This window comes from Castanea sativa, chromosome 2, assembly GCF_040712315.1.
Source record: "Castanea sativa cultivar Marrone di Chiusa Pesio chromosome 2, ASM4071231v1".
NCBI lineage: Eukaryota > Viridiplantae > Streptophyta > Magnoliopsida > Fagales > Fagaceae > Castanea > Castanea sativa.
The window spans coordinates 52,120,107-52,251,877 of record NC_134014.1 but is presented as its reverse complement, the minus strand read 5'-3'; the positions used below and the strand labels follow the sequence as shown (position 1 = coordinate 52,251,877).

The window sequence follows — 131,771 nt, the reverse complement described above, 5'->3', positions numbered from 1 at the left end:
GAAGTTTACGTGATGAAGAAACGCCAAAAGGAAAAGTTGAAGAGAATGGAGGAAGAGAGAGCGAACAGAGGAGAAAGCAGCGAGGAAGAGAGGAAAGTCAGCGGTTCTACACTTGGAAGGAGTAAAAAGGTTCATCCGGGAAATTTTCCATCCCAGAATTCTGCTGGAAAACCTGGAAATCAGGCAGGCCATAATGTGTCTTAGCGAATGGTTTCCAAGGCTTAATTGCATAATATAGCTTAGGGGGCATCCAAACTTGTAAAAATGCTTGGCTTGGTTGTGAGAAGATGTATATATTAAATTTATGCTTGTTTCACCTTTTAAATATTAATAAAAATAGTTGTATCTTATCATCAAATTTCTAGTTTCCATTGTTTTTTTTTACCTTACACGCTATGAGCTTCAGACCTTCTAGTTTCTCACAACTTTTGATATAGTTTGTTGTAATTGAAGCAGAATAACTTTTACACTGATAATTGTGAAAAAAATTTGTGATCTTAAAATTTATTATTAACTGAGCAGGGATAGTATTATGGGATATTTGCATGGGTAGGTTATCTCAACCAGAGGTATTGGACTCTGGCAAATTTTGTTGTTCTAAAGGTGTAAGGCCAAGACTGAGATTCTCTTGCAGCCTGTACTTTAGCCGTCTCTTTTTATAAGACTTGGCTTAGGTTCAGTGCATCTGTACACCGAATTATTACTTTCTTATAACGAAGTGGCTCGCTGGTTCATGACATGAGACCCAATGGACATTGGCAGCTTCTAATTGGCTCGTGGATGGCCGCTTGGTATTTCAAAGATGCAAGCGTTTTTTGTACAAAACTAGGAAACAAGCGTTTCAAAGATGCAAGCGTTGAAAACTAGGAAGCAAGGATATTCCATTTTGTTCAAGTAACGGATTCAATACAAATTTGGTACATGTTTGTTTGTCTATGTGTTCCAGCTGGTTTATTTTTATTATTTATTTTTTGTGGGAAAGATGTGTCCGTACATCAGAGATATGTTCGTGATTCGATCGGCTTGGCCCAAAGCTTAAAAAAATTTGAAACAATGCTCTTTTGCTCAAAAATCAGAGTAAATCCTTAAATCTTTCACTCCTCTTTGAACTCTCTCTTTCTCTCTCTCCTCTTTAATTAATACACGTATCCTTGCTATATTGTAGTCATCTTGGTTTAGCTTAACTAGCAAGAAAGTAACTCCTATAAGTACATGGACTTCTACGATATTTTTGTTACAAATTAGTAAAAAGTAGTTGGTAACAGATTACCTAAAATAGGGAAGGGGTGAATATAGGTAACCAAAACCAAAAACCATCAAAAAACCGAACAGCTTTAACTTACCCATTTTCCTATTTTTAGGGAGCACTATTCATTCCTCAAATATAGCTACGGTTGTTTCCTATTTTTAGGGAGCATTATTCATTCCTCAAATATTTGTTTATTATTTTTTTGTCTTGGTAACTATGATAAAGTGGAGCGAGTATTTTGAAGAGTGAGAAGAATAATTAAAAAAAAAAAATTAAATAAAATAGGGTTTCAATTCTTTAAAATAAGGAATTTGACGTGGGTGAAAAGAAAATATGGTTAGCTAAAATAGGAAAAGTAGGTTCTTTTCCTAAAATAGAGATAAAATTTAAGTAATCTACTACCAATGCTCTAAGCCACTACAAAGTATGATAAAAAGTTCTTGTGATTGATACACTATTTTTGTCATGATTTTTTTAACAAATATTAATGAATCTTATGAAAGTCTAATACAAATTAATGTGATAATATTTTTGTCAAGATATAATACAATACACATATTTGATAAATAGAGTATGTTGTCACATCATTTTATAAGATTTGTTTATATTTAGAAGAATAAGGTTTTTCTTTAAACAAGGACAGAGAATCTCACCCAACCTTGATGGTTCAAAATGTATCTAAAGTTATTGATCTCGATAAGTTATGTATTAAGTCATTTAAACAATTTCGTGATTTACATGACTTTTAAAAATGTAATGCCACTAAAAATAAGTTAATCAGAACATATAAATAATTTTATATAATTTCTTATATCATAGTAAAAAAAATGAGAGAACTATCTTCTGTGTCTTGTATTTAGAGATATATTACATGATCAAATGCACAACAAACAAACAATTCAAAAAAATAGACTTGAAAAGTTGAAATAAAAATTCAAATATTATCTAAATTCTCATGTAATGATGAGATGGTGGAATTACTAATAATCTACATTTTTTAAGAAGCATGATCTATTTTCGAGTTGTCTAACCTGTGAAAAGTGATATAATCTGAAAAGTGATATAATCTACTAATAATCTACATTTTTTAAGAAGCATGAATATTAAATATTACAAAAATTTCAACATCAATCAACGGGTTAAACTCCAAATCTCTTCTCTTGAAGGATTATTTTATTTGGTGAGAGAAAGTATATCACTTTCTATGTTCCTCAAAGATTAAAAAAACAAAAAACAAATGCAAATTCAATACCGAATCTCTTCTAATAATGGATTATTTAATTTGATGAGAGAATAGATATCACTTTTTGCTCCTCCTATAAAGTTTAATATGAATGAAGAACCAATGCATGTGAAGTGTACTTCATCATTATTGAGGTCACAAAAAATAGAGGCCATAAAGGGTGAGTCGCAAGCCGCTCATTTGAGTCCCACTATCTCTTCCATTTAGAGGTGCACACTGCAGGGATTGCAATTTGTAATGACCATCTTAATCAATTACACACATAATTTTCAGTCCGCACCAATGGTTTGTATATATTACAAAGAAAAACTTGCAACCTTTCTTGGCCAAGAGTAAGTATATAATGAATTGGACCTAACAAGCTTTGTCGGTTTGTCGTACACGTGATTGACTGCAATGGGAAAAAAGTATTTTATATCAAGTGATACCACGTTATTGATATCAAAATCTAATAAATAAGAAACGTGTGTATAAAAATAACTATCCACTAACATATGTCTTTTATTTGTTAGTAAAGTAATTATTTTTTGCTAACATGTCTTACATTTATTGAATTTTAATATCATTAACATGATATTATTTGATACCAAATACTTTCTTATTTAATGCTAATGTTATTAAATTGAGCGGCAACTAGGATTGTAAAATTCCAGGGTATATACTTATGAGTGTTCGGGTAGCTAGGCTTTTTATGTTATTCTTTGGCCTTTATTCTGGCAGCATTTTTTGACTTAGAGTTATTTTACTTTAATTGAGAGAGGCCCAAATGTTCAAATACGTTTGTTTGTTTGTTTTTTAAAGAGAAACTAGTAGGAATCACCTCCCCAAAAGAAATAGCTGTGATTGGTGTCACAGCTTAAGACTTAAGGAAGTCGTGAATAATTAAGCTTGTGGAAAAAAAAGGTATTTGTAGCATAATTAGAAAATAACATAACAAACACAGAGACTAAAAGGAAAAATACAAAATGTTTTACCGAACTTATCCATAAATCAAATATTTCTTGTAGAGTAACTGAACTAGCACTTTTTTAATTTTTAATAGAAATATGTAGGATTTAAATCTCTCATCATAATAATAATTATTATTGTTGTTGTAAAAAACTTATACCATATCATGTATAAAGTATAAACATTCAAAATCAAATTATTCAGTCTTATTGATTATTACAATTATAAAACCTCAAATTATAATCAATCTAATATAATAATTACTATTTATATATGTTTATAATTATTATTGACCACAAGTTCATTACTTTTGTTAATTAATTAATTATGAATTATTTAAGTGTCTGCTAATGATCTTAAAGGGAAAAGTAACGTACCAAGAGAAGTACACAAAAGGACAAGCCAGCAGCCAGGTCACCCACCACTAACGAAGATTACACAATTAAGTACAGATCTGTTCGCACTTTGCCTAGCTTGGTTTACCTTGAATCCGTACCTTCAGATATACTGACCCTGGACCCTGGACCCTGGTTTAGGATATATACTATCTCCCTAACCCTCTGACCATCATCTGGGTGGCTGGCTTTTGTAACAGGAAAATTCTTGTATGAGGCGTCTTGTGAGATGCAACACTTACTTCAATCACATTAGATCTTTTCTTTTTCTTTTTTTTCTAAGTTAACACGCATACACACAAATAAATATATAAAGCTAAATATATATTATTTACACCTAATTTTTAAGTGCTTTCAGAGCACGGAGAAATAATACTGTTTTCTCTCATATTTGAATAACGATAAGATTATAAATATGTATATAACTTTTGTCATAATTTGTCATATGGTAAGTCGTGCTAAAAGTTGTGAACTTTATTATGATCCTAGCATTTTTTTTAATATCTTATAATGAAAGAGAGAGAGAGAGACAGAGCACTATCTTTTTTTTTTTTTTTTACTTCGATTACTTCTACAATAATTCAAGTATATCTATCAATTAAGATGACAGCACTCTCGCTAAAAAAAATTAAGATGACAGCAGAGTAAGTGAACTTTTTTTGGTCCCATGGATGATCAATCAATGTTTCATCTAGCATTGATCTTTATTTACTTAATACTTCTATATATAATATATTGTATGCTAATAATGCAGTTCGGTAGGTATAGTGGCACTTGGTTATAAGTTGTATATTCAACGTTCCACTTTACTAGGTTTATAAAATAATAGCCGTATTAGAATCTAAAACCTACAAAAAGTAGAAATAATAATTGAGGTTGACACAAACTAACCCACTAAGTAATTTATATTAGTTATATGACATCTAAAATCTAATTAGGTAAACCAATTTGCCACGCATATGTCAAACTGTCAAAGCCAATATACCATCGTTTCTTCCAGCCTCGATTTTGACAAATTGTACTTCAATAATTTCTTCAAGATACCTATTTCACATGTGTTTGATTGTTCTTGTTGTTTTTACATGAATCGTGTTTTAATTTACTTGTCTTTTTAGATTTGGATTTGGGGTACAAGTTGAGAAAGTCATGGCCAGCAACTACATGAAAGCTACAAGTACCCAAAGCTGTAATCAATCATCATGTCATCAAAAAGAGAAATATAATGAAGATACTATCTAACAATAGAGATAATGTGTCATCAAAATTTCCCTTTCATTATGATGCGTCTCCCGCATCATAATGAAAGGGAAATTTTGAGGTTAGATGAGAAGGGAGAAAAAAGATTTTTTGCTTCCAAAAGCAAAGAAAAACTAGTTGTCATTTGTTGAATGTGGTCTACATAAGCTTTTTGTGTAGAAATTAATGAAAATTGAAGATTGAACTTTGGTGAGACGCAGGGATCAAAGCATGAAAAAAAAAATTTTGACCATATATTACACAAAACTACTAAAATTCAAAATTAAATGAATATATTGAAAATGAAACTAGAATTTAATAAAAATTGACAAAAGGCAAACCAAATAAAAATATATAAAATATTTTTTTATTCAATTTTACTCAATCATTTGTGATCTATCAAAATGTAAGTAAACATTTTTTTTAATCACAACAGCCATCTATGATTGATTCGCAATGATTTTATTTTTAATGTACACATTTAAAGAATCCATTATTAAATCATGATTTATTTTGTTGCCACTAGTTGTGACTTTTGATATTATTTGTGACTAAAAATGTTTGTTTCAAAATTGCAATAAATATGAAAAAAAGTAAATAAAAGTACGCCCATTCTATAAAGGAAATAGTACCGACCATGAAAGTTGAAAATTATATTTTAATACCATTTTATGTCCAAATGTTGTTCTTACTTGGAAAAAAAAAAACACTTATTATTGTTGTTAAGTATATTTATAATACAACAACAACAACAACAACAACAACAATAATAATAATAGGTAAAAACATAAAAAGCAACAAACATTTTTTAGGTGGAATTTATATGGCAGTGACAGTATTGAACTGAAAGTATTGAACTTATTATTTTAGATCTCAAACTTCACAATAATTATTTTATTTTTTAGACTATGGGCTCACCCTTCATGTGAGAGGAGGGAGCATTGCTCCTAGAGCAGGTAAGAATTACCCTTCAGGTTAGCTTTCAATTTTGATGGGTTAGTTTTCAATTGAATAAAGTCCCAAACTTTAATTCAAAATTAGTTTTCAATTGAATCAAAAGTCCCAGACATTACCTCTCAAAAAAAAAAAAAAACGCCCCAGACATTAATTCAAAGAACATGTAGCGCAAACAAGTCAAGTGGCCTGTTTATTTTTTAGACTTTCTGGGTCAACTTTCTATTTGAAATGACTAGTTTTCAATTTTGGGGGGCAAATATAGATATTTTGTACCTTACTTTCAAATATATATATATATAATATTTCAAGGGAGGCATGGCCCCCCTTCGTCTACAAATAGCTCCACTCCTGGTCAAATGAGTTGATATTAAAGTTTTTTGTTTTTTTCGGTTTTTATAGTATTTCAAAGGCATAATAAAAATATTCTGGTTGAAGATTGAAACTAATTTGGCTAATGAATATTGACAAAACTCTATCTTTGAACACTGAACAGTAGGACTTGAGGGAAAAAGGGTTGCTTTGGGATTTTATTGATTAGGGCAATTTGATTAAGCTTAGTTCCATTCAATTTATTGCCATTAAGGTATTGATGTCGTCTGAAGTTGCTAAATTTGTAGGATTATGTTAATCAGTAGAGGATTAGGGTAGCATCTATATTGTAGAATTGGTGGTTGTTGATGGCGTGATTTTGTCTAGTAGAAGTAGAGCTCTTCCCCAAGTGTTTGGTTAATTAGTGCATAGTTAACCAGTATTCATGGGCTCATGGGTCTTGTAAATGTGCTCCTATGCCCATTTTCCAAATTGTCCATTGAGCTTAAAAATAGGTCTAAAGAAAATCTCTATTTCCCTCCAAACCACAACTTTCCATAACTGTACAATGTGGGCTTGGAACCCATAGGAAAAATATTTTTTAAAAAAAATTCTAGGTCCGGACCATTTCAGCTAGCAACCCCAATCAGGCTTCTTATGTTCCATGGAGCCCATCCTGTACTTAGTGTTGAAGATTAGACCTTTAATTGCATTTGGACTCAAGGTATGTGGTGTTCTTTCTTGTTGGGCCCAATTGCTTTGGGTTGTTAAAATTGGCCCTTAAAAAAACTTGTTATGGAAACTAGATAAAACCATTTGAAGATTTTGTTAGAATATGTGTATTTGTTATTTTAAAAATAAATAGGCTAGATTCATTAATTCGTATATCACATAAAAATGAAATTATTTTAGGATCAGGATTGAATGAATAGACCTAAAAATGAATTAGAATTAGAGGAGAACATAATAAATAGATAAATATTGAAGAGAGTAATTAATTATTTTTTTCTAAACATTAAAGAGAGTAATTAATGAATAGATATAAAGCACATACAAATATATCATTAATTTGGTGAAATCATTTACCGTGCACCCTTAGTACGATGGTGTTATGATCACTATACAAATATAAGTGTTTATGGAGTGTGGAAGGCAAGGGTCAGAGTTCAAGTAGAATTTCTATCTTGTATTAAAAAAAAAATGGTGAAATCATTCAATACCCTATAAGTAGGTTCTACACATTGTTGGAAGAAATTTTAGAGTCTTGATCTAATAAAATTTTGATCTGGTTTTTAAATATATATATATATATATATATATATATATATATATATGGGAAAGATGTAAAACATTAATTGATTGTATATAATAATTCCTTATTCATTCTAGGTAAGCTCTACATGTGTGCGTGAGCTCATGTGTGTGTTAAGTTCAAGTTACACTTTTTTTTTTCAAGTTACATTTAATATAGCTCTAAGTAATGATACACTACATAATAATTTAGTTTAAATTCTAATATATTCCACTATTGAATAATCAACCTTTTTTTTGCTTGATTCTCAATATATATATATATATATATATATATATATATATATATATATATATATATATATATATATTCTTCATATATGTAGTTTAGTCCCCCAAAGGTGAAATCCCAATATCTCCTTGATTATGAGTTTATTGTTTCTACGTCCAAACCAATACCAAGTTATTGATATTTATTATTGAAAATAAAAAATGTCGTAATAAAATAATTCTTCTTGTTCATAAGTTTAGTGAGTTCCAGTTAGCTCAACTAGTAAAGTCTCTGATGATTGAATAAGATATCTAAAGTTCAATTTCTGCCTACACCAAAAGCTGATTAGTATCTTGGTCTGATGATAATAAGTATTATCTAAAGTGGACGCTATAAGTTAAAACTCTAAAAAAAAAAAAAAAAAAATTGGTCATTATGTATCGAAAGTTTGTGAAAATTATGCATATGGAAAGTTTTAATTTTTGTAAATATATTAAAAATTGTCACATATATTAAGTACTAGTTATTATAAGTATTTTAGAAATGAATAGTTATTACAATTTTTTAAATAGTTTTTTATTATTATTATAGAAATGAATAATTATCTATAAGTAATAACTATTCGCAATCAAATAGCCAGATAGTTTTATTTTTATAATATAAGATAGAAATTTTACTCTAGTCTATATTAAGTGTATATGTGTGTCAAGCTCATTCTCGACCAAATAGTTTTTTTTTATTTATAATATAAGAGCTTAATTTAAATGTATATGTATGTGAAACTTATTATTGGAGACTTGAACCGTAATCTTTACCTTCCACACCAAACAAAAATTTTGTACTCATGAAGTAACCATCACACTAAGAGGAGTCTAAATCTTCTGTACCATTTTTTATGTACCACTCTATTTTCCAACAATCACTACTTGCCATCTTTTCATTTTACTTTCCTTATAAAATAACTGGAGTTTAAAACAGAAAGTAATCATACACATGATAAATAGTGATTAGTGGAACAAAAAGTGATATGCAAAAAGTGGTACAAAAGATTTGCATTCCACTCAAAGTGGATAGCGGTAATAACCAAATAGTTATTATACATTAGTCTATTATAGGATCTCTCTCTCTCTCTCTCTCTCTCTCTCTCTCTCTCTCTCTCTCTCTCTCTCTCTCTCTCTCTCTCTCTCTCTCTCCTATTAACTACATTTTACTTTTTACATCACTATGAGCTAGCTAGGAATTGCGGGTTTTTTTGCCCTTGTAATTCATGAGAATGGAAAGAGATCGAAGAACTCACTACATTATTAAAGATGATATATAACATTAAGATTTAAGACAGACATGCATACAACCTCGTCACATAGGCTCCACCATAGAACCTTAGCATCAAAGGTGCTAACATACCTAGGAAGAAACTGGAAATTTTAGCTACCAAAATAGACCTATACAAGAAAGAAAAACAACAATAGTTAGAGTATTCCGTGTACAGAAAACCCCAACAGACACAAAACCCTGAAAGATAAACAAACCATGATCACCACCAATGTACCTTCATTATTCCTAAAGGCACTCATAGCCTGCTAGGTGATCATTTACTATGATCAACCCCTTCACCACCTTTCTGTCATATTTATCAGATATTCAATCTCTTGCGAGCGCATTGAGCCTCCACTATGTGTATTATTACTATCATCTACTTCCTCTGGCCCATCACTTTCACTCCCATCCTCATTTTTGCCTTGAGCTTTTTCCATTTCCCAAGATAACTTTAAGAGAAAGGCAACCCCTTCTTTGTTAAAGCTCCACAGCTTGAACCTGTAGGGCTCTGCCAAAACAGGATACTGAGTCTTTAGCAAGAGAACATCACCTGCGGCTATGACCAAAATGGTCTCAACAGCATCGACGATTTTGGTAAATAAAGTTATCGAGGGGAATGCCCGATGGCCATGGATTTCGTTGTAGTTATGCAGGCTTGGCCTCAGCTTGCTATTGTAGATTTGAGTGTGCGCGGGATTCAACTCTCCTGAAAGCATTAAGTTGGAAACTAAGCCTATTACAGACGACAATCGGATTGCCCTCAGTAAGCATGAGCTCTCGTCTCCCACAGCAGAAAGTGATCTACCAGGAATGTGACCAAATGCTGCTAGTTTTGATTGAATAATGGCTTCAATCCGAGGCAGTGATTTTGGCCAGAAAGCTTGATCACTCTCCGGGTCTGGCCATGGTATACCTATTAGCAAAATAATTGATATCAATTACCAATTAAAAAAAATACATACATATATATGTATATATACACGCGCGTGTGCCTGTGTCACAGATTGTGAAACCACATAAAATCAATAATTTTCTCATGTATCACATATCAAATATAAAGGATGAAATTAGCACGTCTGTAAACGACAAGACCCGGAGAAATGTTACTGTAACCGTCCTCTGCTTAAGGACAAAATTGCAAGTAATTTTTATGTATGGTGGTACCTGAGTTTTTTGCCATGTAAACTATAAAGGACCAAAAATGCTTACATTTATATTTGCCGTTGCATGCATTTATAAAGACCAGAAAACCCTTGTTGTTCTGTTCGAGGTGGCGATTTATGTGGGGTTTTCTGACTGCATGTTTGTACCCAAACCTCTTTTTCTTTTCAGTTCATTGACAAGACGTACTCCCAGTTAGATATCATATGATTTATATCACAATCTTTTTAGATATCATATGACAAGACGTAATCATGCGACTTCCTATTAACTTTTTTAAGTGCTAGAGTGAGTCATAGTACTTCAATCACAGTAATTATAGTTTAATTTAATATATTTGAAAGAAATGTTTTTATAATCACGTCTAATAGGTGAATCACACGCAGTGACGAAGTTAAAATTTTAATTTAAGGGAGGCAAGATGAAAATAAAGAATTGAAGAGAAAATTAATTTCAATTTTTTTAATTAGTATAAGAAAATAATACTTAACTAATTAAACAAAAAATTTGATTAACATATAAATATAAGGTAAGTGTTCAGTTTTTTTTTTTTCGTTGTGCGTAATGCTAGATTTAGTATAAATGTTGTTGTATTTAAGATACTTCATAGGTGACTATAAGTATATTTTTCAAATAAGTAAAAGTTTAAAAAAAACAATCAATATATAGTCATTATTATACGAAGTTAAGAGAGCTTCTTCTTAATTACCGGCCGAGAAGAGTATATTACAACTGGAGCCAAGAGTGACAGTCCCGTAGTACAATTACATGTAATTACAAAGTTGAAAACCATAAGTTTAAAGCAAACAAAAATTTATACAAAACAAATACTAAATCTAAAAGATATATATAAAAAAGGGGGGTGGGGTTTGGGTGAGGTGGGCGGGGGGGGGGGGGGGGGGGGGAATTGCCCCCTCTCGACCCCCCCTACCTCCACCCCACACGTGGTCATTCCACCCTTTTTTACTCATAAAAAAAAATCACAATCTTTTATATATTTTAGATTTTTCAACTTTAGTTAATTTGGTCAAGAATTAAGATTAAGTAAATAAATTATAACATAAAAGTGGCAGATATATAGTTTTACCAGAGATATTCTGACTGAAATCTTCGTAGTCAGCGTAGTCCATAAAAAACCTTACAAGCATGTTCACCTTATCTTCTTCACAGTCTGAGGCAAGTCTTAGGCCGTACAGGACCCCTGGAATTCCGAACACAAAGGTCCTTGGGCTGAACCGAATTACAGGAGAGTCCTTTGCAATGGGCCATCGATGATTCCCAACTATGCAGGTAGCAACGAAGATGGGGTTTACGGTATGCAAGATCAGCTTAACAACGAACATTCCTTCACGAACAAATTCGAGACTGCGCTGATCATCATATTCCATCAAAATCAGCGCAGCCCAATCGAATTTGAGCAAGTCTATTATGGTGCCACAAGGGAAGTGGTGGGTGACTGGGTTTTGTGGTGGTGGTGGTGGTGGTGGGCTGTTGCTTGATGATGCTTCGTCTGAACTCATTTGGGAAAGGTTGAAGGATGAAGCTGAAAGCCAAGCAAAGATGTAAAGAGAGAATGATATCAGTAGGAAAAGGAAGCAAGTGAACATTAAGTAAGACAGAAGAAGATGGTTAATTGATTTGGTGATTAGAAGAGAAGAAGAGGAGGGGTTTATATAGAGAAGGGGGGTGTTGGAAAGGTGGACTGCGTGTCAGTGAAAGCGTTAAAGTGCATGCATGAGCAAGCTTTTTTCAGTGGTTGAGTTTCTGAACCACTGCCACATTGCTTTGAATCAAGGAACGTGGACGAGGGAAAGAGGTTGTACTTGATTTTACCTTTTTTCATGAAGTTTCTGTCTATATGGTTGGGTTTCACTTTAGTCATGTAGAGAAGTTTTTTAGATTTTTTTTTTTTTTTTTTTTTGGGATAATTAGAAAAGTTTTTTTTTGTTAAAGAAGGAACTCGGATTCTAAAAGCAGGCTTAACAAAAGAATAAAGATTTAATTATAATAATAATGGACATAAAATGTGCAAATTCTATCACATTGTTTTTTTTTTTTTTTTTTTTTTTGGTTCTTCACATTGTTAGTTTAAAATATATGATAAGTTATTAAGTTGTTTTTTATACAATATAAAATTCTACTCTAACTTAATCTTAATGTATATGTATGTGAAATTCTCTCCTGAAGATTTGAACTCCAGTCCTTATCTCCCACACCCCCACAAGCACTTATACTTGTGGAGTGACTATCACACCAAGAGTATACAATGGTAGTTATTAAGTTTTCAAATATTATAAAGTTTGTCACTCATTTATAATTAGGATTAAATTTATTAGCCTTTTTATGTTAACAAATGAGGTATTTAGAGTTCTTTAAGCATAAGTTTCTTAGCCACAAAAAAAAAAAAAAAAGAAAAGAAAGAAAGAGTTCTAGCACACATTAAGTAATTATAAGGATATAGAAATTTCAAATTTGGTAAACTTTTAGGTAATAATTTTTAAAATTTTAATTGTATAAAATTATTGCCTTATTGAAAAAAGAATACCATGACGAAAAAATCGAGAGCAGATCTATGGACACTCATACTAGATCCTATTAATTTCAAAACAATGTTCAAGTTTAAAAGTAAATGCATGTCATGGTACATTAATTTTGGAGTATTTGTAAACTTTGAAACTATTTATAATTTTTTATGGTATCAACTTAATAAGAGATCCCAAGTTCAAACCTATCTCTATTCTACATATTATCTAAAAATCTCACTTGTTGAGATCTATTTATTAAGGAAGAGTTTAGACCCACACATGAGGAAAAATATTAGAACTACAGTTAAAAGATTATATTCATCTTTTTTTTTTTTAAGCTAACATTTTGGAACACTTGGTAATATATATAATAATGATATCTAATATTTAATCTATGGTACGTAATTTATTAATTTACTAAACGAAAATATGTTACTTCATATTTTATCTTTTTCAAGAATGTTCATCATTTACTTTTAAAGATTTGAATATCTGATGTTTGTGTCACTTTTTTAGATATATTGTAGGATAACTTGCAGGCGATTCGATTCTAAACTTTTGGTGTAGTCAAATGATTGGGATTGTCGATTTTAATATAAGACACACGATAACGAAAATAAGAATTTTGGAACATTCCGAGGTCAACTAACCTAGTAACCTTCTTACAATTGCTGAAAAACCGATAACTATATTTAGATATGGGTAAAACTTGAGTACAATACTTTAGGTACAATTCCTTAGGTACCCCATTTAAAATTCAGCCATCTGTCAAATAAAAAATATTCACTAATGGCGTCAATAGCCACAAACGGCTTAAACACTATCAATAACTCTATTTGTGATTAAAAAAAAATAAAAAAATAAAAACCCAGCCACCATCGTGAACTCTATTTGTGAAAAAAAAAAAAAAAAAAAACTCAGCCACCAGAACTCCTGTGCAACATCTCCAACATCAACCCACTCCTCCTCGTCACTCACAATCTACTCTGCCAAATCGTCGATGACTAGCTACTCCCTCTCACCCAAAATGTCAAATTTTGGTCTTAAATTGTAGGCAAAACCCAAAAACACATATCATCCCTTAAAACCAACATTTCCAAACAATCCAAACACAAAACCAAAACCCCAAACAAATTCAATTCATAAAAGGTAAAACCTAAAAAAAAAAGATCCACCCAAAAAACCAAGATTCGCTGCTAGATTCATCGGCTTCGTCACCGTACTCCGCCGTGTATCTTCTTTGCCGCCGCAAACTTCTTCAAATTTGGGAGTATTTGATGTGTAGGGAAGGACGCATGAAGAGCTTGCATGTGTTTAGACAGAGGCGGTGGAGGCAGTGGGCCTGTGACAGAGAGGACTAGAGTGGTTAGGGTGTTGAAGTTAGGCGGGGTTGGGAAAAAAATTTGAACAGAATCATTTGGCTTTTGACGCCATTAGTGAATGTTTTTTTATTTGACAGATGGTTAAAATTTAAACAGGGAACCTAAAGAACTGTATCTAAATTTTGTCCTTTAGGTATATGTCATTCACATTCCGTGATCCAATTTAATCGTTATTTATTACTTATTTTATAGTTTTTCCAAAAACATATTTTTTATGACTAACCTAGTAACTTTCTTACAATTGCTAAAAAACCGATAACGATATTTAGGTATATGTTGTTCACATTCCATGATCCAATTTAATCATTATTTATTACTTATTTTATAGTTTTTCCAAAAACACATTTTTTATGATATTATTATTATTTTTTTTAATCGGGAGTTACTTTTCCAATATCCATGGGGACAACATACGACACCCTATCTTCATTCTGAATATTAAAATGATGTCTAATATTTAATCTTTCGGAATTTAATAATTCGTTAACGATTTATACCTGTTTACTTTATGAAATATGAATATGTGACGCGTGTTTCAATGTTGGAAAAAGTTGTAAATGACGACAATACGAGAAATTCAATATTTGATTCAAGATTAAGGGTTCAAAAAAAAAAAAACTAACTTTTAGCCTTTTGGCACACATTTGAAATAAAAGCTATACCAATAACTATATTTTTTTTTATAGAAAGGGAAAGTTTGACTTATAGTTTAAGGACCTCTAGTCACCTCTTCCTAACTACAACTATATATATAACCCTTCAGAAAGGACACTTTACTACGAAATCATTCATGTTTCCTAATATTGTTTTTAGAAATAGTTTTCAACCAGCACCAATGATGCAAATCAATCTCAAGGTACTTTTTGGAAGATGAGCAAGGATTTGTTATCCGAGTCCAATAAAAACAATAAATAAATGTTAAACTACAAATTACATCCCTTAATTGATATACTTTCAATTCAATCCTTCAAGGGTTTTTTTTTTTTTTTCAATCATTTAGCTTTAATATGTTTTGAATTTGGTCCCTTTTCTCTAGCTCCATCCAATCTCACTATTATTCTAATAATTTTCAATTTTGTTTTGATGTACTTAGCCTGCATCCCCCCCCCCCCCCTCCCCCTTTGAGAATCATAGTTGTGTAGATTTTGTGGAAGTATACATTGAAAACAAATAGAAGTTAAACAACTAAAATAGAAGAAAAAAAAATACCGAATTGAAAACATGTCAAGTTAGAGGGATAATTTGTAATTTAACCTTAAATTAATATAATAAACTAACAATACACTCCAATGGATGCATCTTTCAATGTAATTCCCCCATTTTCTTATTTATGCTGCCTTAAAAACAATTTCCATATAATGTAAATCTTTTCCCCTCTCATATGTGGATTCCCTTATAAAATGGAGAAAACCTTTTTTTCATGAATAAAATTTTATTTTTCTAGATTTAATAGTGTTCAGACTATAAAAAAAAATTACAATTTTAAATGATGTGATAATTAATGCACTTTCTGATTCATTTAGACTAGATGTAATATGAACGTTACATGCTCACGTAATCCACAAAAAGATACCATGAATCAATGAGTTCAGTTAGCCATGCATGGATCAACTTACTTTCCAGTTCAGTCTGACGAAATTACTAACTCCTGCATTTTGTTTGAACTTGAGAGTTGAAAGTTGAAACTGGCGGTTTCACCTTTATGTCGTAACTTTAGTCGCTTTCTTCTTCTGCAGCTCCATCTGTCCCTCACAACTCAGTCGCGTCATTGAAAAATTTTCAAGTCTTTGACAATTGTATGAACCAAAACCATTCTGGCATCATCAACCCCTTAAGAGCCCAAGATCCCGCGACACCACACATGTAACTCCCTAGTGTTATTAATACACAATTAAAATATTTGAAAACTTTTTCTTTTTCTTTCTGAGTTGGTTGAGGCAGCAAAATTTGAGTAATGAATGAATGATTGAAAATTGTGTTATTGATGGATTCATATTAAAGTGGTTACTATTTATAAAAAATAAAAATGTGATTATTCATTATTCACAATTTATCATCTTTAACAATTTCAAAAGTGTTGTTCAAATAGTTTTCAACTTCATGTGATTGTTCAAATTTCTTAACCAATATTTTACAGTTATTCTAAGAGTTTGTGTGGAATTGAAAAAAGTTCCACAAATTCAAGGATTTGTCAGGTGTGCCAAGAGTTTCGCAACTCAATTAGTTGACATTTCTTGGTATATCTATGACACAAGTGATTCAAATTCTCCCCTCCTCACTATAACCAGTGAATTATCAAAAAAAAAAAAATGTTCATTGATTAAAACTCATAAAAGTTGTTAACAATATTAAAAATTATATGATCAAGTTAAACAGTATTTTTATGAAAATTGTTAATAAACCCTTTTAGGAAAATTTTAAAACCAATATTTTTAGAAATATAAAAAGCTGTCAAAAAATTAATTCATTTTCTTTTCCCATAAAAAGTTTTTAAAAATACTTCCCAGGTAATTTTTCTCAAAATTATAAGCTCATATTTCTAAACTCTAGTTAAAATGTCTGTTGGTTAACGATAATATAATCGACATTGATGTGTTTTTTTTTTTTTAAGAGAATCAACTTGATATGTTTTATAAAAAAGAATGATGTTGATATACTTAAACGATGATGATGATATAAGGAACCAATCCCGATGTAACATTGTTAGGTTCTAAGAACTTAAGCACTAATGGATTAAAACTTCAATGTGTAATGTGTTGACAAGTCATGATCAAAACTTAGAGTCTAGATTTAGGCTACTCAAAGTGTGTTTATGTGTAAAGTTGGAATCGAGTGATTGCAGAATTTATTGAATAAATCTGCAAGGCTTGATCAATCAAAAATTAGACTCGATCAATCGAACCTTGTGCAAATTATTTTTTCTACTATTGACACCTCATTTTACAACCCGCATTTAATCTCACATGGAGGATAAAAGGGTAATTTCACCTTGGAAATATGCATCTTGATTTTGATCCTTAATCTCACTTCACCAAAATTATCTTGATGTTGTAACGATCAAATCGACTGGTCATAAGCCCTAATTAGACCATCAGATTGAAAGTTATCACCAAATCAAGTGTTAATGGCCGAGATACACTATCGCAAATTGAGTCCGACTATAAGTGATTATGAACAATTGACTCCAATTGATTATAATTATAATCAATTTGAGATTAATGTTGTGCCATGATTTGATTGGTTAGGACTACATTTTATGATAAGGTTGCACACACCTAATTAACTAGATAGTAAAAGTTTAATTATTCAATGAGTAATTTGAGTAACTATCTTTTAATTAGGGTAAATTTGGAACTAATTAAGTCTAAAATTGGAGCCTATTAAATATTAATGTTAATTGGAAACTAATTTGGGACTTATTAATGTTAATTGTGCTGAAATTGTTTTCTAACAAATAACCTCTGCTCACCATTTTATTAATATCTCTTAGAATATTTTGAATATGTGAATGAAGTTAATTTTCCCAGAAACTAGACATCTGAGGCTTCAATTTGAGTACAAGAACAAGACAATTCCGATCAGAATTGAGTAAGATATAATTTTTCAAATTTGGCTCTACAAGCTGTTACAGTAGCTATGGGCAAACCGAATTTTGCTTGCTCCTCACTCCCACTAATCTCTACATTTAATACACCAGATTTCTCCCAATACTAAAATGAGGTCTAGGTTTATGATTCTTTGTCAACCCTCATCAATTGGTCTTCCATTTATATTTCCTCCACCACTACTATATAAACCCCCCCTCTCTCCTTCATTCCAAGACAAAAAAAAAAAAAAAAAAATTCTCTTCCCCTCTCTTGAGTTCTAGTGAAATTGAATAGTTTTATCATATCTTGGTTTTCTTGAAACTCAAAGTATTAAGTGAGACTCACTCTTCCTCTCTTAACTCTTATTTTCCTCCACCCTTAAGACCTCTACCAAGAGTCTCCTCCTCCACCATGTGGATCTTGCATGAAGGTATAATCTCTTTCCCTAACTTGTTTTTTGTGTTGTCATGATGAGAATTTAAGATTAAAGCATGATAGTAACTATTTAAATTCCCTTGAATATGTTTGAATGTTCTTAATTGTTTTTATGTGTTCTTCATATGTTCTTGGTTGTTCATTACATGTTCATGCATAACACTAGCTTTAATTTTAAATCCACATCAAAAATACGAAAAACATGTTTGTTTCATATTTTTTTATAAATTCTTGAATCTAGGATATCACCATCCACACACATTCACTAAAATTTATTTTTCAATCCAAATGCAATGCTTAATAAATTGAATTAGGGTTTATCACATGCACACACATTAAATTTGACATGCAAATTGATTGATAATATATTGGATGATGTGCTATGAATATTGGTCACCATAATCTAGAAAACCGGTTTCACCGGGCAAGGTGGGTGCCTAACACCTTCCCACCTTATAACATAGCCTCCGAGCTTAGATCAAGGGTTAATAGATCAAATACTTATCCATATAGTTTTCAATTTCTAGATTGTAACTAGGAAACAAAGTCATGTACTTTATCTTAGATTGTATTTAGGACCAAAGTCATGTAATTTCTTATGATCAGTGTAAATTCATTTACAAATCAATAAAATGAAGAATTTTTCATTTTTGGTTTTCTTCTTTATTCTAATAATTAAATAAGTGGCGACTCCATTGTAAAACCCTTAATCTAAAGGGGAAAAGATAACTAGTCGAACCTCCATTTTGAGAGGCAATAACACGACTCCACCCATTTACGTGGGTTTAGCCTGACACTTAAAAAAAAAAGGGGTCGGGGGCGCGGTCTCTCACATCTGCAGAATTTTCAACTCAGCCCAAGCCCGGTTTGATGTGTAGGGTTTTATGTCTCATATAAATAGAAAAACTCTAGCCACGTTTTAGATGTTGTTGATATGCTGTGTGTATGAATCTTTTGTGAGATCTAGAGGTGTTTACCTTCATACACACTTAGGGTTATCAAGATCAAGATTGATATTCAGAACTTTGTGATCTCTTCGATTGTTGTTTCAAGAGCTTAAAGAAAAACACAAGTAGGAGAACTTGTGGCTGCTATGGATCTAAGAAATAAATAGTCGTGGACTTGGAGCTGTCACGTGGTCGTGATAGTAAGTTTTGTACACGAGATAATAATAGAATGTTAGTGGTTTAAGTTCTATTGTAAAAATTTCAATTCTTTCATAGTGGATCTATTTTACCTTGAGGATAGTTAGGTTAAATCCTCCTCAGGTTTTTTACCGGTTTGGTTTTCTTGGGTTATTATATCATGTGTTCTTTATATTTCCACACTGTTTTACATGATATGATTTGTTTGTGTTAACCTAAATTTGAATAATTTATCTAAGTAACCACTTAGCTAAATAACCAAGTTAAACAACTTATGTTTTAAGGGGTCTAAAAACTTTACAAACATAACTGAAGAGCAAAATTATAGGTATACAAGAGAGTTTTTGGACAACAAAAAATTTCACAACATTTTCAAAATGATAAAACTTAGGTAATGTACTTTAGGTGTTATTTCTTAAGTTTCCTTTTTAAGATTCAGTCATATGCTACTTAACTAAAAAATTACACTTCTTTCCCGTGAGAAAAGATCCACATAGTAGAATTTTAAAAGGGGAACTTAAGAAACAGCATCTAAGGGTATGTTTGGTAATTGTTTTTTCTCTTTATTTTCTGTTTTCAAAAACAATTTTCTATTTTTTGAGACTAAAAAACTTGTTTGGCAACCCAAAATAAATAGAAAACAAAAATTGTTTTCAAAACTCATATTGTGAAAGAAATTGAAAACATACAAAAGGCTGTTTTCAGTTTCTAATTTTCAAAAGTCAATAAAAACATATATTTGATTTAATAAATCTGTTTCCTTTAATGAGTTAGCATTAGAGTTCAAATCCTAGTAATAACATATTTTAGTATTTTCTATTTTTTTCTTCAATTTTTTTTTTTAATTTCAACTAACCAAACGTGTTTTTGATTTCAAAAATATAAGAAAATTGTTTTTCTTTAGATTCCCAAAAACAAGTTTTGAAAATAGAAAACAAAAATTGCTACCAAGCATAACCTAAGTCTTGCTCTTTTCACAATAACCTTATTTTAAGTTGTGGTGATGATTATGTGCTGAAAATTCAATTTGCTGTAAAAATATTGATATCGTGAGATTTTGTTATAGATGTAGTAGAACTTGGCATTAAATAACAACAATGAATGCAAAAGTTTTCCTCATAACTATTGAGTAGACATTTTCTTTTTTGAAAGTGTTGAGTTTTTTTTTTTTTTTTTAAGTGTTAAGTTGACATATTATAATTAATGTTAATAAAAGTCATGCCAATGTTAAGTCGATATAAAAGTAATATTAATTAAATCATAACTTAATTGTAAAAAAAAAACTAGGTTTATTTAATAATTTAGTCCTCCTACTATTTTGGTAATTTGTAAATTGGTCTCTCACACGTCTCATTTATATATTAATTTTTTTAACATCCTTCATCTTTCAAAATTAAGCCAATTTTATATTTGGGTCTCTCTTCTATTAAATTTAATGGAATGATAGTTGTTATTTATTTTAGTTTGAAACCCTTACAAATTTACAGTTTTATATTAAAAACTTTTTGACTTGCATATTATATGTATGGTCACATTAATTGATTTCATTAAAATTTAAATGAGAAGTAGGTTCAATGATAAGATTGAATTAATTTTAAAAGTTTTTTTTTTTTTTTTTGATGAGAGAATTAATTTTAATTTTAAAAGTTGAGGGACTAAATTGGAACAATTAATATAGTTGAGGGATCAAATAAAACTTTACACTATAATAATGTCCCTCAAAATATTCAAGGCCATCAAGTAATAATCCGATTTTCTTCTTAACAAAAAAAAAAAAAAGCAATAATCGATGGGCATATTTTTTTTTTATACAAAATAAAATTTCTACTCTAACCTAATTTAAATGTATATGTATATAAAACCCCCTCCTGCAAACTTGAATTCTGGCCCTTATCCCCTACACCCCACACCCATCAAAATTACAATCTGAAGAAATTCAACACCCCGCTAATTCATCCACTCAAAAGGTATCATATCTAATCTATTTAGGAAAAATCAAACCCCGGAATGAATTGTTACAATAGCCATTTAAAAGTATATTTGAGATCAAAGCTCATAAATCGCATTCCGTGTATGTTTGGATGTATTTGCTGAATTGCTTATTTACCAAATAAACTCAAAAAATCTAAAAAGTCAACAGTTTTTGGGGGGGCTTGCCAAAGGAAAATTTTCCTTAAGGACCATTAGAAGAACACATTTGAATGATAAACTGTCAAAAGTCTATGGACCATTGGAGCAATTAAATTCAGGATATTATATAGAATATATATCCATAAAAATAAAAACCGTAATTTCCTTTTCCTTTTCCTTTTTTGATTAATAAGTTAATTAAAAGCTGATTTTCTATATAGAGTAATAGACTTTTGGTTAATAAACCTAATGAGTTGTGATAAGAAGAGTAACTAATATTTGCCTCTTTGGACAGTGAATTAATGGATCCGTATGCAAAGAAGTGGTACTAATCAAAGGGTGTTTGGTGGGAGGTATAGGCCACACATTGGCTTGCGTGTTCACAACCAAGTGCCAACAACTACCTAGTAGTGGAAAAAATCTATTATGTATCCAATATATTTATCTATCCTCTCACATGCCCCATAGGGATGGGTCATGTTATACTACCACCTCCTAAAGTCCTAGTGGTGGCAACGAGCAAGTAGATGAGTTCAATGACAGACTTCGGAGCATGATTCTAGGTTCTTCCTCCAAGACAAGTAGGGTCGTATAGCTGTGTGGTAAACAATGTTGGCTCTCTTGCTGAGATCCCTCTATCTTCCTTCCAACTCACTTGTGATCGATACCAATGTCTATGGTAACCGGTAAGTAATATACTATCAAGTATCAATATTATTCTTCGTGCTTTAACTTCTTCTTTTTTTTCCTATTTTACAGCCTGAGGGGGTGGACTAATGGTAGGAAGTCCTCACAAGCCATTATCTTACTAGTTCAAGGTTGGGGTTTAAGTAACCCTAGGCTATGCATGACGGGGTAGAAATTGACTAGGATAGTAAACACACATGCAAGTGCCCTTTTTACGATTATATTTATTTTTAAAAAAAATTCTGTATTTTTATTGTTTTTGTTCCTGCTATGTTGTAATTGATGTTATTTCACAGTTGCTATATGTTATTGATAAAAGGTTCGTTTGTAATTTTGTAACACTTTCTATCGAAAATATTAGCACTGAAGTATCAAATGGTACTAAACAACAATGTAAGACTCTAAAATTGATGCCCGTCTAGTCACTAATTGTTATATGCTCTAGGAGGCAGCACACACAATATTGTTAGTCTATTATATCGAAAATCTCTTAAATGGTGAGTATTGTCTCAAATTGTTTTTACTAAGAACAATAATTGATTAACAAAAAAATTTCAAATAAACATTTCACAAGTATTGGATTTACCATAAAATTATAGAATAGTGGAGAGATATTACCTCAATGATGTTTTAAAATTAATCTCATAATATGAAAAATAATTTATCGTCAATTCATGAGTTTTTAGGTAGGGGAGTTGAGGTGTGAACCATGCCACTATCTTGATATGATACATATCATCTACAGGATTTTCGGTGTAATAGACTAACAATATTGTGCGTGCCACCCCCAAAATACAACAACCCAACCACATTGCTGATTATTTTAAACCTACACCACTTGTTGGATATAAAGCTCTTAAATTAGTACTTTCTCTTAAAGAGAAAGTACTAATTTAAGAGCTTTATATCCTACAAACAGTGTAAGTTTGTAAGGATAATCAGTAAGGTGGTTGTGTTGTTGTGTCCTAGAGGTGGCACACACAATATTAATTGTTAATCTACTACACCGGAAATCCCATAGATGGCGTGTATCGTCTCAAGATAGTGACATGGTTTACACCTCACTCCACCATCTAAAAACTTGTGAATTAACAGTAAATTATTTCTCATGTTATGAGATTAACTTTAAAGCATCATTGAGGTAATATCTCTTTACAATTTTCTAATTTTATGGTAAATCCAATACTCGTGAAATGTTATTATTTGAAAATTATTTATTTATCAATTATTGTTCTTAAGTACAGCAATTTGAGACGATACATGCCATCTACGTGATTTTCGGTGTAATAGACTAATAACATTGTTCATGCCATCTTCGAGATACAAAACCCAGAAATATAATACATGAAGATTATTTAATTATCTATTATTCTTTTTAGAAACAATAATTTAAGGCAATATCTATGTTTACGGTAAAGATGATGTGATAATATATCTTCTTATTCTATCTCAATTTGATAATAATTGAGAATTGAATATATTTATTTATTTATGGATGAAAAAAATATAAAAATTATTTTTCTGGCTAACTGACTAGCACATGACTATTGAAATTGCTATAAATTGTTTAGAATGGCAAATGTGACAACATATCCAAGATTGCAACACAAGTTATAATTTATATTGTTGATTCTATTGAAAAAGATTTGGTGAACACCCTTATCAATATATTCTATAATCTTAGTTGATTAATAACCTTGGTATTTTGTTATTGTGTTCCTAGTCAGTGATAGAAAAATACATTTTATCTCTGTTTATAAACTATGTTATCATTGGTTGCGGAGATAAAGTTTTTTCGATGGCCTAGTAATGAAATAATTGGTGAATGAAAAGTGAAGCAGAGGCTCAAGTCTATGGCCTAGTAGTCTTGTTGTTTTGATATTTGAGATTAAACGTTTATCACCTAAAGCTGACACTAATAAAAAGGGGTTCTATAGCCACATTTTTTTTAACCACGTTTTAAAAAACGTGGCTATAGTTAACTTATAGTTGCGTTTTAAAAAAGTAGCTTAAACTATTAACTTATAGCTATGTTTCTAAAACGCAGCTATAGATTAACTCTATGGCTACGTTTTTTTTTTTTTTTTTAAAGAAAACCCATACCCGTGTTTAAAAAACACGACCATAGCCAAACTAAAGCCACTCTTTTAACAAATGCGGCTTAAATATCTAAATTAGTTGGTTAGTATTATGATTATTATTATTTTAAAAGCATGATCCGTTGCTTTGGGCTCATATATATTTATCTTAATCCGTGTTTGTGGGCTCAAATAATGGGTATGCTCATAATGCATGCCATGAATATAATTCTGGGTATTCTTGCTAGTTTATATGAAATCTAGTGCAAATAAAGTTTAGAGATAATATTTTCTTTTCTTATTTCTGTATTTTGAACATTGAAAATATAATAGTGAAATTCTATTATAGTTATAACAGTTAATGTGGCTGATATGCTGATTTTTTTTTTTTTTTTTGAGAAAAATGAAATGACGATGAAATGGACATTCTTTTAAGTGACATGACAATATCTTTATCATTAAGAAATTAAAACTCATTTTTACACCTAAGCCAGTCCAGCAAGCCCATGATCCGTTTTTAATACCCAATTGACCCGTTATGAAGCGGGTATTCCCCAAATCACATGCCAAAAATCCCTAATTAATCTGAAACATGAATCTCTCTCATTGTAGATAGGGATTTATTATTCGGTTATCTCCATTTTCTCATAGAAGATTGACATTAGGAACCACACAAGTGTCAAGTTTAACTGTGAGAATAGCCAAAATATTTCTTAATAGTATTAATAGCGTTCAAACAAAAGAATGGGCTGCAAAAATTCTAATTTTGGAAAAAGGGTGTTCTAAGGATCTTTTTTTTTTATGGTGAAATCACAGCAGTTTTCATTACTTAGGACAAACTGTCCTCACAAATTACATCCAACTGAACTTGGTTTTCTATTACAAGGGGGTGTCTTCCACCCAAATTTGGCATTCATGAATACTTCTAGCTTCCCTAGCCATAACATGTGTAGCATTGTTAATCTGTTTGCAAACGTGGCTTACGGACTAGTACTTGAAGGAGCACAGCCCCATTCTTATACCTTCCACAACCTTCGGAATTGAGCTTGGCCCCAGTTCTGTGCCTATGACTGCTTTGACTACAACCTGAGCATCACTCTCTAATTCCACTTCCCACAATCCTAGGTCCCGAGCCAAAGCAATCCCCTCTTCCATTGCCTTCGCTTCCACTTCCAAAGCTCCTAATGGGAGGGGCAAATTTTTACTCATCGTGCCCATTATCTGTCCATTCTCATTCCTGATTACCACCCCAATTCCACTACTTTTCTAGCTTGTGAACACTGCCCCATCAACGTTAACTTTGTACCTCCCATGTCTAGGTGGACACCATTTATTTCTGACAGGGGCTTGACCGCGGCTAGGGGGCAGTGACGCGTCGGCCACTTCCTTCACATACTCCCTGGCTTCAAATGCAATTCTCTTAGGATCTTTGCACCTACCCTCGTGCTTAAACACGCCTATTATTCCACACCATCCATGCTGTGATAGCAAACAACTCCCAATCCGAGACACCTTACCTCTCTTTTAGCGACCACACCACATCAATAAAGTCCTTCATGGGTTGATCCAGTTTAGGGAGTTGAGGCCTACTTCCTTCCAAACTTCTGCAGCTACACCGCAGTCCCATAAAGCATGGCCAGACGATTCATAGTCCCCACAGAAACCACAGCTACTGTCCGGAGTCACTTTCCTTGATGCTAGGCAGAAGTTTGTCGATATGATGTTCTTACATACCCTCCATAGAAAATGTTTTATTTTGTTTGGACATTTAAGCTTCCAAACCGACTTCCATAGCCCTGCAGTCTTCTCCTTATCTGAACGCTCTCCACCTTTAGCCAAGTTTGATTTTTTAAGAACCTAAAGGGCCACCCCATACGCACTCCTCACTGTGAACTTGCCATTCTTTGACCAAGCCCAGAGCAGGGAATCCTCCGGCAGCCTAGGACTTAATGGCATTCCGAGAATAACTTCAGCTTCCTAGGGAAGGAATGTCTTCTTAATTAGGTGCACCTTTCACATTCTCGTATCCCCATCGATGAGCTGCGCAACTGTAGAGAGTTTTCTTATGATGTTTGATATTTGGGATTGCGAGAAACAAAGTTCTTGAAAAACCTAATGATCGACTCTGCTTTGTCAGGGGTTTCAAATGGGAAAATATGTAACACAATTTTTATGTCACAATTTTTGCTACAACTTTGATGTGACATATTTTAAATGTTACAGAAAAAATTATGGGTTCATGAGAAATTGATAGGCAAAGTTGTGGCAAAATTAATGCACACAAGTTGTGATCCTAAAAGAACTCATTTCAAAATTAACTTTTTTTGAAGGTTGTTAGAGCAACTTCTTGAGAGCTTGCATATGACATCCACTCCATGATGATTACTCTTTATCATCAAGACACAAATGATTTTTGACATGGGCAGAGTTCAGGCCCTATATCTCTTATTTGAAAATAAAAGATTTTACCAATTAAGTTAATTAGAACTCATTGAGTCGGTGCATGAGTGTTGATCATTCTCTCTCTCTTATTACATTAGGGATTTTGGCATTTAATTTGGGGAGATTCGTTTCATCATGAGTCAACTATTGAGTGTTAAAATGGGTCATGAGTTTGCTTATATGTAAAAGTAAGTTTTAATTTTTTAAAAATATTAAAAATATTGACATGTCACTTATAAAAATGTCATATCATTGTTTTGTTAGCCATTAATTGCAATTAACAAAGGACTAATAATACTCATTTTTTGAACTTAAAGAACCAATAGCGTTCACTTGAAATTTAAGAAACCAAAAACACTCACTTGGCATACGTTATGGACAAATAGTGTATTTAGGCTAAAATTTTACTCTAATGTTATATTAGTAAAATACAAAAAATCAAAGTTGTTTGACTTTTGATTGATCTCATAATATTGTGCTTCATTATCCTTATATATATATATATATATATATATATATATATATATATATATATTTTGTAATTGAATTGAAATTATATTCTATATTTGAACCCTTCATTAATCTTAGTACAACATATTTTATTTAAATTTAAATAGTATAATTCTCTATACAACACAATCATTATAAATTTCTAATGCTAGAATATATAATTATATATACAATCATTATATATATATATATATATATATATATATATTGTGGGGGCCCGAGGACCGAAGATGGGAAGCACCGTTGTAACCTTCAATTGTTCCTCTAGAAGGAGTATCTACAGCCCGAGGAGTGGGGTGGTCCGAGGATAGAAAGGGAAGTGACAGAGCGTCCTTATGGGATATAATGGGTGCAAGTGGGTGCCTCAAGGGTTGAATGGGATCTTTGTGGGAAGTTTCTTGTAAAAGTCTCACATGTTCCTCCGCATTAAATAGTTGGCAACAACTTTATCAACTACATTAATGAAAAAGTGACCTGAACAGTGGATCCACAACTTAGCAGCTCATTCCACCACCTTCACTAGAAGTTTAATGGGACAAGTGTCCTAAGGAGATTTGGGAAAATTAAAGATTGAAGGCGAGGATGCAAGATGTCATGGAGTATATAAAGGAAAGAGACTCTCAGATAAAGGGAATCTAGCAAGAATTAAGAAAGAAGAATCATAGCTAGAACAATAGCTGAGAGAGAGAGAGAGAGAGAGAGAGAGAGAGAGAGAGAGAGAGAGAGAGAGAGAGAGAGAGAGAGAGAGAGAGTGAGTGAGTGAATAGTATTTGTAACAACCAAAAACATTGTCCTCAGGCAAGCTTGTAAAGATCCATTCATTTTTATCTAAGGCCTCTGGTCCTTCTTTCTCTATTTGTGTCCTCAACCGAAGCCCAAACTTGTTCATCCCACTCTCTATACAAGTATTTATTGATTTGGGCGGAGTTGAGAACTATTTGCAGTGGGCTTGGGCTGCGAGTTCTCATGCCCTTACACACACACACACACACACACACATAAACTTAAGCGTAGCATTTATTATTGTTACGATCATATTGTGTCACAACAACAACCACATTATTTACTCATTTTTTACATTATCTCTATTTTTTAATTACTTTTTTCTTATTTATTTCTCAACTTATTGTTATACTTTCTCAAACTTTTTTCCTCCCTTTTACATTTTCATGTCCCAACTACTATTCACCTTAATATCATATTTCCTTTATCCCTTTATCTTCCTTTATTTTTAGCTTTTCGTATTCCCCTCCTCTTACTATAATTTACAATTCTCTCTCTCATTCTATACATAATTTTCTCTATCTTTCCCTTTCTCAAATTTTTTTTTTCATTTTTAGGTGGATTTTTATTATTTTTATTTTTCTTGAATCTCTACTTTAGGTTGATGAATATTTGTATTATTTGGAACTCTATTTTAAGTTGATGTAATTAAGTTGTATTTTGAAGTTGTTATCTTTGTCCTTCTATTTGATTACATAGATGTTATTTTATTACATTATAAAGGTAGTATGTAGGAATATAATGTTATTTTATTACATAACATAACATGACTAAGATAATTTGGTGTTTATTACTATATTTTTTATTTTTACTTCTTTCTTCTCATATTATTTTTTATAAATTTCTTATTGTTCTCTCTCACATCCTCTCTTGAAAAAGTGGTTATTCTCTCTCTCTTGATTTTTTATTATTTCTTGCAACTCTACTTTATATTGATAAACCATTGTATTTTTAAAAATCTATTTTGGATTCATATGTTTGGGTGTGGTATTTTTTTATTTCCTCATTACAAGTAGTGTGTGTGTGTGTGTGTGTGTGTGTGTGTGTGTGTGTGTGTGTGTGTGTATTATAGTTTCGGTTTGATTTTTGTTTGAGTTAATACTTGAATATTTTGTAAGTTAGAATTTGAGTTTATATCAAAACACAATATTGCCTATGCTAATTATAGATCAACATTTGGTCCATTTTGGTCCACTTCATCCATCAGTCTGGTTTGGTCAACTTCAGTCCACTTTGGTCTATTATGGTCCAATTCAGTTCATTTCAATTTAATTAGGTCATTTGGCCTACTTCAGTCAATTCAATCCAATTAGGTCTATTCTGTCCAACTCAGTCCATTTGGTTCACTTTAGTCTATTTCAATTCACTTAGGTCAATTCGGTCCCATTTAGTCTACTCCATTCAGTCCATTTTAATCCAATTTGGTCCATTTGATCTAATTCGGTCCAAATAGTCCACTTTGGTCTATTTGGTCCATTGAGTCTACTTAAGTCTATTCAATCCACTTTGGTCCAATCAATCCATTTGATCTATTTCAGATCACTTCAATCCAATTTGATGTACCTATTTAAGAATGGGAAAATAAAATGTAACAAAGTGGGCTAAAATGGACCGAAGTGGACATAAACAGACCAAATTGGAGCAAATAGAAAGAAGTGGACCGAATAGGACCGAATGGGAACAAGGTAGACCGAATCCGATACAGTGGACCAATGTGGAATGGACCGAATAGGACCAATTTCGACTGAATAGAACCGAAATGGACAAAATGGACCAAACAGGACTAACGTGGACCGAATGAGGCTGGAGTGGCTAGAATAGGACCAATGAAGACTAAATGAACCATATAGGACCAAAGTAGACCGAATAGAACCAAAGCGGATCAAAGAGGATGTAGAATATGCTATAAATGTATCTAATTATCAACCAAAAAAATGCAAAATTGGTTTGAAAACCATTGTGATGTAGGTCATACTAGGGTTACCACTTATCTTTAAGTTTAAAGGTGCTCCCAAAATGAGATAAAAAGTAATTAAAAAATGAGACAAATTATTTATTTTTTATGACCAAAGTGCATAGAATAGGATTTTTTTTAAAAAAATATTTATCATTTTTACTGCATTTTTAGGACTCATTTTTGTAGTTTTAACTCAAAACTAAAGAATTTATCCCAAATATAATAAAATTTCATACTTTTCATCCCAAAAATTAAGAAAATAATAATAATTTTTTAGCTAAACTTGAAAAGGGCAACCTACAAAAAGAATCAATTTAAGGACCAAATAGTGTTTAATTTTTAGGAAAAACAAATTATATTCAACAAATTATAGATTATATTACAATTACAAAATAATTATTTATTCTCACATATCCCGTGGGTCTACGATTAATCATAATAAAAGAAGAAGAAATTATATTACATTAAACTTGTCCATGTATTGCATGGGTTACAAGCTAGTCCACATGCAAATTCCATATACATGCGAGACAATACGAGGAATACCAAGTACACTTGTTGAAACCCACACTGCATATGTATTCCCTATTCCGATTAATATTTCTCAGTTAGTGTAGTGTCAAATTTTTTACTAAATTTTAGGGTTAATTCAACCCACTAATTGATTTTTCGTGAGTTGAGTTGAGCATTGAGTTGAGCCATGTTTGGATTATAGCATTTACAACCCATCAAACCCAACTCAACACAATCCAGCAAACATGTGTATTTGATTACCAGATGTTATTTTTTTTAGTTCGATTTATTTTTGGTATTTTAAGAATTAGTTTTAATGAATTTGCAAATTAAGAATACAATTCAAGCATATTATGGAAATCTAATAATTTATTGAAAAGATATATGAATTTAATAGTTAAAAAACAACCAATTTGTTACAAAGCACAAAACATCTAAATCCAATCAGTCAACCCAATCTAACACCTTCTACCAAAAAAGGGGGAAAAAACAAAAAACCAATCTGACACAGCGTTGAGTTGGGTTAATTTCTACACGTCATTGATTGGAAATTTCTCCAATTAAAGAAACCCTCCAACCCAACCTAATAATTTTCCAAGAGAATCCCAAATCATTGTTGATTTATCACAATTTCATTCTCGGGGCTTGACCAAATTTGTTACTTTGTTACAGATAATTTTGCCTTTTACAAGCAAGAAAGAATGGTCCTCAAATTAAAGATGACATGTACAATAATTCTGCAATCTAGAGTGACCCCAACAATCTCTCTCTCTCTCTCTATCTCTCTCTCTCTCTCATGTTCCTTACATTTTAATGATATATTTAAATAACCTAGTCATTTTTGGTACATCTGGCTAGTTGATCTAGCCACAATAGATGTGGTGAATTGCACGAATGGGCCATCGATTTGAGGTTCTCAATAAATCCATCCATGAAAGGGTTGTTAATAGCGAAATCACCTGTGTATCTCAAAAAAGGCCAATTTGAGCAGACAAAATTTCCAAGTTCCCAAGAAAATGCATGTATGAAAACATGATTAACTATTTACCTTGCTCAGTCTACTTTTTCACTGAGAAAGGTGAGGATTAGCATAATATACCATCCCAGGAGGCTGAAGTGGCCGGAAACTAGGGGGCGCAGGGGGTTGCTGAGTTACTTGCAAAGTCAAAGGCACCATTGGACTGACCATATGGGGTGGTGGAGGTGGTGGTCCTGGTGGTAAGGGCGGAATACTATTATAACCATATGGGGTCATGATCCCTCCTGATGGCTGCAAATACTGTTGGGAGGATGGGTTTGGAAGTATATGATATTGAGCTTGAGAGGTTGGGACTTGGTTCTGCACTGTTGATTGTGGAACCAAAACTGATTGATATGAATGGTTTGGTGGTGAAGTAAATGGCTGTGTGGACAAGAAAGCAATAGGCTCTGAAACTGGCAACGACTTCTCAGGTTTTACCGTTGAATCGGAATTTGAAGGCGTAGATACCTTTGCTAAACCAGCATTCTTTGCCTCTTCCGCTGCAAATGTAGAGAGAACCGAAGTCATTATCAGTTGAGAGGAGCTAGAAGCTGCAAGCTTGTCTGCAACCTCAGCTGCAATGGCTGCAGCTGACTTCTTAGTTGTTTGCCCTGCTTTTGAGTTTGCATCAATTGGAGTAGTTGCGGTGGATGGTTTTGATACATAATCTTCATCATCAAGCCGCTTCCGCATGTTGCTGGCTTCCTCTGCCTGTGCCTGAGCTACCTATGATTTGTTCAGAAACATAGTGTTTAGATAATTCAATCCACTGAAACCGAAAGGTCCTAAACAGTATAGTATTTTTATGCAAATGCATACAACTGCAGAGCCCAATTAGAGATAAAAAGCAAGATTGAAATAAATGAGAACGTAATTTATAGTTACTTGTGCTGCACAAACAAAGAATTTAAAGTTACAAATTTTTAATTCCCTATATGGAAAGGACAAGTAAAGAGAAGAGAATTCAAGGCTCAAAGAAAGTTTAAAGTCTCATTCGGCAGAAGGGGAAAAAAATCAGAGTACACACAGCCAAAATAAATTGTCATCCCATTTAGGCCCTACTCTAGACCTTTCATGCCCTACTTTCCTGACCTCATCCTCTACCCCTTGTTTATGAGAGAGAGAGAAGCCATTGGGTCCAAAGACCATTGACCTAGCTTCAATATATAAACAGCATAACTAAATTACAAAAATTAAATAAAATCTCATAACTTCAAGTGTAGAGTTAAGTCAGTGACTTAACGATTTAATTAACCCTTAACAATTGTTTGGACACTTCCAGATTGCATCCAAGAAATATCTGAATAGCCTCAGAGGAATCTCTTTACCCTTGATTTTCCTGGAGAATCTAAACTCAAAACAAGTTCACCATAAGTTTGAAATACTATAGTGGAGCCATATGGCTGCTGACTTAGTTTATTAGAAAGGTAACTATTAGAGGACTACATGATTTAAAGACTTTCTGTACTGACGAAATATGTCCATTTTGACACTACAAAACAAACCCCTTCAAGGAGGACTGGAAAACAAACCCCTTCAAGCATCTCAGGATGCTCAATAGGCTCAAGCGCATTTCCTATTGAGCATCTTGAGATGCTTGACTAAGAGAAACAATTTTTTAAAACTAATTATTCCACTTTTCACAAATAAGGCTTTCACAGTCTACTTATCAGCTTTCACAGTCTTCTTATCAACACACGTCAAAGGTTTATGTGTGCTGAGTTAATTTAATGTGCATGAGGAGCCACAATCAGCTTCAAGAAACTTGCAGAAGGAACCTTGGAGAGTCAGCTTGAGATAAGTATAAACCCAAGAAATAAAACATGCAATCCAAGAGCAGATTTTTCATCAGCTAGACACTTAAACTGAAAGAAGTCAAGACTTCAGCATATGCTTGAACTGATTGCATCTATTAGCCCATAATTTTTTTTTTTGGATAAGTAATAAGTTTATTGATGTCAAAAAAGGGCATCTATTAGCCCATAATATTCTCCTAGTAAGGAAAGAGGATGAATCGGACCTATGAAGCATTGGTATTGGCCCATTGACAAAAGATTACGTGTAGAATAGACTCGAGTAATAAGAACACCACAATAAATTTTTTCCTTATAGTAATAACCAGAGTTACAAGTTGTGTAGAGAGCAAATCACACAAGTCACTGCTAAATTATAGAATTCACAAAATTTTGAACATCAGAGGCTAGCTAGATTTTTCATCTGTTCGTATCTATTTGACTTTTAAGAAGCAGGTTTGACATTGGCCTTGCAGTGATTTGTGATATTCCAGGAAATCTTGTTTCCTAAGTGGTACAGTTTCTCTAAGGACCAATTTTGTGGCAACAAAAACATAGTGTTGATCTTTTTGCCAACCACAAACACCACACTGGTTCTTAGTCATTATCTAAACAATGAATTTTTTTTATATTTTGATGAACTCTCATCATTTCGTTTTCTTTTTTAACTTTCTAGATTCTTTCCTAACATAGTATGTTAGAGAAACTTGAACTTAACTCCAGAACAGCGCCCCACCATCAGGCTAAAAAAAAAACACACAATCTTCAAGCTTGACAGGAAGCTAACCCAAAAATAAAAGTTCTCAATTACTCCAACATTATCAAATGTTTTCAGTAGCCAAGTGGATCTTTTACTGAAGAGATCAGCCTAAAACAGAATATGTAGTGCCACAAAGAAACAATATTTACAAGCTTTTTACAAGTTGTTAGAGCATGTAAAAGCAGGCTAAAAGATATAATTGTGAAATAGTACACATGCTAAATAAGTAAATATACAACCATCTTACACTGGTTGATGAATGAATATTGGACTAATTTTTATGGATATAATCAATGGAGAACATACCTGCATCTGAGTTCGGACATTTTCCAGTTCAGATTCCTGAAAAGAATTCAGACAGTGAGCACATAATTGCATAGATTGTCATTTGTAGCAGACAAACAGATCGTCACTCATTGCATATAGATAATTAAAAACTCATTAGACATTAAAAAAGTGGCGGTATGATCAGGTACCTGTTCATGTAGAGCTTCTTTTAACTGAGATACAAGCGCTACTCTACTTGCTTCAACTGATTTAAGTTTTTCAATACACTGTTTCAAAATATTTTCCTCCTCCTCCAGCTCTTTGGACAGAGTTTTTCGCTTTGGATCCTTTGCTGAGGAACAAAGAAAGCAAGCTATAAATAAAATCCGGATATCTTTATGGAGAAACATGTTATAACAAACCAGTCAAAAGAAATTAAGTCCAATCACCACTTCAATACACATTGTAGGCGGCTTACCGTTAGAACAAGTAAAATCAAAATCTTTCTCCATCCTCCTCACACGGTGAACTGCAGACTTGCATTTACTCATTTCCGTGTCTTCATTAGGATGTTCACTGAGCACCAAGTGAAATGCTGAAACTATTTTTTCAGCTGTACCTCCAATAGACAATTTCTGGTTTCCGAATAAATAATACATTAGTGAGCCACATCTCAGACATGCAGAGCAAAATGGAAGAAGAAAATGTAACTTCTAAACAGAATGAAGCAGAAAGAGAACAAGGCCCTCATTCTAACCGTTCTAATAGAGCGTGAATCCCTTTTTACAATTCTGACTGAACGCGAACGTTTTTTGCTGAACTCCAAGGGTGGAGGCAATTCCTCTCCAAGCATTATATCTTTGAGGCTCCGTGCACGGGACCCAAAGACTCTCCTTTCTTCCCATATAGCAACCTAAAAATAATACAAGCACTAGTTTAATTGGTGAAACAATGTATGGCTTATGTCATCAGTTCTTCAAACCAAATAAAGCAAAGAAGGCATTACCAATCTAGAGACCACATTTTTTCCTTGATCATCTCCTGTCCCAGTAACACTTTTGAGTGCAGCAGGAAGAACCTTCCAAAACTCAGTAACAAACTCATTTCCTTTGCGCTTACTATTTTGTAGGATGTCATTTGCTAGATACAACAGGGGAACTTTCTGAACCATCTGCGAACTGTGAAACTGTTTATCCCATGTCGAAACAACCAGTTCTGCTTTGCTCCGGTGAAATATACACCAATGTGACAAAGCTATACAAAAGCAAAAGTCAAGACAAAACATTACATTACATTACATGAAATAAAAACTAGATATGACGCTTCATAATGCTTAAGATATGTTGATACATACACTTTAGCAAATCATTGATATAACAGATCTATATAAAATTCAACAAATACACACTATGAAAGTTACACAACCCAAGAAAGCACAAGCCATATCTGCTCTATACTCTAAAAGAACTAATAAAAAGTTATAATTGGAGCGTCTCGTAATCACTTATATAGTCCAGTTTGACCAAGTAAACACCCAAAGTATCACAAAGCAAATTGATGTGTCTTCAAGTACTGAACTTTCAATTATCTAACCAAGTAGCTAATACCCATCACAACACCAACACTATACCCTCCAATGACTAATGATACCAATATAAATTGTTCAGTTGACCAAAAATTGTATTAGTCAATTATATTTCCAAATTTAGCATGACCCCAATAAAAATCCCAACCACATCAAAAACAAACACACTCACACACACACACAAATCAATAAAGCAATCATTTTTTTATTACAAACAAAGAATTTAACATGTTCATTAAAATAAAATAAAAAATTTTGAAAATTGAAATGAGCAATTAAGAAAGAAGGATTGAATTTACTTTCAATGCACTGCTGGGTGCTGTTGACCTTGGAGAGTTTATCTGCAAGAATCTGCTCATTGAAAACACTATTCATCACACCTCCCACCAATCCAGTACTTAAGAGAAAAACCACTTCAATCTGAAAATTAATTAAATAAGTCTTCAAAGACCAAAATTGAATAGAAACTCCAAGTTCAAGGCACGCTGGTCGAAGTTCTGAGCTGTTCGAAAACCCAAGAAATAACTTTTTTTTTCCCCAAAAGAGAGTAGCTAAGAGCAAGCTTCAATTGGCAAAAGAAGAAGGAAAGAAAGAAACGGTGGCGTTTCTTGAAATTGGAGCAAATGCAGGAAGAACCGGAGGAGCAGAGATTAATGGCGGAGAACGATTTGATTGGAACGACGTCGTTTGAGGGAATCACAGTGAGACAGAGAGAGAGAGAGAGAGAAGGTTTGGTGGTGTGGATTATAGGAGAGGTGTTTGTGAAGGAAAAACCCTAGAAACAGGTTTGTGAGTTTTTTCTGTGTGTAGAGAAGAAACGTTTCGAAAGGAACTGAGAGGAGTTCAGAGAAGCGGATTGGGATAGAAGAGAGTTGCAGAGAGAATGCGAGAGAGAGAGAGTAGAGGGGTTTTAGCATGGGGTGCAATTTCGGGCTATTTGGCGCAAACCATTAGAGAGGGATATTTTGTCTAAACGACGATGCTCAAATTTTATTTTATCCAAAAATAAAGAGAAGAGTGAAATTTTATTTCATTTTATTTTATTTTAAATTCCCTAATTCTATTTCCTCTTTCAATTTCGTAATTTTCTTTTTCTCAAGTAAAATTGTGATTTGTGAATCCCATGCAATGTCATATTTAACAACACATCAAAAACAAAGGGTTGAGACCCTTTTCTTTTTTTTTTTGAAAATAAAAAATGCCTTATTTGCTTAATAAATAAAATACAATTTAACTATAAAGGTTGGTTTTAAAGATAAAAACTCACCCACTCCTCATCTCTCAATCAATTACTTAACAAAATAAACAAAAAAAAAATGATCCCTATAATATAATTCTAATTTTGAATTAAAAGTTTGAAGCATGACATAACACTTATATATTCAAGTTGAGTTTATAAAAAAATTTAAAACAAAATTTTTAAAAAAATTGCTCATTAGGAAATATATAAATTCTTCAAAATAATTGGAAATATTATTTTTCATTCTCATTTTAGTTCATATTTCATATAAACAAAGTTTGACTCCCAATACATTTAGAGCTATATTTTACAATTCATTACTTGATGATTTATAAAATTATCCACATACACTATTTTAACAAGTCACATAATTCATTAACAAAGTCATGTGACTCTAAAATGACATATGAATTATCTCTTCAATCGCTACACAGTAAATTGGAAAAGGTAGCTCCAAATATGTTTAGAGCCAAATGTTTTCCATTTTTTAATAGGTGTGTGAATATTCTAATGGATATTTAATGGATGTTCACACAAAAAGAAGGTCGGTTTGTCTTGCACCTACACACAATAAACACGGCAACTTTGGTAAGGGTGGTAATAGCACTCCAAAGTTTAAGTTAGCATTTCAAAAGATCTAATGAATCGAAATTTGTTTGGATTGAGAACATCATACCTTTAGGAAAATAACAAGGGGTATTTATACTTTTGATTGATATGTGCTTAGCCTAAGGAATTCATCATTACCCTCTTACGTTACTTCCAATTGATGTGACAAGCCCTTGCCCATCTTGTCAACTTTCGCGTGCTTCTAAAGTGGTTAAAATTCCTTTTTAGGAGACATGTCACATTGCATTAAATGCTGAGTGAGTTTTTGGAGGTAATAAATATGATATCGAATTATCTGAGCTCCTAATCCGCTTTTGAAAGATTTACTCAGATTAGCCATTACAAACGATACAATCCATGTGGAAGTGACCATTTTGCCATTGCGCCACCCCATATTTCCTTTGAGCAAAGAAAAAAAGAGGGAAAAATTGAGCAAGCCCATTACAAAAGTCTCTAGTGATTATAATTGTTAACTTTTTTTTTCTTCGCTTAACAGCAATAGAAGAAGTGGAGTCTTACTGCAACAAAATAGAAGTTTAAAGGGTCTTGTCTTAATACATTTCACCTATTTTTGTTTGATGCCCTGAGAAGATGATTTTCTTTTTTTAAGTAAAATAGTAAAATACTTGCACTATATCTAATTTGCTCAAAGCCAAAACGACAAACCCACATCATAGGAATCCCTTTGTTATTACACTTACGTCAACACTAAATCTGGATAAGATCGGTAGGGGTCATAGCAATTTATAAGTTCGGTAAGCCAGAGACAAGCGCATGTGAACTAACCACTTTATAATACAAAAATAAAAGCTTTGTTGGTTATTTCCGGAAGCAAACATGTAAACCTGCATCCCATCCATCAAAGCAAAATTTGCCATTAAATTACAACCATTTGCCGCTTACATCACAAATATGTGGGATCAATTATCTTGAAGAAATTTTCAAGAAAATAAAAGAGAAAATTTAGAAAACTGATAGAATTCTACTCTCCAATGACAAGAACCTTAGAGGAAGGCGTCTAACTCAATCTGATTAATGGTCACCTGGCAGGGTCTTAATTATATCAGAATCACCTGAAAGATAAGAACAGGTCAATAAATTTCTCAGGCCATTGGCTAAAAGGACAGTTCGAAGACACTTGTATATGAAGTTACCTGGATCAATAATGCTAAGGCAAGACGCCCGATAATACTTGCCACAAGCCGTTCCCAAGTCATTATTGTCTAAAAATTATTTTCTTGATCTCTTCTAGTGTTTTAGGAAATGAATGATAATAGAAAGGAATTGGACCCCCAAACCCCCTAAGGGCCTAAATTCCATTTTTGCATCAGTGGAGTGTCAATTTCATGGTAAAATTTTCAACTTAGAAATGATTAGGGCTGTAGTGCAGATGATTCTAACATCCATCTGGTAGTTTCTTGAGGCCCAGCTACCTCGAATTAGCCAGAAATACTGTTTTAGTTTTTATGTATTAGGATCAGTATGGGGGGATTCCGAAGTTTCTTTATTGAATCTAAGTTGTTTCAGTTAGTGGTTGAGGAAGGAGGGAATTTTTTCTCCCTTAAGATCTTTGAACGGGGAAAATACTACATGCAATCGGTGTTTATGGGTAAGCGTGTTGCGCTTTGAATAATGCGGAATCTGGAACACATTGTGATTGGGGTTAGCTCTAAGCAATTTTTCACACTCAGGGAAGGTGCTACTGCGTACACATTGCAACGGGGGTCCAATTCATTTGGGCAGTTTGTATCAGTGACAGAGCTTAAGGTTGGTGGGCGGCGGCGAACTATCATTATTCCAGCCGGTAATTTACAACAACGATGGAGAACTTTTGGGATTGAATTACGAAGGATGTTGGAACCTGCTCAATATGCGTTGGGTGGTTTGAAGTTTGTACCGTATAGATCTAAGCAGATCCCATTACACCATCCTACCAGGTCATTTGTGGAAGTTGTTAAAGCTCCAGTGCAGGCAATGTTGAACTATGTTCAGTAGCCCCTTAACAAAGATAAGATTAAGGCTGGTATCGTGAAGAATAATGTGGGGATTCCAGGTGACAAGTCTCACACTCAGGTTGTAGCTTCTGAAACTCAGTCTGGTAGTTTGCATCAGGCAGCCGTGGGTGGTGGTGAGGGTGGAGTAGGTGATATTAATGGCAAGAATAAACTTGAGGAGAAAATCCCGGAAGGAATTAATTGCAAAATTCCTTTGAAGACCAGTTTGAATTCAAAAATGGTTGAGTTTGGAAAGTTGCGTGATTTTAGGAAGGGACGTTGGCTGGGGAGAGGGCTGACTGTGAGTGTAAATGAATATGGGAAGAGGCGGGTATCTTGGGATGCTGTTAAGGGAGGTCAACAAACTGGCAAATGGGTACCAAGGAAGGTTGATTCTAATAATGCAGTGGGTCTGAGCCCATCCAAGATGAATGCTTCAGCCTCGTTGGGTAATAAAGAACCTATTTTGGGCCTGTGTCTGCTAAGCCCAACTACCTTTGAGATTGGAGAAAGTTCTTTTAGTGGCCCATGGGCTCTGGAGTCCTCTGTCCAAAATGGGTTTAAGCCAAGCTCAGGTAGTACTGAGCTTATTGTCACGAAGGAGGTTCGGTGCCCAAGGGTCAAACCCATCGCATCGGAGCTACCCGCAACATCGTCGATGGTTTCGGTGCTCACCCCCAAGACATCGGAGCAATCAGTGATGTCGCCGAGGGTACCGATGGTCATACCCACCACCTCGGAGCAACCTAAGACATCGCCGACGGTACCGATCGACGTAGCGGTGATGGAGATTGAACCTAACGGTGCTCAGCTCAGCTCGTTTCGACTAGCGCAGCCACCCACTGAGCCAACAAGTCCGGCAGCGGTGGCCCAAGTCTCCCACGAACAGTTGTCAATGTCCAGTACGCAGTATGGGTCGAGGTTGGTGCCGGAGGTGTCATCGGTCACGATATCAGAACAGGTATTGAATCTGGATGATCTGATAATGTCGGAGTTGGTGCCTTTGTCTTCTTCAATGGCATCAGAGGAAGGGGATGATGATTTCATGGGTTTCGAAGGTTCGGTTATTTCTGACTTTGAGGGAGTTCCAATACCTGGCCCAACTATTACGGACTTGGTCGGAGACTTGGATAAATCTTGGGGTAACTCCAAAGATTGGATATTACAAATGCGTGATGGTCGGCAATTAGTGCTCCCATTGTCACTATACCGTTCTCCTGACTGTATGTCAGTTTGCTCAAGTCTAGAGGGAGAGGGTGTACCAGGTAATGTTTCTTGTACAAATGAAGGGAAGAGGGTTACTTGGGCAGATGAGAGTGAGGGGCTAGTGGATTCCTTGACTGTGGTTCCCGGGTCAGTAAGTGAGCTGTGGGAGTCTGATGAAAGGTTGAGGTCTTGTGAGGGAGGTGATGAGCCTTTAGTAGTGGTACCTTTGGCTACTGAAGGTCCGTTGGAGTTGGAGTCTAGTCCTATGAAGGAGATTGGGTGTAAGGAGTGTGTGGATAAGTGTCATCTATCACAATGGGTAACAAATAGGATAAAGGCTTTCAAGAAATCTGTGGGAACTTCACTGGAAGGTTTTGAGGAGCAGATTACAGGTCTGTTATTAGCCATAGAGGCCAAAAAAAAAAAAAAAAAAAAAAAAAGAAAGAAAGGCAGAAACTTGTGGTGGGTGGTCAGAAGATGTTGTTTAAGTCCGGACAGAAAGGTCAGAGGGAGCTGAAGAATTTGCTGTCATCTTTAAATGTCGAGTCTGATATAAATAAAGTTAGGAGTGCAAGTTCTGAGCGGGCGGTTGTGTCTTATTAATGAAGGTGAAGATTATTTCTTGGAATGTTAGAGGGTTGAATGAGCAGGATAAAAGGCTCAGGGTTAGAAACTTGATTAGGAAATGGGGGCCAGATGTGGTTTGTCTTCAAGAAACCAAAATGGGGCTGATTAATAGAGCCGTGATTCGTAGCTTGTGGGGTGGACATCATGTTGATTGGTCTTATTTAGGTTCATGTGGTGCTTCTGGTGGGGTGTTAGTGATGTGGGACACTCGGGTAGTGAATAAAATGGAGGAAGCAGTGGGGAGATTTTTGGTTTCTTGTAAGTTTACAAGTGTGTCAGATCAGTTTGTATGGGCGTTTATGGGTGTTTATGGTCCTAATTTATACCGAGATAGGAGGTTATTATGGGAGGAACTTTGTGGCTTGAATAGCTGGTGGAGCGTCCCATGGTGTGTGGGTGGTGACTTTAATGTGGTTAGGTTCCCTTCTGAACGATTGGGGTCTACTTCTTTCACTACTGCTATGAGGGATTTTTCTAACTTTATCTCAGATCAGGGTCTTATTGATCTGCCACTGCAAGGAGGTACCTTCACTTGGTCTAATTCTAGAGAAGCTGCTTCGATAGCTAGGCTGGACAGGTTTTTGTTTTCTGCAGATTGGGAGGATAAATTCCCAACAGTTTCTCAAAGACGACTGTCTAAATTGTGCTCAAATCATTTTCCAATTGTCCTTGAGGGTGGATCTTTTCAGAGAGGGAGTATGCCATTTAGATTTGAGAATATGTGGCTAAAGGATGAAGGTTTTGTGAATAGGGTACGGTCATGGTGGGATTCCTACCAGGTTCACGGTGCGCCGAGTTTTATTCTGACTAATAAATTAAAGCTCCTTAAAAATGACTTGAAAAGATGGAATGTGGAGGTGTTTGGTCATGTGGATGTTCGGATTAGAAAATTGTGGAAGGAACTTAGTGTTTTAGAGATTAAGGAGGAGAATCAGGGATTATCAGCGGAGGAAAGGGTAGATATGGGAAGAATTCGTGATGAGTTAGAGAAAGCTACCCTGTTGGAGGAAAATTGTTGGAGGCAGAAATCTAGAGTTCTTTGTGTTAGGGAAGGAGACAGGAATACTAAGTTTTTCCATCGTATAGCTAATTCTCACAGGAGGGTTAATTCTATTGATAGGCTTATGGTGGATGGGGTGATGTCTTCGGACCCTGTTGCTATAGCAAACTGTATCTCTCAATTCTATAGGCAGCTTTACTTTGAGGATGTGGCTCACAGACCGGTCTTAGATGATGTGGATTTTTCTAGCATCTCGGTGGAAGATGCAAGTTGGCTAGATAGGCCTTTTGAGGAAGAAGAGGTGTTTGAGGTGATCCATGACTTTAATGGTGATAAGGCACCTGGCCCGGATGGCTTTTCCATGGCATTCTTCCAATCTTGTTGGGGTGTTTTGAAAACTGAAATTATGGCTGTATTCCACAATTTCCATACTCAGGCGGTGTTTGAGAAGAGTCTTAATGCTTCATTCCTAGCTCTTATTCCTAAGAAAGTGGATGCTGTGGAGGTAAAGGATTATCGGCCTATCAGCTTAGTTGGTGGGATGTATAAGACTATTTCTAAGGTGTTGGCTAATAGGCTTCGTAGGGTGGCGCATGGACTTATTTCAGATTCACAAAATGCTTTTGTGAAGGGCAGACAGATTTTGGATTCCGTCTTGATTGCTTCTGAATGTATTGATAGTAGATTGAAGTCAGGAGTTCCGGGTGTGCTTTGTAAGTTGGATGTGGAGAAGGCATATGATCATGTGAGTTGGGATTTTTTAATGTATATGTTGCAGCGTTGTGGTTTCTCAGAAAAATGGAGAAACTGGATAAGGTATTGCATTTCAACTGTAAATTTTTCCATCTTAATCAATGGTAGCCCAACTGATTTCTTTGGAAGTTCTAGGGGGCTTCGGCAAGGGGATCCTTTATCCCCATTGTTGTTTGATATTGTGATGGAGGCATTAAGTCGTATGTTGGATGTGGCTGCCTCCACTGGGCAATTCTCAGGCTTTTCTGTGGGAAGTACGGCTGGTCCGTCAGTGATGGTGTCTCACCTTCTATTTGCAGATGACACTTTGATTTTTTGTGATGCTGAACCTTCTCAGATTGCTAATTTGAGGGCGATTCTTGCTAGATTTGAGGAGGTGTATGGGCTTCGTATTAATTTAGGGAAATCTGAGTTGGTACCTGTTGGTGGCGTACCCAATTTGGAGGCTTTGGTTGGTCTGTTGGGGTGTGGGCAGTCTTCGCTGCCCTTGAAATATTTGGGCCTTCCTTTAGGTGCAAAATTTAAGAACTTATCTGTTTGGAACCCTATTCTTGAGAGATTGGAGAGGAGATTAGCAGGTTGGAAGAGAATGTATTTATCTAAAGGGGGTAAGGTGACACTCATTAAAAGCTCATTATCGTCCTTACCTACATACTTTCTTTCCCTTCTTCCTTTACGGGTAAGGTGGCCAAGCGTATGGAGAAATTACAGAGAGACTTTTTGTGGGATGGGATTGGTGGTGAACCTAAAATTCATTTAGTTAATTGGGCCAAGGTTTGTAGGCCTTTGCAGGATTGGGGGTTGGGTATAAGACAGTTGGGTAAATTTAATTCTGTCTTACTAGGTAAATGGTTGTGGAGGTATGGAACCGAGAATGATGCTTTATGGAGGAGGGTTATAGAGGCAAAATATGGGAATATTTGGGGTGGTTGGTGTTCGAAGAAGGTGACAAGTCCTTATGGGGTAAGCTTGTGGAGATATATTAGAAGTGGCTGGTTGAACTTCTCTAAACTTCTTGTTTATGATGTGGGGGAAGGTACTAGAGTGAAATTTTGGAAGCATGTGTGGTGTGGGGATTGTACTCCCCAAGAGGCCTTTCCGGAGCTTTATTGTCTTAGTAGGTCCAAGGACTCCTCAGTGGCTGAAGTTATGGGTTGGTCTGCTGGGAGGTTTCACTGGAATGTGCTATTTCGTCGTCCTCCACAAGATTGGGAAGAAGAAGCCTTTGATCTGTTTATGGGGCTAGTCTACTCCTCGTCAGTGAGAGGGTTTGGACCAGATAAGGTTTGTTGGAAGTCTGCAAGGAATACAGGATTTGAGGTTAGAGATTATTACAGTTCCTTCTACCCTCATAATCTTGTTTCCTTTCCATGGAAAATGATATGGCAATCGAAGGCTCCTCCAAGGGTAGCCTTCTTTTCTTGGTCTGCTTCCTTAGGTAAGATCTTAACAACAGACAACCTTCGTAAAAGACGAGTGATTGTGCTTGACTGGTGCTTTATGTGTAAGAGGTGTGGGGAGTCGGTGGACCATCTTCTACTTCATTGCACCATAGCTTGGGAGCTGTGGTCTTTGGTTTTCTGCTTGTTTGGTATTCAGTGGGTTATGCCTCGTACTGTTCTTGAGGTGTTTGAGGCTTGGCAAGAAAAGTTTGCACGACATCGTCACATTGATGTTTGGAAGTTGGTACCTCACTGCTTGATTTGGTGCATTTGGCGAGAGAGGAATGCTAGAAGTTTTGAGGGTTGCGAACGTTCTTTGTTGGAGATTAAGTCTTTTTTCTTACACACTCTCTTCGAATGGAGTGTGGTTTTTTCTCATTTTTCCTGTTCTTCCTTTCCTATTTTTCTTGACCGTTGTTCTCTTGTTTCATGATTTCTGCATCCATAGTACATCACCAATGTACTCGGCTTGGCAATTCCTTTATTATTATTAATAATACTCTTACGTTATTTATCAAAAATTAAGAAGGGAAAGAGAAAAGGGAGGGGAGAAGAAAGAGAGATTAGTTTCACATCATATACACCCAAAAAAATAACAAAGTTCAAACGATGAGGGAACTTAAGGTTGATCATTGTTTTGGGTAAACATTATGAACATCACTCAAATATGGTTAGCGTTGGTTAGTGAATTAGTAGATATGGAGATAACAGATACAGGCTCTACTGCCCAATTGGACAACACTTATATAAGATCAATCATATTTTGTCCAAGTATCTAATCTGCCAATATTGCAAGCAACTCTAAATTTTTTTTTTTTTTTTGGTATAAAACTTTTATTGGAACAATTTGTGAGATTATATTTTGGTATTGTTTTGTGTTCATTATGTTAGCTTTGTGTGATTGTACAATGTTGTCCATGTTCAGTTGTAACATTTTCTGTCAAAAACAAGCACAGACTTAGAACAAACTAGGAAAACCCTTGCATATCACTGTGATAATGATATTAGCACCATAATCCAACAACCCCAACTACCTGGAAAAAGTATAGAAGCCAGCATCCTCCCCCACCATATTAAATCCATACATTTCCCAACCCATTCACTTCTTGTTTACAATGACTCTAAATTTATTTCTCTTTCAATCAATCCTTGCACAGTAGCACACAACCACCATGACCACGTATCTTCACCCTTTTTTTCCCATCTCCTCCAAAGATCAAAACCATTTTTCCTTATTTCTATACATTTTAATTTATTCTTCGAAGAAACAGATTATCTACAGGTGCTAATTGAGAAGCAGGAAAAATATTAAACTGTTTTTGCAGTGAACAGTGGCAATATTAATTCGCAAGTGGTTTTTGTAGTTTATGGTGGGAAAGAACCTAGAATAGACCAATTGATATTTATGGTATAGTTAAAACTTAAACTCGAGATTCAAGGTTCCTGTACTTCTTTGAATTTACTTTAATTCCCAATTTCCCAAAGTTTTAATTAGAAATAAGGGGGCATAGTTTTCCCAAAAGTTCTGTGAAGAAAAAAAAAACATTTATATACACACACACGTCTACTAAAAGCAAAATCTAATTGTTTATATTTATGTAAACAATGCAACTTGGCTAGGATTGAGCCACCAGCCTAACATTGGGATTCTATTAAGTGTGTTTGATTTCAAATTAAAAAGTTAGCTTATTTTTGCTACTAATTATGGATTTATTGTCCTTTTTGATACTATTTATGAGTTTCATTGTACTATTTCAACTAACTTTTACTTTTATCTACAATACTTTCAGCAAAAAATTTTCAATTTTAACAAAATAAACAAATCTTAAACAGACCCTATATGCACAATCTTTCAAGTCGCACTCAATGGACACAAGGAAAAAGAACAAATGTCAATGTCACCGAAATATTAGACTACTAAAAATTTTATACGATTTCTGCAACCCTGTCTACTAAAAGCAAGCACAACAGTCCACAACAACAAATTAACAGACATTGTCCCTAGACAGGAGGGATGAACTGATCTACACTCAATAAACATGATGATTATATACAAGGTACAACCTGGTTTTTCTACACCAGAATACAGTTTCCACATTTAGCATTTTAAATGGGGTCTACTACTACACGATCATTACATTCTAACATTTGTCGACAAGGAACTATGTTAATACCGCATCAAAATTTACAAATTCCTATAACTAAAATAACCAATTTAATTAGCTTTCAAGGCACATTTCAATTTCAAAAAGCAAACTAACCAAACGCTAAACAAATGGACCCACTAAACTGTTTTTTGAGTTTAAAATAAGCATTTGTAAAAAATAGCTTGCTGTTTTAATTTCCCAAAACGCCTAATCAAACGGATCCAGTACTATATATAAACAAATAAATAAATAAAAACATATTAAAAATTGAGACTTAAGTCCAACAAAATGGTGAACCCCAACTTTGTCGAGCATTGCGTAGTACTCAATCTTGGATTTCCTCAACGGTGGACAATTACTCGAAATTATAATCAATTTTCCTATCGTTAATCAAATCGCACCAAAATTTCAATTCAAATATTCTATTACAAAATAAAATAGAAAACGATGAAAAAAAAAAAAAAAAAACACACACACACACACACCCCCCTTTGGAATTTCTGAGAGAGCGAAGAACAGTACTGTTGACAAGCTTGTACTGGTTCCCATCTAGACCCACTGAAATCATATTTTTACCAACTATTAACAACTTGTCATATCTGTAGATATCAATTTTTTTGTGACAAATTTCTTGCAAGGTGTGCCTCTCGTGGAGAGATGAGAGGGAACCACTGGGACCAGCCCTCCGAATCTCGTTTGATAACAACCCACAACTCCATGGTTCTATAGAGAAGCAGAAAGTTGGCATACAGAAGAAAATAACAATAGCAGTTTAAATGCCTAAAACATGTGCGCACTCATCAACATATAGATCCTAAACCTCAGACAAAATCTGAATGTTTGAATAAGACATTATCCAACAGAAATTTCGACACTAACAAATAAAGTTTACAAAGTAAAAACTAAAAACTCTGGTTCCACGGGTAAACAAGATGCCATTGTAATCAGTCCACTTAAAGAGAGCTCTAGGTTTGAAGGGTTCTAACATCAAGTAAAACTTAGCCTCAACCCAAAGCAAACTCCTGGCAAAAAACCCAAACCCATCTACGAACTGGATCCTTCTGCTTGGCTGGAACAATCTCTTCCTACAAGCAACACCTGCAGACCTGCAAAGATGTAATCATATGATACTTTCTTACCATTATGTAACATACTGAACAACCCATAAGAAAATCCATTGAGCAGCAAGGGATAGATTATAGCCTGATCCCCTACTGCCTGGTGTTTTTGCCCTGTGCTGTGAGTTTTGCTGCTACTTGTTCTTCTGTCAAAGGCAAATAGTAGATCCGAGGGGTTGCCTTGGTTTTCCGGAAGAGATCATCCAAAGTGACAATAGGAGGGTCAAGTTTCTCTGGAAGTGGAGGTGGGGGTGGAAGTTGAACCCGCTCTCTTGACTGAGGTGGGTTAGACAAAGGTGGTGGTGGTGGTAGAGGAGGTGGTGGTGGAAGCTGCGGCCTATGTTGACGGGGTGAGGGCTGGGGCTGCGAGGTGGGAGGGGCAGGAGGAACAATGGGACCAGCACTTGTAGGCGTAACTGGAGTCTGAGGAGCCTCCACCCGCGATTTCACTTCCTGAGGATCAACAAAGTCAGCCACCAGGAGGCGCCCACCATTTGGAGGCCATTGTAAGTTAAACACAGCATTCCTTGTCTCTACAGCTTCTTCCACTGATGAGTACTGCATCACAACAGTTTGCAGATTAGAAGGGTTAGAATTATATTTAAATGATCAAAAATTGAGATGCGTTTATTCATAAAACGTATCTAGATGAATGCGAAGGTGATCTTCTTTTGAAGGGAATTCTCACATTTACATGACATAGATCCTAAAATGACTGCTAAAAAAACTAGCCTTGGTAGCACAGAAGTACATCCCCCAATTTGGAATACAGAAATATAATTTATGGATTTCTGAGAACGAAAGGCCATTCCCCCACCCCCAACAAACCCCCACAAAAAGATAGGTTGCCTACTATTGCCACATGATATGTGTGTGCGCACTTATATGAAAACCTGCTAAGGAATGGTGAGTAGAGAAAAGAATCAGCCTTACAGTAACATAGCAATGGGTCTTGATGTGGTCCATCCAAAAACTGGTAACACTCCCAGTTTTGCCAAGAAGTTCTTGCACTGCTTTCAACGTAAAGGGACGCAGAAATCGATCAATTCTAAGAGAATTAGTTGGAGATTTTGGCGATGGAGGAACTGCCCATAGATAAAAGGAAGACCATTAAAAAATTAAATCAAGTATTGCTGGAATCAAATCCATTAAGAAAATGGCAATAACTCACCAACACGTTCCTTGGGAGTATCCTCACTATTTGTAGAGTCCGATCTAGAGAAGTTACGTTTCATACCAGCAGACTGGAAAGTGTCCTTGGGCGTAGTTGTAGGGGTAGAATTAGCGCTCTGGGGCTCTGGAACTTTGAGGCCTTCAGAGTTCCACCTACGTTGCCTCTTGATTGGCTCATTACTTCCAACTAATGGTTGATCTGTAAAAACGGCCAAAAGATCATCAAAAATACAATCACAAAGAAAAATAAAAGTTCTCAAAGAAATATGGACAACTTAAAAAATAAAAAATTGGGGATGAGCGAAGGATTATAGAGATGTGACAGTTGCCAAGCATTTAAATTCCGTGAAAATTACAGTTTCCATTGAGCGAAGGCATTTTCATAGGTATATGCCATTTGACTTTTTAAAGGCTATCACCTCACATACTTATTTCTTCAAAATTATAATAAAAATTAACAGCCAAAAAAAGAAAAGAAATGGAAAACCTCAACAGAACTTCAAACAACAACAGACTCCAACGATTCAAATACAATTCTAAGAAGCCGACAAATCAATCATAGCATCAAGCTTAAAGTAGAAAATATAATTCATTAGGGTCCGAGTGCTACTCCTATTGAATAAGCATTTTACTACCAAACTAACAATAATAACGCATTTTGGACTCACAAACTGATCTTTTACAACCCTCAAAAGTTCAAGTATTCCACTCCTGCCAAACACATCAGACAACGAGGAATCGTACTCCATATGGAAGCATTACTGCACCTGCTAAACTTATCTAAAAGCTCCACAACAACTCTCAGCATAACCCAATGAACCACAAACAGTGAAAAAACATAATGAGCTAAGCTTCCATAGAATAAATGGTCCAAAGATATTCAATAGATACATATCACTCAATCACTGAAGGCAAATATGGTCTGAAGTCTGAACATATTCACTGAAGAAAAATATCTTGATGACAAGCAATCAAGTTCAAAGCAAAGAATTATTGTTTTACATGATAACCCCACCAAGTGATTATCAAGCCTCTCACAACACAATGTATAAGGTGGGAAGAAGTATAGATATTTAAATCTGGAAGCCTTGGCAATGGCAGGGTGAAAACTACTCCAATCTTTATTTCCCTTCATCAAACCTAAAGATCATAATAGCTCCCTCTTAAAGGTTTAAGTTCTCCACATTAGATGACCATGAGTTTACTGAATTTTGTTCCCTCATAATTCTAAAAAGGGTTTGTGATTCTTAAACAGTTGGCAGCTTCAACCATGATCTATTAAGTACTAACTAATCCACTTGGCAGCCACGTTCAAAGTTAGGGCATTAGGCTTTTTCAGGCATGAAAATAGGCAGAAGTATCAATGTAATATATGGAAAGAAATAAATGATAAGAGTAATTTTCACAGCAAAACAACTTAAAACTTCAAGACAATGCAATAATAAGGAAGTTAACAAATGCAATAAATTTATTGATTAAATAAAATAATGATAAAAGCAGTTAATAATGACCCTTAGACCCCAAGCCTTACCATTAAATTTTCTTTTCTCAGCAGGTGCAGCTGGATGACTTTTACTCTCAACATGGACTTCCTTTTTTTCAACAGATAAAGCATCCCCAAGAACAGCAACATGACTTTCCTCTTTCACAACATGACTTTTCTCAATCTTAATTTCTACTTCTTCAGAGTTATACTTAGAATCAATTTGCTTACTCTCCAGCACATCCTCTTCCATGGAATCATCACCAGAACTCCTGTCCAAATTTAACTTTTCAGAGTACCCTACATCTGCACTATCAATTTTCTTGTTTATATCTGCATCTGTAGCATTGCTGCTATCTTTCCCTCCATCAGATGCCTTGTTCTCATGTGGCTCCTCAACATCCATTGGATGTGATTCACCAACTGGGACAACATGGCTGGATGATGGTTCCACCATCTCAGGCTTAACATCTAGTTCTAAATTGACATGATCAGCAATTACATTATCCTTTATTTCAATCGTTTCATTAATTGACACAGAATCAGTAGAAATAGAATCAGATTTTACTTGAGACCCTAAAATTGGGCTGACCTCAGATACCTGGTTGTCCGGAGTCGAAAGGTCGAGCATGACACCCTCGGATGGAGGATTTAAACTCTCATTTTCCAGCTGGGGCTTTGATTCCTCACTCTCCAGCTGGGGCTTCAAATCCTCACTCTCCAACTGGGGCTTTGATTCCTCAATCTCCAGATGGGACTTCAGATCATCATTTTCCAGCTGGGATTTTAAGTTTCCATTCTCCTCATGGGTTTCCACGTTCTCTGAATCTTGCCCACTCAACACTACCTCAGATACCACAGTCTCAGTTACTTCAATGCTGGTTTCAACAGTGGTTGTCTGAACAACTATCTCCTCTTCCACCCTAGAAGAATCAAAATGACCAAGCATGTCATCTTCCTCAACTTTTCCTTGATCCAAGGTTGCCGTACTCTCATTAATATCAACCTGAACCATATCATTATCTGCATTTTCGTTCTTGTTCTTTTTACCACTGTCATCTGCAAGGTCTATATCAGTTTCTGCAGCAACTTGCACTGACTGCGCATCTTTTGATCCAACTACAGATTCGACTCCACATTCAAATCCATTATCCGCATCCTTTGCAGCCTTTTCCATTTCGGCAAGCTTTGCCGCATTTTCCATTTCGGCAAGCTTTGCAGCATTTTCCCTTTCGATGAGAATAGCTTCATCCAGACGTTTAATCAAATCAGCCTTTAAACCAGTAGTTGTTAATCTCCTTCTTTTAAGCTCCTCTTTTAGCTCTGTAACCTTCCATTGATCAATTGGTCGATTGTCAAGAATTGGATATTGTGATGACATCTTTTCCAAATAAAACTCACCTTCACAACCCTGATTAAGCATTAGAAATGAGACACAATCAGCCACTTAAAGAGAAAACCACAACCAATACTTGGAAAAACAATAAGAGGTCATCTCCAACCAGTACTAATAACAAAGAACATTTACTTGAAAATAAGAGTGATAATTAGCATCATCTCAATAAAATGATCACAATCTGGAAACTGCCTAAGCAACTTAACTTACAAATACCACACAATACATTGTATAAAACCCACATACAGAATAATAAAACAAAAAGGCAGAACCAAACCCAGATACAAAAAACACTCCATTTTGTTTAAACAAAAATGTGTAAATTCTCCAAGAAGGAAAGCTATTGGGTGTAGAAATAAGCACAAGCTAAGAAGCAAGGACACGGACAGAGACACAGCACGGTAGGGACATGACACAAAACCTCAACATATCTTTAGCTATATGTTACTTATATATATATATATATATATATATATATATATATATATATATATATATATATATATTTTTTTTTTTTTTTTATTTATTTATTTATTTATTTATTTATTTGAAGTTCTCAAAATAAATAACAACTATCAAAATCCTCAAAAATCTAAAAATCATAGATTATTTGTAGATAATTAATAATTTTCCCACAAATTAACACAATCCCACTACTTAATCATTCAAATTATGCCCTCCCAAAAAAAAAACCCCCAAAATCATATTATCAAAAGATATACTTTCAAACCAAACACTAACGCGTTTTCTTAAGAAATCATGACATATTCCACGAAGCCAAACAAGACTTATACTCAACACAATGCCAGAGAAATAAACGGAAAAAACCCTAATTAATTGAAGCAGGGCAAATTAGATACTCACAGGAATATATAGCTGAGAATCGCGGCGCTGGAAACAGTGAAAAAGCCTAAAACTTCCTCAAGGGAAAGGAGATGATATGTGAAACCCTAAATTTCACAACACAAAACCCACACATTAGAGCAAAAAAGAAAAAGCTCGCAGTTTAACCAAAAAAACACAAAAAACACAAAAATTAACAAAATCCACACTATAAACACGCTCAGATTTTCGTTAATCTAAAAAAAAATTAAGGCTCCCCCATAAAAACCAAAAAAAAAAAAAAAAAAATCTGCCTCCAAAAATTTTCTTTTTCTGTTTAAAGAAATAAAGAAAACAAGGAAAACAAATTGGAAGCAGAAAGTTTTTAAAAAAAAAATAGAAAACCAAATTGGTTTTCTTGTTTTTGTTTTAAGGGGATATGGTTTGGTTTCTAGGGTTTTTATTTGTGTTTATTTTGTTTATGTTTCGAAGTTGTGTTTGTTTGTGTGTGTTTTTGTTTTTTTTGAGAGTGAGTTATCGAGGAGAGGAAGGGAGGGGATGGGTGAGAGAGTACGAAATTAAAGGAGGGGTTTGGGTTTTCCAACTAAAAATACTGATTTTTGGTTACCGATTTGACGATTTTGCCCCTCGCTTGGTACACGTGGAAATGAATGCTTCTCACATTTTCGGCTCGGCTCTGTGGGTTTTTTGGGAGGTCTTGGTCAAGGACTGGATTCTAATTGGGCACCTCTAAAATCTAAAATATTGACGTGGCAAGAAATAGAAACTTTACTCTTTTTTTCTTTTTTGCCTTTTTGTTTTCCGCAACAAAAAAAGTATCTCTCTTTGGAGTAGTTCACAATTTTGCCATTCACTTTTTAAATCAAAAATTTTTCCTCTTTATATACTAGGAAATGAGCTAATAATTCAATTTTTCACTTTTTCAGTTAAATCTAACGAAATTTTGTAAAGAAAATTACTAATTGTACACTATATAGAAAAGAAAAAGTTGAAGATTGTGGTATTGTTTTCTTAGATTGAATTTATAATTATTGTAATTTCGTTGAATTTAATTGAAAAAACAACGGATTTGAAGTATTTGTTCATTTTTCATATAAAGAAGGGAAATTTGGTTGGTTTTAAAGATAAATGGAGAATTATGAACTAGCGTAAACAAGAGGGGAAAATCTTTTTCCCATAATAAAAAGTCCAAAATTTATAGCCTATTTCGTAATTTAATGTTATAAAGTAAAGTCTCAAACTTTGTGAAATTATCCATCTCCATTATTTATGCTTGTTATTCTAGACAATAATGGAGTAAAAAAAAATTTGATTTAAGAGCAAGTCATATGCAGAACTTGGAAGAGTTTAATGGATGGCAAGAGAGACAGATAGACATTTCAAATTAATAAAACTAAAAGCCTAAGATTTAATATGAAGTGTAACAAAAAGATATCAGAAATTAATCATGCGAGAATAATATTGTACCAATTAGAATAATATATATTTTTTGAGAAACTACCAATCAGAATATATAAAGTTGTAAAAAAAAATTTGTGTTTATTTATTTTTTTATTGTTTTTCTTCCTGTTCAGTGTTGAGGTATTTGGTAGTTCTATTTACCAAACAAGGCCAAGCCGGAATTTATTTAAAATCCAGCCCATTAAACTGGACTTGCCCAGGCATAAAAATATTCCAAGTGACACCAATGAGAACAGAGAGGGTACAATTAAAGACCACTATCAACCCAACATGAATGGTTTTCATGGATTAGACCATTCATGAATTAGCGGGTTAGGTTTAAGCGTTGGGTAGTTTATCTGACTCTAACACCTCCCTAACTTGTAAAGGAAAGATACTATTAACGTGATTCATGTTTAACCTTGCTGTTTTCTCAAATGAACATCACATACTTTAGAAAAATTTAATGAAATTCCAGGGACGTGTGAATTTGCTCAATCTTTTATATTGATTCTTAAAGAAAATACACATTTTATTTTGTTGTAAGCATTATTCTTACATTTTAAAAAAAAAAAAAACAAACAAACAAAAATATCAAATTCAAGGCCAACTATTATCTGGATTGAAAACAATAATAATGAAGTAAATCTATGATTTAGAAAACCTAAAATGTCAGGTATCAATGGGGGTAAAAGGTGTTGCCCTGTAAACAACTGCATTTGATCAGGCAAAAAGGATCCTCAAAGGAAAAAGGAAAAGGTAATATTTATCATTTTTTGAAATAAGAAAGTTGATATAACAACTAAAACAGAAAAACCAACCTACACTAAAACGCACGAAGTAGATAACTTAAACCTAGAGATACATTAATTTTTTTTTTTAAACAGTATTATAACTTTAACTACATACAATAAAAGCCAAAATCATGGTACAAATCCTCACATAGGCGCCTCTTCAGGGCGTATTTGTGTTACTGTGTCTTCATAAATACCACCTCACCATTTACTCACTTTCTTCATCACTTTCCTGCAGGTTCATATGATTCATATTCCTTTCAAGTGGTGGAAGCCCATCTTCAGAATCACAAGAGTTCTCATCCTCATTATGAGATGCCATGTCTGTTCCTGTAGCAGCCGAGAGCAAAACATATTCTGAGGTCAGCATAAGTCATTGCCGTGCTAAACTAAGTGACAATTTTGCGTAAATAAATTTTTTCCTCCATTTCATGATGACATACATGATTTAGAGTTCATGTAAGGCTTATGGAAAGGATTATGAGTACAATGGCCTCCAACTGGTCTCTCTAGAGTAATAGGCATATATGATAGGTCTCATGGAGATAACATAAAAAGCAGAGAAAATAAAAGGAGTACATAGAGAATTGATTTTTTTGGTTTTGACAGCCACAAACATATACCTTCCACTTCTGGGAGAACCTTTGGGACCTGACTTTCTTGTGAAAGCCAAGAATTTTGAATTGAAATAATATCAGCACTATTTTCACATTCAGAGTATGCCTTTAGAAGTTCCCTGCATTTAAAAAAACAAAAAGGTCAAAATTTAAAAAAGAGTTAAAAATTCAATTCTCCAAGGAAATGAAATTGCATTGTAAATACAGCTGCTGAGGCAAATGCAGTTTAACATCCCAAATCCTTTGGAATCAATACACCCCACAATTTCTAGGATCACCTTCAATCAATTATTCCAGTGGTATTACAATGACTCATGCATAGTTTAGTTATATTTTAAAAAGATTAACTTGTGCCGTCTTAACTTATTGAAAAGATCTCTTACCATGTCAATAGAGATTTATAAATCTTCTTTCTTCTTTATTTCTTTGTTTGTCTTTTCATGTGGCCAACCTTGATATTAATTAGTATATTAAGGATCCATAGCTGGTCCAATACTTTGGGACTAAGACTTGGTCATTGTTGCTGTAATTGTAATTACCTATGCTGTAAGCCTGTAACTAACAACTACCTTCTAGAAACATAATATCATTCACTCCAGCAGGAACCTGAGACCCAACAAACAGGTCCTATTAAAATTAAGAACCCAGGTCAAACTCAAATGTTAAGAGACAGGCCAGGTCCAGAGGGAAGAAAATATCATCTTAACGTCCCAAGTCAACTAGGTGTTTGAGAGATGAGGTTTTGCCCGTTTTACTGTGAAACTTTGTGCAGACAGGCACACTCAATTGACCTGAGGTGTAAAAAAACCCCAGGCAATTAGTTTATGCAATTTAAATTTGTCGAAAATCACATTTTCGTCCCTACATTTTCAGGCGATTCCCACTTTGATTCCTAAATTTTATTTTTACCACTTTTAGTCCCTATCTGGAAAAATGTTTCCCGTTTTGGTCCCTGCCGTTACATCATAGACGAATTATGCACACGTGGCAAACGGCAAAATTAAAAAAATATTTAAAATATTTTATTTTATTTTAAAATAAAATAAAATTTTAGTTATCAATAATTTTAAAATAAAAATATTAAAAATTTTAGTTAAAAATAATTGTTCTTCATGTTCTTGGGAAGAACATGGTTGCCCAAAAAATAAGGTTTTTCATGTTCTTCTCTCTTATTTCATTTTCTTAGCATCTAAACAAGCAAAAACATATACAAAACCATGATCAAACACAGATACTCTAACACAATCAACTAACAGAACCCAAAACACTTAATCAAAAAAATAAATAAATAAATAAATAAAACGAACAAAACCCAAAACACGGTCAGATCAAAAACAAAATTCCAAAACTCAAAGCCAATCTTCATCAATAAAATACTCCAAAACACAATTATGAGCTAGATCAAACCACGGTGACCATCTGGGTTTAGAGAGAGAGAAGATCAGATGTCAGAGGATGAAAGACTGAAAAGGAAGAAGATCATATCAGATCTCCACGGTGACAATCTGGGTTTAGAGACAGAAGAAGATCAGATCAGATCTCCATGGTGACCATCTGGGTTTAGAGAGAGAAGAAAATCAAATCAGATCAGATCTCCATGGTGACCATCTAGGTTCACGCGCCCTTACACACTCGGCGAAGCCACCGCCCGCGTCAAGCGCAACCTCGATCACTTCCACGTGAACTACACGTTCATCGCGCTCCTCATCCTCTTCCTCCTCTGGCACCCGATCTCCATGATCGTCTTCGTCGCCATCTTCGTCGCCTGGTCTTTCCTCTACTTCCTCTGCAACCGTCCACTCCTCCTCTTCCACATCATTGTCGACGACCGCATCGTCTTGGCCTTGCTCTCCATCATCACCATCGTTGCTCTAGTCCTCACCGATGTCTGGCTCAATGTCCTCGTTTCGCTAACTCTGGGTTGATAATAATAAGTGGGACTACTTAAGTGTTTTGGATTTTGTTAGTTGATTGTGTTAGAGTATCTGAGTAAAATCATGGTTTGTATATGTTTTTGCTTGTTTGGATGCTAAGAAAATAAAATAAAAAAGAATAAAATCTTGAATTTCTTATTTTCTGGGCAATCATGTTCTTGGGAAGAACATGAAGAACAATTATTATTTAAATAATTAAATGATAACTAAAATTTTATTTTATTTTAAAATAAAATTTAATATTTTTAATATTTTTTTAATTCTGCCGTTTGCCACGTGTGCATATTCTGTCTGTGATGTAACGGCAGGGACCAAAACGGGAAACGTTTTTCAAGATAGGGACTAAAAGTGGTAAAAATAAAATCTAGGAACCAAAGTGGGAATCGCCTGAAAATGTAGGGACGAAAATGTGATTTCCGCTTTTAAATTTGTATCATGCAAAAAACTATAAAATAATTTATCCAAAAGAAGAAATTAATTGCAAAGATTTATGTAGGTTCAAGATTATTAGAATTTTTGAAAGATATGTCAGATAGCTGTGTTTGGTTATACTTTCTGCACTCTTATGATCAATTTATAAAAAAGAAATAGAAGCTCATTTAAGGAGTTGAAGCCCACAACTTCTAAGGGGGATAGGGACACTCAATAATGATATCTTGGCCATCTTTTAGTGCATGAGGTTAAAAAAAATTTGGCCTGGTCAAGTCAATCTCAAATTACTTGTATAAATGGGCCACACTTCCAATTAATAAGACTTCATATTTCAAAAAGAAAAAATATGTTGATAAATGAACAGAGACACCTGTTGAGGGATAGGAAAGCATGGCCCCATTTGAACTTGCCAAGCAACAGATTTGCAGTTTCCTCTTCCCCACTGTTAAACCATATAAACAGAATTATGAGAACAGGTTTAAATTCCTCTACTGGAGAACATATTTGATCTTGGGTGCAACAGAATAAGACATGTTCATAACATAGAAGGTAGAGATATCAAGCACACTAGAACAGTAACCTGTCAAAATTAGAGATGCTGCTGAAGTAGATTATGCATGACTCTACCTAATTAAAGTTGGGAAAGTAAAAATAAATAAAAGAAATTAAGTAAAACTAAAACAGACTGGGTGTCTTGAAAGTATCAGACAATCAGAGCATTTTCCTTCAGATCTCAGAAAAGTTCCATCAAATGCAAGATTTAATAGTTAATTCCACAGAGGGTGTGCCTTATGGTGGGATCAGACGTCCCTGAACATTCATAGGTTCAAACATTATTAGGCTTTTAAAGTCTTGTTAAGCTATTCTACCATAGGAGTCTCATTATAGTATCTCTGAACTTTTGGCTACAAGAATACAAATAATAGCAACTTCATATTTCCTCTTACCAAAACTGAAATGAGCCAGTAACCTCATCTCTCAAACAAACAATAATTACTCACATTAGACTATGTATATAATATGTGATAAGAACTCCTTGTCAAAACCCACATCTATAATGCAATCTACAGATCACATATATTTAAGAGCTGGTTGATACAACAAGACATGCACCAATGTAAAAAGAGAGTTACAAACTTCAGCATGCGTTTAGCACTTTAAGAAAACTGTATAACTTAGGAACAGGTTTGGGTACCAAATGATTAGAGCTGCAGATAATGCCTCCACACAAGATAGTTGACATGGTCTACCATAATTTACCGGATTTGCTGCAACCAGCCATGGTACTGCAATTTCAAGTGATTTGTCAATGTTAAGGGATAATCAAACACAACAATTCCATGACCAATCACAGACATTTTACAAGTGCAATAAATTCCAGGAAAACAGATACCAGAGACATTTCAAAAGTGCAATAAATTCTTTAACACATCACCTCTATAAGAAAATTAACCAAAAGTAAAAAAATAGTGTAAGAAATTATATGTGCAAAGCCACATTAAAAAAAAAAACAAAAAAACAAAATTAAAAGAAGAACAAGAACAAGAACAAGAGTTGTTTTCAGATTCTGGTGCAAGCAAAATAATCTACTTTCATGTGAAGGTGCCATATATCCTCCTTTGATGGAATACAAGAAAAATCCTGTATTCCCTTGCAGACATGATAACTACAACCATAGGAAAGAATATAATCATCCTATGCCAAGGTGCTTTTAACTTGACATTTGCCATCAACAAGGATATCAACAACTTCCATTCACTTAAACCATTTAATCAAATTCAAGCCAGTCAACCAGCATACCATCCGTAATTCAACAAAACAAAAGCTTAAATCAAGAAGTCATCAGGTGAAGGAAAGAACCATAATTTCAATGCAAATAAAAAGTAAGCCTCACTCTCTTCAATAGAAAATTCTTTGCTTTAAGGCAATTTGAATTTTAAGGAATGGGGAGAAAGGAAAGACAAAAACCAGTCCATACATTACAGATTCTGTAAGTGATCCCACTTTCTCGGTTTTGAATGAGCCTCCGGCCATCATATCTCTATCCTATGCCCTTACATATACATGTTTCTCTTCAGGTAAATTAATTGGATCACTATAGAATTTAGAAGAACAATCAATGCATTAGAAATCACAGACATTTGCAGGAAAGGGGCCATTTATCAATTCAATGACCAAATTTTTTTATAAGTAAAAATTTCATTAAATATAAAAAGTGACTGGCACTAAGGATGTGAATGACCAACTTCTCTAGTTAATAGTCTGGTATAAGAAAAATAATGTTAATAAGCCTGATTCTAGTCAATGTTAAAAATCCAAGTTGTACATATGGAAACTGCAAAATTCTAATCAACAAAATACAGAATATTTTTTCCGAGTGTTGACAAGCTTGGAATGATTCATCAGAAGGAATTTTTTTATTGGTAAGGTACAAACCTTCCTAAAGTTAAAATTTTAGTGCACTCCATTAAATTTTAAAATATCCCAATGGACTCCTTCCAAACTCCGTACTTTATCATTTGAAACCACATAAAGACAATTTCCACAATCAATGAGTTTTGAACCCATGACTTCATCCTCCACCCATAAATATGAGAGGAAGAAGTGCCATTTGAACCAAGGTTCATTGGCAAAGGAATTTTAATCTCTTTTTTTTATCAGTAAAAAAAGAAATTCATTCTTGTTTCAAAGTTCTTGAGTCAACCCCATCTCATAAGTTGGGACATGGAAATGATAAGAGAAAACCCCATCTCATAAGTTGGGAAACTCTTTGCAAACCTAAGTCAAGCAAAGGCTTGGGTCTTAGGAAAACAGCTTGGATGAATAAGGCAATGTTTGCCAAACAATTGTGGAGACTTTCAAACCAACCTTCCTCAATCCTAGCTAGAACCTTGAAGGCCAAATACATTCCTAAGGGTACTCTCCTAGATTGGAAGTGTAAACCACAAGACTCCTGGTACTAAAAAAAGCCGACACTCTTGCAAGAATTTACCTTTGACACAGGCCTAGTGGAGAGTGGATTAGTGTAGGGGGATAGACATCAACCACTCAGCTGGGTACCCTCCCAGAGTGAATGAACCTCAACTTCAAGAACTAGTAATTCATAAAGTCTCTGAACACATTAACGACGACACCAAAACTTGGAATACACAACTCTTGAATCAAATCTATGCTTTTGAGGAAGCACAATATATTATCTCCACCCCTATCTCCCTAACAGAAGGTGAAGATAAACTTATCTGGCCTTTATCAAGCGGTGGATTATATGAGGTTGAGAAAGGTAGTCTTAAGCTCAATAATAATGGAAACAGTAGTAAAGGGTTTTGAAAACACCTATTGAAATTAAGAATTCCATGTAGGATCATTGTTTTCCTTTGGAAAGTGTTGAACAAAGCCCTGCTTACAATCATGCTTCGAATAGGAGAAATATAGTGAGAGATAAAGCACGCAGTTTCCTTTTGCAAAGGTATTGTGGCTGGGTACTGATCTTAAGTCTTAACCTTAGAACAGAGTCCCTGAAGCCTTGCAATATCCACTACTGGCTTAGTAATGGCTGCGAAATTTGGAACACTATAAGGAACTCAACCCACTATTTGACGTCATTATTTCTATTACTCTGTGGACAACATGGAGATGTAGGAACCAACTCATCTTTGAAGGAAAGGCACTTATGTCTTGTAATATTTTGATTGGCAGGTACAACGCAGCATTTTTAAATAAGGAGGAAGTCCACCCAAGTCCAATAAACCACAACGTTTTTGATAACAGGAAGATTCAACATGATTGGCAGTTACTGCTATAGCAGGTCATAGTACACACAATACGAACAGAGGAAGGATTTCCTTTCTTGCCAAGGACAAAGAGGGAAATGAGGTGTTTAAATGATGTCAATCTTGCCAAATCTCAAACACCAGACACACAATACTGTTAGAAGCTAGAGAGGCTATCTACCAAGTTAGCAAGGATTCCAAAGCATGGTGATCCTGACATAGGACAGACGCATCAAGGAAGCAATAGCAGGAAGAGAGTATGTTCCTTGGAACAATTCTGTATTGTTGGAAGAATTTGATCAATTGAGGGAAGGAATTACCTTGGGCTGTTGTTTGGTGACTGCTACTTTCTAGGGGTCAGTGATGTATTGGGCCAAACCTCAATGTATTTTGTAGACTATACTGAACCACAACTTCCATCCTCAAGGATGTACCATTTAACAAATTAAGTCGATACAGGAATTTAACAAATATACATATTTAACGGCAAGGATGTACACCTCTATTTTAAATAAGATACTATGAATATCCCTGATTAGATTAGTGTCTAAATAATATGATCAGCAAGGTAGTATACTATTTAAAGAATGAAGTCCATACAGAGTCGAGGAGCAGCACAACGCAGCTTCACGAAAGGTACATCACTCAAACGTGCCCATGAGCAATCCACAACAGCTAATCCTTTCCTCTTCATTAAGCTATGATCTTCTCTAGAGACGCATTGTGTACCAACTGGACTGAATATCAAAATACAAAAATAAATAAATAAATAAATAAAAATTGAATACAGGAATTTAAATGTTTAATATGAAAATATAAAATATTAATTTATAGTATATTGATTAGATTTCAACCTACAAACTACCCCACCCACCCATCCCTTTGCCACCTAAGCCATAAGGAATGCAGTAACATCCAATTTCATTTAAGAGGTATCATCTTTTCTTTTCTTTTTATAGGTAATTTTAGAGGTATCATCTACTTAACACAAGTAATATGTTGCCTACAGATTTACATTCAAATAATTAATTGTAAGCCTCTCCCTTACGCTTGGCAGTTGGCACACAACCAAACATTTACAGCCCCATTAACTTGCCCACCTTTCCTGTCCCAAAAATCAAACCAAATAGACACTTCTGATCATTGAGGATTTTATTCTTTTGAGCTCCTTGGGAAAAGGGGGGCAGTATTAAGAAGTAGCATTTGAGCTAAAACTCATTGATGACATCACAGATCTCCATATTAACATCACAAAGATAAAATTTGGATTCATTCAATAAAATAATTTAAAACCAGACAAATTTTTCGATAAGTAACACCACAGAGAAATTAAGGAAAAGCAAAGTAATCCATAAGTACCTTAAAACAATTCCCCCAAATCCATTATTCACACGCAACTCCTGCAAGAATTTTTTTAAATGTCAGGATTACAGACGTGTGATAGTGTCTCTATGTCATGACAGAATTGGATGTTAATAAATATACTATATAAAGTAAATAATTAGCTGAAGCAAAGGAATCTCAGCTTGAACAAAAGTTTGGTTTCCAAATCTCAAGTAAGCATGAATCAATTGTATTAAACAACATTGCTTTTAGGTAATTAGTTTAAGATTCAGACTTACTTTGCTATACCTCTTAGGAGTTAGGAGTCTAAGTTTAATTGGCCAATAGAACTTAATCAAGAATAAATTTCAACTCATGATATTCTCATTTTCTACCAAACACAATAAAATAAATGAAAAAGTAAAATACTTAAAAATGATGTTAGAGACCAAAACCCAACCGTCATGCCTAGATAGAATCAACAGTAAGGAATAATTACATTCCAGTTAACATAAGACAGATGAAAATTTGCATGAGCAAAACATGAATAGTGACAAAATGTGAACCAGAGACTTTCTTTTAACAAGCCGAATCTTGAAAGCTTCCGTCCCGTGCACCTTTTTGCATCGCATTGCCCAAAATCCTGAACCAAAAACACAACACCACTTAACCTCATTGTCGCAAAACTCCATGCAATTCAAATGTGACAGAGTTTCAGATCTTAAAAACATCACCGATCTTCCCCATTATAAATTTCAAATAATTTTTTTTTTCATAGAAACGAATTAGAGGGAAAGGGGGTTTGAGAGACAGAGAGAGGGAGCCAAGGGGGGGGGGGGGGGGGGGAAGGGGAGATTATCTTTGAAACTTCATTAAAAACACTAAAAATCCAAGCAAAATACATAGGCATAGCAGTGGACCAAGAGGAAAGGCGAGTGTAACAACACAGACAAACAAAGGAGCCATCCGGCAAATTGATGCCAATCCCCCACTGGGTGTAGCTCACAAGATGGTACTCAGATTTCACCCACCCCAGAATTCAGTCAAATACAAATTGATCTAATAACAATTATAACCACAATATAATTACTCAAAAATGACATTTGTTATATGAGCCAATGAGTTTTTAGCTCAAACAAAACTTTGTTCTCCCATAAGAATGAATGGAGGGTGAGGTCACATGCTTAAAACTGACTGGCTGCATGTGGTAAAATTCGTACCCAATGCACAATGCTCTCATAGTAGAGAAAAAGCCCAAACACAAAATGCAGCTCAGTTTACAATGAATAGTATGAATAGCACAGAACAAATCAAAATAAAAGAAAATTTATGGTAGTGAAAAGAAATTATGCATACCCACATAGCAAGTTGGATTGTTGGACCTGCTGGCTCCTCTTCAGGTACTGCAATAGTAGAAAAGTTATCAGAGTCCCAATATCAATGACAGTCACAGCGGCAATATATCAAACACCTTTCAAACTCAAATTTTGAAACCTAAGATAAAACAAAATAAAAATAAAAAACCAAATTATTAAATTGGAACCTTGATCAGATGGCAGAGACTCGTCCTCCCTGAAAAAGAATGGGCCAAAGTGAGAAATAGGAAACTCAAAGCTAAAAATAAAACCAAAAAGAGAGAGAGAGAGAGAGAGAGAGAGAGAGTGTGGGAATGAAAGGGAATAACCGTTGAAGTTGATGGGTTCGGCTAGATTGGCCCCTGTGGGAGTGGTGGTTTTTGTTCCGGCTGGTCTTGTTGTTGCGGCCCATGTTTATGTTTTTGCAAAGAAGAAAAAGAGGAAATGAGCGAAGCTCGACTACTGAGAATAACCCTGCTTTCAGAGTTGACAACGGTGGCTGTGGCGGTGGCGTATGCTTCCTTGGCTTATATTCGCTTGGTTTATATAGGTTACCCCTTTTTCGGTGGAATTAAAGCCCAAAAAAAAAATATATATATATATATATATATATATATATATATATATACAACATTTTTACAATAAATTTTAAGTAGCAAATTGTTACTGGTTATTATTGTTGAAATAAAAAAGTAATCTTAATGTTAGGTTCAAATTTGAACCAATAATAACTAACCACCTGTGATTTATTATAAAAATATTGTGAATGTAACATCTCTCAAAAAATAATTAGAATGATATTCGGGAGAACTTGGAATTTTCTTTCCAAATACCATTAAATATCAAAAAATTTAGTTAGTTGTCACGTTTCAAAACAATATTGTAAACTAGCATCTCGAGTTTTTAAGTCTCGATTTGTAAGCGGTAGAACCTGATGTGGAAGAAAATACACGTAGAAATCCACATGGAACTCGAGTCTCTAAGACTCGAGTTTCACTTCTTCTTCTCGGTCGGACTTCCTGCACCTCAAACTCAGAGAATCGCCTACTGTTCTTCCTCTGTTCTTCGTCCCTGTTCTTCGTCGTCATGCAGATCAGACTCAGATCGTCCAATCGCCCACTCAGATCTGTTCTTCGTCTCTATTCTTTGTCGTCGTGCAGGTCAGACTCAGATCGTTCCTTTCTTCGTGCAGGTCGTCGTCGTCTCCATCTTCTTTAGATCCAGTTTTCTCCAGTCAGATCCAGTTTTCTCCAGGTTGTCGTCTTCTTCTTTTTGATTCGGGTCTTCTTTTCCTTGTCTTCTCCGCCTTTTCTCCTTCTGCATCTGGAAATTTGCTTCCATGGAACTCGAGTCTCTCAAACTCGAGTTCCACGTGGCTAAATTCTTCCACACCAGCAGTAGAACTCGAGTTTGAGATGCTCGATTTTTGTCATTGATCTCGAGTTTTTAAAACCCGAGACGCTACTTTCCAAATACCTTTCAAACCTTCGTTAACTTATTATATTCTTTCTCCCTACTGCGTTAGCCTGCAAATTCCTCCAGAGAACTTGAGTTCAAAATCTTTCGTCACTTGTCAATAACTTAAGGGATATGTGAAATGGGGGAGTTGTGTATATCCTAAAGAATAATTAAATACTTAAAAGAGATCTAGACACCCTTGTTTGACATTAAAAATAAAAATAAAAAGTGGTCAACCCAATATTCCATAGTCAACTAAAAATTTGAGATATTAAAGCTTGTTTTTTCTTTTTTGGGATGAAAATTAAAACTTGCTATTGTTGTACTATTTCACTACGAGGAGACACGTACATTAGAACTAAGCTTCAATTGTGATTTCTTTATTAGATATCCATTGTAAATATGTAATATATTGGTAATCATTGTGACCAACATTTTCGAAGTTTCATGACTACTAGAACAAATTAGATTTTTGCATCATGAAAGTTGTACTATATTAAAAAATCAAATTCCAAAAACGAAATAAGGAGGGTCAAATTTTACAATAATAATTTCATTTTTTATTTGAATGCAACTACTTCAGCTTTTTTTGACTCCACATGAAAGTCTTCTAAACCAAATTGGGTAAAACCTCACTTTCACATCCTGCCATTTTAGATTTGTAAATTTATTATATAAATGTTACAAACATAACATTTCTCAAATGTAAAATCATCTTTCACGAAGGCAATAAATTTCTTTTTTCCGGCTTAATTAATTCAAACCTTAATTAATTCTTCCAAGGAATAGAATCCAATGATTTATTTTTTGAACGCATTTTAATCAAGAAAAGCTTTTCATCCCCCCCTTTTTTTTATACAATCACTTCTATTGCATGGTCATTGCTCAAAAATATGTCACATATGTTTCTCGGTATGCATTGATGGAAAAAACTAACCAAAGAATGATATAATCAAGAACTTTTTTTTTCCTTTGCAATTACTAGGATGAACTTGTGATGATTGCTTTAAGCACTATACTTATAGGACCATGATGATCTCACATCCTGTGTACACGCCATTCACAAAATGTAGACATCAGGTGGAAGATATGGACACTTGATGTCTACACTTTGTGAGCGGTGTGTGTGCGTGTAGTGTTGACATTGAGAGTGAGAAATAATTTTCCATACATATATGGACCTTCCAATCTCAGGTTAATTCCCATTTCCACTCGTTCTCTGCAGAATACAGACCAAAAATTCTAGCTCCACCCCCTCGCTATCGAGACAACACTTCACTAATCATGTCTTCAAACTTTGCATGGAGAACCCATTTCACACAGGAGACAGGTAAAACAAAACTCTCACCATAAATTTGGTGTTGACTATTATGAGTCATATTGCAGCAATTAACATGACCTAGTTTGGAGGTGGTTTTACAATCAAAAAAGTTAAATAGACATTTGTTGATAGTATAGGATGTCAGTTTTCTCATGTCAACTTCCTCATAAGGAGAAACAATTTCTGATCAAGCTCAAACCCACCACAATGGGAAGGATCACCTTTCAGCATCAACTGGAGCCCACCAAATGAAACATATATATCCCTGAAACCAAATATGAAATCCAAAATTAGATGATTAGAACGGCCCACCCCCCCAATCATATGGAAATGTTATTTTGATTAGATGATTATCTAATTTTTTTTTTATGAAAATGAGATGATTATCTAATAAAAAGAGCTCTGTAGGGGACAAATATTCATTGCAAATATTGCAAGGAGAATACATAGATCTGGACCATTCATCTTGTTTAATACCCACATGAGCACGTGTGGGTGTCAAACAAGATGTATTCACAACCAGTCCATGACAATTGCAGCGGACATGTGGAGTTAAACAAGATGTATTCCCAGATACTGCATACCTTTATACTTAAACAAGAAAATGGAGTCGGACAACATAGACATGGGAGCTATTAGGTCCTTGCCAAATGTGTACTGGTGGAGGTTGGTTTGGCACCCTAACAGAATCTAAAAACATGCATTCATTTGTTGGCTGGCCATTCGTGACAGGTTGAGTACACGTTACAGGTTATTAAGTTGGGGTTATAAGGTGATACTCTGTGTGTTCTATAGAAGATGTATTGAGAGTAGGGATCACTTGTTCTTTGAGTGTAAATTTTCAAAGAGACTATGATATCATATTTAAGATCTATGTTTGATCAAACTGAAGAGGCATTTCTAGGAAGATATTCTGCAATTGGGTGTGAATTCTTTAACAGTAACAAGAGGGTGGCTTGGGCTGCATCAGTTTACCGTGTATGGCTTCAGAGAAATGCTAGAATCTACAATGGTGCTTTGAGGACTAAAGAAAGTGTGCTTCAACCTATTAAGAGTTTTCGAAGGTATTTTAGTCATTTTAGAGATTTTGAGGTTTAGGGGTATTTTGGTCATTTTAGAGGTTTCAAGGGTATTTTGGTTGTTTTAGAGGTTTTTGGGTATTTTAGAGCTTTTGGAGTTTTTTCCTGTCATTTTAAAGGTTTTGGGGTATTGTGGTTATTTTGGAAGTTTTAGGGCTTGGTCTTCTTAGAGGTTTTGGGGGGATATTTTAGTGGTTTCTTGGTTAGTCAATCTCATGAGTAAGTAAACAAACCAAAATTCTTAATGTTCACATTATGGTAAGGTGACCTTGATGGGATGCACATCACAGCAAACCAAATGCCCCCTAAATGAGAAGTAAAAACAAAGGTTTGCTGATCTAAAAATTTTAAATTTACATCACAAAACAAAGTACTGTGTAGTGTGGGGATTCCCTGTTCAGTTTTTAAGGGCATAAAGGATGTCGTTGAGTTGCTGTTGGTATTTGCAGTTGTATGTGACTGCTTGTGTAAACTTGTTTGTGCTCAATAATATCTTGCTTAACCATTAAAAAAACTTTTTTTAAAAAAAAGGATACATAAAAGAGTGGTTGAAAATCATGTGTACATACACTGTTACCCCAGGACCTGAACTTCCATCTAAAGTTTTAGCTTCAGGTTCATCTGAAATCTTATAAAGTTTCCCGTGCATGATGTATTCAAACTTGTCTGCAAGTGACTTCTGCCCACCCTGGGAAAGGAGTTCAGAACACAGGCAACATTAAAGATTTTAATCATATAAATAACATAACAGTCAAAAACAAATTCAGAAAGTATTCAACATACACCTGCCCAAGATTGGGTGTGAATGATATGAAAAATCAAAGAACACAAAAAGATTACAAAAAAAAAAAAAAACACAGAAAATAGCATCAGTCAAAATCAAACATCGAGAGAGCAGGAAATACCAGATTATCATTAGCTTCTATCCACAATCATTATATCATTATTATTACAGTAGGTGATCAAGCAAATCCTGACCATTCAACAAAAAGCCACATGCAAGTCCTGAGATATTCAATTTTTTTTTAAAATTTGACACAAGCTACAGTTATGGGCAGATCTAGATGTAGATATTTCTCAGATGGAAAAACTGATACTAAAGTAAGAAGTGGTGCTCTAGAACTGCATGTATATTTACTGCAGGACCACAGACCAACGTTCATACAATTTTTTGATGGGTGTATTCCTCAACAAATTTTGAAAAATAACAATAAGCTTCTAAACAAATGGCTTTCAGGCAATACTTATCACAAAAATTGGCAAATTTTGAAAGTTCTACACTACTAGAAATACAATTATCAATGCCAGGGCATGCAACAGAGCATCCATGCAGGTGGCAAATTTTCATCTTAGGGTTGGTTTTTTTTTTTTTTAATCAATGACCATGTAAAATTTAAAAAGTCCTGAGAGATTTAAACAAAAAACTGGAGCTTAGTCAAAAAGACTTAAATATCTGCAAAGTTAAGATGATTGAATAGCCTAATTGCTTCATCGCAGACTCGTTGTGAAAACTCCTATTTAGGCCATATACCCCTTTTATGGCATAATCGCTTCAAGTTTCCATCCATATGCCAAGAATTAAAGACAGAAAAAACTTTTGGAGGGGGAACCAAATACAGAGTCTAAGAGACTGAGGAGCTATTACTTACCAGAAACTTTTTTTAAAAAAAAGAATGGAAATTTTATTCAAATCGTAATAAAAGAGTCACCCAAGTATATAGGATGTACACAACTGGGAACCAAAACAATCAGGCACACAAATTACAATCATCCATCAAATTATAAATTGAAGAAACAGAATGACTTCCTACAATTGACATCCAATCTAATAGTGTTTTTAAAAAGAAACTTTTCAGGTGTGCTATTGACCTTTCAAAATCCTCAAAACTCCAGTTATTTCTCTCCCACCAAATGCACCACATCAAGCAATGAGAAGCTGCCAACCAGATAACAACCAAACTTTCATTGCCAGCACGCTAGAAGTTCAACCACAGTTTTCAGTATTACCCAATGAATTCCAACAAGGTGAACACCATAGACCATAGCTTGAAGACAATAGGTTATAGGACAATGTAATAAAAGATGGTCTGCTGATTCTCCACATCTTTTACACATATAGCACCAATCTAGGATCCACACTCTCCTCTTGTTTTTTTTTTTTTGATAGGTAATCAGAGAACCAATCTAGGATCCACACTCTCCTCTTGTATAGATTATCAATCATCAAAATGTTCCCCAAATTCGCGGTCCAAACAAAGAATGCAACTCTAGAAGGGGCCTTTGGCTTCCAATGCTCCTCCAAGGAAAAGACTGATCACAAGCACCCGTCAAAGCCTGATAATAGCTACCCACCTCAAAGCCCCTTCTCTTAGAAGGTATCCAACAGATCTCACCTCACCAAAACCCCTCAAAGAGACTCCATATATAATATCCATAAAATTAAACAGAGATTCCAACTCCCAATCCTGAACAGCAAGCAAGAATTTCATATCCCAATAAAGAACCCCATTGGGGAGCTTCATGAGATCAACCACATAAGGCTTCTTATCATTACTGATTCTGAATAATTCCAGAAAACAAAAACTCAGAGGACTATCCCCACACCGGACATCATGCCAAAATTTCACTCTTGACACATCACCAATCTCAAACTGATAACTAAAAGATTTTTGTCTATTAAAGCATCAATTAATTACAGGTAAAGATTAACATGGCTTTAGAGTTTGTTAAAGAATCAATTGCAGATTAAAGAAAGCATCACTGCATATAGAAGCTTCAACTTAAGTTAATAATCTTCAACAATTGAGGTTTACAAGAAAGAAAAAAATTAATTCTCAGGAAAAAATACAAATAAATAAGTAATGATTCAATAAGTTGTGGTTTGTACTATACTCAACATCTGCAACCCAAAGAAAAGGGCCTAATATACCATAAGAGAAAAAGATTACCTCCAAACTTAGTGTGGTAGATAATGCCACCAAATATCTCTCTTCTTTATCAATGGGATAAATCTCTGTATTCACATCTAGTTGCATAAACATGTCACACTTCTCACTCCGTGCTTCAATTCGAGTAACTACATAAAGATATATACAAAACTATAAACTTAAAATGCCAACAGAACAATCAAGTTTTTTTCTATTATTATTTTTAATGATAAAGAATAACAATCAAGTATAGTTAAGAAAATTTGAGTGATCATTTTGATTCTGTCTATCTTAACAAGGAGGACTATATAAATAAATCATAAAATCTTGTAAAAAAGTAACAAATAGGTTTCAAAAGTAATGATACCACAAAAAAAATAAAACATACACAACAACTTATTTTAAAAGGCTAATATGTCACAACCCAAAAAACTTGACTAGTGCACGTGTCCTTTAGCAATTACAGCATTCTAATTTGCAGGTTGCAAAATTCCAGTACAGATTCAGTGAACTTCTTTTTGACAGGACCTTCTAAAAAAGACTCATTATCCACGCACTGCCAAAACAACCTTCATATCAAATAAACACTTTCCCATATTTTGTGCCACTTAGACTTTTTTACTTTAGGCCTTAAAGGACTCCAGAACCTTCCTTAATGTACACTCTTCCCTGTCAGTAACAGCTGCAATTCATGCAAGTTATTCATTCACAGCAAAGTGCTATTTCATGTTAACCGCAAACTGCCCACTGTGACCATTATTGTTTCCTACAGAAACTACTGATTCGTTCCTGGTGGCAACCACCAGAGTATTGCACAATAATTTAAGGTCATAGCTTATTTACCTTGCAGTGACTTAGGACATATGATGATAGCTCAAAGCATCTGTATCTATAGAATTTGATGAAGATAGACTTAAGTTTCTCTTTTGCCTGATAGTCTAATTCATGCACCTCACAAAATTAGAACCTACCAAGCCCACTGGCAATGGAAACTGACTTAACTCGGGGTGTCCATTTCATAATTGAAGGTTACTATCCAAGCAAATCCATTTTTCCAAAATGACTTGTCTGGCTTCAACAAGGAGACACATATGCACATGCACAAACATGTATATGTGTGTATAAAATGATATAAATCAGTCAAGTCACTGCCCAAAAAACCAATTGACATTCGATACAATTGTAAAGAGAGGAAGGCAACCTTTGTAACAAAGGGAAAAAAAAAAAAAAAATTTGCTTCCCCTGTATTTAGTGGGTATTGCAACTTTTTAAATATTTTAATATAAAATTTATTGAAGTCATGTTTTGTTAAGCACACAGCAAAAGCAAGAAACAAAGATAACCAAGAACTAACTGCATATAGTTTGGTGAACAAGCCGTCGAGCACCGAGATTTCAGAATGACCAGAAGCATACCTTTATCATATTTTTTTCCATCTGGATTCACGCGCTGCACCTTAAAAATATCATCAAAAATAAGCTCACCCATCCTTACTAAAAAATCAGTTTGTCAACAGCAAATGTACGTACACCTGCACAATTGTTTGTCATAGTTAGAGACAAGGTAAAGCAACACAACGCATTTGTTCTCCTCTATAGTATACACGTATTAGTTTGTTTCGGCATTTTACATATTCATTTGATTTTTACATTTAAGCGTGTTCATACAAAAATCCAAATAGCATGGTTTAAAAGAATTTTGAGCAATGAAACCCCACTTTTTTGCATTTAGTTATGGAAAAATGCTAAAACTTGTACAAACTCGTAATAAATTTTTTATCAAAAGTGAAGATATAATTAAGCACAAAGAGAATGAACAACAATTAATCAAGCGTAGCTAAATTTATAGGGTGAAATATACTTGCATCGACAAAGAGAATAAAAGTGCGTGTGTGAGCTTGACAATAAAAACCAAAGAAGTTGAGAAATAGGGGGAAGTGAATGCGAAAGGGACAGAGAGGTTTTATGCAAAGAAGAAGTGATAAAGAAATAGTACACAAACACAGAGAGAGAGAGAGAGAGAGAGAGAGAGAGAGAGCTTACTGAAAGGTAGAGACTGGAGAGGCAAAGATCGAGCAATCGAGGCGGCGGGCGGCAGCTGTGTGAATCGTGATGTTGTCACGAAGGAAAGAGAATAAAAGAATTGCACTATATAGATTAATGGTAGTTTAGTAAATTTGGTCACAGAAAGTTAAAAAAAAAAAAAAAAAAAGTTTTCCATCAAAATTTTAGCAACTTTTTTAATTTTTTACCTCCTCAGTTTTTTTTCTTCTCACAAGTTACATCATATCAATGAGAATTGATAACCATGACAATAAAAGCCCGTGTTATTTGTATTTTTTAAAAATAAGTATAAGTGGAAAAGTGTATGAAAATACATATGATGTTGTTTAAATATTAAAAACTGTTAATTAAACAAAAGTAACAAACGGGCTCTAAGTGTGTGTTTGGAAAAATATTATAAGTTTTTTTTTTTTTTTTTTACTTCTATGCATAATTTTTAACACTTTTTTTTAAGTATAAGTATATTTTTGTACATTTTGAGCTTATTTTAGTAAAAAACCAAATAAGCTATTTTCATACATATTTCGTACCCATATATTATTAACCATACTCAAGACAAATAAATAAAATATTAAGTATAAGAAGAAAGTGCATTTAACTCTTTGTACTTGGGATTAATTTCATCATGCCTTCATAAACTTTTCTAAGGTTACTGTGGGAGGTAAAATGACCCAAATGGGCATATGAGCCATTGGACTGTAGCATGGAGGGCCGACCTGCTCCAAAATTAAACTCTACGAATTGGCTCATACGCCAAGGATCCGAGGGTACAGCTGAGAACGAACTTCTCCTCAGACAAATCCAAGAGAACTCAAAACTTCATTATGAAGGTCAAGGCATAACTCTGGAAAGACTAATGGTTAAAGGGGGACACCCTGAACCTCCTAGATGCACCAGTTTTAAAGAAAATATCAAGTGCAAAGGCTGCCACCTCCGCATTAAAGGCTCTGCACCTACTTCCCTGACCGCATCAATGGGAAAGTGACCCCTGAACAGTAGGGCTGAAACTTCTAGTCAATGTCCCAAAAAGTATCAGGGAATGAAGTATTTAAGGGGGGTGGAGGTCAGAGAAAAATGGGGGATCGGGAACAAAGAAAGAAACTAAGAATTGTAACTTTTACGGAAAAAATAGCAATAATACAGAAGTGGTCATCGGCTTACGTCCGAGGAGGCCTATTTTCAGTCATCTTTTGTTATCTACATGTGTTTGTAACTCTTAACCCGTTATCAAGTTCTCAGCACTCCTAATCTAGGTTTCAAGCCCACGCTCTACAAATTTTATTGTCTAAGGCTCATTGGACCTGAGCCCGTAGTTATCTTTGGGTCCAGGTCCAATTGTGCACTTACAGTTACATCACATCATTGTTTTTCATCAAAACAAAGTGAAAAATAGAGGGCAATAGGGCGCACAGCATATACAATAAAAAGCACACATCAATATTATCCTTTTCCATTATTATTCACATTGTTATTCACAAAATTACATATGCCAGTCACATATAACTTAATTTAGGAACTCTAAGGTTGACACTTGATTAGTTGCTCTTTATGACAAAAAGTACATACAATTCAACAAAAATTCACATTTTTTTTTCTTCAATCCATTTTCTACTTGTTCATTTTGCTAGTTCTGTGTATGCATCTTGTCATGAAACAACTGGTCAAGTATTTAGGGTCTAAAGATTTTCTAAATTATCATGTGTGATTCCATATATAATAATGGGGAGGTTTTGGAATGTTAGTCCAAGGCAACAAGGGATAGAGTGGGTGGCAATTCATATTAACATGCCATGTAGTTGACATATCAAAATAGGTTTCATATTACATAACTCAACCTTAACTTAACTCATTCAATAATCATGTCAAATCTCATCAATTCTAACACGGATCGTTCCTTAAATGGGTTGACATAATAGAACTCACACAACACACTTAATAAATAGTTCACGTTAGGGTGACACAAACATTACACATTTCAACCTATTTAATAAATAGGGAAATTACACTTTACCATCTTAAACTATGCACCAGATTACACTTTGCACCCTAAACTATCAAAATGCACACTTTGTACCATAAACTATTACACTTATCACACTTTGCACCCCGGTGTTACTTTTACTGTTATGTTTAACGGAATCTTGCTGTTTTAATTAATTTTGAAGAACGGCATTTCAGTTTTTTAAGTTTGTTCCACCTAAGTAAGAAACATGTGCTTGTCACATGCAGGAAGATTCTATTAAACATAACAGCAAAAGTAACATCGGGTGCAAAGTGTGATAGATGTAATAGTTTAGGGTGCAAAGTGTGCATTTGGATAGTTTATGGTGCAAAGTGTAATCTGGTGTATAGTTTAGGGTGGTAAAATGTAATTTCTCATAATAAATATTATTCACTTGGTTGACACATATGAGATCCATTTTAACCCATTTTTTAAATATATATCAGATAAATTGTCGAGTGGGTAGATTACATTTGGATGTAGCTCTTTCTTGGTGATAATATTAGCTTGTCCTACTCCTGCCCTCCTTGAAGCACCGTCGTATGCTAGAAATAAATCATTTTTCATATATACATATTTATTTATTGTAAACACAAATTAGTGTAATACTTATAAACAAATATACTACACACAAATTATATATTTATTACATATTAGCATCTCTAAAAATGACATTTATTCATATGGTTTAAATGGTTTTGTGTCAAACCAAGTCAACCCATCTTAATGTAGATAATTAATTGGGTTATTTCAAGTTATTTTATTTTTTTTATAAGTTATTTCACTTTATTGGTTGGTTAAGTATAGTAAGAGAAATAAGAAGTTATTATTTGGTTAGAAAAATGTCCTTATTTTCTTTTTTCTTTTTATAATTATGTTATAAAAAAAAAGATTATAGTAACATTTTTTTTTAATTGAGTAGAAACATGTTCATTAAAAAAAAAGAAGAAGATAGAAACATGAAATTGACCGATGGCCTGAAATTGGCCGATTTGACATTAATCTATTTACCTCACTTTTCTTTTCTTTTCTTTGTTTTGTTTTGTTTTTTTTTGTTTTTTTTTTTTTTGGAGAGGAAAGTGGGTAAGTAAAATGAGGAGAAAATAGCAAAATAACCCTCAGTTGCTAACTATATAGTTAGCAGGCCCAGTTTCTAAACTATATAACATAATAACATCTCGAGTCTTAGAGGCTCGATTTTAGCCCATAAATCGAGTCTTTGAGGCTCGGTTTTGCAGGTTGATGTGGACTTTTTGCCACGTGGCCTCCACCTGGAAATCGAGTCTCTAAGACTCGATTTCTATGACGTGGCCATCTCGGTATGACGTGGTTGATCCACGTGGTAAAAGAGGAAACTGAAACCGAGTCTTACAGACTCGATTTTAGTTTGGGGCTTTTTCAAACTTAACACCTCTCACACTGATACTCTCCCCTCTCTCTAACGCACCAGACCCTCACGCTCTCACTCTTCCTCTCACATGCATCCAGACCCTGACACTCTCACTCTTCCTCTCACCCACCCTCACTCTTACACACCGAACCTCACTCAGTCTCACTCGCTCACCCTCTGCACTCTCACTCAGTCACCCTCCTTCAGTCTACGCGATCTCTCAAAGCTAAACCGAACCTCACTCAGTCTCACTTGCTCACCCTCTCCAGTCTCACTCACTCACCCTCCTTCAGTCTACGCGATCTGAGAAAACCTTGCTCTGCGCCTCCACTGCCTCCCTCTTGCTCCACTGCCTCCCTCTTGCTCACAGAGAACAACTTCTAAGGTAAGTGAATGTATATAACTTTTTTCTTTGTTCATGGATTATTCCGAAATTGCTAGAAGTTTGCTATGTTTTTTGCGTTGAATCTAGGTTTATTAGAATGGGTATTTTCTGTGTGTGTGTTTGGTTTGGGATTTTGGGTGTTTTTGTTATTCAATTGTGCTATTGCTATTCCATAATATTGTGTTTGTGCTATTGCATCTTAGAGTAGTGATTTTTAATCGTTGTACAAGCGACTCACTCTTCTACTTGAATCATTCTTGTGCTTTGAAACCCATTAGGATTTTGGTGAATGCTCAGGGTATTGGCGTGCTAGCATTAATTGACTAATCAGTAGGGACTATGGGAGTTGTGTTAGTCCCATATAGGCTTTACAGCATAATTGGGCCTCTTGAGCCTTTACTCATAATAAAACACATAAACCCAGTACAAATGTATCTGTAACACTAGAATCTCTACTTAGTCATTGTCCCCTATAAGGTACAACAAAAAATTTCAAAACGATCCTTTGCTAGAGCAAACTATAAAACTACAACAGTAGCAATAATAACCAAGCCAAAGTCCCAAAATTTTGGAGTCAGCTAGCTTTTTGGATCTCAACAGAATAACTAGGGCAAGCCACATATATTCTTTTTAGCAAACTATATATATTTGGAAAATACCATTGATTGGTGCACTTTGAATATGCTGCAGCAGCTACTTTTATAGACCATTAGAAAAACCAGCCAAATGTAGAAGATGTTCAATCTTTTAATTGTATTAGTGCCAAAGATATAGAAGAGACAGCTTAAAATTGTAGAAGTCTAAACATTATCTGTTAGATGAAAGACTTTGACTCATCAACTTAAATTATTAAGTAATATAAGTATCTTGATAGGTTAAAAATAATCAGTCCATGTATAATAACGTTAGAAAAACACCAAAAAAATATGCTACTAAAAGGTTTATAACAATATTCATAACCAAATTTCATTAAGAGAAACATATAGATCACTTTGACTCTTTAGCTGGAACAAAAGGTATGCAGCATATGTGACAAGCATGATGCAACTGCTAAATCTTGAAAGATCCAACTCTGACTTCCCAAAATAAACCTCAGTGTGTGTATAATGAAGAACAGATGGTAAAAGTAGGCCCATGACTGCCATCAACAGCAATCCGGAGTTTACCACAGCAGTTACCTGCATACCACATATATCAGCTTTAGCATGAAAGATAACAGGACAATTAAAAAAAAAAAACTCAGAAAATCTGCTAATAGATCCACCTTATTAAACAGCTGCTCCTTTTGAAGAACAAGCCCACCACAAAAGAATGCACATCCAAGCACCAGCAACAAGTTTGACAGAATTGAACCCAATAACGACAGCTGAACAATGCGTATCAATCCACTTTTCAAAGCAAAGATTGATATAATAAGTTCTGTTGCATTCCCAAAAGTAGCATTCAATAGGCCTCCAACTGCAAATTTCAAATTCACTACATATCAGAAATTGTACATAATTTCAATATTTTCCGCATGTATCATTTGTAATTAGATGGAATTAGTTATTTTGTTAACTAATTGGTTAATCTTGTTCAGTTGGCCTTAGTGGTACCTCCTCTTGTACATATAAGGGAAGCTAATGATGAAATTAACACAATCTATAATACCAAGGAGATCATTTATCGTTCTCTCAATTTTTGACACTATATTAAATAAAATTCAGATAGAATACTGATTCGCAATCTAACGATGAAAATGAGTAATGTATACCTGTGCTTGATACTAAAACCAAGTGAATTGGGCATATACTGAGGATAACAATGTAGGACTATTAAAATTGAGATATAACAAAAACTTTACCTGTTGGTTCAGTGTAAAAGGCTAACTGCCTAAACCAGAGTGAAAACCAACACATTAGCAACTTAATAATTCATGTTCCCTTTCAAAAAAAAATCATATTCTTTAGAGAGAGAGAGAAACAGAAATCCTTACTCTGTAGCATAACCTAAACGCTCAGCCAAAGGTGCTATACCCACCAAGCTTAGAAAGAAGACCCAAGCCTGTAATCCACCTCAAAACAAATAAACAAAAAAAAATCTTCGACCAATGATTTAAATGATTCAAGTCAATGAGAACTGCAACTCACAGATTGATCAGTCAGTTCCTGAACAAGAATTGCTGCTGGCCCAAAAGGGAGCAGCAAGTTGAGTTTATTGGAGAAAACAACAGTCCTTATGCTCTTGTACACAACATAGATCAATGTCTTGATGCCACTAACCCGTGAACCTCCATAAGACGATCCACTTTCAGCTGTATAAATAGGATGCAATTTTTTAGCTGAAAGTATATGTATACATCAAAATGGCTCAATTAACAATGGTGTAAAAAGCTCACCAAGTGAGAGGATTAGTGAGTAGAATAATGCTATGGTATGAAAGTAAAAGTTAAAGCCTAATTGTTGATGGAATATTAGAAATCCAAGAAATTCCTGCATGGTGTCATTCGATATAAATTTCCAATTTCAATATCTTAGGTATGGTGTTGGAAAATCCATGACAATATATCTTGTTTTGAGTTGCAAGCATTAAAAATCAAGTACAAGATCAAGTCCAAGGTTCAGCACAAGAAAGGACGGTCTCGGGAAGATTACAATGATTTTCAAATCACCGCATACTAATAAAAGCAAAACGATCTAAATTTGTGTAATTGATTGAAAGAAGCTGTGCAGACACTTAGGTAGCCATTAGAAAGAAATATATAGCAAGAGCATCTGGTTTTCTGAACAGATTTCTAAACATGCTTTCTGACTTGGCTGGCTATCAAAAAGACAGGCTGCTCACAAGCAGTGGCGGAGCCAAGATTTAAGTTGAGGGGGGAGGGCAAAAGTTATAATGATATACGTGAAAGGCATGCTAGTGGGAGTAATGATGTGGATTAGGGTTATGGGAGTAAATTTGGCGAGATAGGGATCAATGATGTTTTGTTTAGTTATACCTACTTCCATAAGCATATTGTGTGTTCATTTCTCAAACTAACTGCTTATCATTTTTGTGTAGTATGGCTGCTGCAAATGCTGGGCGGATTGACTATACAGAGCCTGGACCCATTGACAGGTCGGTGTTGTCAAAGCAGCTCAAGCATCGGTCCGAAGCCATTTGGAATGGGCAGGTAAAACATAAAACTAAAGATTTAACTAATGTACATGCATTTAATTTATACAATGTACATGCATATGCCACCCATATATTAATCCATGGTTCGATTCTGTGCAGGATCCAGGATCCGTTACCTGCCGTAGCCATAGTTCAGAGTTCTCCAATCGAGAGCCAATGGTGGACGACCGAGTCAGGAACATCATCAAGGCAGTTGGTTTGGAGGGACTCCTTTGGGTCCCGGGTAGAGAGATTGACCACGGTTTGATAACTGCCTTAGTGGAGCGATGGCGGCCCGAGACTCACACCTTCCACATGCCACATGGTGAGATCACCATCACATTACAGGATGTGGAGGTTCTTCTCGGGCTTCCTGTTGATGGTGACGCTATAACAGGGAGCACGCAGAAAACTTGGGTGGATGTGTGCCGGGACTTCCTTGGCTTCCAACCTATAAATCAAGACAACCATAAGCAACTTACTGGTCAGAGGATTCTCATCAACCGGCTTTTGGAGCAAGTTGCCGATCCATTGCCGCCTAATGTTGAAGAGGACCAGCTGCATAAGTATGCACGATGCTACATCCTAGCGCTATTGGGGAACACAATATTCATGGACAAATCCGGCGATAGGGTGCATCTAATGTGGGTGCAACAGTTGGAAGACCTTCGTAACCCACGAAGGTACAGTTGGGGAAGTGCTTGCCTTGCATGGTTATACCGAGAGCTATGCAGGGCAAGCGAAGACACTAGTCAGATTGGTGGGTGCTTACTGTTACTCCAGTATTGGGCATGGGCCAGGTTCCCCTATTTGTGCCCCGCAGTTGAGCATGGTCCGCCAGTGGGTGCTTATGGTCCTCCAAAGGCGTGGTCCATTGTCCTTGAAGTAAGTCTTTACCTCATGCACGTCATCTACATTATGCGATCATTCCCTAAGCTTATAATAATGTAACTTGCTTTTATTTATTTATTTTAAAGGCTTCTAGCAATTTTTTATGTCAACATTGTGTAAATTTCAAATAGAGGTTCAATATATATGATTACGTTAATATACTCCAATTTTGTGATTGTCATGTGGCTTGCATGTGCTTTGTTTTTTATAATCGAGTTTCTTATTCTATTGTTATTATTAATTAAGTAAATATCTATAAGATGATCTTAGTAGTTATAACATTGGAATTATCTCTGTACGAAATAATCGAGATATTGATCTATTGCAACTGATTGTATGTAGGTGGTTGTGGGTCCCAAACAAGAAAAATAGGCCCGCCCACATCTTCAGGGACAGATATCGCGAGCAAATAGCTTCAATGTTGCCAAGCCAGGTATGAAAATGCATTGTTTTACATGTTTAGGAACAAGATATTGGATTGAGGGGATTTGAAATATAAACATTGCTACCTAACGTGTTGTGTACTTGTTTTTTGGTTGTTGTAGGTGGTGTGGCAGCCATATGAAGCTGAGTTAGAGGACCTTCCGCCATGGTGCGTTGCAGGGAGGGTCGTGTGGACGGCAACGGTGCCGCTTGTATGTTTCCACCTAGTAGAAAAACATACACCGGATCGTGTCGTTCGTCAATTTGGGATGATCCAAGAAATTCCTCGCAATGTTGACACCGACACTGTACTTCATGGCATTGATTTGAGGGGGAAAGTCGGTGTTGATTGGACGCGAAAGCATGCTGTGCATATCGATGATTGGGGTAATCGCCTTCAACGACGTTGTGAAGCAGTGCTTGGTGATATGCCTCCACAGCACGAGTACCATGACTGGTTCAAAAGGATAACTCGGAGGTTCATAGATAGGCCTGGTGCTATAGTGACTCTGCTGGTAACTTCTCAATGTCTTCTACATCTTACCATATTGAAATAGCATGAAACCACTGTTTAGATAACAGTATACTATCACATTTTTTGCTTAGCACTTGGTCTCTCTATAATTTGCAATTATTACTAGCACAACCAATTCTAAACCAACATTTATTTTATTATCGATTGGCATTGTTGATTTGGTATTGCATTACTAATATGTGTGGTTTTTCCATGTGCAGATTGAGGGATACGTCCGTTTGTTGAGGCGTCACCCAGTGGGCACAGAGGACCACAAGGACATTACTGAGGTCCTAACGGCAGTGCATGCAATTGAACGTGTACAACCTCCTATTCCTGAGGCCCCGAATGAGGAGGCACCTACTCCAACGGGCCCAAGCACGAGCACAACCCCGGCCGGATGTCGCCCTCGTCCGCCTGTTGCTAGCCCTCGGGTTGTCCCTACCCCCGATCCTTCTCCATGCACCCCACATCCATCCCCTAGCCCTACCATCCCTTCATCCACCCCACATCCATCCCCTACCCCCACCATTCCTTCACCCACCCCACATCCATCTCCTCGCCCCACCATACTGACACCCACCCCACATCCTTGTCCGGGTCCGACATTCGTCCACCTACTCCACGGTCATTTCCTCACTCGTTACCCATTCCATCCTTTGACCTGGGTATTGATCCAACTCCACCTGACATGCAGCAGGAGCCACCCTCCCACAGTACATCTTCTGCCCCGTCTTCAGCCATCGACCTACCCCATGTTCAGGCTGAGCAGACTGTTGGGTTACCTGCAGTGGCAGAAGGTCGGCCGAAACGCATATCAAAGGCACCTCCTTGTGGGACAGGGGGGCACAAACATGGACACAATGCTGGGCCCGAGGCATCTGACGAAGGACATGCAAGACCTCCTCCTCATTATACTAGATGGCATAAGATTCAAAAAAGGTAACTCAAAGCTAAATGTGAAACAACACACTTTATAACTAGTGGTATTCCTCTTTTCACATTTCAATCTACTATTGATTACTTCATGATATTATTATGGAGATCAATATGGTTTTAACGTACATTTTTCGACGTAGGTGATGGGAACGAGTGGTTGAAGGGGGCCAAAATGACAGTGATGCGGGTGTAGAAGACGGTAAGCAACTACTCTGACTTTGGCGGTTAAATCAATGGCCATTGTCTGCTACTATGGTAAAGTCTTGGGCTGCCAAGCCTAAGTACATCTAATTAACATTGCCTATACCCTTGGATGCTTAGTTTCTGCCCAAAGAACAGGTTTTACTTTACTAATTGATGCTTGAAAGTTGTGACTCAACAAATTGGTGATCTGAGTTCTGAGATTAGTTTTGTATTAGCCAATGGGTTAATTGCTTAGCAAAAAATTACATGAAAACAGTCTTTTTTTTGCTGCTTCGCCGGTTCTCGTTTTGTGTGTGTGTTGTCATTTTCCTTTTGCAAATGATCCTCGAATCAAATGCCATTTCCTCCCTACCTAAATAAGAGGTGGAATGATAATAAGAGGTGGAATCAAATCCCATGCCGGTGGTCATTATGTTGTAGTTAACCATATAAAACAAGTGTTTTTCTATTCCTTTTTTCTTAGTTTTTTTTTTCCCAGCAGAATGATAATTTTGTGCTCTCCTTTTCGGGCTTATCAAAGAGTCTCGTACAAGTCAAGGATTTGGAGAGTATAAATGATCCGTACGCTAACAAGATGCCGAATGATTAAAAAACGATCAATGGTGTGTTGTTAAAGCCGATTCCTATTTAGCTAGATCCTATTATAGATTTTTTGCCAAAAATTTAGTTTTTGCACTCTTGATTAAATCTTGCAGTCCAAATGCACTGAATGATGTTCATACTCTATGCACATCAAAAAAAAAATTCATATGTTGCTCTTAAAAAGCAGTACGTTAGCATCAGTCAGAATTTTCCACTATTTCGCATCTCTCACACCCATTTCCTTCTATCTCGTTTCTCTTTTATATCTAAATTTGGAAATTGTGCAGGTTTCAAGTATTGTACCTTGCCGTGAAGACAGTGAGAGAGTCGGGGCATCAAAGGTCTACTCTCGCCGTTGAAAGACCCATTCAGCTTGCTCAAGCCGCCGCCATCTTGGAGGTTCTGTTCTACTTTTTTTATAATTACTTTCCCAATTCAAATAGTCTCGCATTAACTCACTTCGGTTTGCACATGTTTAAGTTTCTTAACTTCTTTGGGTGGTTGTTGTTGTTGTTTCGGATTCCCCGATGGAACAGATTTTTCATAGTCTAGTAGGTGAGTGTTGTTTTGTTTTGTTCGTTCTGTTCATCAATAATGTTCCCTAAAGATTATGTTTTTATGTTAAATGAATACTTTATGTTTTTGTTGTTAATAAATTTTAAAAAAAACAGGTCTGGTGAGATCTCCAGTATCAGCAACATTGCCACAAATAGCTTCAAGGTTGTATTTGACTTGGTTCATCTTGTGGAGTTTCCCTCAGGTTTGAATCAATGAATGCATTTCTTTTGTAATACTCAACTGTCAAAGTATTGTTTTTATTATTTTAGACTATATGTGATGTGTAGTTTATGATTTTGCCAGACTTAGACTCACATACTTGTGACCTCCCTAGTCATCAGCTAGTCCATCACGGAGGCAAGTGTTATACTTGTTTTTCTCCTTCTAATCCATGCTGTACACAATTATTACTACCAATTGTGGGAATCAAATTATTTAGTTTCCTAGTTGGGTTCTATGATTAAGGTAATCTTTTGATAAAAAAAAATCCACCAGGTTGGTCTGTAATTTCCTTATATTTTGTTTTCTTTACTCTATTTAGTACCAAATAAAGCTGAGAGACCTTCCAAATCTGAATCTAAAATCAGTGTAAAAGTCTTCTCATTTTTTGGTTGTCTATGCTGAGTCCCATATTTGGCGTCTACTTCCATCTGGGTTTAAAGTCTAAGCCCAGTTTTCCTTGTCTGCAAAGCCATCAGAGTCCACAGATTTGATTCTTTGCCTCAACTTGGGCACTGACAAGAGAATCGCTTCTTTTTTTTTTTCAATCTGGTTATTGAGAAAGTCACTTCATTTATAAGTCTTGTAACCTCTTTCTGCAAGATTTTTTGTGTTCACATCTGAAAGCTTGAAATTGAAAATTTGTCTATCTGGGTTTTGCAGTGTAATGCAAATTGAAGGTCACAAACAATGGCCAATCTTGTTCCCGGTGTACTACCGAAGCTTCTACAAGACATGAATACCGATATAAAGGTTGCTGGAGAGCACAGGTCATCTTTATTGCAAGTTGTGAGCATTGTTCCAGCTCTTGTAGGAGGTGAGTTATTCTCAAATCAAGGTTTTTACCTCAAGGTTTCAGATTCCTCTCATGCCAAAAAATTAGTTTTAAGAGAGAGAAAGAGAGAGAGGGAAAATGACCGGTTTGAGTCGTTCTTGGTTTTGGACCCGCATGAATGATTTGAGAGAAGAGGAGGGTAGCCGGGAGCTACTACAACTATAAACGAGAGCGGTGTGGCGGTGGCGTATACCACGTGCATCTCTCATTAAAGGCTAATTTATACCTTTTAAGGTCCCAACTCGGTTCTGTCCGAAACCAAACCAACCTCTCTCTCTCTCTCTCTCTCTCGCAATTCATTGTGTTGCTAGTGCATGATCACATTCATATGCACAAACCCAATAATTCCGGGTCTTTTTTTCAAAATTCCGTTTCTTCATTTGCAATGCTTTATACCCAGAAAGCATTTTGAAGCTAATTGATCACGGCTATAAAAAATTCCAAATTTGTTGCCTATTTTTCCAAGGTCTCGTGGCCCATTTCTTTCTTGTCTTTTTTATGAATTCTCTCCTGGGTAGTTGTAATTGAATCTTTTAAGTCTGATTTGGGTAATGGGTCTTTATCTTTTTGGCTATGTTATTGGTGTTTCGGGAAGAGATAGCTAAACCGGTTAATTATAGTTTGGAGTTGGTTATGGAACTTTTGTCGGTTGGGTGGATTTGGGAATCTATATTTACTACCTTTTTGCGGGTCCTATGTTGTTAGAAGTGCGTTTTTAATCATTTGGTTGGTGCCCTTTTCGTTGCAATCGATGTTTATTTGATACTGCACCTGAGAAACTTTTGCCTTAGGTGTGTTTGTTTGCTCCAAAGTAGAATTGGATAATATAATTAATGGAACAATGGATTTGGGGTTGAGTGTAATCATGCATATTCTGAGTTTACTGAAAAAGGTTAACGGTGAAAGGAAGAGTTCCTAATGCCACAACATCGGAATTCAATATTAGTCCAATTATCTGCAACCAGACGCATCCTTAGCTGACTTAGTGTATTTTTTTTTGTTAATATTTGCTGTTAAATTGGACTTAATTTAGAAAATTTTGGTAGACTTTGTTGTTCACTTGAATTTGATTCCCTGGAAGAAACAAGTCAATTATGGAAGGCCTAGTGATTATTAGAGTAGCTTTTCTTCCAAATTTGTATGCATAAGTTTGTTGATGGACTTATGCTAGGGATTCTAAAAATTTTACTGCATAAGTCCATCAAACTCTCACTGATCACAAAGAAGTAATTCAGACGTTTATTATATTGTTGAAGTGGCACCATGCACATTCATTGCCATGTCAGTTTGTGGTAAAATTAGTAGTAGCCTTAGCATTTTCCTTGTTGAAGAATGAAGTGACTCATAGAAATTCAATTTGTTTCTTACACTTCCAGTCCCCTGAACTATTGCTTGCATATTCTCAGCGGGCGGCATGTCCGAATCTCAAAGGAGATCCACAATGGCCGGTGTAGGGCGTGTGAATGGGTATGCAAATGGGTTGGTTTCTATCGGGAACCCCTGCTACAATATCCGAAGTTGATGAATTCTGCCATGCTCTTGGAGGAAAGAAACCAATCCCCGGTATTTTAATTGCAAACAATGGAATGGCGGCTGTCAAGTTTATACGTAGTGTTAGAACATGGGCTTATGAAACATTTGGCACGAGAGAAAGCAATCCCGTTGGTAGCCATGGCTACTCCGGAGGACATGAGAATCAATGCAGAACATATTAGAATTGCCGATCGGTTTGTGGAAGTTCCTGGTGGGACCAATAATAATAACTATGCCAATGTCCAACTTATTGTAGAGGTATGTATCATAAACCCTGTGTTGTGCGGTTTTGAGTTTTCCCTTTGTTGATGACTACCATAGTTGTAACAAAAAAGCCAAAATACAAAACAATATAGGCACTTTCTAGCCGAAGAAATGTGATCACTCTCATTTATTTTGATATTAATTTACACAAACTATTGATTTTTCATGTAGATAAAAAACATATAATAGAACTGGACAAGGCTAATTAGTTGAACAAAAAATATGAGGGCCGTATGAAGTAGTCGTGAAGTTGTAATGGATTTTTTTTATATGCTTTTTTCTTCTTCTTAGAAATAGTTTAATTGTCCTGGCTAGCGGTTTGATAATTATAGTTAGTTAAATTATTCATGAATCACTATTGACGTTTTATGTTTTCCCGATAAATTGTAATTCAATACCCGGATGGCGAGAGATAACCCATGTTGATGCGGTTGGCCTGGTTGGGGCCATGCATCCGAGAACCCCGAGCCGCCAGATGCGTTGATTGCAAAGGGAATCATATTTCTTGGGCCTCCGGCTACATCTATGGCAGCATTGGGAGATAAGATTGGTTCATCATTGATTGCTCAAGCGTGAAGTCCCCACCCTTCCATGGAGTGGCTCTCATGTAAACCTTTTTACTCTTTAAAATTGCGCTCTATTATTTATTTGCAAGGTCATTACACATCTAATATCTGTCTTCCAGGTTAAAACTTCAGCAGCAAGTTGCTTGGAATTAGTTCCAGAAGAATTATATAGGGAAGCATGTGTCTGTAACACATAGGAAGCAATTGCGAGTTGTCGGGTTGTAGGCTACCCCGCAATGATCAAGGCATCTTGGGGCGGCGGCTGAAAAGGCATAAGAAAGGTTTTTTTTATGCGCGATAATAATCAGACAACTTATATAATCTTCCATAACTAATATTTCACAGTATTTTATCCCTTATATGGACAAAGTGTGTGTAAGTTGTTGGGTATAAGTAAAACTAATTAGTTACTTGTCATGTCAAGGTACTAACTCTACAAGCCTTACTTAACAATGTAATCGAAGTAATTTGCTTTGCATGAATTTTGTAGGTTCATAATGATGATGAAGTTAGGGCACTATTCAAGCAAGTTCGGGGTGAAGTTCCGTGCTCGCCAATATTCATAATGAAGCTTGCTTCCCAGGTTAGATAATCTACTGAATTGAGAATCTAAATGACCAGAGCTGCTATAGTCTAGATCATATTCTGACTACCCATTTGGTGATTTGTAATTAGAGCCGGCATTTAGAAGTACAGTTACGATGTGATCAGTATGGAAATGTTGCGGCTTTGCATAGCCGTGATTGCAGTGTTCAAAGGAGGCATCAGAAGGTAAGCTCATCTCTTATATGGCAAATTTAATTAATTGCTTTTTCGGAAGCAAATGGCTTTCTTGTGTTTATCATTACAAATTCATGAATTTATGTTACTTTGTCTCTCTTTCTTTCATATTTTTTTTATCTCCAAAAATTTTTAATGCATGGTGTCATCCTGGGTATATTCTCTTATTGATCTAAAATGTTAAATAAGGCTACAAATACACTCAAAGCTAAAATGTTTAATGGGTTAATTGCTTAGCAAAAAATTATTAGAAAACAGTCTTTTTTTTGCTGCTGCTGCTGGTTCTGTTTTGTGTGTGTGTTTTCATTATTTCTTTGTGTGTGTTTTGTGTGTTTTGTGTGTGTGTTTTCATTATTTGCTGCTGCTGCTGGTTCTGTTTTGTGTGTCTGTTTTGGTATTGATCTTTATTTCTTTTTGGTTGGAGATTAATTTATTTTGATACACCAATGATTCAGGTTTAATTATCATCAATGATATAATTCCTACGTTTATATTTTGTTTGTGAGTCATTTGCATGCTTGGTGGAAACTATAAAATAGATCAGTATTTCAGAAAATGAACAGCATCATTTGGGTTTCTAAAGCCAATAATATGTCTGTCACTCAGTGAAATTAGGAAGTTACACCTCGTGTAACTTTTGTTAAAGTTACACTGCCCAGTACTACATCAAATTCCTAATATAACATTTTAGCATCTTGTACATTCAGAACTGCTGTAAATGCTTGATAAAGTCTTGATTCTATCTCTCCATCTAATTATCCTTTTGCTGCCATTGCTTCTTCCGAGGTTGTTGCATGACTTGAAATTGGTTGTATATACATTTTCACTACTTATGTGCATTAGTTTATGAAGTTTTCTTCTGATAAATTTAATCAATCTATTTCATGAGATATGATTTACCCTGTTTTCCATGATGGTTTGTTTGCGTCCTCTCAGATAATTGATTTTATATATCATATTTGGTTTGAAATGTTTACTAAAAACTAAATAGTACAATTTAATCTTAACAAATATTTGCTACAAAGAATTTTATTTGTATAGTTCCTTTGAAATTTGTATTAAATTGGGTCTGGTTTAATTGCAGCAAGCCAAGAGTGAGGCAGCAGCTGCATTTGGAAATGATGGAGTTTATTTGGAGAAGTACATTCAAAATCCTAGGCACATTGAGTTCCAGGTAATTTCTGGGTGGGTGTTTAGATGTCTTTTTAAATGTGTGATCTCTTAACATTCTCAAATGAATTCTGGGTTGTTGATTTAGGACCAAGTGTTCATAACCATAAAACGTTTTCAAGTCTGATGGATAGGTTTATTCTGGAACTGAGAATGTGTGTGTGTGTTTTTATTTTATTTTATTGTTTTTATGGTGTGGAGTGCAGATATCATGTACCTAATTCTCACTTGTTTGTTGACAACTTAACATCGTACTTATTGAGTTGTTCACACATGGAATAGTAAGATAATATTGGCCAACTAATTATAAAATAAAATTTAAAAAACAAAAAAACAAAAAAAAAAGATGACTAACATAAAAATGAAAAAGGGTAAAATTTACAATCTTTTTAATTTTAATTTTCCATCTAAATACTACTTGGAACTTTAACTTCATCCCTGCCATACAATATGGTTTACAGGTTCTTGCAGATAAATATGGTAATGTCGTCCACTTTGGAGAGCGTGATTGCAGCATCCAGGTACCAGAACTCATTCCTTTTATTTTTGGAACATTTTGTCAAACTGATTTCAGAGTGTTTTTTTTTTTTTTTTTTTTTTTTTTTTTTTTTTAATTTAGACATGAAAATGGAGTTTGCTTCATATCCAAAAGTGAATAACCATGTTTAAAGTTCTATAGGCAAATGGAAATATATGAAGGTGGTCAATTTTTTATGGGCTTTTGATAGCAACAATTCAAGAAAATATAGAACTTATGTCCCAACTTTTATCCACATTTTGGCTTTTGTTTTGTTATGTTTGTACACTAAATTTATGAGGCTTTTTTTGAAAGGCTTTTTGTTTTTATAAAGTCTCTTTCAACTACTTTTGAAATGCGAGTAGTAAGCTCTCTTGACTATGGCTTTTGTTCAGAGACGGAATCAAAAGCTGGTGGAAGAAGCACCCTCTCCTGCACTGACCCCAGAGTTGAGGAAAGCAATGGGTGACGCGGCGGTTGCAAAGCGGCATCTATAGGTTACATTGGTGTTGGAACAGTTGAGTTCCTTTTGGATGAAAGAGGTTCCTTCTACTTTATGGAAATGAACACTCGGATCCGGGTAGAAATATTTCTTGAGAATGTGGATTTACATAAGCGTGTCTAAAAGCTTACCCTGTTTTAGGGTGTACTAATTATATAATGTTTTCCCTTTTTTTTGGCGGGATTCGAGGTTGAGCATCCCGTGACAGAAATGATTTCCTCTGTGGACTTGATTGAGGAACAAATTCTTGTAGCTATGGGAGAAAAACTCCGGTACAAACAGGTAGTGAAAAAGGGATACCTTAATTATGGGCATTTTTAGTTTTATTTGCTAGTCGGTGATACCCTGGTGCCATAGTTACTTCCCCACACCCCCCAAAAAATAAAGAAAAAGGGAAATGAAAGAAGTCCTAAACATAAAATACAATGTATGTAATTTATGACTTGGATTTTTTATATAGGAAGATATTGTGCTCGAGAGGACATTCAATTGAATGCCGTATCAATGCGAAGTTAATGTGCATGTGGCGGATTTGTAGGAATGTGTATCAACATGTTGTTGTATCTCGTGTAGTCCGTGTCTCGAAATTGTTTGTGCATCGGTAATCGATATGGCTCAATTCTTGCGGTAGCTAATAGTACGGATGCAAATGAGGGCCTTTATCCGGCCAACTAATTCTCCAATTTCTATTTAGTTTTAATTGATTGATGTCGTGGTACGTAGGCTTATGTAGTGTGGATGCTTGGTGAAGTTTAAAAACTTATTTAGCAAAATCTTTCTTATCTAGGCCGGGGACCGGCTTGTGAACAGAGAAGTTCTTAAATTATGCAACATTTTATTTTTGGATAAGTAAGAAAGCTTTATTGATATGGAAAAACATACAAAACGGTAGCACTCGGGAAGTGTACTAGTAGTGCAGCACAATTAAAGAAAATTACGGCAATCAATAAAGTCCAAAATTCTAGAAAAAGAATGACTGAACAAAGCCACCATCCGCTCATATAATGAGTTCAGCAACGCTCACTTGACCAGTATCATAGATCAGTCAATGTCCTCAACTCAAACACCCTATTGTTTCTTTCCTTCCAAATGGTCCACATGACACACAATGAAATTGCATCCAAATATCTCCATTACAATGCCTAGAAAACCTCCCCTTCCACCATGCCAATAAATCCACCACCCTCTTCGGCATAAACCAATGGACCCCAAATAGACAAAGAGCTAACATCCAAAGGTTTCAGCCACAGAACAGTGAGCGGTGCAACATTATGAGTTGTTAACATGAACCCCGATTAGATGGCTGGTTCGACCCATACAACCTGATTTTAGTGTCATCCTAATTGAATAGTTTTGAACGCATGGTTTATTAAAAATATATATATATATATATATATATATATATATAGATTTTTGATAAGTAATGGTATATTAAATATTTTATATGCTCGCTTTCTCTATATGTCTCATTCTCCTTGCTCCTATAAACCCCAAGTCTGTAATTTAGGTATTCTCTTGAAAATTGTGTTAGAGCCAGTTAAATAGCAAAATACGTGCAGCATATTTATAAGTTTGAATTTTTTAGGGTGATTATACCAAAGCCCTTTTTCCTAGAGTCATGTATATATATGCATGTATTTGGGACATTCTTATTTTCTTTCCCTCTTTCGAAAAGTAATTTGGGTCTAGCACATTTAATCGTCGTGGGATGTGGGGTTTCTTATATAGGCTTCCATGTTTTTGTATTTCCCTGGGTACTTTAATATTTCAGAGACACAAACTATAGTGGTTAATATTCTCACGTTAATATATATTATAAATCAACAACATTTTTTCCCACACCGCCAATAAAACCTTCGATCTGTTAATTGAATTTTAAGTAGCTTCAGCTTTCTTGGTTCCCGTGAAGAGTAGTGATTGACGATTGTAATGGAAAAAGTAGTTTTTAATGTTATGCAACGGGGGTTGTACCTCCATATGTTAATTATTGTGATTGAATTCTTCATACCAAGATTTTTGCTTTTAGTTTAAATGAGTGAAAATTGTCATTCTCATTATAATTTTGTTTGCTTACTCTATCTATCTTAAGTTTCATCCTAATTAATAATTTTGTGGACATTCATTAGTTATAACTATGGACATGCTTTAGTTGTGAGAAGAGTTTTCAACGTTTCCATAGTCACATATTGGAAAATGCATGCGGGGAAGAAAGTCAGAAATATGTAAACTGTGATTTTGGGGGAGTTGGGTCTACCAAGAAACATTGTTCAAAAAGAAGAAGAAAAACATCCTCACATGACCATTGGAAATAGCCTTGTTTAGTGCTCCATCAATTATGTAATGTACGCACTCTTAATTTTTGTAGGACAATAGCAAATATGGATTTGAAGCTGGATTTGTCCCTCCACCCCTAATAAACTTTGAAAATAGCCTGCCAAGAGACCTTATGATTGTGAAGATGCCTCAAGACAGTTAACCACGAAATCAACTCCATATATTGAAAGTGGTTCAAGTCTCCAGCGACCATATGTCAATAAACTCACATCATATCCCACACCGCTAGATAAAATCAAACATTGGGTAGAAATGTTGCCGATTTCGTCATCTTTTGGAGGTTCATATGGCGGCAGGTTTTCAAGTTTTGCTTCAAAGAACGCCGAGATTCTCTTTAGCTTTAATGATTCTTTCTTGACGAGATTCTTCTAGCTTCCTCAAGTCTTCCATTTCTTTATATTTTTCCCTCGTACTTGCACCCCCTATAGAAAATGTAAATGAATGTAAACCTGAGGATTTAGGAGACAAGAGTGATACTGGTGGATGAAAGTGATGCTTGTAATGGGGAACTCATATCATACACAGTAGACTCTAGGTGCTACATTGGAATTCAATCAAAGTTGCCCAGGTTTGGTTTCGTATTTGCAAGAAACATCTTTCACGTTTTTTTAGGCTAAATTTGTATGAAATATAATTGATCAATTCTCCCTACCCTCGTCTCCCTTTTTTGTGTGATAGTTGTGGACGCTCAAAATGTAATGGTGCAATTGGCTACATTGGCTCCATTGGAAAGGACAAGTTTGGAGAGGAGATGACAAAAAATTTGTCTTCAGCGGGTGTTAATGTGAGTTTCTCTTCGTCTTAGACTTACAACTGTTCTATTTTGGTTATGTCTTCACCTTCTTCCTCATGTTAAGACGATTATCAAAATTGTAATCAGGTACATTATTACAACTGAATTTTGGTTATGTCTTCGCCTGATTTTACCTTCACTCGTGAAATTGCGGACAATGTATGCTAAAGTAAGTGTTCTATCTTATAACTTTTGACGAGTCAGCTATAAATTTTGCTGCGTAAAGATACTTGGTGATCTTTCACAGAAGCTGTACGTTTCTTCTCACACGATTGTATTTATTCTTAGGTTTGGAGGTTCATTTACATTTTCTATAGGGGGTGCAAGTACGAGGGAAAAATATAAAGAAATGGAAGACTTGAGGAGCAAGAAGAATGTCGTCAAGAAAGAATCATTAAGCTCAAGACAATCTCGTTGCCGCCGAAGCGAGAACTTGAAAACCGGCCGGCATATGAACCTCCAAAAGATGACAAAATCAGCAACATTTCTTCCCAATGTTTGATTTTATCTAGCGGTGTGGGTTATGATGTGAGTTTATGGACATATGGTCACTGGACACTTGCACAACTTTCAACATATGGCGTTGATTTCGTGGTTAACTGTCTTGAGGCATCTTCAAAGATTTATGCTCTCTTTTTTCTTTTTCCTATCATAAAATGTATTGGTGTACCAAATTAATAACCTGTGATGTTGTTGTTGTATTGGTGCAAGAGTCTCCAAATAAATGATGGATACAATTTTCAGATACCTATGCTATTTATGTTGTAACTTCTTGAGTTCCAAATAATATATGCATAATTTTATGTATACAAAAATCTAAATTCTTCTGTTGATAATAAGCCATGTATATAAGGCCAGTAGCGTGCCTATGATATAAAGAAACTTAACTATTTAATTGCAGAAGTTGGAATTAAACATTAAAGATTACCTTAATTTTTGTTATTTGATAGTGTTTGGGAATTAGTTATTGAATTTGGAAAAAAATAATAATAATTCCTTTTCGCACAATGAGAAAAAACATAAGCCAGTGTAAATCGATTTTTGCTTTTAAACTCAATTTCCTTTTCAATACTTTTCTATGAAAATCAAGTTTAAAAGGCTTGATTTTTGCTTCAAAAATATAGTGGAAATCGAGTTTAAAATGCTCGATTTTTTCTGCAGTGGGATTCTCAAAAATATTGTGGAAATCGAGTTCCAAAGACTCGATTTCTACTGGGATTTTGTTTTTTTTTTTTTTTGGTTGCAGCTACAGCAGCGGTATTTAACCCTCAGCCCGTGGCATTAACTCTCACAGAAACTCACACCCTCAGTAACACACAGAGAAAACCTAAAACAGAGCTCTCAGCCTCACTAACTCTCACTCACTCACCCTCACTAACTCTCAGTCACCCATAACTCTCTCACACCATAACTCTCTCACACCACTCACTCTCACAAAACCACATTATCCACTCTCACTGCTCTTCCCTCTCAGCAAATTCATATCTAAGGTAAGGGTTTGCATAATTTGATTGTCATTGTAGTTGGGTATGTTGTCTATGGGTGTGGGTGTCAGAGTTTTACCATTTATTTTGTAGATAGTTAACATAACTTAGTTAATTTATCGATATTGTGAATTATAGAACTTGGTCTGATTTGGTCTGATTTAGTCTGATTTGGTCTGATTTGGTCTAATTTGGTCTGATTTGGTCTGATTTAGTCTGATTCGGTCTGATTTGGTCTCATTCGGTCTGATTTGGTCTGATTTGGTCTCATTCGGTCTGATTTGGTCTAATTTGGTCTGATTTGGTCTGATTTGGTCTAATTTGGTCTCATTCGGTCTGATTTGGTATGATTTGGTATGATTTGGGCTAATTTGGTCTGATTTGGTCTGATTTGGTCTGATTTGGTCTGATTTGGTCTAATTTGGTCCATTCAGTCCACTTTGTTCCATTTTGGTCAGGAAGATCCATCTTTGTGTACTTACATATATAATTGGAGACAACATGTTTAGGTTGAGAGCCCTTATTCAAAATCTAAATTTATTAAAACAAATTCTCGAGTTTGGGGGTCAGCTGTCCACCATTGCTACACTGATATTCATAGTGCTACATATGCTGCTCAATAGCTCGGCACTGTTGAACCCTATCTAGTCATATCATTCACACTCACGTCAATACACAGATCTGCATCATTTTGCAATGCACTGTTTTCAAGGATGCAGAAGACCCCTGAAAAGTTTATGATGCATTTAACACAACTCGGTATTGTCTTGTCAAGTTCATGTCGGATGAAACACAAGCATGCTAAATACTCTTCACATGAATACTGTTCGGTGAATAGTCATAGCAAGACACCGCAACTACTACCGCCTGAATAAGAGAATCTCACTATGACATTGGGAACATTTGAACAAAAAATTTGTATCGTGGTTTTCCGGCTGTATTGACATGACAAGCCTGAATATGTTAAATTTTATTATTGAATACACAGTGGAATGAGGTTATAAATGTACCACAATTCTTTTCTTATTCCTACACCACTAACTTTGTAGGTTGAGTAAGCTATGAGTCGCAATGCCTCAACATCATCTCGTACACGTAGAAACAAGTTTCAATCTACTTCAACAAATGAATTATCACAAGTTCCGGCAGATCAACAACTACAAACATACACGTACCACTATGGAGGGAAATGGGTTGGAAAGAAGAGAGATTTCGTTAATATGCCAATATACACGTACGAGAGTCTTGGAAGCGTTGGCCACATCATGGTCGGCAAACCTACAAAACTAAGTACGTATACCACCGCAATGGAGTTCACCGTAGTAGCGGAACCACCATGGTCAACCCTATACGAGAAGAGGTGTGAGTTGGAGGTGTATTGTCGATGGCACGGGTTACGAGTTCCTAAGGCACGCTCGGCCGAGTTACCTAGAGATGAGCCTCGCCAACATACTTGCTCGCCTTGAACAAGAGAACAATCAAATGCAAAGGCGGTTAGACCGTTTTCATGCAGTCCAAAAAGCTAGGAAGCATCTAAAGGGGAAGGCGCAAGAGCGAGCCATGAAGTCTATTAATGAAATTACTGCGTTAGATGATGAAAGTGACATTTCGTACTTCTCGCATTCAAGCAATGATGACTTCCAAAAATTTCTACCTACGAACATTCAACGTTGTTGTTGATGTCTACACGTTTTGTGCAGACTGATCTGTTGTTGATCGTGAGGGCAAATGATCCTATTGTTCGTTGTTGGTATGTTATGAAAAGATGTACTTGTATTAGTGTTTGCAAGAATTATAAGTGCTTGGTGAAAATTATGGTCTAAACTCAATATTCCGTGAGTAAAACTCGCTTTTCTAAAGTAATACTGAATGTCATTATTTAAATTCTTTGACAAATTCTTTGAAATCAATTCGTCCATCTCCATTGTCATCAAAGACTCTGATCATCCTTTGGCATTCCACTTCCAAAGGTTCCATGAGCCCCACTGAACAGATCTAACATTTGAAACAACTAAACCACCGAGCTTTTTTTCTCAAATCAAATAATTTCCTACACGTCACGCCTTAACTCTCTGCTTTTGTTTCTTTTTTTTCTTTTTCTTTTTCCTTTTTCTTTTTCTTGTAAATTTTAAATAAGATACAATTTTTAACCTTAGCATATCAATAAACTTCCCTATTTGACAACAATTGATTTGAAATGACTGGTGGCAATATTTATCCCATATTTTAAATTCATGGTTGAAATCTTTTTAGATCATTTAGATGAAACACTAGTTGAAGTTATGTGATGAGAGGAAACACTAGTTGGAAAATTATTTTGCGATGTCAAGTATTCTAAAATCTGACTCAGGACACTTTTTGGAGACATTAGCTCTTTCACATGCAACATAACATGCTATAAACTCAAACATATGGCCTATGTCTTTCTTAGAAGGCCATTCTTCGACCAATCCACTGACATCTTCACTATCTGACCTCTCTGTCTGGGAAATGTCCCTATTAAGCATACAAATAAGAGAGTTCACTGTATCTTTCTCCAATATATTTTGACATCCATTGTGGGAGCAGGGAGGAACAGTAAATTGTTATGTTCCCTGCTTCTCCCTTCTTGTTGAAGTTATGTGATGAGAGGAAACACTAGTTGGAAAATTATTTTGCGATGTCAAGTATTCTAAAATCTGACTCAGGACACTTTTTGAGACATTAGCTCTTTCACATGCAACATAACATGCTATAAACTCAAACATATGGCCTATGTCTTTCTTAGAAGGCCATTCTTCGACCAATCCACTGACATCTTCACTATCTGACCTCTCTGTCTGGGAAATGTCCCTATTAAGCATACAAATAAGAGAGTTCACTGTATCTTTCTCCAATATATTTTGACATCCATTGTGGGAGCAGGGAGGAACAGTAAATTGTTATGTTCCCTGCTTCTCCCTTCTTGTTGAAGTTATGTGATGAGAGGAAACACTAGTTGGAAAATTATTTTGCGATGTCAAGTATTCTAAAATCTGACTCAGGACACTTTTTGAGACATTAGCTCTTTCACATGCAACATAACATGCTATAAACTCAAACATATGGCCTATGTCTTTCTTAGAAGGCCATTCTTCGACCAATCCACTGACATCTTCACTATCTGACCTCTCTGTCTGGGAAATGTCCCTATTAAGCATACAAATAAGAGAGTTCACTGTATCTTTCTCCAATATATTTTGACATCCATTGTGGGAGCAGGGAGGAACAGTAAATTGTTATGTTCCCTGCTTCTCCCTTCTTGTTGAAGTTATGTGATGAGAGGAAACACTAGTTGGAAAATTATTTTGCGATGTCAAGTATTCTAAAATCTGACTCAGGACACTTTTTGAGACATTAGCTCTTTCACATGCAACATAACATGCTATAAACTCAAACATATGGCCTATGTCTTTGTTAGAAGGCCATTCTTCGACCAATCCACTGACATCTTCACTATCTGACCTCTCTGTCTGGGAAATGTCCCTATTAAGCATACAAATAAGAGAGTTCACTGTATCTTTCTCCAATATATTTTGACATCCATTGTGGGAGCAGGGAGGAACAGTAAATTGTTATGTTCCCTGCTTCTCCCTTCTTGTTGAAGTTATGTGATGAGAGGAAACACTAGTTGGAAAATGTGACAACTAACGAAAATGTTAGATATCTAATGGTAAATGGCAACAAAATTCTAGGAATTGGCCCCGTTAAAAATCGAGTTTAAAAGAATCGATTTACATATATAAAATCCAGTTTAAAACCCTCGATTTACACTGAAAAGCCGCCTTAAATGGCGCCTTTAAAAATCGAGTTTAAAAGCCTCGATTTACATTAGTTACCCAGTTTTTAGATTTTCTAAAATATCAAAGGAAATCGAGTTCCAAAGACTCGATTTCCACTGAGATTTTTTTTTTTTTGGTTGCAACTACTGCAGCAGTAAACAAGATTTAGTTTTTTCCCTTCCCCTACAGCAATAAACAACTAGATACAACCAATCAAAGGGAGTAGTACATCAAAAACAAACAACCGGATTCAAACAGTTACTATTCATTGCTGGCTAGGGAAAAGCTGCACAACGCAACTAATGTGACAAGCACAATGGATAGCAAATAGTTCAATTACAACAACATTCAACAATAAACAAAATATAGAAAATAACAACTAACTAAAATTAACATAGTCTACATTCGGCAACAACATTCAACAAAGAAAAAAAAACACTTGTACATAACCACAACATTCAGCACATGCATATACAGAAGATAACGACAAGTCCCACGTACATTGCCAAAACTTCAATCGGGTCTTCGCTCGCCTGACAAACATGAAAATACAATCGTTAGTTTCCAAATGCGAAGAACAAAAACCAAATGAAATTCATAGCATATTATATAAAAACAGTGAGAGCACTTGCCTAGTTTGTAGCACTACCACTTGTCGAAGCCCCACGAGAATTGGGACAGCTTCTACGGTTATGCCCCTCTTGATGACACACTCCACATCACTGCCTCGGTTGAATCTCCCTCAAGTTCGGATCTTCCCTCCGGCTTCCCCGTTCTCGTCGTACCCCATCCATTTCATTCCTTATTCTTGAGGCCACAGGACGACCTTTGGCCCGCAACAGCTGTGGGTCAGGCACCCACCGTGGTCCGCGAACGTCCCTCCACAATGACTCTGACTTTGGCACCACAAAATTATGTGAATATGTGTGAATGGCGTTGTTCAAACTATAACATGGGTCAATATAGCTGGTCGCATCGAGGTGCGTACTTTGGAGAACTTTAATTGCGTGTGAACAAGGGATCTTCAAGCTTTGCCACTTTCTCGCAACCACATATTCTACCAAATACGTGTACTTCATGATCGTGGTTTCCCCTCCACCTCTATGGTCGTTGTACGGGGTAAGCACTTGATATACACCAGTTTCATGATTAAAATTCCTCACAAGTGTGACCTGCAGCTTTTCTGCGCATTTTTGTTATAGATCTCCATTGCATAATCACTCCACACCTTACCTCGAGAGAGATCTTCCGCAATTTTTTTATGTCGATCGTGGAAATATGCAACAAGTTTGGACCAAGTAAATTCAACCATTGCCGCAATGGGCAAACCGCGGGCACCTTTCGCACCCCATTAAAGCACTCGCAGATATTGGTTGTCATTGCCCCGTAACGTCTTCCACCATCATGTGACCGAGTCCATTTGTCCAGATCCTCACCGGTTAAATATGTATATGGCATACAACGTGCAACATGGCGACTAGTAGGGTCTACACCCTCGCAAATTAATCTCGGCCTCCTTAATGAGTTGCATTATGGATTCAAATTTAGCTTCTTGGGTCGCATATCCAGCTTTCAAGGCCAATGCCTTTAGAATCGGGTCATCAAAGCGTCTGTTGAAGTTGCTAGCAACATGTCGAAGGCAATATCGGTGATATACCTGTTCGTTCCGTCCCTCCCTCTAGGCCACCGTCGAATGGCGTTTTTGATACCTTTATGTCGGTCAGAAATAATGCAAATGCCATTGGCAGGTGTAACATGCTCAATCGAACCCCTGAGACACTCTAAAAACCACCCCCAACTAGCCTCTGACTCCTTGTCCACAACAGCAAAGGCAAGAGGCAAAACCTTTTGGTTGGCATCGGTTGCCATTGCAATCATCAAAACCCCTTTGTATTTACCATACAAATGAGTCCCATCAATACTGATCACTGGCCTACAATATTGGAATGCAGCAATGCATGGAGCAAATGCCCAATATACATAACGTAGTAACGCAGAATTCTCGTATGGCCTAGGTATGGTGTGATAGTTGTACTGGGTACCCGAATCCTGATCCAAGTATGCCAACAATAACTTTCGCAACCTTTGGTAAGACTCCTCCCAATCCCCAAATATCTTAGCAATTGCCTTTTGTTTTGCGTCCCATACTTTATAGTAAGAAAGCTCATGTTTATACTTAGTATGCATGATGTCCCATAGATCTTGTATACGAGCAGTGTGATTTTGTCGCAATTTTCCCACAATTTCTGATGCAACAAAATTAGAATCCATCATTTTACCGTCTCTTCGCAGGCCAAAGGGTATACAAGTGTGTGGACCCACATAAGACGTGACCATCCATAGACCATTAAGTTTAACCTTCATGAATGCCCCAACGTACCACTTGCAGTTGTCGTCAACGCATGCAGCACACAATTTAGTTTTGGTCGACCTCCGGATTATAAAATTTCTATTATCATTTGCTGCGTATATTATCAATGCACGCTTCACCGCCTCTTTATTTGCAAAAGACAACCCTTTATGGAAATGCATCCCATCTTCCCAAGTAGAAACAAATGGTATCTGAAGACGTGAAGGATCAACCATATTTTCCCAAGTATTTGCGTAAAATGAGTCGGCAGGAGGTCTGTAGGCAGTAGTCGTATTTGTATCATGCTGGATGCCAATATTATCATCTGCATCACCTTCATCATGGTACTCCATATTTTCCTCTTCAAAATTGGGAACAACTTCATGGTCATCCATATCGTTCTCAAAGTCGCCTCGCTCAATCCTCTCTTCGTATTCATCCACGTGATCAATATTTTCACCATCATTCGCGGCATGATCTTCGTCTTCGTCTTCCTCCTCTAAATGTGTCTCTTGAGGATGGAGGGGTTCACCAGTATTGGCAACATGATCTTGAGATGGGAGCGTATAACCTCCCATTGTATACCCTCCCATTGTAGTACATCCATCATCTAGGGCTGTAAATTGTAAAGCCGTAGTTGTTTCTTGCACCACCTCAGTATTTATGTCAACAAGCGGCTCCGAACTTACGTACAACTCGGAGCATTTACTTGGGGCATTTTTTGGATCCTATTAAACATCATCTTTACATGTTTGTCTTCTTTGATCGCCATATACCCGTAATTTATCCGTTCATGAAGGACTTCTTGTGGGTAACGATAAATAATCTTGATGTCATACCAAGCAGGGTTCAAACTCAATGAGTGCATTATTTTGCTCTTCAAATCATCCAACGTCTTCAACTTACGACGTATCATCATGTAGTAGCATTCAATACCCGGCCCTCTAAATGGGAATCCGTCAATCTCTCCAGGATTGTCAAGGGGTCCACCATAGTATACATTTATATCAATATTCTTCAGAGATTGTGAACCTATTAGAGAGTAAAGTATAATATGTTAGTGACATATTTTATCTCTTTTATTTAACATCAATTAGAAACCCTTGAATATCTACTCAAAGTACAAAAATTACAACTTCTCACCCCACAATTGCATATACTCACCCCACGTCACATACAGACACACTCAATAGTTATCATTTCGTACTCAAACAAATAAAAAAATTAAAGACAAAACTCACCCCCATTACAAAATTTCGACTCAGTTCTAACAAAAATAAAAATAAAAATAAAAATATCAAACCAAACAACAAAAGTCATGACGATGTGCAAATGAATGAGTGCAATTTGATCATGAGCAATCAAAATTAGACATATCATCTAATTTCAAAATCAAGGCATTAATATACAGTTAAATATACCATATGTGATATACAAACTCAAATTTAATACAAATTATGGAGAAAAGGAAGCAGATAAATTCACCGAAAGCTACCAAAAAGACTTCCTAGGTCATGAATAATATATATATATATATATATATATATATATATATATATATCTTTCTCCTCACTTTCTAAAATAGATATATATATATATATATATATTTATATAAATATAAATATAAATAAATATATATATATAAATATAAATATATATATATATAAATATATATATAAATATATATATATAAATATAAATATATATATATATATGTATGTAAATATATGGAGAAAAGGAAGCAGATAAATTCACCGAAAGCTACCAAAAAGACTTCCTAGGTCATGAATAATATATATATATATATATATATATATATATCTTTCTCCTCACTTTCTAAAATAGATATATATATATATATATATATATATTTATATAAATATAAATATAAATATATATATATATAAATATAAATATATATATGTATGTAAATATGTAAATATGTAAATATGTAAATATATATATATAGGTAAGAGTGAGGAGAACGTTACCTGACATGAGGATGTGCAAATATGCTACTAGGAATGTATGAGAGTGAAGAGAGGAGCAATGTTTGTGTGAGAGTTGAGAGAGGAGCAATGTTTGCTGAATGCATATGATGAGATGGTTTTACTGAATGTGTGAGAGAGGAGCAATATTTGCTTTTCCTATACAGTTTTTTTTTTAAGATTCCTGAGAGACCTAGGAGACCTATTTTCTGAAGAAATACACGCATGCCTTCTTTTTCTGAAAATTCACGTGCCTTCTTTTTCTGAAAATTCACGTGAAGGTTGGACTAACTATTTCATTCAACACCAGTCAAATTTCAGACCACTATTTCATTCAACACCAGTCAGATTTCAGACCAGACTACTGAAGACTCAAGACCTCAGACCAGACCTACATGGAAGTGACAGATGGGAGCCAACGCTGGGGTAAGAGCCCACCCTGAAAATCGAGTTTATGAGACTCGGTTTCCATTTCAGGAAACCGAGTCTTTAATACTCGAGATCTAAGAAACCCAACGCTGTGGAAACCCTGAAAATCGAGTTTATGAGACTCGGTTTTCATTTCAGGAAACCGAGTCTTTAATACTCGAGATCTAAGAAATACACACCTCCCGCCTTTTTCTGAAAATTCACGTGAAGGCCTTCTTTTTCTGAAAATTCACGTGAAGGTTACTATTTCATTCAACGCCAGTCATGATATAGTTTCAGCCTTCTTTTTCAACACCAGTCAGATTTCAGCCTTCTTTTTCAACACCAGTCAGATTTCAGAAAAAGAACCAATCAGATTTCAGCCTTCTTTTTCAACACCAGTCAGATTTCAGCCTTCTTTTTCTGAAAATTCACGTGAAGGTTGGACGAAGGTTGGACTAACTATTTCATTCAACACCAGTCAGATTTCAGACCAGACTACTGAAGACTCAAGACCAGTTTCAGACCAGACCTACATGGAAGACTCAAGACCAGTTTCAGACCAGACCTACATGGAAGTGACAGATGGGAGCCAACGCTGGGGTAAGAGCCCACCCTGAAAATCGAGTTTATGAGACTTGGTTTCCATTTCAGGAAATCGAGTTTATGAGACTCGGTTTCCATTTCAGGAAATCGAGTCTTTAATACTTGAGATCTAAGTGGCGTTTACGTGGCAAGAATCGAGTCTCTAATACTCGGTTTAAAAATCGAGTCTATAAGACTCGATTTATAGGTGGAGGCCACCTGGCAAAAAACGCCACATCAGACTCGGTTTAACTCAAAAACCGAGTCCTAAAGACTCGATTTTTTGGCCTAAAATCGAGCCTCTGAAAATCGAGATGTTAGTTCATGATATAGTTTCGGAACCGGGCCTGCTAACTATATAGTTGGGAATTGAGGGTTATTTTGCTATTTTCTCCATAAAATGAACTAATGAAGTACCCATGGCATGACAACACAGTAAAGCGTATTTTTCCCCCTAATAAATATATTGCCTCGACTACGCCACTGACAGCGTCGTTTGGCCGCGGCAGCCACCGGCAACTCCTCTCTAAGCCAAACGAATCCTGCGAAGAATCTAAACTTAAAAAATCTCTAACCCTACCTCTCATTTCTTCACTCACTAATTTCCTCAACCAAGTACCCTCACTGCAAAAATTCCTTTTCCTCATAGACGCAGCCAAAAACCATGTTGCAGAGGTACACAGTTTTAATCACATCTTCGACTTAAATCTAATTCGAATTATCTCTTCTTTATTTTTCATTCGAGAATGATCAATTTCTCTCTTGGATTTGCAGGTCGGTTCTTCAACTTTCATCTCGCCGAGCTCTTCGAAGAATCCCTAGGCAGATTTCAACTCAGGCATGTAAATAAATCAACAGTTTTTTTTTTTTTTTGTTACTTAGTTGCTTCAACATCTCTCGCTATAACTGCAATACATAATATTTCTCTGACTTCATGAATTGTGTTTGCGAATGTACTTGTTCTAGTGACCTGAATTTCAATCTAAATTAACTTTATAATGTTGATTTGGTAAATCCTGTTGACGATGCCGATGACTAGAACTCGTTTTTATTATTCTTTTGTTGTGATTGTTGACAAAATTCGCGGCGACAGATACCTGCATTGCTTTCTTCTTCGAGAAAGGAATTCTCAAGTGTTCCTCCTCAGGGAAACGCGTCATCAAAGCCTGGTTCTACAGGTAAGCCGCCTGAGTCTGGGAGTTCGTTGCCAAAAGTTATCATTGGCAGTGTTGCGGTTGGTGCTGTTTTCTTTGCAGCTTATCAAAATGGCTATTTAGATCAAATACTTGGTAAACAGTTGAAGGAAGATAAGGTTGGTTTTGAGTATAGAGATGTGAAGGATATACAAAAACCAGCGGGGCAATTAGATTCTCGTGGAAGCGAAGAGCTTAACAAGTTTGATAACAAACATCCGGGAGAGCAATTAGGTTCACTTGAAAGTCAAGAGTCTAGCAAGCTGAGTCCTGATGCTGATCAAAAGTCTGAAGGTCTTTCAGATATTCCTCATTTTGCAAGTGAAACACAAGGTGTGGATCAGTCTCAGGTGCAAGATAAACCCGGCATAACACCTGTAGAAGTTATCAGCCCTGTTCAAGAGAAAGAAGTGTCGGAACATGCTCAACTTCGTGCAGAATCAAGTGATCAAAGTACAGAATCTGGTATTTCATCGAAAGAGAGTCCTGACATAAAAAGCACAGAGGAAGATACTCGGAAGACACCGAATGAAATCCATACTACGCCTGTATCTACTCAGGATGGTGCTGTTTTACAAGAAAGCGACACACAAACTTTGCCACACCCACATATTAGCACAGAGAATAGACCAGAGGTACTCCGTTTGTCTCTACTCGATGATAACAATTACTAACTTTGATGCTAATTGTTATATATCTTACAATCTGTTAGCTTTAGTTCTTGTACTATTTGTATTTTATATCTTGTTCAAAGTGTTCACCATTGTGATGATGTTCAGTTCTTTCAATAAAAGTCTTATTACCTATCAAAAAAACAAAAGTTTCTAAACAATGCAATTACTGTCAAAAGTGGGTCAGTGTAATTTTGACTCAGTTTTGTTTAAACTTGTTACCCCCCACCCCCTTTCCCTGTCTCCTCTTTTATTGCTTACCTTCTCTTGCAAGACACAGTGTGCATTTCCCAGCTAGAAAAAGAAAAAAAAAAGGGTAAAAAGGAAAGGTGTTTTCATGGGTTTGTAAAAATATATATGCCATTTCTGTAGCATTTTAGTAAACGGTGCATCTCTAAATTACCTAGGCACGGGGAGGCTTCATAATGAGGGTCTTTTTTTTTTTGGGGGGGGGGCGGGGGGGGGGGGCTAAAAATAGTAGTCAAAACAGTTTCAGGACATCAAATTGCTTTGGTATTCCCGTGATAAACAATTGAGTAAAAACTAAAGGTGGCAACAGCACCACAAGCAGCCATGATGGATTATGAGCGATTCTTCTCCCTTTTTATGCTTATGTTATCCATACTTGTGGTGTTGTGCTTTAATACTATGCTGTACACCTGGAAAATCAACTTTTCTATTTTTTTTATCAAATAAAAGATCAATCTGCTTGGGTTTTGTATAAAGTTGTTTCTGGTGATGCCCTGTTTCAGGATACATTAGGTAATGTTTCAGAACCACTGGGTTCTCTCCTTGAGGAATATCATTTAAAGGATGAAACTGAAGACATCATTGCAACTTTAATAAGTCAGGGACCGAATGGATACAATCATTTTCCCAATGAAAAAGAGGTTGTTATCAGCATTCATTGTTATATTTTTTGCTTGTACAATTACATTCTTATAGTATTGCTGAAAAAATTTGTTCAATTATTTGTAAAGACTAAAGAGTAATGTTTGGTTCTTTGGGACGATAGGATCTAATTAGTTCAATTGGGGAGTTGAATGATGGTTACATAACCAAGGATGGCAAGTTGGTCCTTGATTTCTTACAAGCCATTCATGCTGCTGAGAAAAGGCAAGCTGAGTTAGATGCTCGTGTTTTTGCAGAAGAAAAGAGAGCATTGAAGGTTTGGACTATTGCACAATTACTGGCATAATCATGATTTACAGTTTTGGGCTTTCATATATGCATTACCAGTTGGTGTAATAAGCTTTGTACTACGTTTTAATATATATATTAATATTACTGCATTTTAGGAGAAGTATGAAAAGGAATTGAAGGATGCAGCAGCTAGGGAACTCATGCAAGCAGAGGAGGTGGCAATGTTGGATAAGGTTGTAGAGATTTACAACCTCTATTTTTCATTTTGTTTGTTTTTGTTTTATATTTTATTTTTTTCTTTTATGATATCTTGCTGCAGTTTCTGTATGGTTGTAGGGGCTTTAGTGGAAGGAATATGAATAGGATTGGGGATGGAGCAAATTTGGCACAGGAAACACTTTCTCCTAGCCCATTTAAATAGAAGGGAACTTCTTTGCAAACCTGCCATAGCCACTAAATAATGTTGGTGGCCGGGGGCAGAACTGCATTGAGAAACTTTGCAAAAATTCAACTTTCACCTTATATTTAGCTAAACTTTTCAAAAAAATATATAGAGTCTGTTTGGATAGAACTTATTGCTGAAAACTGAAAATACTATAGCAAAATAATTTTTAAATGTGTAAAAAGTATTGTTCATGCCAAAAATCACTGTTCATTGGCCTAAAATCACTGTTCATGTCCAATGAACAGTGACAGACACGCTGAAAAAAAAAAAAAAGAAGCCAAACGTGGACGCTGGACGTGGAAGCTGAATCCAAACACATTCATGATTCCCCCCCCCCCCCCCCCAATTATTGAAATCCTAGTTCCACCCCTGTTTGTGGCTGTTGTGAAAATTTATGAAGTTAGGCTGGGTGGAGCCCTCTGTGGCATAAAGATTTATACCTGTAACATCATTAAACCATTTGGCACTTAAAAATTTAAGATATGTTACTTACCATTTTTTTAAAAATTTTGAAAAACTTATGACTTACTACATTATTCACTAAAACTGTTGCATATAGGAATGTACCCATTTCTTGGGATCCATAAGGGCTTCCGTGTTTTAATAATCATGTGAAAATGTCTAGCCTACTTATACGAAGACTAATGAGTGTTTTTTTTCTCTGACTTAGTGTTGGATTTGTAGTGTATTTCACAATGTAAAGAAAAGAAAATATGATATAAATGGAGAAAAAGATTCTCTTTATTAGTAGGATAAGGACAAACTGAAAAGTAAGAAAGAAGGAGAAAAACACAGAGCTTAAAATCCAAAAACTTGGAAGTTCAGTTTCGAAAGTGTCATTCCCCTTCGTGGTTAATGAGCATATTTATTTGGGCTAAGTTGACCTTGAAATATCACCCTTTCCATAAGGCAGCAATTAATGTCAAGTAAACTTGGGGGAAAGCAGTAGCAAAAATGGAGATGGATTCAAGAATTCTTCTCTGCTGATAAAGACAGACACAGACACACACACACATTCACATGCACTGTTTTGTTAGCTATTTCAGTACCTATAATCTACTCATGACCATCATAAATTGACTTCTTCTTTTTTAACTAATTTTTCAGGATTTAAAGAGGGAAAGGGCAAAAGCAGTTCTTGCTCTTAATGCACTTCAAGAAAAATTGGAAGAGAAACTAAAGATGGAACTTAAACAAAAGGTGCAGTTTAAGCTTTATACTGTCAAAATGGAAATAGATATATCAGTTTCTGATTACTATTGAATATGACCTGCTTATCCTTGATAATTTCAGGAAATCGAAGAAGAATTAAAGTTAAAAAAACTTCAGGAGCTTGCAAAAGCAGAACTTGCTGCAGCAATCACAAGTGAGAAGGCAGCCCAGATTGAGAAAATGGCAGAAGCAAATCTTCATGTAAGATATTCACTGACGTCTCATTAAAATGAATAGATGCTGCTACATGTTGAGCTATGGTTCTATATTTCATATGTGTCATTCTCTTTTCCTTTTCTAATAAATTATATACTTAATAAATAAAAAAGTTCTATATTTTCAATTTGTTGCACATATTTACTCTTTAAGAAGGGAAGATTAAATTAAGAATCTGATGCAAGTTTTGATTTTTAGGGTTATTATCAGAGAGAAAAAAAGAAGAATTTTAGGGATATTTCAGGAAATGTAGGGATGCTTGTAATGGTTGCTTGATAGATGATTGCACATAAAAATTTGAAGTCTATAGAGGAAATCTTGTAAAAGAGATTAGTTTTGAAGATAAATCATCTGCTGTAGAGCATATACAAGAAAATTACATTCAAAACTACACCTTGCATATATCAATGATTTAGTGCGCTCGTTGATAAAGTTTGGAAAGAACGGGAATGATAGAAGCTAGAAGCGGGTGTTGGAATCTGAGATTCCTTAGGGATCTCCATGATTGGGAGCTAGAAGGGGTTAATGAGCTGATGGATTTACCTTATTCCACACAGGTTATAGAAAGGAATAAGGATTGTTTACATTGGAATCTAGATAGGAAAGGGTGGTTTAGTGTTCAATCCTATTATGCATGTTTGAGATGCGGGCCTACATTGATGTTCCCTTGGAAAGGTTTTTGGGGTATTAGGGTTCCACGTAAGGTAGCTTTGGTTTTTTTTTGGGACAGCAACTATGCATTCCATTCCGACTGTAGATAATCCTGTTAATCGGAGGCTAGTGCTTGTGAATAGATGTATAATGTGTAAGGGCATTAGTGAAACAGTTGAGCACTTGTTGTTGCACTGCATCATAGCTAAAGAGCTGTGGTCTTTTTGCATTTACAGCTTTTGAGGTACTTTGGGTGGTGCTAGGCTAGGTACTTGATTTGTTGATTATCTGGAGAGAGGCATTTAGATGCCACCAAAACAAGGTTTTGTGGCAAGCTACTCCGAACTACATTGTGTGGACCATATGGAGAGAGGAATTGCCGAAGTTTTAGAAAATAGCTTTTTGAGATCCTTGTTTGAATATTGTACTCATTTTTTTTTTTGATTGGGGGCTGTTTTGTAGTTCTGGTGTTTGTTTTTTTGGACCTCATGAGCATCCATTTATAATTCTTTAAGGGTGCTCACAATTGAGCAATCTTTCTAATAAACTATTCTCCTACTTATCAGAAGAAAAAAAAAACAATGGTTTAGTTTCTCACTGCAATGCTGTAATCTAATATTACTGACAATTACAAGTCTGCCAATGTCATTTTGAGTCATAAAAGTAATTACTTGATGTTTGAAGTTCCTAAATATAGAGAAATGAAGAAAAAGACATGACTAGGGAATGCAGTAAGAGGTATAAATAACAAGATATTACTTAATGTTTGGAGTGAAGAATTGATATAGAATTCAAATATTTTAAAATTTAATACTAATGTTAGTATTTAAAGATGAATAAAAAACAAGAAAATGGGTAAAATAGGTGCAAATAATAAAAGTGATTTTGAAGTTATAAATTACAATAAAACACATAATCCATGATCTGCATTTGCGATTTATAGAAATTTGGAAATTTGAAGGTTTCTAATGTTCTAAAGCACTGGATATTGTGTTTACGCTTAACCCTCCTTCTTTCTTCTTTATTTTTATTTATTATTTTTATTATTATTTTTTAGCAAATAAAAAAATATTTTATGGAAAAAATAAAAAGTACACCAGGTGTGTACAATGTATCTTCCTGATGTATATTTATCTCCCATTCTTAAGAAAATCCAAACTTCTACCTGGGATGTATTTGTGTTGTATCCATGGTGCTAATGGTAATACTTTCCCTTGGAAGAGTATATCGTGTGTCAAGGCCCCTAAGAGGGTGTCTTTCCTTTTGTGAACTGCTGTTTGAGTTAAAATTCTTACTATTGATAACCTTGTCAAGAAGGGCTTATCTTTAGTAGGATGGTGCTGCTTGTGTCAGTGTAGTGGGGAATGGTGATCCATTTATTGCTTCATTGTGATGTTACTTATGCTTTGTGGTATGAAGTATTTAACATGTTTGGAGTTCAGTGGGTGATGCCTTTGACGGTATTATCACTTTTATTTGGTTAGAGGAATTGGTTTGAAAAGCATTCTTTGGATATTTGGAATGTGGTGCCACCATGTTTGATGTGGTTAGTGCTGAAGGATTGCAACTCTCATACATATAAGGATATTGAAAGATCTCTATATCAGTTGAAAATCTTATTGATTCGTACTTTTTTTGAGTGGTCTAGGGCTTGGGGTTTTACACATTGTACTCTTATTTTTGAGTTTCACAATTATCTTAGATTTTCAGTTTTATTCTTTGTAATTTTTGAAGATACTTTGTATTCATCATCGTGAAGATGACGTAATTCTCTTTTTCAATAAAATTTCATCAATTACTTATCCAAAAAAAAAGTATTGGTGCTGTATCCTTGCTGTATTTGTGCCATATACATTGTATACATACACAGATATGTATGATGTATCTGATGCATATCCCAGCATATTGGAGGTGTCTCAGAGTCTTGATCAGCAGGTGTTTAGTATCTGTGCTTTAACAGCCAATGAACTCTAACTCAACCGATATCTCCCCCCCTCTTATAAGTGTTAGGTGGAGGGTGAGGTTGTGAGTTCAAGACCCATCGTGTGTGTTTTTAACTTACCAATTAAAAAGTGTCTGTGCTTCAATAGAGTTTTTGGCATAGACACAGAATAACACGTTTCTATCATTTTTAACAAATCTATATCATGGATTAGCATTAAAAAAAAAAAAACAAATCTATACCATAGGAATTTCGTGGTAGGTTTGATTTTGCTATACTAAACATCAAGTGAATGAGATTGGAATCTTGAAATATTAACAAAAAAGTTGTGCATTTCCATAGATGTAGATGCTCTGAAAATTATAAAAGACAACCAATCTCGTAGTTTATCAGGGCAACATGTCTTATTTTATATATCTATAGTACTGCTTATCCCCCCCCCCCCCCCCCCTAAAAAAAAAAAAATTAGACTTATCAAAATATATCTATAGTACTGGTTTAGAAAGAGGGATTTGCACATCTAAAGTAACCCCAGAAAGACCTTAGGAACAACTCCGTAAAAGTCAAAAACCCACCAAAAGAAACATTAGAGAAAGTCGTACTGGCCTTGTAGATAATGTGTTCCATGGGCCACTCACTTGTTGCTCTGTGTAATGATCAAGGCATTTGAGATATAAGTCTGATAAGTTCTATTTATCTGGCTGCATGCTTTGATTTTTTTTTTCTTTTTGGTAAGCATGTATGCCTTAATTCTAACTTCTAAGAGTCTTGAAGCTACAAAGCTTTCATTGAAGCCAGAAACATAACTGAAGCCTGAAACATAACTAAAGCCTAGAAGGAGATGATAGTGGTTAATTTTTTGTAGCTTCTTTGCTAAACTCAAACTTGCCAAAATATTAGTTTGTATTATATATTTGTAGCCAAGAGCCTTGTAACTCAACTAGCTCCTCATGATGTTTCCAACAAAGACATCCAAGGTTCAAATCCCCCAACTTCCAATTATCGATTTATCAACAACAAAAAAAACCCTTAGTGGTGGGGGAGGGTGAGGATATCTTGATTTGGCAGCTGAATCGTAGTGGTGTTTTTGATGTGCGATCCTTTTATATTGCTTTATTGAAAGCCCCCTCTGTTTCTTTCCCTTGGCAGAGCATTTGGTGTGTAAAGGTACCTAAAAGGGTATCTTTCTTTTTATGGACAGCTGCTAGGGGTGGGATTCTTACAATAGATAACCTTGTTAAGAAGAATTTGCCCCTTGTTAATTGGTGTTGTCTTTGTAGGCGTGATGAGGAAACTATGGATCACATTTTGCTTCATTGTCAGTTTGCATCTGCTTTGTGGTGTGAGGTCCTTATTATGTTTGGGGTTCAGTGGGTGATGCAAGATACTATTGTTTCTCTTCTTTTTGCTTGGAGGAATTGGTTGGGAACTGACTCTTCTAAGGTTTGGAATATGGTACCAGCATGCCTTATGTGGTTAGTATGGAAGGAACGTAATGCCAGAACTTTTGAGGACATTGAGAGACCTATAGATATGTTGAAGAATTTGCTTGCTAGGACTTTGTTTGAGTGGTCTCGTATTTGGGGACTTACGCATTGTAGTTCCCTATCTGATTTCCTTATCTCTATTAGACTTTCCTTATGATTTGTATGTTTTTGTTTCCAGGGCAGTGAGTTTACAATCGTAAACACATTGTTCTTTTTCATCAATAAAACTCTCATTATCTATCAAAAAAAAAAAACCCTTAAAAAAAGATGTTTTCATATAATCAAATTATTCTCATGATATTGTAGATTGCATATCGCAGGAATTAATATGTTTTTACCCATTTGACTCCCTGAATTGTTAAATAATGGACACTAATTTAGTTCTCTCTTTTCTAGATAAATGCCTTGTGCATGGCATTTTATGCACGATCGGAAGAAGCTCGTCAGAGTCACTTTGCTCATAAGCTTGCCTTGGTAAAATTTTCATCTCCATGTTATCCTGCTTTTGTTTTGTTTTTTGTTTTTTTTGGTGTTGTTTTTTTTTTGTTTTTTTTTTCTTTTCATCTTCATAATTTCTTGTTTTTCCTCAAATTGTTCTTTTTGTTATTCTTTTAAGGAAGAGTAATTTATTTTTTTGATAAGTAAGAAAGATATATATTCAAAAAATTGCTTTATGCAGAAAGAGCATAAAGCAAACTAAAGATTAAGGAAGAGTAATTTCTCATTATATTAAATCATTTATATTTTATTTAGGCTACCACATTAACATCTTAGCAATTATTTGTATCTGGGTCTTACAGGGAGCAGTGGCACTAGAAGATGCACTTTCTAAAGGACTGCCAATTCAGACAGAAATAGATGCTTTGCACTCTTACCTTGATGGCGGTGATAAAGACCCAATTTTAGATTTGGTCCTATCATCCCTTCCCGAAGAAACACGTAAAAATGGCACAGATACACTATTGCAATTGAATCACAAGGTAATTTATTTGTTTGTCCTATCATTAACATGAATGGTGGTGGATTTTATTTCTCCTACTATTAACTACTTATCAAAAAAAAAAATTCTCCTATTATTAAGCACAAATACTTCTTAATGCTTTTGATTGTTATCTTTTTGTAACCTCACTGGGACTTGCTTCAATAACTCTATTAATTATTGCTAAAGAGCATAAGTTGCAGTCCTTCTAATATAGTACAATAAGCTGATTACAAATTTTTTTTATAGCACTTTTATTTGGTTAGTAATGTGTGGCTGTCTAATTTATTTTAAAATATTTTTTTATTGATTTTTGCATTGTTATATGCTAATGTCTAGTCTAAGAAATTATAAATGATTTCATCAAGTCAAGCTTGAAATGTATAACATCTTTTGTTTCCAAAAGATGAAAGCTGTGAGGTTGGGCCTGCTTTAAAAATATATATATATATATATATATATATATATATATATATTTATATATGTCCAGCTAATCAGTGATGATGTTCTTTATTCATTTCTTCATTTGATAGGAGGGTCTTTAATTATGAGGCTATTGCATCTGTTAATGTCATATTCTATGTTTGCTAGTAAGTTTTCCATTTCTTCTTCCCCCCCCCCCCCCCACTACTCTCTGCAAAACCTTGTTACTTTCCACTCCACCCTCCCTTTTTCTAGGTCAATCTTAACTCAATACCTCCTCTCTCTCTCTCTCTCTCTCACACACACACACACACACACACGTCTAATGTGAACAGTGTGAGTTTTCAATTTTGCATTTGATGGCTAATTTAGCATAGATGTTCATATTATCATATTCTGTTGCTGGATTAGTTGCTATTGTTGCATTAGGCTTCGGTTTTAAGCATTAGTGCTAACACACCTGTTTATTTGGCCATCAGTGGTCTAGTTGAAAATCTTGGTTCTAAAATGTGCTATCATAGCATAAGTTTCAACATCTTGGTGTTTGAAATAGTGAATAAGAGGAATGTTATTGTTGAATATGATGAGAAGATGACATTTTTTTATATAACTTATCTTTCCTATACATTGAACATTTTTTTTTTTTTGGTTGTTTTAAGCAGTCTTGACAATTTTAGTTGCCAATTTCCTGTCTATTGTAGATGACAATTTTTTAAAATATAAATTAACTTTCCAATTGATTAAACTTTTTTATTTATTCATTTAAAAAAAATTGTTTTAAGCAGTCTGGAAAAATTTATATGCCAATTTCCTGTCTATTGTAGAAGTTTCACTAACTTTAGAAGTGAATTATAAAGAATGCAATTTTTTTTAATTAATTCTATAAATAAAGAAGTAAATATTTTTAAATTGATGAAAAAAAATGAGAGCTCTGAACATTCTTTTTCTTTAAAGTCCTGTGAATTCCTTTCTCTCCAAACAGTCCACATCAAAAGAAGGAATTGCGCTCCACAGCTAACCAGCCCTTCTGAAATAGCAGCCATCCCTTGATGTCCCCCACCACCGTATTCTGTTATGGTCACATAGTTGCCAAAGGCGTTGGTTTGTTGTTGGACCATGATGACTTTTTTGGCCTCCATGTTAGTACTCACAAAAGTCTTGGAATCAGCCTGTGTGAGTTCCAACCAGGTCTCAAGGAGCCACTTAACACTGTTTTGTCCCATGAATACCAATCTAAGGAAGTATTTGCCCCTCATGTATTCTTAACATAGAGATGTTAACCCCCCTCTTAGGGGAGGGCCTTTTCGGAATTGTGTTCTGTAGCCTGTGCAATACTTAGGGGAGGGTCTTAACGTAAACATCTGCAACCGGCGAGGGAAGTCTGGGGAAGGTGCTGGTGATTCCTTACAGCAGAGGAATACTTTTTGACTCTCTGAAAACTTTTTGCCTCTTGTTATCAGCAAGTTTCCTCATGACTACTTTGTTGCTGGACTTCTAGATAGAGCCCAAACATGTTTTTTCTCTCGCAAGAAAAAGAAATATTGGTGAGTAAGAGAAGGGAAAGCAACAATAGAAAACAAAATTGGCAGAGGAGGGAATAGAAGGTCCAGAAAAGAATTTAAGGTGGAAACTGGAGAAGGGTCTTCTTCTTCATTGGCTGCAAGCCTGCTGCTAAATTGTATGCCAAATTTCTTGTTAGTTATCCACTCTCATGTGCAGTTTTTGGAGATTATGATTTAGTTAATGCTCCATTGGTTCAGATTTTCTGTTTACTACTTCCTTAACTAAAACATGTGGCATATAGGATGAGGTGACTAGCTGTTTGAGCAATTTTCTTAGATTCTTGTAAATAGATATCATTTAATTGATCTTGTTGCAAATGTTTGAATTCTTGGGAACCATTTAATGTAACTAATGGATAGCGATGGATGTTGTTGAATACTTAAAAGGAAGTTTTTGGTAGAAGTGATTCATGTTGATCTGTGTATGCATAGATGCATAACACATTAAAAGTTTTTAGTAAAAGTGATTCATGTTGATCTGTGTAAAGTGTAGATGCTCAACCCGGCTATTGTTCCTACTGTTCTCACGATCATAAAAAAGTTTTTAAGTCATACTAATTCCAAATATTTTTACCAATATCCTTTTGTAATTTCTCTATGATCTTATGATTCTCACAGTTTGATGCCTTGAAAGTGACATTACGGCACTTCAGCCTGATCCCACCAGGTGGTGGTGGCATCCTTGCACATTCTTTAGCACATATTGCATCCTGGTTAAAGGTATGCAAATAAGAGGCCTACTCTACCCTTAAATACACACATAACTCGCTCATTTTAAAGATAATTGACTTTGGCTTTTGGCTTTTTGTTTAGGTTAAGGAAGTTGATCGGTCAGGTGATGGGATTGAATCTGTCATCAATAGAGTTGAGGGCTATTTAGCAGAAGGAAAACTTGCCGAAGCAGCAGCTGTTCTTGAAGAAGGTGTTAGAGGAACCCAATCTGCAGAAATAGTTGGTGATTGGCTGAGACAAGTAAGGAACAGGGCTATTACGGAGCAAGCTTTAACCCTGCTTCAATCTTATGCTACGGCCATTAGCCTTAAGTAAATCGTGAGTTTTGAATATCAACTGATTCATTGATTTTGTAGTTAAGTTTACAAAAATGGTCTGGTTTTTTCAGACTACAGGAAGAACAAGATGACCTCTACCCTTGAGGCTTGAGCAACTTTTACTTCACTGCAGTTTTGTATGTAATTGCAATTTCTATTTACTGACTCTGTCAGATCATGATCTACTGCCTCTGAATAAATTTGTTTTCATTACCTAAAAACAAACTTTGCCATGTATCCAAAAAAAGAAAAGAAAAAGAAATTGGTTATATAGGTTCTAAATGGGCCTATTCTGGTAGTATTCTGGTAGTTGTACACATTCTACATGATTCTTCAATTTTTATTTATTTTCTTGAGTATAAGATAGAAACTGTAATGAGATATTTTAAGATGGAGTAAGAACAACTCAATCACAAAAAACCTCAGTTTCGCGACTTAGCACTTGGCAGACCGCAGTTGGCACTTGACACCAAAGGATGTGATGTCGAGTCGTTGGGGTGCATGCTAAATGAGTCTATTTACCTTAACAAAAAATATTTACAATATATTAACAAGTTCTTTCTATGGTGGACAATGGATCCTACAATATTGACAATAAATTATAGATAGTGACAAATGTGTGCAACGATGGGAACATGATTTCGAATTAGGGGGAAGTAAACAAAAAAATATTAAAAAATATGGGGGGATGCTTTATAGTCAATTTTTTAATAGGTTTTTGTTAAAATTTTGGGCTAATGATATGCGGACTATGATTGTTTGGGCTGATATGTAGAATTGTTTGGGTTGATATGTGGAGGGGCCAAGATTATGGAAGGAAATGAGTCAAAGGTTTTTTTTTTGGGTCCAATTCGTATTGAGCCCTATTATCTTTTTTAAAAAAACTGCAACTCAAGTATATTCGGTTTTAACTAGCTTTACTGATAAAATCTATCGGGGGAGAGAAACATACCTAGGAGAACACCACTTGACCTAACTATATTATATTAACTTATGAGTTTGGGTCCAATTATATCATATTAATTATTCGTCATTCTCATTATTATTTAATATGAGACAATTCACACGGTTCAAGTTTTGGTCCAATGTCCAGTAACACTAGACTTGTTGAGATAATGATACGTGTTTACTTTTGGACACATATCACCATCTAACTGGGTCGAGTGCACTAGATCTAAACCAAATCTCACTCACACATGTATTCTTAATAAGGTTTCTTATTTTTGAATTAGTATGGGTGGATGTTTTATTGTCAATTTTTTAATAGGTTTTTGATAAATTTTTGGGCTAATGATATGCGGACTATGATTGTTTGGGCTGATATGTGGAATTGTTTGGGTTGATATGTGGAGGGGCCAAGATTATGGAAGGAAATGAGTCAAGCTTTTTTGCTTTTTGGGTCCAATTGAATCAAGTCCTAATATCTTTTTTTAAAAAGCTGCAACTCAAGTATCTTCGGTTTTAACTAACTTAACTAATAAAATCTATTGGGAGGAGAGAAACATACCTAGGAGAACACCACTTGACCTAACTATATTATATTAACTTATGAGTTTGGATCCAATTATATTATATTAATTATTCGTCATTCTCATTATTATTCAATATGAGACCACTCACACGGTTCAAGCTTTGGTCTAGTGTCCAGTGACACTAGACTCGTTGAGATAGTGACACGTATTCACTTTTGGACACATGTTACCATCTAACTGGATCGAGTGCACTGGATCTAAATCAAGTCTCACTCACACATGTATTCTTAACAAAGTTTTTTATTTTTGAATTAGAGATGTAGAATTCATACTTCACATATACCAAAAAATCAATTAGTGCTTTTATATATATATATAAACACACTTAATTTGTTTACACAAGTTATCAGCAGATAGCATTACTTACACAATATGACAATAATACGATGCACTAAATTTCTATTCCACTCCTACTAGGATAATTTCTTCCATAGTTCGATCCCTGCTTGGCTGATTTTGTGCGTTTGATCTTATTTGTATATATCAAAGAGTATAACTAAGCCCCTCTTCAAGCCAGTCAATTTGCACAGTACTTGGACCTTACATCGGCCTTGCTTTGAAGCCTACTGGTATTTTACTATTTTTCCACAAATATTAAATTTGATTATATTAAAAAAAAAAAAAGACGAATACTTCCTTATTTTACCAAAACAAAAGGAAAAAAATCGAAGGGACCTTATCATAGCAAGGCTGAAAGTTGAGTAACTTTACTGGAGTCTAAAATACATGCATATTTAGATACGCTACAATTACTTGGTTAATTTGATGTAGTTTTATAATTTGGTAAAATGTTGGATATGCTATTGGTATATTGACTATATTCTACTCATGTATTCACTGCGAATAGCTTTGGACATTTCATTTACTAGCCTTCTACATTTATCTTTTTATGTTTTCTTTGTTTTTATCATCTTTTCCTCATCCCAATGAAAAAGGTGACACCATCAGGGCTGCTCAATTTCATTGATGGACTTTGGTCAAGCAGTGGTACAGAGAGGATCATCATCTTTAGTTCTTTACTACCAATTGCAGAGAAAAATTGGATCCAGCTTTGAGGCGGTCAGGATGCATGGATGTTCACATTAGCATGGGCTATTGCACCCCAGCCGGATTTAGAGTGCTTATTTCCTCATACCTTGGAATTGAAGACCATGGTCTCTTTGGAAAGATTGAAATAAAATTCATCGAGTTGCTCTTCAAGGTCTTGTGGAATTTCTTAGTGCAAAGAAAGAAGAATGAAGCTGATGAGGCTAGGGCAATAGTAGTTTCACATCGCTTATTGTGTATAGCTCATATACGCAGTGTCATGTGGGCTAAATACTATTTTACAATTTTAACTGAAATTGTGTTTTTAAAATGTAAAAACATGATTTCAAAGGAGTGTGTATGACAATGTGTAATAAGCTATACACAACAAGCTTTACCAAGATTGTGGGAGTGAAATGAGATCCATCTATCTAACCTAGCTATCTAAGTGATTTGAATTTTACCAACAATACTACCAAGGAAAAAAAAGAGATAGAATAAATGGTGTATCCATTTGAAAGTGATGTGTCGCAAAAGATAACGTAACATGTTATAATTGGTGTATAATAAAAGTGATTAGCAGTTGATCCATTTTAAAGTAATATTTCAATTACAACTTAACACCTTAACAAGTAGTGAGAAAAAAAATTGTATCACTAGTATCTCTTGAGCTAAAAGGCTCACGAGATGCATATTAGCTAGTAGCACAAATGACAGAATGAACAAGATGAATGACTATATTGATCAGTTTCAGAGTTTGATTGTTGGACTTTTGGAGTTTAGTTAGATTGACTGATTGTTGTCTGGAAGTTGGAATGATCAAGATTGATGACATAAAGAACGAGGTGAATAACTGTGTTGTTTAATTAGAGAGATCGATTGCTGCACTCTCAGGAAGTTCTACATGGGGAGTTATTGGCATTACACACAGACATGCTCAAGTTGTCGGTCGAGCATAATTCGCCTTTCTTGGTAATTAGGAGGGATGATTGGACAGGCTTGAATTGGAGATTGAGAAAGATTGGGCTGACTAATTTATAGATAGTGACAAATGTGTGCAAGGATGGGAACATGATTTCGAATTAGGGGGAAGTATAAACAAAAAAATATTAAAAAAATATGGGTGGATGTTTTATTGTCAATTTTTTAATAGGTTTTTGTTAAAATTTTGGGCTAGGGATATGCGGACTATGATTGTTTGGGCTGATATGTGGAATTGTTTGGGTTGATATGTGGAGGGGGCCAAGTTTATGGAGGGAAATAAGTCAAGTTTATTTTTTTGTGGGTCCAATTCGTATTAAGCCCTAATATCTTGTTTTTATTTTTAAAAGCTGTCAAGTATATTCAAGTTCTAACTAGCTTAATTGATAAAATCTATTCGGGAGAGAAGTATACTTAGGAGAACACAACTTGACCCAAATATATTATATTAACCTATGAGTTTGAGTCTAACTATATTATATTAATTACTCACCATTCTCATTATTATTCAATATGAGACTTCACTCACACGGTTCAAGCTTTGGTCTAGTGTCCAGTGATACTGAACTCATTAAGATAGTGACATGTGTTCACTTTTGGACATATATCACCATCTGACTGAGTTGAATGCACTGGATGCACTTGACATAAACCAAGTCTCACTCACACATATATTCTTAACAAAGTTTTTTATCATTGAATTATAGATAGAATTTAGACCCACATACACCAAAAAATCAATTAGTGCTTTTGTATATATATATAAACACACATTAATTTTTTTTACACAAGTTATCAGCAGATAGCATTACTTACACAATATGACAATAATACAATGCACTAAATTTCTATTCCACTCCTACTAGGATAATTTCTTCCATAGTTCGATCCTTGCTTGGCTGATTTTGTGCGTTTGATCTTACTTGTATATATCAAAGAGTATAACTAAGCCCCCTTCAAGCTAGTCAATTTGCACAGTACTTGGACCTTACATCGGCCTTGGTTTGAAGCCTACTAGTATTTTATTATTTTTCCACAAATATTAAATTTGATTGTATTATAATAAAAAATAATTAAAACAAGACGAATACTTCCTTGTTTTACCAAAACAAAAGGAAAAAAATAGAAGGGATCTTATCATAGCAAGGCTGAAAGTTGAGTAACTTTACTGGAGTCTAAAATACATGCATATTTTGATACGCTACAATTACTTGGTTAATTTGATGTAGTTTTATAATTTGGTAAAATGTTGGATATGCTATTGGTATATTGACTATAATCTACTCATGTATACACTGTGAATAGCTTTGGACATTTCATTTACTAGCATTCTACATTTATCTTTTATGTTTTCTTTGTTTTTGTCATTTTTTCCTCATCGCAATGAAAAAGGTGACACCATCAGGGCTGCTCAATTTCATATATGGACTTTGGTCAAGCAGTGGTAAAGAGAGGATCATCATCTTTACTACCAATTTCAGAGAAAAATTGGATCCAACTTTGAGGCGGCCAGGATGGGCTATTGCACCCGAGTCGGATTTAGAGTGCTTGTTTCCTCATACCTTGGAATTGAAGACCATGGTCTCTTTGGAAAGATTGAAATAAAATTCATCGAGTTGCTCTTCAAGGTCTTGTGGAATTTCTTAGTGCAAAGAGAGAAGAATGAAGTTGATGAGGCTAGGGCAATAGTAGTTTCACATCGCTTATTGCGTATAGCCCGTATATGCAATGTCATGCGGGCTAAATACTATTTTACAATTTTTACCAAGTGTTTTTAAAATGTAAAAACATGATTTCAAGGGAGTGTGTTTGACAATGTGTAATAAGTTATGCACAACAAGCTTTACCATTGTGGGAGTGAAATGAGGTCCATCTATCTCACCTAGTTAGTTAGGTGATTTGAATTTTACCAACAATACTACCAAGGAAAAAATATATATATATATAGAATAAATGGTGGATTCATTTGAAAGTGATGTGTCATAAAGGATAACGTAACATGTTATAATTGGTGTATAATAAAAGTGATCATCAATTGATCAATTTGAAAGTAATATTTCAATCACAACTTAATACCTTAACAAGTTGTGGAAAAAAAAAAAATTGTATCGCTAGTATCTCTCGAGCTAAAAGGCTCAAGAGATGCATATTAGCTCGTAGCACGAATGACGGAATGAACAAGATGATTAAGATTGATTGATTGTTGTCTGGATGTTGGAATGATCAAGATTGATGACATAATGAACAAGATGAATAACTGTGTTGCTTAATTAGAGAGTTCGATTGCTGCACTTTCAGGAAGTTCTACATGGGGAGTTATTGGCATTACACACAGACATGCTCAAGAGGTCGGTCGAGCATAATTCGCCTTTCTTGGTAATTAGGAGGGATGATTGGACAGGCTTGAATTGGAGATTGAGAAGATTGGGCTGACTAATTTCTTTTGTATTGGGCTTTATATTTTGTCTTGTAGACTGGGAAGATTAGGCTAATTAGTTTGTTTTTTCGTAGGTTGACAAGAATGTTTTGACAAGAATATTTTGTCTCACCATTTCATAAAAAAGACTCGCCTGGCACTGAGTCAGTTTAACAAGGAAGCTAGTTTTTGTTTAATTTTTTTATTATCATAAAATGACTTAGCAATTTTAAATATGTGGGAATTTTTTAGTGAAATGATGTACAAGTAACGCAGTCTACTAGCATTATCATCCAATTTCTAAAAAATATTTCATTTTACCATCTCAAAAGCTATTTTATCTATTATATCATACAATTTTACAATACATCTAACATCGCAACTTTTATTTTACCAAACAATACATTAAAATAATGAGTTTGAATTTGGTAAGATAGAGTGTAAAACTCATGTTTTACATCATCTAAAGAAATTTTCATATCAACACCTAATAACATTTCAATAAACTCCAAATTTTGTTGGATTTATATATGGGTATTAGAATTGATTGGATACGGTTGTGCTTATTGTTAAATATGTGATAAGATGGTGTGATATGTTGGGATTGAAGGGGCAAAACATGAGTTTCACTACATCCTTACAAAATTTAATCTCTAAAAGAATATATCTACCCAATAAAATAATAAAACCCAATACCCAATAAAATATTATTTTAAAAATATACCTACAGTTGTAAAATATTCTACAACTACCACTCCAAATAATGCTCAATTTTGTTGGTTGATGGTATAAAATACCATTTTGGGGGGGTTTACAATCCCCAGTACTGAAGCTCTAATAAGGATTGTATAATTTCTCCCGGTTTTAGCTCCCCTCCTGTTGAAATTCCTCCCATTTTAATAGATTTAAAGGCAGAAAACAATTCATCTCAAAATTCAATTTATTTCTCTCTCAACCAAACAATTCAGCAACCCTGACAAATCCACCGAACCACCAGTAACTTCTTATAGTATTTTTTTTTTTTGTCCATTGGGCCTCTAATTTGGAACCCAATGGAATAAAATATAAATACATATATATGGGCAAATCTTCATCTGTGACTAACTAACTGGAATTGGCAATGCATTCAGGGTTGACTTATTTGAGAAGGGGAATGTGACTTGAAGTTCATGGTTCTTGGATCACAATTTAATAATTCTGGTAACAGTATCTACAAATTTTGATCTCAAAGTGACACTTACAAACTGAAAATTGTGCGTTTTTGTACATCAAATTAGCCATACGTGGAAAAAAGTGGCATTGGATCGATGTCAAACAATTTGTTGATGTTTCCTCTTTATTTGAGAGAGGGGTTGAGCTAATAGGGAAAACGTCCAACTTTTAAGAAAGATCAAACATGCTTGGATAGTACAAATAGAAAAGTTCTATGTACGCAATATTTTTGTAATATTTTCACAACAAATTATAGGTGGTAACTTATTATTGGTATTAATTTAAATTTAGTACTGAGATTACTTTTTTTCTTACCATTAAGCGTTAATATCAACGTATCACTTAAATTTTATTGTAAAAATGTTGTACTATCTCCTGTACAAATGGGTTCCAAAATGATATTTTCCCCACCTAAAGGCTAAGTAGAAGTTTGTTTTTGTTTTGACGTAGATATTAGATATATGGACAAATCCAGCGAACCAAATCTGGTCCCTTTTATATATATGGGCCAGCAAAAGCAATTCACTCCTAACTGTCAGAGGATGGAGACCACGTAGCTAACCTCTGTTGAATTGGCTATTGAGAATTTCCAACTTTACAGACTATAATCATTAGAGGTTACTAAACCTCCTCACACACGCATGTGTTTTTTTTTTTTTTTTAATATATATATATATATGTATATATAATAATTTTTTATTTTAACTACAAATAACTATATTTAGATATAAATTTTCTGTCATATCATAGTTTAATGAAATTTGAATGCATTTTTATTTTTTTTAACTTTTTTTTTAATGTAAGTGTGTGTGTGGGACTTGTTAATGAAAGGGGAAATTTTAAATTTCTCAATTTATCTCCGAGTCTTAATTTATCTTATTGTTAAATTACTTTCAATTAAAAAATTAGATTTTTTTTAGAGTATAAAAAGTAAACACTATAAAATATATATGACCTATGAATGAGCAGTTGAAATCTTCAATTGGTAAGATAAGATGGATATGCCATCCCTAAAGTGACAACATACGAATATTTCTCTCCACCTAAACTTTTATAATTATATACAAATGGGATATTGGGACAGTTTTGAATCTCCAAACTAACTCCATTATATGTTCTAAACTTGCACATGAAGAAACATACCCTGTTGAACTAAAACCCACCGATTGCTTATTGTTTATCATTTGACAAGAAACATTATGTGATTACAGTCTTTATCAATTATCATAATCTGGTATGTGCTTACAGTCTCAAACTCTCAATCATACACAGCCAAAAAATATTTTAAAAAATAGTCTCAATCATATGTGTTGAGAGATCAACTTTCATATGTTATTACTTATTATTATAGTTCCTTTATTTTTTATTAAGTAACATGGGCCCTGCCTCAAACAGAGAGAGAGAGAGATCCAATTAATAGAACTATATAATATAAGGTTTCTCTGATTTTCATGTTCACATCATTTTAGTGCTGGTAATTTGGCATTGTGTCCTAATCATTCTCTCAGGTACCAGAGCAAACAATTGTAGAAAATAGGATAAGTATTCTTACTAAAAATTAAAAAGATGTTTTCATAGATTGTCCTTGAAAGTAACCTTCCAGAGCTCTCTATCTTTGGATTTACACAAGGTTTTGTTGTCTATTCTATTCATCACGATCGTTAATTATTCTAATCTGTAGAATTACTAGAAATTGAGGCAGTTTGGTCATTATGTCAAAAATACTGATTTAGCAACAAGAACTGTTAAGCATTTAATTGCCCAGTTCAAAAATTGGGAAAAAAAACGTGAAACTATTGTTATTATAAATCTTAGAAAAATGTTATATCCACAAAATTTTTATAGTAAATTCTATGTTACAAGTTGTTACTTGCTGTTACTAGAGTATAAAAAAATAATTTCAGTGATAATTTCTTTAAATTTTATTACATAAATAGTAGAAATTGATTTATGAGCTTTTAAGCATAAAATAATTAGAATATCTGAAATTTATTTCTTATATTATTGATGTAAGTTGTAATATAAGTTATATTTATTATCACATCAATAATTTAATTTAATTTTCTATAATAAAATTAGTATTAATTTTAACTTAACAACCACTCTTAGAGCATTTACCAAAAGCAAAAATTCTAGTATTTTCTGAAGAAAAAAATTAATGAATTATGCAATTTATCCTTATTAGGTGTATCTCACTGTCTAGACTCTAGAGCATTGATAGCCTTTCATGAATAGAAAATTACATATAAATATTCTCAGCCAACTAAGAGAGCGAGAGAGATACACATGGGCAGATTCTATGTTATCAGGCTTGGCTCCCCTCTTTTTCTTACGACCGAAGCCTTCAATACCATGCTCCCTCGGTTCCAAGACACTTTGACAGTGACACCAAAAGTACAAAAATGTTAAAATTTCTACTTTTTGATTGGTTGCATGACACATGTTACTAATAAAGTCTTCAAGGAGAATTTCCTTTAAAAAAATTAAAGAAAAATAATTCAAGGGGAAATATTTCTCTTATTTTTTAAACAAATTGAAAACTTCTTGGGTGGTAGAAAATCATTTATTAAAAAAAAACACTTACTAATATTGTTTTCACATATACTAACATTATCAACCAGACTTCTTTCAATTATTATTATTATTATTATTATTTTTCGTCAATGGCCTTCTAGCCTGTTACCAATCTGTTTTTTGGAGTAAACAGTAATATTTATTAGAATACACATAAAAATAATAATAGTGTTTTAAATCGGGTTTATATTACATTACATAACCATAATACAATTATAAAAAAGTCTAACATTTGTAGTTACAGATTAGGGTTATAAATAGCGGACACTAAACACACACAACTAATGTAAAATATTATTTATGAAAAAAAAATAAGTATTATTATTATTATTATTATTATCTTTTCTTCATGACAAAGGAATATATAAGGCTTATACTTTATACCACGTCTTATCATATATGGCAATTAAATATTTAAGTACTCACGTGACTTTTTCCATTAGTTACCAAATTAGTCAAGCAACTTTTTTAGTCCAATGATCTTATAATTTTTCTTTTCTTTTTTTCTTAATTATTTATAAAATATCTTAAGTCTGATTCATCGTACTTGTGGGATTTGTGTTTTTTTTTTTTCTTTTTTTTTTTTAAATAAACCTTTCTTGAAAAGAAAAAGAAGAAGGAGAAACAGGATGCGATAATAAGGTCTTCCACATTCTTTTTTAAGAAATATTCTTTTGCCTTTTACTTTTTTTTTTACAATGTTTAATATTTGTACTATTCTTGAAAAGAAAAATGAGAAATCAATGATCTAAATAAATGGATTGTTCAAAGAACCAAAAAAAAAAAAAAAAACTTTTTTGAAGAGCTCTAATATTTTAAAGTTAGACCATGGTTTAATTGGATGTTAAACCATTATGACATTATAAATATTAAAATAAAAATATTTAAAGAATATGCAAGTCCCATGTTGTAAAAACAACTTAATGAAAATTGCAAGTTTCATAGTAAGAAGGAAGTAGCCAATAGCCATATAACTCAATGGTATTACTTGGTCTCTTCTTATGAGGAGAAACATGATTCAAATTATCATCCCCCACTTGTTTAGGGTCTTTGTGACAATTAAATTATCAAAAAAAAAAAATTGAATGAAGTAATATGTTACAGTTTTTCCAATGTAAATAAGGGAGAGCCTTTAACAATAAAAGTTAAGGGTTCCACTTTAAATAAATAAATAAACTTATTTTTTTCCTTTATAAAATAACATGCCTTTTTTTGTGTGTGTTAATAGCTTTATAGCTCAATTGACAATCTCTGATGTTAAAAAAAAAAAAAAAAAAAAAAAAACCTCCAAAGTACAAATCCCCTCCCCTCACCTCAAACTATATATATATATATATACACACACACACTCACACGTAAACTCTTTTCAAGTTGCATTGAATGTATGTGCTAGTTTTTATTGGGGCCTTGCATTTTAAGTTAAATAAATAACTTAGTCCATTTATTCTTATAATAATAATTATAATAAAAATCATAAATATGACTTTTATAAATAAATAAAAAAAGGTCAAACAAATTTGAAGAAATTAACCGGTCAAAATTTGAATGAAAATATTTACCATTTTCTAAAAAATTAGTTATTCATATCTTATTTAAAGAGTGTAAACACAATGTTAATTTATCAAGGGAAGTAAACCCTAGCCCTTCAAGTGCAAAGTCAAGATACAACCTGGATGACTATATAAGATAGAGAGATCCCTATGAAGAAGAGGATGAAAGATTTGAATAGGGAAAAAAAGAAAGTAACATCATTGTAATCCAAGAACAAGTGCAAACCTATTCCTCGAACCATTCTCGAGGAACATAACTTAATCAATCAAAGGCTAATGTTATTCAATTTCCTTGTCTCACATTTATTCTAAGCACTTTTTCTCTTATCACAAGATTAATTCACTCTAACAAGGGTAACCAATGTTAATTGGCACCCCATTTCTATAAATTAATTGTGTGAGGTTAAAAATTAGCTTAATTAATTTTTTTCCGCCACACATACTTTACCGGATAACATTCTTACAAGTCTTTTTTGAAAGATTTGACAAAAAAAAAATGACCATTAATAACATTCAACTTATGTTGGATTTTTAATATGAATCTAATTATTGCTATATTTTTAAATTATGGGTTTTGTTAACAAATGTCTTAAATGCACAAATTAAATATTAATAAATATTTAATTACGAGTTGTAATGCATATTTTTCAAAGAAAAATATACTCTTGTTAATGATTCATTAATCTACATGCATAACTTATTGTGGTTATGTGTGTTTTTTTGATATATGTGTACAATTTGATTTTAGGGCATTTAATAAAACATTTAATGCACCACACGCTGCCTTAAGGACATTCATTAACATTTTTTTTTAAAATGTATCAATATTCAATACGTATGCATGAGATTCTAGTTATTTATTATATATAGCATAGTAACAATTCCATTAATTTATATTTGGGAAGTGCTAATAGATGCCCTTAGAACAATATTAATAATTCATTTAAAGAAAGTTTTTTTAGGAAAAGAAAAGAAAAACAGTTAATGTTTTGATAACTTTTTTCTATTTTTCATAAAGTAATGTCAAAATTTTTCTAAAATAAATTGTTAACTATTACTTAGCATAACCTTTTATATTTATAATGTTGACTTAATTAATAATTTAGATACAACATACTTTATTGCTTTGACCAAGCCATTCTAATTGTGTTTTCCTCAATAATTTGTTTTTTGTCATCAGATTAAGACACCAATTGATTTTTGATTTAGGCAGAAATCGAACATAAAATCTCTTATTCAACTTTAAGAGATTTTAACAATTGAGCCAATTTCAACCCACTCATTTATGAGGGGTTTTTATCTTCAAGTAGGATACAACTTATGTTCAGTATATCAATGCATTGGACCAAAACTTAACCCTTTCAAGTTTGTGAATAATGGTGTTAGGATTTTGGTCTAGCGAACAACATTGAACCAAAATTAATTTTCTAAAAATACTAATCAATATTAATAAAAAAGAAATAAAAAATTAATTAGAAATATAATTTTATAAACAAATTAATATAAATGTAAAAAAAAAAAAAAAATTCTCATACCCATTTAATTCATTATAGTGTTATATCTACATGAGATTGTCCCTTAACCCAAAAATTTTGAAAATTAACCATTGCTTATACATGGTTAGAAATTTTATCTAGTACATGTAATATTCTAAATATAACCATGGCATAAGAGCACCTTTTTCTCTTTGATTTATTGATTAAGTAATTTTTTTGGGTTTATTTGCCTTATTAGGGTGGGTATATCTCTTTGAAATTTTATTTTTTTTAAAATTCAGTTATATAACTTAAATTATTTTCCAAAAAAAAAAAAAATGTAACGAAGAAAATAAAATTTGGCAAACTCAACTTTACCGTTACCACTTTTACGACTTTACCGAACCTCAGAGATTTAAAAAAAAAAAAAAAAAAACATGAAAGAAGAAATTGAAAGCAACGTTAGATTTACGGCGAAAGAGTAAAGCCAAAGGCAAAGGCAAACGCAAAAAGCTAAGCCAAACCCACCAAGCTTAGCCACGTAACTCTCAGCTCTTCAAATTTGTCGGTGGTCCTGACCTGTTTGTCTGTAATCACCTCTCTCTCTCTCTCTCTCAAACTCAGTTTCTATGAAAACGTAAAGCTCGTTTAAAAACAACCAAACCAAAAGAGAGAGGGAAAAAAAAAAAAAAAAAACACAAAAGAAAAAGAACAAAAAGCTCAAACTATCAAATCTCTTCTTTTCTACGAAACCCGCAGATGCATCATCAAACAGCTTCCACATTTCTCACTCTCTGAACTCTTAACTCTCAACAAGGTCTGCCTCTCTCTCTATCTCTCTCTTTCATTTTTTTTTTGTATGCATTGGTGGTGAAGATCGTAAATTCCTCGAAATCCGAGGTCCATTCTGTTACGCTCTCCAAAAAAATATCCAGTAACCAAAAAAAACTCACTCACTCTCTCTCTCTCTCTCCCATTTTTTTCGTTCTCATTTTTTGAGACTTCATTGACTAAAAAATCACTGAAAGTCTTCACTCTTCGATTCTCTTCACAACACTCGATCTACACTGATTGGATCTATATTCTACTCAGCACAATTCAGCTTCACCACCCAATTTTACAGCGTTTTTCACATTTGGTACTATTAGCTTTTTTTCTATAATCTGATCTGCTATTTGATTTCATAGTGTTAAGTGTTAGAATTTCACATTTGGGATTTTTTTTTTTTTGTGATCAGGAAGCTGATTTTTGATGCATTGACTGGGTCTTCATAGATCTGGAGGGTTCTTGGATTTGATTTGATTTGATTTGCTTTGCATTGGATTGAACAGAAGAAGAAGCTGGCGGCGACACTGGCTTGGAGGTTCGCTGCCAGCAATGGCAGCGGCCTCGCTGCTAAT

General features: G+C 34.8%; 8 protein-coding genes, 2 long non-coding RNA genes and 1 pseudogene across 12 annotated transcripts in view; 6 read left to right on the top strand and 5 right to left on the bottom strand.

Moving 5' to 3' along the window:
- Positions 1-30,879: 30,879 nt before the first annotated feature.
- On the bottom strand, positions 30,880-36,938 carry LOC142623203 (uncharacterized). 2 transcript variants are annotated; one of them, XM_075796600.1, is made up of 8 exons: positions 36,237-36,446; positions 35,359-35,606; positions 35,110-35,265; positions 34,831-34,987; positions 34,562-34,704; positions 34,392-34,427; positions 31,560-32,258; positions 31,331-31,470 (listed from the first exon to the last, which is right to left on the bottom strand). In XM_075796600.1, the coding sequence occupies exons 1-7, from the start codon at positions 36,310-36,312 to the stop codon at positions 31,578-31,580; spliced, it is 1,497 nt and encodes a 498-aa protein (XP_075652715.1). In that variant the 5' UTR covers positions 36,313-36,446; the 3' UTR covers positions 31,331-31,470; positions 31,560-31,577. The 2 variants fall into 2 exon arrangements, with proteins under 2 accessions (XP_075652714.1, XP_075652715.1); XM_075796599.1 differs by having other exon boundaries at positions 30,880-32,258; positions 36,237-36,938.
- Positions 36,939-47,726: 10,788 nt separating this feature from the next.
- On the bottom strand, positions 47,727-53,527 carry LOC142624053 (uncharacterized). Its single transcript, XM_075797555.1, has 5 exons — positions 52,990-53,527; positions 50,778-52,140; positions 49,245-49,445; positions 49,007-49,158; positions 47,727-48,631 (listed from the first exon to the last, which is right to left on the bottom strand). The coding sequence occupies exons 2-5, from the start codon at positions 52,108-52,110 to the stop codon at positions 48,167-48,169; spliced, it is 2,151 nt and encodes a 716-aa protein (XP_075653670.1). The 5' UTR covers positions 52,111-52,140; positions 52,990-53,527; the 3' UTR covers positions 47,727-48,166.
- A 1,626-nt stretch (positions 53,528-55,153) lies between these two features.
- Positions 55,154-65,164, bottom strand: LOC142623312 (uncharacterized). The gene is made up of 10 exons (XM_075796710.1): positions 64,963-65,164; positions 64,822-64,850; positions 64,635-64,681; positions 63,856-63,921; positions 63,315-63,355; positions 62,556-62,692; positions 59,381-59,471; positions 58,556-58,627; positions 55,826-55,938; positions 55,154-55,532 (listed from the first exon to the last, which is right to left on the bottom strand). Exons 1-10 carry the CDS (start codon positions 65,043-65,045, stop codon positions 55,411-55,413), a joined length of 801 nt encoding a protein of 266 aa, XP_075652825.1. The 5' UTR covers positions 65,046-65,164; the 3' UTR covers positions 55,154-55,410.
- Positions 65,165-67,242: 2,078 nt separating this feature from the next.
- Positions 67,243-73,548, bottom strand: LOC142623361 (DNA-directed RNA polymerases II, IV and V subunit 8B-like). The gene is made up of 5 exons (XM_075796757.1): positions 73,461-73,548; positions 72,834-72,949; positions 71,440-71,567; positions 69,061-69,179; positions 67,243-67,677 (listed from the first exon to the last, which is right to left on the bottom strand). The coding sequence occupies exons 2-5, from the start codon at positions 72,904-72,906 to the stop codon at positions 67,563-67,565; spliced, it is 435 nt and encodes a 144-aa protein (XP_075652872.1). The 5' UTR covers positions 72,907-72,949; positions 73,461-73,548; the 3' UTR covers positions 67,243-67,562.
- A 4,663-nt stretch (positions 73,549-78,211) lies between these two features.
- Positions 78,212-80,287, bottom strand: LOC142625505 (vacuolar cation/proton exchanger 5-like). The gene is made up of 6 exons (XM_075799147.1): positions 80,278-80,287; positions 79,388-79,578; positions 79,234-79,301; positions 79,102-79,130; positions 78,523-78,716; positions 78,212-78,436 (listed from the first exon to the last, which is right to left on the bottom strand). The coding sequence occupies exons 1-6, from the start codon at positions 80,285-80,287 to the stop codon at positions 78,212-78,214; spliced, it is 717 nt and encodes a 238-aa protein (XP_075655262.1).
- An 11-nt stretch (positions 80,288-80,298) lies between these two features.
- On the top strand, positions 80,299-81,344 carry LOC142625504 (serine/threonine-protein phosphatase 7 long form homolog). Its single transcript, XM_075799146.1, has 2 exons — positions 80,299-80,409; positions 80,514-81,344. The coding sequence occupies exons 1-2, from the start codon at positions 80,299-80,301 to the stop codon at positions 81,342-81,344; spliced, it is 942 nt and encodes a 313-aa protein (XP_075655261.1).
- Positions 81,345-84,327: 2,983 nt separating this feature from the next.
- On the top strand, positions 84,328-85,405 carry LOC142623528 (uncharacterized). The gene is made up of 4 exons (XR_012842165.1): positions 84,328-84,345; positions 84,483-84,501; positions 84,618-84,706; positions 85,387-85,405. It is a non-coding gene; the product is annotated as an uncharacterized LOC142623528 (long non-coding RNA).
- Positions 85,406-87,021: 1,616 nt separating this feature from the next.
- Positions 87,022-91,565, top strand: LOC142625503 (acetyl-CoA carboxylase 1-like; annotated as a pseudogene).
- Positions 91,566-93,562: 1,997 nt separating this feature from the next.
- On the top strand, positions 93,563-94,409 carry LOC142623751 (uncharacterized). Its single transcript, XR_012842217.1, has 4 exons — positions 93,563-93,792; positions 93,903-94,008; positions 94,105-94,186; positions 94,306-94,409. It is a non-coding gene; the product is annotated as an uncharacterized LOC142623751 (long non-coding RNA).
- Positions 94,410-105,029: 10,620 nt separating this feature from the next.
- Positions 105,030-117,830, top strand: LOC142625633 (MICOS complex subunit MIC60, mitochondrial). The gene is made up of 12 exons (XM_075799297.1): positions 105,030-105,307; positions 105,407-105,470; positions 105,726-106,460; positions 107,249-107,386; positions 107,512-107,664; positions 107,795-107,872; positions 109,192-109,284; positions 109,378-109,497; positions 113,989-114,066; positions 114,393-114,572; positions 117,175-117,276; positions 117,370-117,830. Exons 1-12 carry the CDS (start codon positions 105,297-105,299, stop codon positions 117,601-117,603), a joined length of 1,986 nt encoding a protein of 661 aa, XP_075655412.1. The 5' UTR covers positions 105,030-105,296; the 3' UTR covers positions 117,604-117,830.
- Positions 117,831-131,049: 13,219 nt separating this feature from the next.
- LOC142623457 (protein CELLULOSE SYNTHASE INTERACTIVE 1) overlaps positions 131,050-131,771 on the top strand; it is a 10,814-nt gene continuing 10,092 nt past the window's right edge. The window contains exons 1-2 of one of the 2 annotated variants that reach the window (XM_075796875.1): positions 131,050-131,188; positions 131,609-131,771. The exon at positions 131,609-131,771 is cut by the window's right edge and continues 6 nt beyond it. The gene's annotated coding sequence lies outside the window, so the exon portion shown is untranslated. Of the gene's footprint in view, positions 131,510-131,608 lie in introns of both variants that reach the window. The other variant, XM_075796876.1, reaches the window with a different exon arrangement.

Coding starts and splice junctions, on each gene's coding strand:
- LOC142623203 (XM_075796599.1), bottom strand. CDS start 36,312: ATGAATAGTGTTTTCAATGAGCAGATTCTTGCAGATAAACTCTCCAAG. Junction 34,988..35,109: donor ATTCACGCTCTATTAGAACG/GTTAGAATGAGG, acceptor TTCGGAAACCAG/AAATTGTCTATTGGAGGTAC. Junction 34,428..34,561: donor AAGAAGCTCTACATGAACAG/GTACCTGATCAT, acceptor AATTCTTTTCAG/GAATCTGAACTGGAAAATGT.
- LOC142625633 (XM_075799297.1), top strand. Junction 105,471..105,725: donor CTAGGCAGATTTCAACTCAG/GCATGTAAATAA, acceptor TCGCGGCGACAG/ATACCTGCATTGCTTTCTTC. Junction 114,067..114,392: donor TTGCTCATAAGCTTGCCTTG/GTAAAATTTTCA, acceptor TGGGTCTTACAG/GGAGCAGTGGCACTAGAAGA.
- LOC142623361 (XM_075796757.1), bottom strand. CDS start 72,906: ATGGGTGAGCTTATTTTTGATGATATTTTTAAGGTGCAGCGCGTGAAT. Junction 69,180..71,439: donor CTACCACACTAAGTTTGGAG/GTAATCTTTTTC, acceptor CTCCTTTCCCAG/GGTGGGCAGAAGTCACTTGC. Junction 67,678..69,060: donor TCAGGTCCTGGGGTAACAGT/GTATGTACACAT, acceptor ATTTGGTTTCAG/GGATATATATGTTTCATTTG.
- LOC142625504 (XM_075799146.1), top strand. CDS start 80,299: ATGGCTGCTGCAAATGCTGGGCGGATTGACTATACAGAGCCTGGACCC. Junction 80,410..80,513: donor AAGCCATTTGGAATGGGCAG/GTAAAACATAAA, acceptor GATTCTGTGCAG/GATCCAGGATCCGTTACCTG.
- LOC142625505 (XM_075799147.1), bottom strand. Junction 79,302..79,387: donor AGGAACTGACTGATCAATCT/GTGAGTTGCAGT, acceptor GGTGGATTACAG/GCTTGGGTCTTCTTTCTAAG. Junction 78,717..79,101: donor CTTTTACACTGAACCAACAG/GTAAAGTTTTTG, acceptor TGAAATTTGCAG/TTGGAGGCCTATTGAATGCT.
- LOC142623312 (XM_075796710.1), bottom strand. CDS start 65,045: ATGGGCCGCAACAACAAGACCAGCCGGAACAAAAACCACCACTCCCAC. Junction 58,628..59,380: donor TCTGCAGCTCTAATCATTTG/GTACCCAAACCT, acceptor ATGGTTTAACAG/TGGGGAAGAGGAAACTGCAA. Junction 55,939..58,555: donor GCTTTCCTATCCCTCAACAG/GTGTCTCTGTTC, acceptor TTTTAAATGCAG/GGAACTTCTAAAGGCATACT.
- LOC142624053 (XM_075797555.1), bottom strand. CDS start 52,110: ATGTCATCACAATATCCAATTCTTGACAATCGACCAATTGATCAATGG. Junction 49,446..50,777: donor TGAGAAAAGAAAATTTAATG/GTAAGGCTTGGG, acceptor CCGTTTTTACAG/ATCAACCATTAGTTGGAAGT. Junction 49,159..49,244: donor TACTCCCAAGGAACGTGTTG/GTGAGTTATTGC, acceptor ATCTATGGGCAG/TTCCTCCATCGCCAAAATCT.